The sequence below is a fragment of the Garra rufa genome, chromosome 18 (assembly GCF_049309525.1).
Source record: "Garra rufa chromosome 18, GarRuf1.0, whole genome shotgun sequence".
In the NCBI taxonomy this organism is placed as follows: domain Eukaryota; kingdom Metazoa; phylum Chordata; class Actinopteri; order Cypriniformes; family Cyprinidae; genus Garra; species Garra rufa.
Genome location: NC_133378.1, coordinates 10,900,515 through 11,009,927, shown reverse-complemented (window position 1 = coordinate 11,009,927; position 109,413 = coordinate 10,900,515). Strand labels below are relative to the sequence as shown.

The window sequence follows — 109,413 nt, the reverse complement described above, 5'->3', positions numbered from 1 at the left end:
CAATGCATATTACTAATCAAAACACTTTCTACATTTTCTTCTCTAGAATGTCATTCTTTTAATGATGCTTTTTAATTTTTTCTTCTGTATAATATTTTGGCAGTTGTATCACCCTGACTGCTAACTTAATGCCTCCCCAAAAAAGTGCCAAAATAAATTTTAATACAGGAATTAAACCATTCTCATCATAGAAAAGCTACAATTGTATGTTATAATTGATCAAAATAATTTATAAGCATGCATACAAATAAATAAATAAATGTCACGCAATGCATTTTAAAACACACTTCTTTTGAGGAAATTATATGTTCATAATTTGTCAGTGCATTACAAATACATTGTATATATTGTATATAATATATATTGACCCGTATAATACAATACAATGTTTTAAAACAACCAAAGTTGACCAAAATTCTGCACAGAGCATAAAAATAACACAAATGTGACCCTGGACCACCAAATCAGTTTTGGTTAAATTTTTAATAATAATTGTTTGAATAAATACGCTTTCCATTGATGTATGTTTTGTTAGGATAGGACAATGTTTGGCGGAGATACAATTATTTGAAAATCTGGAATCTGAGGGTGCAAAAATCGAAATATTGAGAAAATAACCTATAAAGTTGTCCAAATTAAGTTCTTAGTAATGCATATTACTAATCAAAAATAAAGTTTTAATATATTTACGGTAGGAAATTTACAAAATATCTTCATGGAACATGATCTTTACTTAATATCCTAATGATTTTTGGCATAAAAGAAAAAATTAACATATTGACCCAAAAATGTATTTTTAGCTTTTGCAACAAATACACCCCTGCTACTACTTGGTTTTGTGGTCCAGGGTCACAAATAAGCAGTAAACAATAATCACAAGCTGTAACATTGAATCAGGTTTTAGATACTGTGCCAATATTGTGCCACGTACTCATGCTACCGTTCCCCTATCTGCCCTGGTGTTCATATTCAGACCAGAGATTGACTAAGACTCAAGAGGATTGTGAACCCCAGTACCACTTTCACCAGGGGATCCTGTGTTCCTATCGCTGACCCAATTCTAATCCACTCCTGTCCAAACCTCTCGCAGCGCACCATTGTTTATATCAGCCGTCGTATAGTTTCTCCATAACTCCGGTACCCCTAAGCTGTTTATTTCCTGTCAGAGAGTTTCGGTGACGTTGTGGTGTATAAATGTCTTGATCAGACGCAGGTGCGCGGTGTGGGAGGGACATGTGATCGGATTTGCTCCGGAGGCTGATTTTGACAGGGACCACCATGGTGCAAATCTAAACAAGCTAAAATGCCAGTGAAAGTGCCTCCAACTCTTTGTGACAAAATGGTGCGGTGGTGGAGTGGGTCATTGTACATGCACATTTAATGATATTTAAAAACAAAACAAAAAAAAATAAAAAATCAAAAGAAAGGATTTCAAAGTCGTGGGATGTCAGTTAGGGCACATGCTTTAATAAGCCATGATGCTCATATTAGCAACATCGCTTATTCTTTTTCTTCTTTTTCCATTGGATCTTGTCCTCTAGCATTGCAATAGAAATTGGCATAAAGGCCAAAAAAAAAAAAAATTAAACATAACTATAATATTAAATTTGCCCAAAGCTGAATATAATTAGAAGAGTTTCTACAGGTTTTAAATTGTATTAATTCAATGTGATCTCACTTGTATTCATAATAGGATGATAGCGTACTCACATTCAATCTTAGACTTGAATCTGGTCTCAAGTGTTACTATGAATGTACCTGGTCTTGTCACACATATGCGTGAATTTTTACCTTTGTCTTTATTAAACCTCATGTTGTATTCCGGTCATATTGGAGATTATTTTCTTTGTCCCAAAATGTTATTTAATGTTATCGCATTGGACTAAAACTTTAGTATTCCCACTGTGGAAGCCTGTTTCCACCACTGAATAAAAAAAATAAAAAAGGCTTTGCAACTTTCTTATCTCACAGTTCTGACTTTTTTTTCTTGCAGTTGTGAAACATCTCACAATTTTGACTTTTTTTCTCAGAATTGTAAAATATAAACTTGCAGCTGCAAGAAAAACACTCAGAATTGCGAGATTAAAACGTAATTCTGAGAAAAAAGTAGCAATTCTGACTTTATTTCTCAGAATTGTAAGATATAAACATGCAGTTTTGAGGAAAAAAAAACAATGTAGAATTACTAAATGTAAACTTGTAACTCTGAGAAAAAAAGAAGCAATTCTGACTTTATTTCTCAAAATTGCAACTTTTTTCTCAGAATTTTAAGATATAAACAAAGTTGCGAGAATAAAACACAGAATTGCGAGATTTAAACTCGTAATTCTGACAAAAAAGTAGCAATTCTCAGAATTGTAAAATATAAACTTGCAGTTGTGAGAAAAAAATGGAGAACTGCGAGATGTAAACACGTAATTCTGAGAAAAGAAGCAGCAATTCTGACTTTATTTCTCAGAATTGTCACTTTTTTCTGAAAATTGTTAGAAATAAACTTGCAGTTGCGAGAAAAATTCTCAAAATTGGAGATGTAAACTCATATGTCTGAGAAAAAGTAGCAATTCTAACTAATCAGAATTGCAACTTTTTTTCTCAGAATTGTAAGATATAAGAATTGGAAGATGTAAACTCGTAAGTCTGAAAAAAAAAAGTAATTCTGACTTTATTTCTCAGAATTGTGACTTTTTTCAGAATTGTAAGATATAAACTTGCAGTTGCGAGAAAAAAAACCTCAAAATTGCAAGACGTAAACTAACAATTTCTCAAAATTGCAATGTTTTTATTTAGAATTAAAAGATATAAACTTGCATTTGCAAGAAAAAAAACTCAGAATTGCAAGATTTAAACGTAATTCTGAGGAAAAAAGTCACAATTCTGACTATTTCTCAGAATTGCAATTTTTTCTCAGAACTGTAAGATATAAACTTGCAGTTGCAAGAAAAGAACTCAGAATTGCAAGATTTAAACATGCAATTGTAAGAAAAAAGTAGCAATTCTGACTTTATTTCTTAGAATTGTGACTTTTTTTTCTCAGAACTATTAAGATATAAACTTGCAGTTGACTTTTTTTCTTGCAGTTGCGAGTCATCTCACAATTTTGACTTTTTCTCAGAATTGTGTGAAGCAAACTTGCAATTCTGACTTTTTCTCAGAATTGTGACTTTTTTCTAAGAATTATAAGACGCAGTCACAAGAACAAAACTTAAAACTGCAAGATGTTTTTATCTCACAATTCTGACTTTTTTTTCTTGCAGTTGCGAGTCATCTCACAATTTTGACTTTTTTTCTCAGAATAGTGTGATACAAACTCGCAGTTGTGACTTTTTTCTCGGAATTGTAAGATGTAAACTTGCAGTTGCGAGAACAAAACTCAGAATTGCGAAATTTAAATGTAAGTCTGTGAAAAACTTATCAATTCTGACTTTTTTTTCTCAGAATTGGGACTTTTTTCTCAGAATTGTAAGATATTAACCTGCAATTGTGAGAAAAAAAAACTCAGAATTGCAAGATGCTAACTTGTAACTGAGAAAAAAAGTAGCAATTCTGACTTTATTTCTTAGAATTTCAACTTTTTTTTCAGAATTGTAAGATAAACTTGCGGTGCGAGAACAAAACTCAAAATTGCAAGATGCAAACTTGTAACTGAGAAAAATTAGCAATTCTGACTTTATTTCTTAGAATTTCAACTTTTTTTCAGAATTGTAAGATAAACTTGGGGTGCGAGAACAAAACTCAAAATTGCAAGATGCAAACTTGTAACTGAGAAAAAAGTAGCAATTCTGACTTTATTTCTTAGAATTTCAACTTTTTTTCAGAATTGTAAGATAAACTTGGGGTGCGAGAACAAAACTCAGAATTGCAAGATGCAAACTTGTAACTGAGAAAAAAGTAGCAATTCTGACTTTATTTCTTAGAATTTCAACTTTTTTTCAGAATTGTAAGATAAACTTGCGGTTTAGAAAAACAGTTGCAATTCTGAGAAATAAAGTCAGAATTGCAACTTTTTTTCTCAGAATTGTAAAATAAACTTGCAGAGCGAGACCAAAACTCAGAATTGCAATATGTAAGTTAGTAGTTCTAAGAAAAAAGTACCAATCTGACTTTTTTCTCACAATTCTGACATAAACTCGCAATTACGAGAAATAAAGTCAGAATTTCGAGATATAAACTAGTAATTCTGACTTTATTTCTTAGATCTGCATTTGTATTGACTTTTTTTTATAGAACTTTGAGTTTATATAGTGATAGTATAGTATATATTTTTTTTTTCTCAAAATAGCTGACAATTTTAACTTTAGAACACACAATTGTGAGTTAAGTCAGAATCGTGAGAAATAAACTCGCAATTCTGTAAAATTATTAGTTTTTTCCCCTCAGAACTGGACTTTATAACTCACAATTGGCAGTTTATATCTCACAATTTCAAGTTTATATCATGCAGTTCTGAGAAAAGTAGTCAGAACTGCCTGTTTATATCTCACAGTTTTGATTGTATTACTTGCAATTGCGAGTTTATAGCTCTCAATTCTATAAAAAAAAGAGAATTGCGAGAAAAAAAAATCAGAATTGTGGGATAAAAAGTCAAAAATTTTGTGAAGAAATTTAGTGGCGGAAACAGGCTTCCATATCGCACAGGGTATAACAGCTTTCCAAAAAAAATTTCCAGTCAAAAATGACCAGTCTACAAAAAAATTCCTCATAGATTTCTTTTCGGAACCGACTGATTGTAGGCCTCCTTGATCTGAACTTATGCACCTCAGTTTTTGAGTAAACATTGCAAAAGTTATCCCCAAATAATGCCTTTTTCACTCAAAACTGAGATGTTTAAGCTCAGGCCTACAATCAATCAGGTCCAAAACGAAATACAAAACTTGTGCTAATTGAAAGAAAACAAGCTGACAAAAAGATTGAATCCAAGATTTGGTAATAATATAGCATGACAAGAGATTTACAAACAATTTTTACAAGCCCACTCATTTTTGTCCAAGTTGAAAGTATTGCATGCTGCATGTTTTCTTTATTTTTTGTAGGTGTAACTGTGAATAGCCCCACTAACATTGGATATTTTGTGTTTCCTCCTTATCTGGCACTCATCTCAGCTCTTGGGGCCTCTGCTAATGAGCTGATAATGTTGAATCAGTTGTGTTAGATATGAAGTAGCCTACTACAGGACCAGGACTGAGAAACACTGATTTAACACACTCACAGCTCAGCCAAAGCTTGGCTTCTAACCACTCCTGCAAATGCATGATGTTTGTCTGTTCTGCTCTTTATTACCAAAAAATAAAAATAGCAAGTCAATACAAATAGGCTACAGTTACATGACTTGGTCACTTAGTCATCGATCAAAAATGTCTTCCCGGTCTCTTTTGAAATGATTGCTGCACCCTACGGCTACATAATAGATCTGTCAGTTTTCTTAATCTGCTAGAAGACACCGAGACATAAGAGAGACTGAAAAATGAGGCCCATTGTTTGTATTCAAACTGTTGATTAGAGCGCCAATTTTGTTCAGAAATGAATTCATTATGTTTTATGAATTTCAGCCTTTTATAGCATATGCTTTGATTCTGAAACCAATTTTAAGTAAAGCAGGACACTAGTTATGATATTTCAAAATGAAATTAACAATCACAGTGACACAGTCAAAGCAGGTTTGGTTTCATTTAAATTGACACATCGTACTTAGTCATAAAGGTCAAAATAAAGCTAGAAAATATTGATGTAGTGATTTAATTCATGGGCAGATTCACTTTGTGGTCTCGGCCAATCCTGATTCCAGGCCCTGTTTTTCCTCAGGCTCAAACAAAACAGCTAACAGTGTCCTGATGTGATGCAACATCATATATAAACACTGATAATGCTATTTCTTTTACTCATGGTTTGACCGCTTTTTAAAATGGTCATTTTAAGCTACATGTGCATATGAGATGGTGACTTTTCACACAAACCTAAACAAATTCACACACTGATGAATTTGACTCAATCAGCAGTATACAAAAATGAACAGTCCCACTTTTAAATGCACATAAATGCAAACACATGTAAAAGACACTCAGTGATGTTTAGTTTTCACTCAGCATGTTCGAAATAAAGTCCAGTTTACCCTTGAAAAGCTCGCCATTCCATAAAGCCAACAGAGAGACAGCATGAAACAGCATGCAAAACAGCAAGCTTGCTTCTCAGCTCCTTCCTATTGTCTATCTTGGGCTGTGATGGGGGAAAAAAGAGGAGGTGTAGGGTGTTGGAGTAGTGGAGGGGGTGTGCATGGACTCAAGGCTTGTTTTGGGGGAAATCTGGAACCAATATGCTTCAGACAATTTCAAGAAAACTCTACAGCAGAGTCTTTGCCGCTACCTTAGATCGTGGGCCCCCTCCTTCTGGCTCTACCCTCCAATCGGGGACGTCCGTTGCCTTCCTGTTTCCTTCGAGCAGCTCCACCCCTCAACCAATCCAGCTCTTAACCAATCGCTGATCAAAGTAGGAAGGGCTTTGGAAGGCTTAGACACTGGCCTTTATAAAAGACCTGACAGCCAGATAGTGATTTTGAGGTTTCAAGAACTGACCCACAGCTACATGACACACTGAGGAGACACAGATTGTTACCAACCCAGATGTATGGCCGCATAATCTGGCACCTTCTTGAGTTCGGTAAAAGCACCACATTGCTTTGATTTGTTTTGCTTTGCCAGTTCAAGGCCACAAGCGAAGAAGCGAAATAGGATAGAAGCGAAGCACGGGATTGACAAGGACGACTGAGCGTCATGCGAGAGGAACAGTCTTGTGGCGACTTTCCCGAGGGTGGGGTCCTACCCAGTGAAGAGGAGCAAGAACGTCGCCCTAACAAGTGCCCCGTCGTCGTCGCACCACCGGCGGGTCCTCGGAAGCGGCTGACAGGACCCAAGAAAGAACCTGGTGGACCCCTAACACAGGACGATAAGACGTCACTGGAGGGCCCTTCCACGCTCGCTCCCACTTGCCCCAAGCGACCCAAGAGGAATTCTCCTTCTTCCTCGTCATCCTCTTCGGCCTCCCTAGTGCCCACCGTGAGCACGGTGTCACCTGTGCCTGGGCAGCCGTTCGAGGACCTCCACACGCAACGAGTGATTGCTAACGTCCGGGAACGGCAGCGCACGCAGTCCCTAAATGACGCTTTCGCCTCGCTGCGGAAGATCATCCCCACGTTGCCTTCGGACAAACTGAGCAAGATCCAAATCCTCAAACTGGCTTCCAGATATATCGACTTTCTCTACCAGGTTCTCCAGAGCGATGAGATGGATGCCAAGCTGGCCAGTTGTAACTACCTGGCCCACGAAAGGCTGAGCTACGCCTTCTCCGTATGGAGGATGGAGGGCGCTTGGTCCATGTCCGCCACTCACTAGACGTTCGCCCGTTCCTGATCCTACCTGCCGACCCTACAGCCCCCCAAGAAACTCCAACCAGACCTTGAACTCTGAACCCGCATTGTGGCCCGAGAGAAAGTGACTCTGATAATTGAATCTATCGCTGTTTGTCTACTAGCTACGGCTTTAACTTCACCAGAACCTACCATTTGACTCCTGCCGCCATGACCTGACCCCTGCCTAAAGCTGACCTCTGACCTCCCAACACCGAACTTTTCACTTTTTCTCAGAGCAGACCTCTACAGGTATGTCAGATGTTGAATTGACAAAATTAAGTGTCAGAAATTCAATGATATGAGCGAATGGATTTGGTTTAGCACGAGTTGTTGATCTGCAAGTTCATGCTTCTCTATCTCAAATGAGAAAACGAAAATGAATTACATATTTTACATCATACCAATCAATCTTTGGTGAATTTAGGGGCTGTGTTTACCTAACCTCTATTTATGGTTTATGTGGAATCATGCATAATCAAACATCCACACAAAATAGTTAAACTGTTCATGAAATAATTCCAAGAATGTAGAGTTCATATATATATATATCAGAATGCATACAGACTCTGTACTGTGTGCTGTGCTAAATGGCGATGATCGTGAAACTCTGCGCTCAGTTACGACAAACATCCCAAGTTTTAATAATATAATAGCATTAATTATAATAATTCTAAGAGGACTGTCACTAATGATTTTCCTCAGGGGTTTGTTGTAACTGTCTGCTGGCCCTTACTGTGGCTTGGGCAGCTGTTTTTGTGGCTGGACCTTTAACCAGCTGGAGTAGCTCTCACTCACTGAATTGAAACTGTTGGTCTAATGAACAGTTAACCTGTTTCAGAATTACATTTGCATTGGAAATTTAATAGAAAGGCATGAAAAGGCAAACATATAAATGAAAAGTTTTTTTTCAATGCTGCATCATTTTCCAAGAATTGTGCTGTTTTTTTCTTGACTTTAGAATAGACTCACAATAGATGTGCAAATAGTTTGTATATTTATTTATTTGTATTGGGAAATGGTTTACGAATCACAACCACCAAAAAAAAAAAAAAAAAAAAAAAAAACTACATAGACAAGACTTAAACATAAAAGTTTCTTTTATGATAATGGTCTTAGAGAGTATATTTTTTACAATGTGCTAGATATGAAAGACTTTGTTTTCCAAATAATAATTATTTGCGCTAATAATGTGTTCTAAAAGTGCACTACATTCAAGCAATTTCAGATTTGTCGAAATAGCAATAGGTATTCAGCAAGAATTCATAACTTCAAACATCTGTCAATTGGCTTAAATGAAAATAATGATTTGAACCCCAGGTTAATGGTATGAAAATTAGATGCATAAACATGCTGTTTCAAGAATCTGTAAGAAATTAGAGAGAGACATTTTGAGAAACCAACTTGAATGCGAAACTCCTTTTTTAATCCCAAGATTCTAGAATTTGCACTTACACACGTCTTTGCATAAAAAAAGATTATTCTTGTTCTCATAGACAAATTTATTCATGTCATGTGATCTGTTTATTGTAAACACTTACTTGTCAAGTTTACCTAAATACTACTTTAAGCTTGAGATGTTTCGCTGTTGAGGTTAAAACACACAGGCCTACTTCTTTTGATTTCGTACCTATTGAAATACTTCATGTACCTTTCTTTTTCAAAAACAAAACAAAACACTACCAGACATTTTTATATTTGAATATTATCTGCACAGGTCAAGCATATATTTCTAGATTTGGAGCTAAATTTATACCTAAACTAATTATATGTTAGTACATATGTAATAACTATGTAATTAATATGTATTTACTATACATGTGTACTTATTCCGCATTGTTTTCCGCTAAGCTCTCAGACTGAGCACCAGGGGCCATGTTTTGCTGTTAAAGATAACCGGGAACAAAGAAAAATCATTAAAGGCAAAGAAAAGTGAGTGAACAGGAAGCAGGGAAAGGTGGAGAGGACTCTCCTTTAGCCCACGGGTGTAAATCGCCCTCCCTCTGCCCTTCACGGGATCTCATATCCAGTGTCGTGCAATCAGAGGCGACCGGGCCTAGACATGCAGGAACCTAATGATTGGAAACAGTTGTGGGGTGTTACAGAGGTGTGTGTGTGTGTGTGTGTGTGTGTATGAGAGATACACGCCATACAACACACACAAATTCAGTTTGATGATATATTTCAGTTTGAAGTTTGCATATATGAAGAGAAAGATTTTAGTGCACGCATGACTATCGATTTTAGGGCACTGCGAGAGTTTGGAAATACTTAGCTGGCACTGTGTAGTCGTAAGATGGTGAAATTCCCCAACTGATATTCTGCAACAGTGTGCCAACATTAGTTGTGCCCACGTCCAGACTAAATTTTTCACATTTTCTGCACTGATTTGAGGAGAAAATGTGAAGAATCTCTCAAATGGAGCTGAAATGACTCACTGTTATTGGTAGCTACCAGTGTAATCAAATTAACTGAAACACTTCACAAAAGAACAGGACATGAATGTGCAGAACGTAGAGTTTTCAGTGCAGCAGTTTCTCACATTCTGCACTTAAATGCGACAATAAATGTACACACTTAAGAAAATCTTCGAAAATAAAAATTCTAAGGTTTCAAATCAAACTATAAAGATTGCATGCAAGTATGGACCCTTTCTCTTCTTATATAAATTATTAGTAGTAGTATTATGGGGAAAAACAAACAAAACATTGTCCTTACAGTCCATCTGAAGGGTCATAATACTAAACAGACCACGTTCTATTACAAAGCTTTTATCTATGATGGAACTTCTAAACAAAAACCAAATCACAAATATCAAAAAACATCTTTGAAGTGCAGCTTTGAACCAGTTTTATGAACTAGGACTGGCATTATCGTAATCCTAATCAATTAAAATTGTATCTTCTCGCATCTTCTTTAGTCATTCTGTCTTGTTTGGCTGATTTGTGAAAAAAAAAATGGAAACGGAGTAACTACGGCTCTTTGTCAGGATTTATTTTGGGTTGTGGTTTCCTTGGACTAGTCATATCCACCACATACTGTATTACTTTAGCAATGTCCTTCATTTATATGAGATGAGTCAACGTGTTTGCCGGTGCTCATGGGAATGAATCCTTCGCTTTAGGCTGAGATGACATGCAGATTCCAGCAAAACCATTGGGCAATTTAAATAAAGCTGTTTATGAAGTAATGCAGATCCAAACATCTCTCAACCTCTCCTCAATGTTTTGTTCTACCTACGTTTGCCGTTAATCTAAACCTTCTAGTCCTTTATCAAATGGTTTTATGGCGTTGTAATTGTTTTTGTGAAAAGTGTAAAATCCGTGCATTTTTGGAAAAAAATATTAGCTTACAAAAGCGCCATGCATAACAAATAATAAAAATATAGAATATGCAAAACGTAGGACAACCAAATTGACATACCCAACCCAGTGCAATATACATACAAATTGCAATATACTTGCAAATGTTGTTATTACCAAGTTATTATGATTATAAAGCACATTTCTGACATGTTTTCTTCTGTCTGTCTCAACAGTTTCCCACTATCCCAGTGGACATCATGCTTCAACTACAAACCAACAATCTTTCCCTTTTCCCAATGGAGCAATACAACAAAAGCAAAAAGTCTAAACTGAGATTGCGCAGAAATGTCCACACGACTCTGGAAATGACTCTGATTGAGTGGCAGAGTGCTGATCTGAGATCAGCGTTCACTGACTTTGACTATGTACGGACGCACAGAGGCAGACATTGACTGTCATAAGGACTCTACATGTATAGCTAACCTTAACCTGATGGAAACATGCTACGTAGACGCAATGCTACTATATTCTCTGATATACAGATGTGATTATTTCGGAGTTGTTGCGCTTGTCATTTATGCTGTATATTAGCCAACATTATTGCTTCTGTGACGGTGTAACAATCGCATAATGGTGTATACCACATTCGCCTAAATGACTGTTATGCTTTTAAAAAAAAAAATAAAGCTAATTTTTAATGCAATATGATGGTTCGGTGAATACCAAATGCATTAGTTCACTTGACAATTTACTCACCCCCATCTTATCTAAGATGTTCATGTTTTTCTTTCTTCAGTCGAAAGGAAATTAAGGTGTTTGAGGAAAACATTCCAGGATTTTTCTCCATATAGTGGACTTCAATGGGGATCAACAGGTTGAAAGTCCAAATTGCAGTTTCAATGCAGCTTCAAAAAGCTCTACACAATCCCAGTCGAGGAATAAGAGTCCTATCTAACAAAACAATCATTCATTTTCATCTTGCATGAGCTCAAGCTCACACATTACGAAATCATGCGTTCTTAATGTAGGCGAAAGTACCAACCCAACAAGGCTAAAGTGCGAAGATAGTCAAACGCCTTTTACAAAAAAGGTAAAACAATGATATTGGATGATTTTGAAGTTTAAAAAAAAAAAAAAAAAGTTTTTTACCCTATTGTACATTTTTGAAGCAGAGTACACAGACGAAGAACTAACCGAGTGACATTTCCAATGTGATTACTTAATGCGTGAAGTCCAGATGAGTATTTGTGGTTAAAAGTATATCAATTAAAAAAAAATTAAGAAAATGACCAATCGTCTCACTAGATAAGACACTTATTCCTCGGCTGGGATTGTGTAGAGCCCTTCGAAGCTGCAATTTGGACCTTCAACACGCTGATCCCCATTGAAGTCCACTATATGGAAAAATATCCTGGAAACTTTTTCTTTAAAAACCTTTATTTTTCAACTGAAGACATCAACATCTTGGTTAATATTATCAGGATTTTTTTATTCTGGAAGTGAACTAATCATTTAAGTAAGTTAGAGACCTTTTTAGTGCATTTTTGCAGTTTTGAAAAAAAAAAGTCTTTTAACAAAACGAAAATTGAATCTGAAAAAAGTCTAAAGCGATGGATCAAGGTGTTCTCGTTCTGCTCGTACGAGTTCTTTAGAATCCAGACAGACACCGCTAATTACTTAATTAGAATAAAATGCCAGCTAAACTTGGTTTGCACATAAACTTAGCATTATCCTTTTTAGTTCGAGGCTTCAATAAATATATGTCTGGTTGGCAAGAAATAAGACAGACCGCCTCACCACAAAAGTGCCACATTCTGCTGTTTAGTATGTGTAATTAGGTAAGGCAATTACAAGTTGTATGTTTGAAGCAAAGTGCAAAACACACGGCCATAGTGGCCCAAACTAAAGCAGAATCCTAATTAGTATGAAGGAGCATGGACAATCTAGTGGTTATTAATCAGGCATTTCAGATGTCTTTGGTTGTGTGCATGTGCAATTCATAATGGTACTGGTTCATTCTTAGATGTTTCAATTGATGCGTGACTCACCATTGTTACACTCTTAAAAATAAAGGTGCTTTAAAAGGTTCTTCACAGCGATGGTATAGAAGGTTCCTAAAAGAACCATTCAGTCAAAGGTTCTTTAAAGAACCATCTCTTTCTTACCTTTTTATAATCTGGAGAACCTTCTTTTGCCAGAAATAACCTTTCGAAGATTCTTTAAAGAACCATTTAGAGAAAAAGGTTCTTCTGCATCGTGAAGCACCTTTTTTTTTTTTTAAAGTGTACACTCAGAAAAAGGCAGTACGAGATGCTTTTACAATTTTTATTTTTTTTGAAGAATTCAGTGGCTATTCCCAACAGTTTTACACTAGTAATAACAACAGCAGCAGCAGCAGCAGCTGTGTTTTGGTGGAAAACGCAGGCATTGTAGTCATTCCTACCAGGAACTGTAGTTATCTTAGTATGTTTTTATAACAGCACTGCTATGCTCAAATGAAAAAAGCCTGCTGTAGATCTAAGCGAATATTTCTCAAATAATAGAAAACAAATGGATGACACATTTGATTAATTTCTTTCAGTTCGCTGGTATTAGATGTTCAGACATTGAGAACAGAGAGTACACAAAAATGACAAAGCCGAACGCAATTCAGGCAAACAAAAAATGCTTTTCTTTTTAATTAGGAAGATAGAAACAGTACAAAATAGACATTCTTTTCTATACACAGAGAAACAGGAAATAAACAAGGGAATCGTTAAGTACGTGAAGATTCGGAAACATCATTTCTGTTATTCTTTGTTAAAAACAGATCCAGTTAGTGGGGTCGACAGGTAAAGTACTTCAAGGCACGTAGGTGAAGTCTTTTGGTCGTAGGAAACTATTTACATTGTCCATACAAGGAGGCGAAAGGGAATAAATGACATTAAGACGGCGCTGGTTTGCTTTTACACGAGCGGTGATGACAGCACACACTCTCCGAGTTCTTTTACTTCATAAAGAGAGAATACAAGCGCTTTGAGAGGTATATCAAAACAGTACAAATGCACAAAGCTATTGTTAAAACACACTGTGTATAAGACGCATATCAGTGTCCAAACGGCAACGGAATGTGAAGATCTGTAGCCACAGTCCCAACGGCCCGGTGAAACTGTCACTAAGTGCTGTCGATTTGTCGCTAACCAAGTCCAATCGGTCTCAAACGCTGATGCATGTTTTGGTGCTGGTGGAATGCAAGTGCACTGCTTGAAGTACTATAAATACGCAGCAAGATCGCCGCTAGTTCGGAGAGTTAGCTATGACTTCATTAATGAGCGAACGTCTGCATCTGCTCTATTTTACAAGAGTCTTCATGGGGGTCTGATGGGCAAAGGCTACCCAGGGTCTTCATGAAAACCTCACAAAACATTGATAAATGGTTGGTACTATTTACATGGAATCATACAAATGTAGAACTATCCACAGTGGTTTGGTACAAGGCAAGAAAGGGAGGAAGTATTGGTCAGAAATCGCACAAGGAATGCCTCTATTTTTAGTCCACGTGTTCGTAATAACAGCATTTTGGTCATCGTTATCTAACAATACGAATTGAGCCGGGGCGTTCATTAGACCAAAAGCACGACGCCGAAGTCAAACAAGCACCATGAACTGTGCTGCTAGTCGAATGAAACGTCCCAATCAATGACGAGATACTGATACAGCATGTGGACGATAACTTCCAGCGCATTATTTGCGAGGTTTGGCCCATCAGGGTTACACAACTAGATATACTTTTGTTGAGAAATGTGACCCTTGACCACAAAACCAGTCATAAGGGTACATTTTTTGAAATACGCTTTCCATTGATGTATGGTTTGTTAGGATAGTATGATATTTGGCTGAGATACAACTATTTGAAAATCTGAAATCTGAGGGTGCAAAAAAATCTAAATATTGAGAAAATTGAAAGTTTTAAAACTTTAAAGTTGTCTAAATTAAGTTCTTAGCAATGCATGTTACTAATCAAAAATTGTGTTTTGACATATTTGCAGTAGAAAGTTTAGAAAATGTCCTCATGCAACACGATCTTTACTGGAATAAAGAAAAACTGATTATTTTGACCCACACGGTGTATTTTTGGCTATTGCTACAAATATACCCTGAGCTACTTAAGACTGGTTTTGTGGTCCAAGGTGACAAATGTTAAGCAAGTGATATGGTTTTTGAAACCAAACATGCTGATCTTTAAGAGGTCTGTCCGTTTTGTTTTTAGGTTGGTGTGATATTAATTTTGGTTTATCGTTAATGTTCTAAATGTGAATCCCAGCGGCTGAGAGACATATTTAATATCGCTATAAACTTCATCCACACAACTGGTGTGAATTAGACATCTAATGTCTAATTGAGCTGGGGCGTTCATTAGACTAAAAGCACGACGGCGAAGTCAAACAAGCCCCATGAACTGTGCTGCTAGTCGAATGAAACGTCCCAATCGGCTATGAGATACTGATACAGCATGTGGACGATAACTTCCAGCGCATTATTTGCAAGGTTTGGCCCATCAGGATTACGTAACTAGATGGACTTTTGTTTAATAATGTGACCCTGGACCACAAAACCAGTCATGAAATTGATATTTATACATCATCTGAAAGCTAAATACGGTTTGTCAGAAAAAGACAATATTTGGCCGAGATACAACTATTTAAAAAATCTGGAATCTGAGGGTGCAAAAAAATCAAAATATTGAGAGAATTAAAAGTTTTAAAACTTTAAAGTTGTCTAAATGAAGTTCTTTGCAATGCATATTACTAATCAAAAATTAGGTTTTGATATATTTGCAGTAGGAAATTTAGATAATGTCTTCACGGAACATGATCTTTTCTAGAATATGACCCATAAAATGTATTTTTGGCTATTGCTAGTGCTACTTAAGACTGGTTTTGTGGTCCAAGGTGACAAATGTTAAACAAGTGATATGGTTTTTGAAACCAAACATGCTGATTTCGAAGAGGTCTGTCCGTTTTGGTTTCAGGTTGGTGTGATATTAATTTCGGTTCAACGACGATGGCGTAAATGTGAATCCCAGCGGCCGAGAGACATATTTAATATCGCTATAAACTTCATCCACACAACTGGTGTGAATTAGACATCTATGTGCAGGCTGTGGAAAACCGAACGCCATCCAAAAACAATGCATCCCTCGTAAAAATGAAAAAAAAAAAAAACGTCAGTAAGCGCACAGCAATGAAAGAAAATCATTAAATGCACACCAACTCTAGACAAGTCTTCTCCACAGGTTAACAAGCTAGTCCTTTCCCTCGTCCAAAACAACAAAGATCAGTGAGAAAAAATACAGACAATTGTGTTGTAAAAAGAAAAGTGGCTTCGAGAGCCCATTCAAAAGTCGTTTTGCGTTTTTTGCTTGTGGTCAATTTTGAGTACAGAACAGGCTAAAGATATGATTGATAGATACACACACGCACACACGTATAAAAGTCATATTCAAATTAGTTTGGTCTAAAAAGAGACTGAGCTACTAGGGAAAGCCTAAGCACTTCCTGTGTCCACGATATTAACTGTACAGTGGTCATAAGAATGCGACGTGTGCACAGAAATAGCCGTATATGTGTGTTTTTTCTTTGAGTGGGTGTGTGCAATAAACTTGCTCGTAGCTGGTTTGTCCCTCTGGCCTTTAAAAACACGAGGCAGATACACAAAATCAGTACAGATCTCGAAGTATTCAAGTTTACAGCCTTCATGCTGGGAATGCAGGTAGAATGTAACTGAACTTGACAAGAATGCAACGTTTTTGTTTTTTTTTGCTTCAGTTTAAAAGCATAAAACTAGACACAGAATTAGATCTTTCGTTTCCCAGAGGTTTGGAAAATTTCACGGTTCACATTATGGAATGCACAGTGCAAAAAGAAAATTACGATTTATAAAGCCCACAGTTGTCGAGATCGTTTTCTTCTTCTTCTTATACTTCTTCGTCGTCTTTAGTGGTTTAATTGGTTAATAGTAATGACATCATAGAGTGGAGCCACTTTGTGGTTGCCAGGTGCAAGGAAACCCCTCATTTTCTCTCAGCACAGTCCGCTCGTCAGGGGTAGTTAAAAAGGTTAAATAATCCTTAACTGGAACTGTTCCTTTTGCATCTCCAGCTAAGGTAAATAGTCTCTTTCGAGGCACCGGAGGTGAATATTCGAGCGCGTTCTTTTAATGAATACTAAAAACACACTAACGCACAACAAAGCGGCCTCATAGTGTGTTTGTTTGCGTGGTTCGGAGAAGATGACGTGGATCCCAGAGCCCCGGCAGAACTGTATCTGCGGGTTGGTAGCTTAGCCGCGCTGCGCTGGTGGTCAGTGTTGAGGTGGTGTCTTGGGGGAGGGGCTATGATGAGGAAGCCACGCCCCCCTGAGGCACTGCTGGTCTTGAGGCACGGCTCGTTCACATGGTGTGGAGCGCCATTTGGTACTGGACAGTTTGCAGACGCGTAAAGACCTGGTTTAAAGGGAGTCTTCGTCGTGCTCCATGGGTTCATCTGCGAGGCTGTAAAAAATGAGGTTTTTGTTTAGCATCAAACAATCAGCATATGGTTTTTATGCTCAAGAATGCAACAAAAGCGTAATTTCCTCCAGCTCTGAAGCCTATCTTAGATTAAAAGGGAAAGAGGCACCTGTGAAAACATTAGCATGAATTGATTTGGATTACAGATTAGCCCCTTTCTTCAAAAACAAAATCCTGTAGGAAAATTTGACTTAGTCAATAAATTTGGTTGTGGAATGCAGCTTTTTATACTTTTTTTTTTTTTTTTCTCGCATTTCAGTTAGTTGCAAAGGCACCATTTAGTAATATTTTATCTCATCTCCAATCTAATACATACAAATCAGCTTTATAGGTGACCCTGGACCACAAAACCAGTCTTAAGTAGCACGGGTATATTCGTAGCAATAGCCAAAATACATTGTTTGGTTCAAAATGATTGATTTTTCTTTTATGCCAAAAATCTTTAGGATATTTAGTAAAGATCATATTCCATGAAGATATTTAGTAAATTTCCTACCATAGATACATTAAAACTTATTTTTCGATTATTAATATGCATTGCCAGAAATTTCATTTGGACAATTTAAAGGTGATTTTCTTAATATTTTGATATTTTGCACCAGATTTTCAAATATTTGTATCTCGGTCAAATATTTTCCTATCCTAACAAATCATACATCAATGGAGCTTATTTATTTAGCTTTCAGATGATTTATGAATCTCAGTTTTATGACTGGTTTTGTGGTTCAGGGTCACATATATGGGACATTCTACAGAAACTGTTGAAATTGCTGAAAAGTCAGAGTTGCAAATGTCTTTTTCCACAAATTTTATATGTATGCAAATTGTATAATATCCAAGGTACACATTTCTAGTAACTGTGCAGTTAATTCTCATATTGTATTTTCAGAAAGTTTTGGAATATTTGTCCTTTCTGCAAATTTGTCACTACCGAAACATAATACGTAATATATAATTTAATAAGAAGGGTTATATTGACCTATTAAGATTTTGCTTAGATCTACCTTGTAAATATATATTTATTCTATTTTATTAAAATGTTTTCAAAGGTAAATCAATACCAATAACAATTTTAACAATATTTCAAGTGTGATTTATAAATTAGCTGTATTTTGAATGCAATATTTCTATGTAAAAGGCAGAAAGTTGATCATACTGATTTCAAACTTTAGGATTCATTAGTTTGAATATACACTGAACCATATCATAACATCTTAGTTTGATAATTCAATATACTTTATTTTTGACAAAACATCCCATGTTTCAGTAGTGACTGCATATTTTCAGTAGTGACCACCTAACATTACAGAATTGTAACCACTACTAAAATATACTAAAATATAAAAAAATGGCATAACTGTACTAAAATATTTGTTTATTTCCCTCAAATATGAGGATTATGTGTACCCTTTTGTCATTACTGATGACGTTTCGGTCGTGAATGTCATGGTAGTGACAATTTTATGGGATAAGGCCAAAAAAAACCCAATGATGTCACTACTGAAACTTACTGATCTTAGTAAACATCTAGGATTTTTATACTTAACTGCTTTTTAAATGTGTTTTGCACCAATTCTGTAGAACTGCCTATATAGGAGTGACTGTATTAATTGTGTTTAGCTAAATTTCTTTATCAGAACTCACCTTTTGTTATTCAAGACACCCACGGAGAGGGACGCCATTGCATTCACTGTGTCCGTTTCCTCACAGTCCATCTTCTGGGCACCCAAAAATGACATCCCCACCGTGCCCATCAACGGCTTCAGTGACGACCAATACTGACCTGAGATAGAAGGAGATTTCAGAATAAACAGACCGGACTACATTTTGGCATAATTTACAGGTTCTTATGTCATTCTAAACCTGTATGACTTTCTATCCAAAGTGAATCAGAAAAAAACCCTAACCCAGAATGTCAAAGCGGCTCATTTCCATAATATGAAAAACCTGTATACAACTTGTCTGAAGACTTTATGTGAAGAAAAGACTGAAATTTAATGGGATGGTACACTCAAAAATGACAAATCTGTTATTGTTTTCTCATATTCATGTTGTTCCAAACAAAATATGATGTTTTTCATCTTTAAAACACAAACTTAGACATTTTTAATGAAACCTAAGAGACTTTGTCCCTTTATTGAAATCCATTGAATCAGAACTTTAAAGCTTTAAAAAGTTCATAAAGAAATTGTAAAAGTAATCCATATAAATCAAGCGATTTTTGTCAAGTCTTCTTTCACTTTCAGATCTACACCACCAGTCAAAAGATTTTTAATGTTTTTTTAAAGAATTGCCTTTTGCTCACCAAGCAGTTCATTTATTTGATCCAAAATACAGCTGTTTACTATTTAAAATAACTGCATTCTATTTGAATATATTTAAAAATGTTCAATAAAAATCTATTCATGTGATCAAAGCTAAATTTACACCATTATTCAAGTTTTCAGTGCCACATGATCCTTCAGAAATCATTTTAATATGCTGATTTGCTGTTAAGAAACATTTTTCTTAGTATTATTATAAATATTTAAAACATGAAAATAAAATTTTAAAACATGCATTTTTTTTCAGGATTCCTTGATGAATAGAAAGATCCAAAGACCAGCATTTGTCAGAAATAAAAAGCTTTTGTAACATTATACACTATACAATAAAAAAATTTGGAGTCAGTATAATTATTATTAATATATATATATATATATATATATATATATATTTTTTTTTTTTTTTTTTGGAAAGAAATTATATAAATTAATACTTTTATTTAACAAGGATGCTTTAAATTGATCAAAGGTGATGATAAATACATTTATAATGTTATAAAAGCTCCAAAATGATACAAAAGATGCATCAAAGAAACCTGTTTTTAACATAATAATCAGAAAAGTTTTTTGCAGCAAATCAGAATATTATAATGATTTCTGAAGGATCACGTGACTGGAGTAATGATGCTAAAAAATCAGCTTTGAAATCACAAGAATAAATTACATTTTAAAAGATATGCAAATACAAAATAATTACTTTAAATAGTAAAAATATTGATTTTTTTTTGCTGTAGATTGGATCAAATAAATGAAGGCTTTGTAAGCAGAAGAGACTTCATTAAAAAACATTAAAAATTTTACTGTTCAAAAACTTTTGACTTGTGGTGTATATCTATCTACTTTCATATTTACAAGATAGAGCACACTGAATGTCAAACAGAAGCTCAAACGTGCTTCCTTGACGTCCAAGAAACAATGAGGCTTCCATGAAGTTGAATAACTACAGCAGAGGGAAAGATAATGGTGACTTTTTGGTCTGCTTCTCAAACACAAATATTGTATGACCTCATATAGACTACATTGTCCTTATTGAACTTCAACTGTATGAATCATCGTACTGTGTTTCTTTCTGTGTTCAACTGATGATAGAAAGTCACACAGGTTAGAAACTGTGACCGATGAGTGTTGATGACAGCTTGTTGAAAACTAAATAGATGCAGGCGGATCATGTCAATAGCATACAGAAAGCATAGGAGAGGTAGTGTTCGCCACGTAGTGCATCCCATACCGTTGCTTTTATAGGAATATTTTGGCAGAGCAGGAACCATGTGGTGAAACAACGACGATCATGATTATAATTAATTACAAAGAATTAAACAAATGTGTGCTACCAGGAAGCCAGTGCATTTCAGGATAATTAGATTCAGACTGGGACGAGAGGAGCGAGAGACACTCACTCTGTATTTGCAGCACTCTCTGGAGGGAAAGCACTCCGTTGGCATTGGGCGTCTGCAGGAGAGTCGACTCAGGAAGAGGCTCCTAAGAGAAAGCCGAGATGAAAAAGGGTGTTTTTGTTTTTGCTTTAAAACAAAGAGCACGTCATGCAAGACGTTGCCAGAAAAGTCATGTTAACACCCTTATGTAACAACAGTGCTTAGTATTTGTTAACGGTAGGATTATAACAATTTAATAAATGTATACTTATGATGGTATTTGGACAGCTTAAGCATGAAATCTGACCTCCAGTCCTAGCAGAGCGCTGACACAGGCCTCAGAAGCATCACATATGGCCGTGAGGTCGTGACCTCCCTCTAATGCAAGAATCACGCGTCCTCCTGCTAACGTCATCAACTGCCGAGTCAAAAACCCGAAACCTGCAGAGAGACCGATAACATAAACACAAACTTCTACTGGGACTGTTTAAAAATCAAATGCAATTTCATATAAAAGGTTTTTAAATTTAAAAGTATTCTACGGAGCCCCCAAAGGAACATTGTGGTGGGAAAAAAATAAAAAATTGGGTGGAAGGAAAAAATATTTTTCAAATTTTTTGAAAACTTTTGCGTTCCCTCAAGTAACTTTGCATTCTTTCGCAAAACCAGCTGAGTTTAGGACAAACACTTCATGTTTACTTAACATCTTGCAGTGGTTCATACAGCTCTGTACGTTCACAATGTAGCATTTAATAGAGTTTTATTTTGAACTAAGACTTAATAAAGCATACAGAGAAGCAGAATAGCCAAGATATGAATGAGTAGTTCACTTTCAGAACAAAAATTTACAGGTAATGTACTCAGCCCCTTGTCATCCAAGATGTTCACGTCTTTCTTTCTTCAGTCGTAAGGAAATTATGTTTTTTGAGGAAAACATTTCAGGATTTTTCTCCATATAATGGACTTCTATGGTGCCCCCGAGTTTGAATTTCCAAAATGCAGCTTCAAAGGGCTCTAAACAATCACAGCCTTGGAAGAAGGGTCTTATCTAGCGAAACGATCAGTTATTTTCTAAACAAAAATTACAATTTCTATACTTTTTAACCTCAAATGCTTGTCATGTCTAGCTCTGTGTAGAAATTAAAAAGTATATAAATTGCAAAAGTTTTTAGAAAATAATCCATTATTCCTCGGCTGGGATCGTTTAGAGCCCTTTGAAGCCGCATTTAAACTGCATTTTGGAAGTTCCAACTTGGGGGCACCATAGAAGTCCATTATATGGAGAGAAATCCTGAAATGTTTTCCTCAAAAAACATAATTTCTTCACGACTGAAGACAGAAAGACGTGAACATCTTGGATGACAAGAAGGTGAGTACATTATCTGTAAATTTTTGTTCTGAAAGTGAACTACTCCTTTAAGTGTATCCCCCACGGAATGAAAACGCTTAATAAATGGACTAAGACAGTGGTATAAAAACGTAAATTCGCTACACAGTTAATTAATAAATTATACAGAAAAGGAAATAAGCCCAGAATATGAACAGAACGTGCTAAATTGCATGTTAAGCGTTCATGGCTATCTGTTAAAGGAGAAGTTTACTTGTAGAACAAAAATTTACAGATAATTTACTCACTTCCTTGTCATCCAAGATGTTCATGCAGTCCTCTCAATATAATAGACTTCTATGGTGCCCTCCAAGTTGGAACTTCCAAAATGCAGTTTAAATGCAGCTTCAAAGGGCTCTAAACGATCCCAGCTAAAGAAGAAGGGTCTTATCTAGCGAAACGATCTGTTTCGGCAAATGCTCGTCTTAGTCTAGCTCTGCTGAACAGTGTGTATTCCTGTTTATGACAATTAGGGTATGTCGAAAAACTCCGATCTCATTTTCTCCTCCAACCTCAAAATCATCCTATATCCCTGCAGATGTACCGACCCAGTGTTTACAAAGTGAACATCCAAAGAAGGTCAAACGCCCTTTACAAAAAAAGGTAAAACATCGCTGTTGAGGGAGAAAATGCCCTAACTTTCATAAACAGGTATGCACGCAATTCGGCAGAGCAAGACTAAGATGAGCATTTGTGGTATATAAATTGTAACTTTTTTGGAAAATAACAAATCGTTTTGCTAGGTAGGACCCTTCTTCCTCGATTGGGATTGTTTAGAGCCCTTTCGAAGCTACATTTAAACTGCATTTTGGAAGTTCAAACTTGGGGGCACCATAGAAGTCCATTAAATGGAGAGAAATTCTAAAATGTTTTCCTCAAAAAAATATTTCTTTACGACTGAAGAAAGAAAGACAAGGACATCTTGGATGACAAGGGGGTGAGTAAATTATCTGTAGATTTTTGTTCTGGAAGAGAACTTCACCTTTAATAGTATAAACCTCTAACTTACAAGCTGTAACGTAAACAGGAAGTGTTTGTCCAAATTCAACAGTTTTTCGAAAGAACTCAAATATCTTTGCAAGAGAATACAAAAATTTGAAACATATTTTATCCTCCCATTCTGAATTTTTTCCCCAATTGTTTTCCACCATCATGTCCCTTCAGGGGCTCCGTAGTGTTCATACATCAGGTTTAGTTAATATTTCAAGAACATTATTAAAAGTAATATCCTACATTTGGCAGTGACTTTGTATCCTCCTAAAGGAGCAGCGTGTCCTTCTGCGGCGTCAAACCCTGAAGACACCAACACGACGTCTGGGGAAAACTCCTGAGCAATGGGCATCACCACCGTCCTGAACATCAGAACAATGCATAGAAAATGTTTAGTTCAAATTATATCTGTGATAGCTGAACTCACAGGTGAGACTGGACTACTTTCCAAATCTTCATACAAGCACAGTTTTGAACCATAAGTCTAGAGAATGATAGTTAAATGGTTAGTTCATCAAAAAAATGACAATTTTCTCATAATTTACTTGTTTATGTCATTCCAAACCCAAACGACTTAGGACACTTAAGTTACTTTATATTGATAATCTTCACCTGTTAACCACTGCATCTGGATCACTGAGATGACTCATTCAGTGGATCAACTGATTCATTGAAAAGAATTCAAAGAACTCAAAAGAAAGATTCGTTCTTCTCTCTTTCGCCAACCAAAGCCAGGGCAGATGTCAAGTTTGTCAGTGAATAACAAATTAAATTTCAGTCCTTTTCTGGCATTAGAAGACTTAGAAGAAGAAATATATTGCATGAGTCACATTTACAAAACTTTTATGATTTTTTGGGGTCTTTTTTCTAAAGCTTAAAAATGCCTTGCAAGACATGAAAAAAGCAACCAAATAACATTCTCTAAAACATCTACGGTTTTGTTTTAATGGGTCTTCTGAGGCATGACATAAATATGTATTATATATTTTTTTTTATAAAAGCTGGTTATGTAAGTAGTAAAATTACTTTTTCAAGACTAAATTGATCTGATTAATTAAAGCTATAATCACGTTTTGTCAGTTTAACATAGGTTTTGATCATAGACTTTCCAGAAATGTGAGAAACTTGCCAAAAAGTGGAAAGAAGAATAAGTGGTGTTCCTGTTAGAGTTGACAAATTCTAAAAAAATTAAGCTGGCCGAAGCACAGCGTGACAATTGCAATGACTAAAGTGTTTGAATTAGGTTCTGTGAATAACCGTCTCTCGCTCTCTCTTCCTTCCTCTTTTTCCTGGTCTCCCTCTTTCTTGCGCTCGGAGGACGCCAGCCCTGCCAGCGATTTCGCCTCTTGAGCGCATCACCGGCGAGTTCAAAGCGACCGCCGCTGCATCTGGTTCCCATTTGGAGCTTGTCGTTCTCCTCACGTCACTGACAGCCCGCCATCTGGGAGCCATTTGCCTTAATTACCCAGGATCCTCCACTACTCCCCCCCCTCTCCGCCTACCCTCACCGTTGTAACCAACTCCGCCTCCCCTCTAGACCAATAAAACTACCCACGCTCCCCTGTGTGGAGAGGAACAATTTTAGTTTGGGTGGAGGGAAAGAGAGAGAGAGGGAGCGCTGCATTCATTAAAGACCAATAAAAGGACGAGAAAGAGCGTACAAGACACAGGAAGTCAAGGAGAGACGGGCTGGTTCGAGGCAGAACATACCCAAAACGTTCAGTGCCGAAAGATCTTAAAGGTCTTTTTAGGCGCCCACCCACTTTCACACAGGGATCCTGGTTAGCGTGTGGTTAGCAATGCCTCCCTGGACCCAAACCAAAAAGCCGAAGCAGGCTGCCTTCAAAAATGCTAAAAACTTTTAATAAAACCACCCACCGGCGGCAATTAAGTGGCATGTGGAAGTGGCCAAGCTGGAGTTTGATCCCAACACAATGAAAAAGCTGGGAATCATTTGAAGCCCTGCAAGCGCTTCAGACTACAATAAACACCTTGACTGATGCAGGTTGGCAGACGGCAGAGGGGGAAGTCCAACTTCTTCCAAAAAAAAAAAAAAGTGATCACAATATGATCGGGCGTCCAGTTCTTGACAACATTTCTAAGGTCTTCTAAGAACAAAGATTAGAAACCAATGCAATGCAATGCAATTTCTGGACTTTGTTCTTGCTGAAACTGATGATCAAAGGTCAAATGCTTCCTTCTGAACTCTGACCTGATGATGATCATGCAATGTAAAGACTTTACAAGACATATAAAGTCAATGGTGGTGGGGTTGTGGTTAAACATCTGGACCACGGACGATCCTGGAATTGAAGAGTTGCTGGGTTTGCCAACACTATTGTGTCCTTGACACTTAACACCAGCTATCATTACGTGTATGAAATACTAGCACACCACAGACCGTAAGGATTAATGCTGAAGTATTTGTTAGTAAATTAGTTGTGGAAACTAACAAGACCATAACAGAACACTGAAACCAAAATTAAAGTTTTCACATAGCCAAAAACTGAAACTGAAATTAAAGTTTGGGTAATAAAATTTGAAAATTACTTTTGGTTCAGGGTGTCGTTTTCTCAGGTGATAAATTAAACCATTGGCCTGAACTTCTTAGACTAGTCTTTTAAATTGAGGCCAATTGACATCAAGAATTATAACTATAATAGCGCCAACACCAGCGCATGATAATGTTCTGTTTTGAACAGAAGCTGCAGACCCTTTAAATGCTTGAACTCTTCAAAGCAAAATGGATTCTGATTGGCTGTCAATGTTTTTATTGGAAAAAGTCTTTCTAAAAAAGTGATTCCAAAGATATTGTTCATCTGTGCTGTTATAGTTGCAGTGTGGACTCAATTTTTAAAACTATATTAGTTATCGTTTGTGTGAATGGGCCTTAAAGGAGAAGTTCATTTCCAGAACAAAAATTTACATAATTTACTCACCCCCTTGTCATCCAAGATATTTTCTTCAGTTGTAAAGAAATTATGTTTTTTGAGGAAAACATTTCAGGATTTCTCTCCATATAGTAGACTTCTATAGTGCCTGCGAGTTTGAACTTCTAAAAAGCAGTTTAAATGCCGCTTCAAAGGGCTCTAAATGATCCCAGATGAAACAATTACAATTTATGTACTTTTTAACCTCAAATGCTTGTCTTGTCTAGTACTCTGTATTCCGGTTCAAGACAGTTAGAGTATGTCGAAAAACTTTCATCTCATAGTTCTCCTCCAACTTCAAAATAGCCTACATTGCTGTTTTACCTTTTTTTGTAAAGGGCGTTTGATCTTCTCTGCATGGGAGATGGGAGTTTTTCGACATACCCTAACTGTCTTTAACTGGAATACACACGCAGTTCATGCAGAGCTAGACAAGATGAGCATTTGAGGTTTAAAAGTATATAAATTGTAATTTTTTTTTTAGAAAATTAACTCTTCTTCCTCGGCTGGGACCATTTAGAGCCCTTTGAAGCTGCATTTAAGCTGCATTTTGGAAGTTTAAACTCGGGGGCACCATGGAAGTCTACTATATGGAGAGAAATCCTGAAATGTTTTCCTCAAAAAAACAATGTCTTTACGACTGAAGAAAAAAGACATCTTGGATGACAAGGGGGTGAGTAAACTATCTGTAAACTTCTGTTCTGGAAGTGAACTTATCCTTTAAGTTATCTAATTGTTTTCTACATCAGTTATATACAAAAAAGCAGATCGATCTAATTTGACTCACTGCTAGTTTGCTAGACATTCCAGGATTTTCTCCATGTAGTGAACTTCAATGTTGGCCAATGGGTTGAAGGTCCAAGTAGCAGTTTCAATGCAGCTTCAAAGGGCTCTACACGACCCCAGCCGAAGAATAAAGGTCTTATCTAGCAAAACGATCATTTTCTAAACAAAAAAAGAAACATTTATATGCTTTTTAACCACAAATGCTCGTCTTGCACTAGCTGGACTTGACGCATTAAGTAATCACATTGGAAAGGTCACATATGATGTTGCCGCAAGTACCGACCCAATGTTTATAAATCTAACATGCAAAGAAAGTCAAAAGGTAAAACAACGATGTTGGGCGATTTTGAAGTTGGAGGAGAAAATGAGATGAGTTTTTCGCTCTACCCCACCTTTTTGAACTACAGTACACAGACGAAGAACTAACCACACATGACCTTTCCAATGTAAATGCATAATGTGTGATGTTCAGCTAGTGCAAGATGAGCATTTATGGTTAAAAGTATATAATTTTTTTTTTTTGTTTAGAAAAATGACAGATCTTTTCGCTAGATAAGACCCTCATTCCTCGACTGGGATCGTGTAAAGCCCTTCGAAGCTGCACTGAAACTGCAATTTCGACCTTCAACGTATTGATCACCATTGAGGTCCACTAAATGGAGAAAATTCCTGGAAAGTTTTCCTCAAAAACCATAATTTTGAAAGACATGAACATCTTGGATGACATGGGGGTGAGTAAATTTTCCTAATCCTATAAGGCACAGTTTTAACATACTGGCTATGTTTATGCAACTCGCTCCTGCTGTATAGTAAAGCTCTTCAGCAAAAGCAATATTTCAGCCTAAAAATGTTACATTTTGCTACTCTAGCATTAGTTTTGGTCATTGTGAAGAGTGTCCACATTGCTGACATGTTTACTTGTCGCTTATCCATGTTTTTTTGCATAAAACAGATGCTTTTGAATCAAAACATGCTCATTAAATGCCACAATTTTGTTCAGCGGTTTCAGGCCTCCAAAAACTATTTGGACTGAAACCAAAAATTAGTTTTGGCCGAATATTTTTGGTTGCCAAAATTCTGGTGCATCACAGACTTCTATGTTATTACTGGACCTTAGCCAAACCCAATCAGCAAATTCATCGTGGTGCTCTTCTGAACGTGCGTTGAAGACACGTAGAGAAGAAATTGCTGAATAAAGTTTTTTTTGTGCACAAAAAGTATTTTCATACTTTATAGCATTACGGTTGAACCAATGTCACATGGACTTTTTTACCGATGTTCGTCCTACTTTTCTGGGCCTTAAACGTGTCAGTTGCTTTCTAAGCAGGGTCTGAAAGCTCTCGGATTTAATCAAAAATATCTTAATTTGTGCTCCAAAGATGAACAAAAGTCTTACGGGTTTGGAACGACATGAAGGTAAGTAATTAATGACAGAATTTTCATTTTTGTGTGAACCATCCCTATAAGGTCTTCAGACTCGAACTAGAATCTTCTAGGCAAGTGTGTTGAAGCTAAACTCTGCAGAAGCAGGATTGAACACCCCTGTTTTCCAGGCAATTCTGTCCCTGTTGAATTGTTCCCCTTCAGTTAGTTTAAATCAGCAAATGAACCAAGTGAAACTAATACCTGAAGGCAGCCAGGTACTCAGCATCGCCCATGGGAGGTTCCAGACCACCGGTCCACGCCACATTAACGTTGAAACCCTCACCGGCACCAGAACCCACCTGGGACAAATCAAACATGGCACTGCTGTTAAACACAATGAAAACCCTCACACTGTGATCCTTTTGTGCTGAAGGCCGTGATGCAACTAGTTCTGGTTTGAAACACAGTTGCGCAAGTGTGACACATTGAAACCCTCGAGTCAAAGAGGCTCATGCGAGCTTATAGTGTTTCACAGCAATAAACAAATCAAAGACTGTTGTGTTCGCTCTTATGCTATAATCAATAATCTCTGCGTACGAACCTCAGTCGGTCCGCCACTCCCAGGGAAGAAGTTTCCATTATCATAGCGATGAAGAGAGATGTAGAGGACGCTGGGGTCGTTGTAGAAGATCTCCTGGGTGCCGTTGCCATGATGAACATCCTGAATGATTGATGAAAGACAATCAGGTTGCATAATCAGAACACTAAGCTGAGATGTTTAACACTTGTTAGCTTTCAATGGTAGCATTTTGGTTGTTGTTCAGTCAACATTATCAACATTATCTCTGTTTCTGGACTATTAGGACGAAAAAAGACCGAAATGTGGAAGTGATTTGATTCAGTCACTGATAAACTCAATCAATTCAGCTTGTTATCCAATACAGTTTGGTAACTCAGATTCAATTGGTTCATTAAAACAATATGTTGAAACAGGCTTCACTCAGATATCACAAAATAACTGTAGCATTTTTGCAGAATAAGACAATAGTATAGATTTCCAATACCAGTTATTGGCCAGAATTCGCATCCCTAAGACTAACATTGGCTGAATTAAATCTCTCACCCAATCAACGATGAGGATTTTACTGGCGCTGAGTTTCTGCTGGAGCTGCTTAGCAGCGATCGCCACCGAGTTGAAGAAACAAAAACCCCTGAGAGAGAGAGAGAGAGAGAGAGAGAAAGAGATACAGATACAGTGAGTCCTCCAACCACATTAAATGCCAAAGGATTTGGAAACAGAACAGCATTGCTGTAGTAAGCAAACAAGTTTTCTCACGCAACTGAACTCGGAAGTTTCCGATCTCTTGTTAGTGGAACATGGTCTTTAACTGTAATGTGTTGAGGTAATCTAAAAGCATTTAAATATTGTCCATATACACAAATAATAAACATGTGGAAGCTTCCAGCCCATGATTAGATATGCACTGGGAAGTAAGGGAGTGAGGTGAAACGCTGAGAAATTTGGAAAGAGCGAACTCAGCAGGCTAATAACTGCTGAAATAAATCAGCGTCTTTCCTCCCGCTCCCTCCAAACCTTCATTATCAAGCCGTAAATATCCCCACACACACAGACAGGCAAGTGCTGACGCTGCACACACACACACAAAGACACGCTGAACGCGAGGTGACAGAGTGCACATGTGCAAACACAACGCTCAAAACATGCCATCAACACACATGTACAGGAAGAAGGATTTCACTGCATGACCACAATAAATAGACCCAAACTCACATGCGCAACATACATTATAGTGTCATTAGAGTTAACTAAAACCATTAAAAAAATACTTTAATGTATTTGAAATAATACTTTAGTATTTGAAATAAAATAAATGTTAACTGAAATAAAATATAAAATAAATACAATTTAAAAAAAGTTTTATATTTAAATATATATATATATATATATAAAATAAAATAAAATATGAAAATAAAAAACGTATTTTATTTTAGCTAGTTTCTGAGACAACATTTCTCACTTTTATTTAGTTTAACTTAAAAGTAACTAAAAATTAGGGCTGGTCCGAATACCATTTTTTGAGCTTCGAAGCTTCGGTAGTAATCAACATCGAATATTCGAAGCTTCGGAGGGAGGGGCTAAACATATTCTTCTCTCTAATAAAGGCAGGAATCTCTGTGTGTCTGTCTGTTTGCATTTTTATTATGTCGAGAACAGTTCATTCAATCCATTTTTGCTGTGGATATATTATATTATAAATTGTAATAGAACATTGCAAGTTGGAAGCGGCGCGCCTCACGCAGGCAGAGCTTACATGCTTCAAGAACGGACACTGCACTAGTGATACAAAACACACAGCTCTGTTAAGAGCAATACTCTTAATAAGGTAGCCAAACATTTAACAAAAAAATCACTCCCAAATCAGAAATTAGCAGCACAGTAATTACTGACACCGTAAAGGGTATTTAAAAAAAAGAAGAACGAAAAAAAATGGCGCGGTGTTTACATATATATAAATTATTTATAAATAAATATACATTATATATAACGTTTGTGTATATAGGCCTATATATAAAATACATGTGTATATTATTTTGAAACCCAAAATAAATGAGGCTCAAACATGATTAACAAACGTACGTGTTTATTTGAGCACTTCCGTCAGTGAACAAGCAGCCTACAAAATGCTAAAACAAATCAAAGAAATAATACATTTAAATATGAAACTAGCCTAAATTATAATGTTAAATAGGCTATTCAACAAACAATCGTTGCAAAAATTCCTAAAACCTCACCCGGACCTCTTCCGACAGCTCATCAGAATTACTGATCCGAGTCCGACTGGAACCGGTCTTTTTTCTCTTTCTCTTCCCCATTACACAGATGCTGTTTTTAATAGCAAAGTGATTACATTTATTTTCGTTTATTTAGGTTATAAAGTTAATTTAGAAATATATTTGGAACACTTTTTATTTGTTATATTCGGCCAGCGGCAGAGAGATCAATTTAGCCTTCTCAAGTCATCACGATTTAAATTAAAATCCATAGATATAAAAAACTTAAAGCATATCACAATATTAGTTGAATCGTTTAACCTAGATAAATGTGTGCTATTAGGTGCATATCCAATCGTTTGTGCGGAGAGTAAAGCTGAAGCGCTCTTTGCAGGACATGGAAGCGCCAGCGCTATGTGAAACTTCATTTTTGCTCATAAAGGTAAGAGTATTATATCATCCGGAACTGTAAAGAACTAATTTAAATAATTCAAATCGAAAACAAAATTCTTTCATTAGCTATAGGCCTAAACCATAAATATGCATTTAGGCATTAAAGGCGCGTCCAGTGAGCAGATGGCGAGTCAGGATCGTCAGCTTTATCTTTGTGTCAAATACTAGTTTATTAATAAATAATTTGAATATCTCCTTACTTTTCCCCTGACACAGTAATTATTTTTGCTGGGGCTTTGCGGTCGGCGTTACTGCATGCTACTGCGTGCATTTAAACGTGGAGGCGCGGTTGTCATTGCGACAGTCACAGCCCTAGTTTTGCTTCCACCATTCAAGTGGGCCCGACTGTACTTTAGTAGTGTCTCTCAAATATTGCTCAATCTCTCTCTCTCTTTTTTTTTTTTTTTTTTTTTTTTGTTGTCTCTGTGTTAGTGGCGCAGCAGTCTGATCTTCTTCATTCGTATTTAAGCGCGAATGAGAACCATTACGCAGGGGATGCAAGGTGTATGAAAAAAATAGAACATTCAAATCTCAAAATTTAAAATCGAATGCCAACCCACCGAACGAATGTTCGAATAATCGAATATTCTGGTCCAGCCCTACTAAAAATGAAACTGAAATAAAAATAAATAAAAACTATATACAGTACACATATTTTAAAAATGACAAAAACTAATAAAATTTACAAAAACACAACAAAATTTCTAAAAATGTAAAATTTATGTCAGAAAGTATAAAAATAAAAACTAATTCAAAATATTAACAAAAAATTATAGCTCAAGTTTTTTTTGTATTTTTTTTTTTTACTTATTTATAAAAAATTAAAAAAAAGGCAAACCCTGGCTTGTATATAGTCATTGTTGGCCAGATATGCCGGCTTTGCTTTACAATAAAAAAAATCACAAAAAAAAAATAATAATAAAATAAAATATCTCTAAAATAAGCAATCTACACTACCAGTCAAAAGTTTTTGAACAGTAAGGTTTTTACTGTTTTCAAAGAAGTCTCTTCTGCTCACCAAGTGTACATTTATTTGATCCAAAATAAACCAAAAGCTGTAATATTGTGAAATACTTTTACTATTTAAAATAACAGTTTTCGATTTGAATATATTTTAAAATGTAATTTATTCCTGCGATTTCAAAGCTGAATTTTCATAATCATTACTCCAGTCTTCAGTGTCACATGATCCTTCAGAAATCATTCTAATATTCTGATTTGCTGTTCAAAAAACATTTTTTATTATTATTATGTTGAAAACAGCTGAGTAGAATTTTTTCAGGAGTGATGAATTAATCTTTGATGAATAGAAAGATCCAAAGATCAGCATTTATCTGAAATAAAAAGCTTTTGTAACATTATACACTATACCATTCAAAAAATGTTGTAATACAAATTATAGAAATTAATACTTTTATTTAGCAAGGATGCTTTGAATTGACTAGAAGTGATGATAAAAAAATGTATAATGTTACAAAAATTTCAATTTCAAATAAATGCTGTTCTTCTGAACGTTCTATTCATCAAAGAAACCTGAAAAAATTCTACTCAGCTGTTTTCAACATAATAATAAAAACTTTTGAGCAGCAAATCAGAAGAGTAGAATGATTGCTAAAGGATAATGTGACACTGAAGACTGGAGTAATGAAGCTGAAAATTTAGCTTTTAAAACACAGGAATAAATTACCATATAATATATATATATATATATATATATATATATATATATATATATATATATATATATATATATATATATATATATATAAAAATGTTATTTTAAATAGTAAAAATATAGGCTTGGTGAGCAGAAGAGAAAAAGTGTACATTACCAAGCACCCACAAATTTTATTCTTAGTGCTTGTTTTATTTTAATATAATTAAATGTACTTATTTTTTAAAACTGTTTTATGCATTTCTTTTATTTGGAGAACTTTTATAGGAAGACAGTGGAAAGCAGACATGCGCCAAAAGAGATAAAAGGAAAAAAAAAAAAAAAAAAACAATAGAAAAAGGATGCAGGCCAGGCCCGAACCTGCGTCCACCAATAGTAGCACAAACTCAAACTCACACACACATTTCCGTATGTAACAGGCAGACTTACATGGGGTTTGACGGGTCTGCGTGATGTCCTGGTGGCCTGACCACAGCAAAGCCGTTCTGAAACATTGAAACCAACATGTCATTAACTCCGCATTTACCAGTCGCCTCTCACACAGAAACCATGTTTTCACCAAACTGCTCCAACAAGCGGGCCTCCACATTCAGTGAAAGCAATAAAGCCGTTTCCCTGAAACATCCCCTATAACCTTCATTAAGTTTAATTACCAGCAGGGGACTCGAGTGATTGAACTATACTTTTATGGTCGTTACAGTTTTCCACGTCTTAATCAGCTTGATCTGGTTGGTTTGCTACTTGGTTCATTTTTATTTGACGCAACGGTAATTACAAAGACCGTCTGAAGGAAATGAGCACTTGAGTCTGATTGGTTGACACATGATCAAGATGCATTCACATCAAGTCAGAATTAAAACTCAATTCATGTAATCTTTCACAAAAATGTCAAAATGCTGTTTTCTTTAATGCTTTGTGAGATGTAAATGGAAGTGGATGTAAATGGAAGTGATTAACTTGTCGTTTTGTAATTATGGTCATTTCAATGCAACGTGATCATGCATAATATTGCATTTTCTATAACTGCACAGCCACTGTTGGTGCATAGCAGATGCAGATACAGATGAACTGCATTTTTTAGTAGCATGACAGTAGATCAGTTTTATTCAAAGTAGTGAAGCAAAATAGCAACAAGCTACTTCTCCAACCAGTTGCAGTGTAGCGTGTCGAAACACTAAATCGCTGTATTTATTACACTGCATTTCCCATGCAGCTTTACAGCAGAGCAAGCTTAGGACATAATAAAAGACGCTCTGTCCTCATTACTTACCAAATCTGAGTCATTTTAGTAAATCAGTTTGCTTACGTTTTCATTGGTCATATAAACGATTCAGTGATTCATTTCGACCCTTACACTGGTATATTTAGGCTACTGACATTTGTAATCCTTTCTTTTTCTTGTTTCAATGTCTATTTTTGTTGAAAAGGTCGAGTTGATCTATTCTAAATCATGAGTAATTTGTATCTTCATCAACACTGTTCACAGCGGTGATGTATTTCCAACATTTAGAGGTTGTGTTTCAAACTAGTTTGGGCTGTTTGTAAGATACTTAACCAGTAGTTAAGCAATACAGGGTAGTACACTTACATGTAAAACGACAACTTTGTACCATGCATTTTACTACTTTGCAATAGTAATATGTGTCTCTGGACCACAAAACCAGTCTTAAGTAGCATGAGTATACTTGTAGCAATAGCCAAAAATGTTCTTTTGTACAAAAAATCATTAGAATATTAAGTAAAGACCATGCTCGATGAAGATATTTTGTAAATTTCCTACTGAAAATCAAAATCAAAACTTTATTTTTGATTAAAAATATGCATTGCCAAAAACTTCATTTGGACAACGTTCAAACTTTCAATATTTTGATTTCTTTGCACCCTTAGATTCCAGATTTTCAAATAGTTGTATCTCTTCCAAATATTGTCCGATCCTAACAAACCATACATCAATGGAAAGCTTATTTATTCAGCTTTCTCTTCTACATTTAAAAGGGTCACATATGAATGAATGCATTAGTTGTCTATAATACAATGTTCATTCTCAGCAATTCAGTCCTCATTTTATCTAGGAACAAGTTTTGGATATCATTTAGTACAGACCTTGAGCTCTCCTTTAGCCACTCTGAAAGCCAGCTCTGTCACACTTCCGGCCGCCATGCGGGACGCTGTGGACGTGTGCATCTCGTTCCAGATGGTGTCATTGTCCACCTATTGAAATACAAGCACATGGTCAGCAAACAGTGCAGGTGAAGCCTACAAATCTACTGGTTTATTTATAGGAGTCCAAATATCTTAAGGGGTAATACTGGAATAACAGTTTTAAAAAAGTTATTTTGCATTATTATTTACAACAGGATCTGAATTTGATGGATACACAAATGGATACACTTTATTTTACAGTGTGTGTACTACAATGTGCTAATACTGTCCCTACCTAAAATGAATTAGGTAGCTAAAGTAACTAAGAGTGTGTTTACACTTATCATGTTTGGTTAGATTAAAACGATTTCTGGTGTGATTCCGCCGTTAGTGCTGTTTATTTGAGTAAGTGTGAACGCTGCCATCTGAACCCTGGTGCACACCAAACAAACGGATTGAGATCACTAAAAAGATGAGTCTCGGTCCACTTCCAAGCAGTTCGAATGAAATTTGAAAGCAACACGGACCAAATAATTCTAAACGAACCAAAAACAAGAAGTAATGACAAGATGCGACGCTATGCAACATGATATCACAAAGAGAACAAGCGGCGTATTTAAAACAAAAAGAGCAGAGGGCAAACATGGAGCAACGAGGATGTAAAGTGTCTTTTATGAGCTCTTCATGAGATCGCAGGTGGTGAAAATAAAATCATATACACACAACGAGTGCACTTAGTCCTGCAGAGGCATTAGATGTATTCGGCTTAAAGCGGCATACACCTGTTAAGTTGAACGCACCTTTTCCTTTTGTTTGGAGAGTTCGGTGAGTTCTATTAGAAATATACATCCTTCAATCCAACCAATCAGGTTGTAAGCGTATCACTATGCCTTTAGGTTCGGTATCTTTAGGTTCGCTGTTAAAAATGCGGACATGGACCAAGTGTGTTATTTTCGTTTTTGGACCAGCCTAAATAAACAAAACGAACCAAACTACAAGTGTGAACACCCTAATTAAAGACAACATACAAAAAATTCTGTTAAGTATTTCTTTTATAGCACTTTATCTATTTTTGTCAATAGATTTCAATTACAATGCATATTTATAAAGGCTGTTTTCTCAAAAAAGTTTTTCTTCTACACTGAGCCATAAATCTCCAATTCAGTAACACTTACAGACACCAAACTTTACATTTGTATTCCTGTCTACACTACCAGTCAAAAGTTACACACACAATACATGGTACATCTATGTACGAGAAGCAGAGGTCCAATGATTACATGCATTTTCTGGAAAACGTACGGAGAAAATAGCAGCCCGAACGGTTTCAACATGCTGTCTGTCAAAGACAATAACGTACCTAATACATAACGCACTTGAGTATACATTTGTTTCTCGCTCGCTGAAGTTATGAGGTGATTTTTACTTCTTTCAACCTGTTTAAAAGATTAAGGCAATTTGATCAAATGTTTAATTTTCAATAAAAGAATACATATTTTCACATTATTTGTTACATTTAATTACCCTTTTGCAGATTTTGAGCCATTTACTCCACTTAGGTGTAAGCACTCCGTTCATAAACAAAACTGCTTTGCTCCAGTGATTTATGTGCATTTAAATCCGAGTTAACACTTGATTTTGTGAATGCTTCACAGTTTTTATGCTGCAAGTAGGCGCCTCCACCCAAGCCCTGGCTCGCGTAATCCCTCAGCGCCGCGTACATGACAAATAATCTATGTCAGTCACCCATTCTGCCAGAATAAAATGATGTAGCTGAATTGTCTTGGCGTACACTAGCACATTTATCATTATGACAGCAGTGATCAGCGTTCATAAATCTGCAAAGCCGCAAACAGCGGTTCAACCGAAGGGCACGGCCGCACGATGCCAGCGTTACACGCCGTGTGACGGCCACTTACCGCAAACTGATGCGCTCATCAACGACGACCGCAGACGACAAGATGATATGGAATGTGAGCTCATATTTTAACCATCTCGTTTTTAATCCAATCAATAAACTGAGCGTAATCCTATTCAAATGAATGGATCACCAGCTGTAGGCTTTCAAACAGATGGTAAGGCTGGAGAATTATGATGAAACATGTTTATCCAGCCATATTTGTATAAAGATCACTCATGCGTGCAAAAGTATTTAGATGCTTATTTTTGTTGTAAGCATCCACAAGCCCAAGTGTGTGTTACAAATTACAGAACATAAACGACGTTTGGAGAATACACACTCAAAGAAAGAGGCTGGAGTGGCCGACGCTATAAATAGGTTTCCTGTTATGTGTCATACTAATGGCATGTTTAAATATTCTTTGTGTGTGGTCTCCATATTGACATACACATGGCCTCTCATCATTACCCCGGCTTGCAGATTATGCATATTATCATGTTAGTCTTTCGTGTGCAACACGTTTTTTTGAACGTTTCTGAAAAAAGACTCCTCTGTTCACCAAGGCTGTATTTATTTGATCAAAAATATAATAAAAATTGTGAAATATTATTACAATTTAAAATAACAGTTTTCAATGTTACATATTTTAAAATGTAATTTATTCCTGTGATCAAAGCTGAATTTTCAGCATCATTACTTCAGTCTTCAGTGTCACATGATCCTTCAGAAATCATTCTAATACGCTGATTTGCTGATTAAGAAACATCTCTGATTATCAATGTTGAAAACAGCTGTGCTTATTAATATATTTTGAAAAACATGATACATTTTATTTTTCAGGATTCTTTGATTAATATAAAATTGAAAGGAACAGTGTTTATTTGACATTAAAATCTTTTGAAATATTACACATTTCTTTATTTTTACTTTTAACTTAAGGCAACCTTGATGCATACAAGTATTCATTAAGTAAAAAAATCATACTGACCCCAAACATTTGAAAAGCACTAGATGCAAGGATGTTTAAATGGTTTCAAAATGTCAATTTTAGATGGTTTCTTAGTTGTTGTAGGTAGTTCAAAAAAATCTAGTATAATGTATCTAGTTCAAAATCTGAAATAGACCTGTTTATGCTCTCATGTCTGTATTTTTTATTGTTACAAAGTCATTTCTACTTTCATGAAGCATGTCTTCCATGACTGTCAAGTGAGCGATAAAAGGAAGTAAATAATATAACATTGTAACACTAGTGGCTAACCGATTATTTAGTTTTTTTGATGGATGGTGTCAATATTTCTTAACATTTATTTATTTTATCTCACAATTCTGACTTTTTTCTCGCAAATGCAAGTTTATATCTCCTAGTTCGGACTTCATAACTCGATTTAACTCAACAATAGTGAGTTTGTCAGTTGTCAGGGGAAAAAGGCCAGAGCCGAGGGGAAAAAAAGAATCACACGTTTTCTTATCAGAATTGTAAGATGTAACATGATTAACATGTCAATAACGTCTTGCTAGCATGCTGATAACATGTTGTTAGCATCATTAACATGTTGCTAGAGTGTTTCTAGCATTTTTTAGCATGATTAATAAGGCACTTGCATGTTTTTAACATGATTAACATGTTGTTAACATGTTTCTAGCATGTTTCTAACATGATTAGCATGTTACTAACATGTAGCTAGCATGATATTAACATTACTAGCATGACTAACATGTTGTTAACATGTTTCTAGCATGATTAGCAAGTTATTAGCCTATTACTAGCATGAATAGCGTGTCGTTAGCGTGTTTCTAGCGTGTTGCTAGCATGATTAGCCTGTTTGCATGCTAGCATGATGTTAGCATTAGTAGTTTGTTGTTAGCATGATTAGGAAGTTACTAGCATGTTTCTAGCCTGATTAGCATGTCACTAACATGATTCTAGTTGAGAGAAATAGATAGCTATGGGATTTCTCCCAGTTTTAATCGTTATTTTTAGGAAAAACATCAGTTAGAAAAGATACAGCAACTAGAGTCAGATCAGTCTGAAGATCTGGGTTGAGTTTAGAGAGTTAAAGCTCTAGCAGTCAGAAATTTTAGTTTTAGAGGATAATAACTGTCATTTAAATAGCATTTCAGTAAGTTATTATAGTAATTATATTATTTTACATAATATATACTACATTAATTAGATTTGCTTTTATTAAAAACTTTTAAATAAATCTAACACACAGATTTGTACTTTTAGAAAGCAACTTCTTGATTCAGTAACCCTATTACAGCATTTTTCACAAAGAAATGGATGAAAAGCATAAATAAATAAAAGTGATTGCTCTAACAGTGCACTCGGCAATCTGCGCACACTGGGAATCATATTTTCTCAAATAAACACCAATAAATCAATGATTTAAAGGTGCTTGCTTATGCGTCTCCAGTGACTGCCAAACTCTGGTGTCAGACAAACAGACATTTACTCTTGCTTCTCAGTGCTGTCAAAATAAAAGTCCTGTTTATGACACTTAACATAAAACGTATTGGTCAATGAATAGACCAATTCGTAGTAGACGTCACAGTTATGTCACTTGCAGCTGCGTGTGCAGAAGAACATTGGAAACAAGTGTACGAAAATGGGTAAAATCCATGGAATAAGAGAACTTTTTTTTTTTGTGCCTTTTGATGCCAGAATCGGAATGCAAATAACTTTTATGGAATACTGTCATCATAAATGGCATTTGAAGTTAAATTTAAAGTTTGATTTAAACAATAGAGGTCTACATAATGTTCACATATGCTGTTGAACCTATTACTATTACCATTTTATATAACATTCATTTATTTTATCTCATAATTCTGACTTTTTCCTCACAAATGCAAATTTATATCTCCTAGTTCGGACTTCATAACTCAATTTAACTCAACAACAGTGAGATTGTCAGTTGTCAGGGGAAAAAAAGCCAAAGCCAAGGGGAAAAGCGAGAATGACGCGTTGTTTTTTCTTATCAAAATTGTAAGATTTAATCTCGGAATTTCGAGAATAAAGTCAGAATTTTGAAATATAAGCTCTATATTTTTTTTTTATACTTTTATTCCATTACGGATATTTTTCCAGATATTTAAGCATTTTACTATAATCGGTTATCGGTTTTGTAATATTGGATTTACTGATAAATGCCGCCATCTTGTGGGTGTTTTAATAATTTAGCATGCAAGACTGTTCATTTTCAACCAAAACCAAAGTGAAGTATGGACTTACTTCACTCATTCATTTATTTACTTTATAACAGTAAATAAATATCGGTTCTGCATATCGGTTATCGGGCACATAAACATGCAAATAATTGGTATCAGTATCAGTTATAAAAAAATCAATATCGGTCGATCACTAGATAGTTACTGAAAAATATAATCTTGTCATCATTTTTTCACCCTCATGTTGTTCCAAACCTGAGTTTCTTTCAGTTGCTGAACACCAAAGATAAAGAATGTTGGTATCCAAACAGTTGTTGGTCCCCATTTACTTCCATAGTATGGAAAAAATACTATGAAAGTCAATTACTTCGGTCACCAACATTCTTCAAAATATCTTAATTTGTGTTGAGGGTTAAACAGAAATGATGACAAAATGTATAACAGTAAATAAATATGGGTTATCGGGCACATAAACTTGCGAATAGTTGGTATCAGTTATAAAAAAATCTTTATCAGTCAATCACTATATAGTTACTGAAAAATAAAATCTTGTTATCATTTGTGAAGTATGGACTTACTTCAGTCATTTACTTTATAACAGTAAATAAATATCGGTTCTGCATATCGGTTATCGGGCACATAAACATGCAAATATTTGGTATCAGTATCGATTATAAAAAATCAATATCGTTCGATCACTAGATAGTTACTGAAAAATAAAATCTTGTCATCATTTTTTCACCCTCATGTTGTTCCAAACCTGAGTTTCTTTCAGTTGTTGAACACAAAAGATAAAGAATGTTGGTATGCTATTTACTTCCATAGTATGGAAAAAATACTATGAAAGTCAATGACTACAGTCACCAACATTCTTCAAAAAAATCTTATTTTGTGTTGAGGGTTAAAAAGAAATGATGACAAAATGTCATTTTTGTGTGAATTATCCCTTTATATGGAAAGCCAAGCATTCCAAAACAGTGATAAAACAGCCACGTTTTCTCACGTTAAGCCGTCAAGTGAAAACCATAAATCGATCTGAGGTATAATTCATGTCTGCAGCTCAAACGGTTCAGGATGAATTGAATACTTGTGATTTGAACAAACCCCTAACTCTGAGTGGTGATGCTTACTTTAGTAAACAGCACTAGTAAGACTAAAGAGACCATCATTACTCTATAAAGCTGCATTCATAAGCGGCAGGAGAGTACGGGGTGGCCATGAGAAGAAAGAATGAGGTTATACATTCCCCTCTCTCGCTTTTGTTTGTTGCCCTGCTCCCCACATCTTCCTTCTCTCTTTTCTCTTTCATTTTCCCTCATCCTTTTTTTTTTGCCGAACTTGCATTGCTTGCGGTTTGGCACCATGAACAATGAGAGGGCTGGAATTTCTTTTATCCTTCATGGCACATATTGTTCCAATCATTCCACATGGACCTGCTCTGAGCTTGATCGTCAGAGTGAAGTTTTCAACATTTTCTCCAAATTTTCAGCTAGGGTGCTGCCCGTATGGACAGTGCTGGGATCAGTGCTATCTGACCTCAGATCTGTGGCAGAAGGGACCGGCGAGCCCTCGGTGGTTGATTTTAGAGCAGGTGTCAATGTGGGCTCCCTTTGAGGGAACGTAGTGGCCACAATTGTCAAATTACAAATGGGAAACTCTACGGCATCATTGTACTTGTGTATGCAAATCAGGACTGATCCTGGGTCACCATTTTGAGGTTGTGTTGCCTAATTTTCACACTGTTTACTTAAAGGGGTAGTTCATCCAAAAATGAAAATCCTGTCATCATTTACTCATCCTCATTTTGTTCCAAACCCATAAGACTTCCATTCAGCTTCAAAACAAATTATTTTTATTGAAACCTGAGAGATTTTCGTTCCTCCACTGAAAGTCCATGAAACCACAAATTTGATGCTTCAAAAAGTTCATAAAGACATCATAAAAGTTATCAACATGAATTAAGGCAAGTATTTTGATGAAACACGATCGCTTTATTAGATGAGCAGATTGAATTTAGGCTTTCGTTCATATATAAACGAAATGGTAAATAGTAGCTCAGATGTGCTTGTTTGATGTGTGAGAACCAATGAGGTTTGTGGTACAAAAACGTACCTCTGGGAACTTTTTCCGCAAAACGCAAAATACGTAGCACCATGTACGCTTTTGTGACATATTCGATGTGAAATGTCCACTAAGAGGTTCTGACTTGAAATGTCTGTTGAGTGGTGCTGTAACTCTAATACTCTGTGATGTTTTAAAATAGCGTACCATTTGCACTTCACCGAAACCTACCTGATAGTATGATCAAAAGCAAATGTGATGTAAAAACGCAATTGCATGCAAAAGCATGCCGTTTTAGCTTGTTTTTCTATCTCATCTTTCAGCTCTTTCATTGTGAGTCATGTTTTTCACGGGATTTGTACCCAAGGATTCCGCATTCTAAGTCCAATTACATGCCGGCTGAGCTACTGAGCAAGCTTGTTACATCCAGAAAGTGAAACATATAGAGCTCTAATCATAACTGTGCACGGAAACGATTACAAGTGCTTGCTGTTTTACCGCTTCTAGTGTTTATTTGTGACCCTGGACCATAAAACCACTCAAAAGTAGCAATAGCCAACAATACATTGTATGGGCCAAAATTATAGATTGTTCTTTAATGGCAAGAATTATTAGAATGTTAAGTAAAGATCATGTTCCACATTTTGTAAATTTCCAACCGTAAATATATCAAAACTTAATTTTTGATTAGTAATTTGCATTGCTAAGAACTTCATTTGGACAAATTTAATGGTGATTTTCTCAATATTTAGATTTTTTGCATGCTCAGATTCCAGATTTTCAAATAGTTGTATCTCGGCCAATTATTGTCCTATCCTAACAAACCATACATCAATGTATGACTGGTTTTGTGGTCCTGGGTCACTATTCTTTTGGAAACTGCAGTGATGTATTTATTTATACATATTTTACATCTTCTGAAAAAGTTCCCACAAGTATGTTTTCATAATGAGATTTTTTAGGTTTGTCCTTATGAATCAGGCAGGTACAGTTTAGCTTGAGCTTCTTTTTACCATATTTGATAAGATGTATGCATATGCACAATGATTATATGATCACTCTTGCTATTTTTGTACTTTTTTGATATGTTAAGGTTTTGATTGAGTAGACTTCCAAGAGACTGACAAAAAAAAATCGTTTGTGTTTCAAAAAGAACAAACGTTTTATAGGTTTGGATCGATATGAGGGTACATTCTGACAGATTTTTTCATTTTTTGGGGTGAAATGTCACATTTTTTAATTTTCTAGGCAGATAACAATTTCTAATAAACAGTGTTTTTGCATTATATCCGTTTAAGTGGTAAAGGTGCTTCAAAAGGTTCTTCAAGTGATGCCATAGAAGAACCATTTTTAGTTCCACAAAAAAACATTCTTACCTTTTTATAATCTGAAGAACCTTATTTGCCAGAAAGAACCAGAAAGGTTCTTCAGATGTTAAAGGTTCTTTATGGAACCGTTTAGACAAAAAGGTTCTTCTTTGGCATCATGAAGCACCTTAATTTTTAAGAGTGTAGGAATTGATATGTGCTTTATAAAAGTACTAATAAACATATTATATATATAAGTAAGTGTTTTTACTTATATATATTAAAATTAAGTGTTTTTTTCATTAATTGCAAATTGCTAATGGAACTTTTTTACACCACAGACAACAAAGATAGTTGTGTAAATATTGTCATACTAATTGTCTGAATAATTTTTGGTAGAGTGTAATCCATTACCCTTTTCTAAACTATAGAGAATAAACTGTGATAATGTGAGAAATGTTTGACACAAGTTCAAATCCGCCAACTCTATAGCGCCACCACTGGTTCAAAAATTCAACATTTAAATGGTAATAACTCTTGAACCCCTAATTCTAGAAAAATAAGACTCCACCCATTATAGTAGTGGCCATTTAAAAAAAAAAAAAAACAGTATTCAGTTTTTTTGCTACTCCTCCTTGAAAATTGATCCAATTCCTACCAAAATTGGCTCAGATGATCTTTGGACTGAGCTGCACAGAATTGACTGAACAATTTATTTGAATCATCTTTGTTCAAAAGTTATGATGTCGCAAATTAACAAGGTTGACACAAAATTGGTTCAGAGGCTATATCTTGTGTGAGATATATAATACTATTATTACTAATATAATACTAACAGTAGGGCTGCACGATATTGGGAAAATATGCGATATGCGATATTGGTGCTGAATATTGCGATAACGATATTTCTTGCGATATAACATTTCCCTAGATAAATGCTTTTTAAAATTATTATTATTAATAATAATAATTATTATTATTATTAATAATAATAATAATAATAATAATAATAATTATTATTATTATTATCTTTTTTATCATTTATATATGTAATGACCATACTAAAATAAACAGGTAATAGATATTCGTCTGTCATCCAAATTAAATGTAATTCAGGCTATGAAAAAAGTCAATGAAGTTGCAAAAATTTAGACTTTAAAACACTATGAATGACTTAAAACCTCGGCAGACATTCTGACATTACTTTTTATTTACATGTAACATGTACACTCGAGTATCTTTTAAACAAAATATTGCCCTTTTTTGCCTTTTTTTATAAAAATAAATATTACACAAAAATAAAAAAATAAAAAATACTATTAAACAAAAAGTTTACTATCAAACTTCAAAAAGGTAGGAGCATCAAAAAAATTGGGAGCACCCAATTTCTTTTTAATAATGCTCCGATCTTGATTCTTCATGGCTGATTCTGATTGCCAAGCAAATTAAATGGGCTGATTCTAAAAGCCTTTTTTATATATTTATTTTACACCCTAAGCAAGGGGCAAGAATGAATGAAAATATGAGTACAGGAACAAGATGTTTATTTTCTCTATTATAGGTACAGGCTAAGCCATTTAAATTAGAGACAACCTCTGCATTTTTAAACAATCTACAGTAGAAATAACAAAAAATAAACGACACAGTTCTTTCTTAGTCGTGTAGACAATAAATGCAGCCATAATCAAAGTAGTCAACTCTTTCAAGTCTCAAGTGCAAAAATTTTTTAAGTATGATAGACAACTTAATACAGCCCACATACTAATAACAGCCTAGATATGTTATGTAGCCTAATTTGGGTGCATTGGGGAGTCGCTCTCTAAACGTAGGGTATTAAAATTGCTTTTGAATGCGGGTGCGCGTTTTACTTTTGCTTTCGTTTTAATGATTGCGCGAAACTCTCAGCGGCGCTGAGCATGCATTCTACAACACAAGAGATTACTTTAACCTAACCATTTTAAAGTCGGAGGACACAAACAGGACTTTGAAAAGCGTGTCCCCAGTGGAAATTACACCCCTGTGTGAGTGGAACTTGGCCGCTGAGAGGAACAAAGGTTGGTTGATAGAAAAAAAAAACCAAAACGGCCAGTTCCTAGTTCAGCGGAGCACAGTGTCAGTGACAGAGTGATTGAGAGCTAATATCTCAAATCGTCATTAAAGGTAATAATATTAATTTGAAATGGTTGTGTAATGGAGAGAACGGCGAACCTGTCACTGCATCACCTCACATCAGTCTGTGCAGTAGTTAGGTTAGCGAAGGTTTTGTAAAGAAATGAAACTAAGTCGCACCACAACAATTTCTTGCACTGGCACAGATGCTCCTAAATATAATTTGTGGTCGCGCAGATTAAATTTTGGGAGCATATGCGACCAAAACGGTTGCAAGTTTGATCCCTGTATATTTCAGAAGTAAAGTTCATTTTAGGCACAAGTTCATCGCTGCTGTCATTTTCTCCCTTCATACTCCTGCCGTATTTATTTTTCATTCTCTGCTCTGAGCCAACAGGTTCACCTATTCGCCCGGTCTAGCCAATAGTATTATAGCACCTACTTGGGAGGCGGGTATAAAGATAGTAAGCCCCCATCTGTTTGGTCAAATAAGGACAACCTTTGCATGCAACGCACAAATTTGGCACATAATTTAAATGTCATTTATCGCAACTCTCTGCGATACCAATATCGCGTATACTGTTATCGCGATAACGATATTTTTTATATATATCGTGCAACCCTAATTAACAGTATTAATGAAATTGATCATTTACACTCAATACATTATTAATGCATATTCTTTTATAATGTACTACTTTATTAGGGTGCAGATATCTGACACTTGCACAAAATAATAAAAATAGCATCTAACTAAAATGTTTGCAAAAAAACCCCACTATTTTTACATCGCTATTTGCACTTAGTTTAAATAGCATCTATTCCTATTTGCACTTAGTATCAAAATAAAGAGTAATCATGTTTTTCCGGATCATGCTTACACGCACACACATACTATTTCATGAGACGGGTTCAGTCTTACTTCACATGTCCAAAAATGACAAAAACTGTAACATTCTCTGCTAAAATTGCTGTAAATCCACTTTCCGTATCCATTATAATAATTACATTTTCCCAGTTATCAACAAGTAATATATAAGCCAGCAAAATATCATGCATGTCTACCTAACTTCCAATCAAACGCGTTTCTTGCGGAGTTATGGATAAGTTATGGAGTGTGTGCGAATGTGTGTATGTGTGTGTGTTTTCACTTACCCCGACTCCCCCACAGGGCAGCATGACGAACATCCGCTGTGACAGTATGCCTGTTGGACACAGAGTGACGTCAAGCAGATTAACTGTCATTCTTGCAATCACCGCTTGACATTTCCAACCCTTTAGTCATTTTGAAAGTCGCTTATATTCGTGTGTTGGCGTGCCTGCGTGTGCCTTTGCTTTGAAAAATGAGGTGTTGCGCTGGCTGCATTGCAGCTGACTCACGTCTATCAGATGCGAATCATGTGTGTGTGTGTGATGATGTGTTACCGGCCAGTTTGCGATTGTCCAGTTTGAGGCGGTTGAGCGGATTGGTGCCGTACAGCAGGACATGGCGCTCGGTGTGGACGGACTGTAACTCCTCTAGGGTGGCCTTCCTTCCCCGAATACTCTGCAGAGAAAGCGGAAACATCAAAGACAGTGAGAGAGGATTTTCATGTGCAAACAGTGTCAGCATTGGAGTTATTAAAAGCAGAGAGGTTTTTGGATATCCTTTTTCAATATAATGAAGGATTGAGAAATGGCTAGCTTCAAAAAAGACAAAATGTGTCAGAAAAGTAGGGTACGACAGGCTAAAGGCGACCAGGGTAAAAGGCGCCTTTGATATTATTTTCTTCTAAACCACTAGATGGCAGACAAATGTGCCGTAGCACTTTCCAAAACATCTGCTTTTCAAGAGACACATGCAAATTTGCCTGATGCTTGACTAGATCGTGGGTTCTGTGCTTATTTGATGTTTTTAAAAATGTTGTAGATTTAGGTAGCAAATGAGAATCGCTAAACTTCTTGAATATATCTTGAGACAAAGGTCTAATGATTTTCAATTTTGTTTAAGACAATTAAAGCAACAGTTTTTAAATAACGAAAGAATATGTAAAAGTATGGTATTTGGGGTAAAAAAACACCCCTGCTATTGGGGCTAAAAGGCACATTAATTAACATGATAATTCAAAGAAGGCTGACTTTTCTATTTATTGACATGATATTGTTAGATTCGTGTCCCTTTAAATTTCAATCTGTTCCTCACATACTGTATCACGTAGTTTGAGAAGACTTTAATATACAGTAGTGGACTATAATATAAAATTTAGTGGATGTGATATGAAGTACTTTTTAGGGCTGCCCCCTAACAGTCGACTAACTGTTAGTCAACGAGAAGAGGCTTGGTCAACTAAAATTTTATTAGTCGCCTAGTCGCAGAAAAAAAGTGGCGAAGTTGCGCAGTCTGTGACGGGTGATGTACATCCAAATGCTCGTCTATCATTCATCAACCTCCGATATGACTTTTTATGACTGGTAGCAACTTAACATGGCACTTGCTCTTAAAATACATTTTTGGTCATACAGATAAAAGTAATACATCTTTTGAATCTGTAAAGACTCTACGTTTATTTGTGTGCACTCGGAATAACAACTGGAAATGTTGCACTTTTGTAAAATAATAAAGCAAACTGGATGCGCTTTCTGCCATCTCAGTCTCTGTGAACTTGAATGCGAAACTTCGAAACTCCATGTATACTTGCCTTACGGACATGAAAAATATAGAGAGTGAAATGTCTACTTTTGAAAGAACCAATTCAAAGAGAAAACAAGTATTCCCAGATTACGTAGTCCATATGAAACATACAAACATGTGCATCCATTACTTCAGAGATGCCAACCTCATCTCCTAAGCCAAAAACAAAGAAACCACTAGTTTATCAATAAATTATTAAAACGTTAAGTCTCCTTGCTGTTTTTTCCTGACACATTCATAATTATGATATCTGCTGGTGTGTTGTTGCACTTCAGTGCGTATTAGGCTATGTAGGCAATTAAAGCCTCATTATTATGATTTATATGGTTTATTAATAAACGTGTGACTAATAGTCGACTAGTGCTTAAACTGAACGACCAGAAAAATCTTTAGTCGAGGGCAGCCCTACTACTTTTATAATAGATTTATGGTTTTATTGTCCCTTTGAAACTTTACAGAGATTTCTAAACGTTCATTATATTAACAAAGGGCTAACATTCTTTTGCATTCCACTGAAGAATGTAAAGTCATACCAGTTTGTTACAACATTAGGGTGAAAAAATAATGACAGAATGTTGAATTTGGCCTGAACTGTCCTTTTAATGTGGATGTGTTCACAAAAATACTGGTAGGAAAGATTATTCAGTGCCCTCTTTAGGAAAGGAGAGGAAGTGCACACTGTAAATACCTCACACTGGCCCCTGAGGCCCCTCTCCTGCAAACGCGACCAGATGCTCTGGATCCTCCCAGCATGCTCTGGGTGGCTGCTGTTGTCTCCACATGTACACTGGTGCTTCAGCATTTGGGAGTCATACACCAGGCCTGTACACATACACATAGACACACATTTCATTTAGGTTTGAGAGTGGGAATGCATTATCTGGTGCAGAGGGATGTGTGACTGGCAGAGACTCGTACCCGTGGTGAAGCGCGGCTGGCTCTGAGGCGGCTCTGGTGCTGTTGTGAGAGGCAAGGCTTTGTCTGGCAGCGTTAGCGAGGTGGAAGCCGGAGACGACTGCGTACGTGAGAGAGGCCGGTGTGCGCCGCCGAGCATCATGGGTACCGCCAGTGTCTCCATGTGAGCTGTCTGTCTGCGCAGTTGCTGGAGTTGCTTTTGCGTTTCCCACAGACGTGACTGCAAACAAAACATACCAGGTTTTTTATGTGCTTCTCTAACTGCATCAGATAAATGTCTGTGATAAAATATGTTATTTTAAGTGCTTCTACATGTATTTCATTCTCATTTGCAAATCAGCATATTAGAATGATTTCTGAAGGATCATGTGATACTAAAGACTGGAGTAATGATGCTGAAAATTCAGCTTTGATCACAGAAATCTTAAAATACATTACAACAGAAAACACTATATTAAATTGTAATAATGTTTCACAATATTACTGTATTTTTAAATCAAATTAATCCAGTCTTAATGAGCAAAAGAAACTTCTTTCAAAATGTTTTTGTGTGACGTGATTATTGAGATATTTTAATCTCATTTATTTTTAATTTCTGACTTAAACATAAGCCACTTAGCAACTACTTTTGCATTCTATGTATGTCAATAAAACGTATACGGCTTACTCTTCTCATGCATTTTTGCATCAGGATTGGTGGTTTGTGTCTAACCTGGTTGAGAATGAGTGTGTGTTGCAAGTTGAGTTGCTCCTCTTGATTCTCCAGCTCTCTCTGAGACTCCGCCCTCGCCCTGCCCTGATGGGCGTCGCCCGCTGACGGCCCCACCTCCTCGGAGTCCATGTCCTCTGACGGGATCTGCCGGAGACGAGGCTTCTCGCTGGACTTCGACATGAGCTGCAGGACACAAACAGAAATCCCTGATGAATCCCACATACTTGCTTTAATCCTCGTTTCACGAACTTATATGACATGTCACATCTTGGGTAAACAGCAAACAAATGCATTTCCAGAATCTGAATTTAATTGAATTTCAAATCAAATGCGAACGCGGTTTGGATGTGATTCATAAAATAAATCAAATTTCATGCTTTTTTTCCCTATCCTGACTACAAAACAAATAAACAGATTTGAGTCCGACATAGCAAAAAAAACAAAAAGTCATTGTATTATGGTGATTCGTACCTTGCCCAGGTGAGTCTGCTGCTTGAGTCTCTCCAGGAGCTGAGCGCTGTGCTGCTGCTGCTGGAGCAGGTGAGGATGGAGCGCACGCTGACTCTGGGGCAGCGGTTCGGAGCGGGTACGGCTCAGCGGCTTATGAGGACCAGACGCGCTGAACTGCAGGGGAACCGGACCCAGACCTGGAACTGATCACAAGCAGCAGGGACAAATCTGATTATACTTTCATAAAAACAGAAGGAGATGAAAGCATAATCCTCAAGCTGGATATCAAAATATCATGCCACATACTTTAGATCATGCAAAATAGAAAATAAACAAGTAAAATGATCCACAATGGCTTAAATGTAACAGTAGATTTTAATGTCATCATGAACTCAGTGAACACGGCAATATTTTTGACATCAGATCAGACTGTCCAGCTTTTGTTTACTTACTAATAATAAATAAAATAAGAAATATATAAATAAGAAAAAAAAAGAAAAAATTGTAAAATAAAATAAATTATTATGAACACTACTGTTCAGATGTTTTAAAAGAAGTCGCTTTTATTTGATTTTATTTGATTTTAAAAGTAAAAGTAAAAATAGTAATATAAATAATACAATATGAAATATTTGAATATACTTTAAAATATAATTTATTCCTGTGATCGAAGCTGAATTTTCAGCATCATTACTTCAATCTTCAGTGTCACACGATGCTTCTTTACAAGAAAAAAAGTTAAAAAGAACAGCATCTATTTAAAACAGAAATCTTTTTATTTAACGTCTTTAGTGTCACTAAAGAATAAAAGCATTAATTTCTTTAAAAAAAAAATCAAACTGACCCCAAACTTCTGAATTGTTGTGTATGGGTCCACGTCAAAAGAACGTCAAAAGTAAAAAGAAATTTACAAAAGTTATTTTATTTCCATAGAAAACACTTTAAATGGCAGTAAAATGTCTACTTTTAAGGTTTCAAATACATTTTTGGAGAATAAAATATCAAAATTTGTTACAGTGTAACACAATATTTATGTCAAAATTCAAACAACATACTTATTCTGACTTGTACATATTAAAATATATAAAAGAATAAGGAAGAATATAAAATTTTATTGTGTTTTAAATGAGTAAAAAAAATATCTTACTGACAAATGGCCAAATTTAATTTAAAAAATGTAGAATTACAACTAATTCTACTTTTTTTAAAAGTAATTTGTCTTTTAATATGTCATAAACTGTTTTTTGTTGTAAATATGCCTGACAAGATAGTTACACTGAATGACGCTGAACAACACTGAATGAGTGTCTTCTGTAAATTAGGGAAAAATGTATGAAATGTATTTTTTGCTCAGAAAAACTAAACAGAAAACTTAAAAAAAAAAAAAATCAGAAAATATCAATCATTTAAAGCACTATTACACTTATTGTTTTTATGATCAAACCCTTTTTCGTCTTTGACCTCTCTCTATTTTTTTTTTAATTGTTTAAGTGTTTGTATTTATTTGCTACGTATGGTTGTTAATGCACCATTTTTTTTCTAAAAAAAGAATAAAAATGTCACACTATCAGTACAAATAAATAAATAAATAAATGAAACCATAGTTTACATTCTGAAAATAATGTATGTAATAAAGTTATTCTCAGACTATTGTTTTAAGCTGTGACCACTAGATGGCGCACAAACCAAGCATATAGTACATCAATAGCATTTCCTCATGGTAAACTCTCAAGAGTGCTCTCACTGTGTTCAGATCTCTTACCGGCCAGTAGAGGGGTGTGTACGAGTCCAGAGGGCTCCAGGATGAGGACGGGCTGCATGAGCGGTCCGGTCTGCTCTTCCACACCCAGAGGAACCAGCACCTGAGATGCGCCCGACACCACCGGCACACGACCCAGCTTCAGTGACCCCAACTCACTCTCCACCTGCAGAGACACCACCACAAAACATTACAGCTCATTATGAGATGCCTCACATCATGCTATTAGCTTTTGAGATACACTGCAGACTTGAAATACCTAATGATACTTGCATAAATAAGTATTATTTTATTTTAATATTGTAATCACGATTATTTAAACGATTATGACAAGCTCCAAAACTTTACATAGTGATTAATTTAAAGATAGCAATACAGCGAGAAAAAGATACAACTAAAACAAACAGTGCTTTAAAAATACTGAATACTTTTATGCAAGTCTAAAGTAGTCTAACAATACTACAGAAATTGAATTTGAATGTAAAATAAAACACCAAGCAAAAAAATACTTGAACCCTAAGTATACTTAGGTGAGGAAATGGAATGTGCCAACCACAATGTTTCACAGAGAGAATAATTGGGTGCCAAGAGCATGAAACCATCAAAATTCAATTTTGCTCAATGAACAGTTTTAGTACTGTGTTGTGTCAAGACTTGATGTTGAGAGCCAGTGTGTTAATGAATCACTTTTATATGGAAAGCAATGCATTTGTTACTTTTATTTTTACTCGCTCTCATGTTAGCTGGCTCAGCTTCTCAACCACTTGTGGGTGATTTTAAAATTCAAAGTGGTATTATTGTAATGTTGAAGTATTTTAATGTTAAAGTTTTCCTTGGCATAGCTAGCACAGAACGCTTGCCTACACCCCTGTACAGCTTGCAGAGTTGACAGATTTGTTGGTTATAATGGGAGCAATGCAGTTTTGTCATTTTACGACAATTTTCAGTCCACTACAATTCTGTTCATCATCTAGGGGCAGAATTATCTGTAACATAATTATTTTTATAAACAGAAACGTAATGCATTTACTTCTTCAAAAAGATAACTATTATAGTATTATGAAAACGAAGTATGCTTAATTGTACTAAATGTGCACTTGTAGTGTACTTCAAATCTTAAAAGTATATTTAAAAAAACTGGTTTGCAGATTAAGTAATATTAACGAAAAAAGGCCACCTAAGAGTACTTAAAGAGAGAGTACACCTTTCCTCACGTAACCTATTACAGTAAAAAAACGCAATTTGCAAACTCAAAATAAGTTTACTTTAAAGTACATTTTAAATCATGTTTTAAGTCATTTTTCTTATACTGTATGCCAAAAATCATTAGGATATTAAGTAAAAAACATGTTAAATGAAGACATTTTGTAGATTTCCTAACGTAAATATATTAAAACTTAATTTCTGATTAGTAATACGCATTGCTACGAACTTCATTTGGAAACTTTAAAAGCAATTTTCTCATTATTGAGATTTTTTGCACCCTCAGATTTCAGTTTTTTATTCAGTTGTAGCCAAATATTGTCCGATCCTAACAAACCATACATCAATGGAAAGCTTATTTAATATTGATGAATTTTTTGACTGGTTTTATGGTTCAGGGTCACATATGTACTTAAGTCCTACATTTAATAAACTAAATATCTAATTTTAATATATTTAAATGTATCTAAATATTAATTTAAACCACAATACACAATGTGTTTTCATTTCATTGTGATTAACGTGAATTTAAGTGTTGGAAAACTAAATTCAGATTCATTTGCATATAGTTTTAAAGCAGAAATACCAAAACCATGGCCCACGGAATGACCCTTCATACCCTTTTTTGAAAGGTTATATGAAAAATTTTAAACAGCTCTGTTTGAAAGTATATATTTTTCTGTATTTATTTTATTTTATTTTATTTTTATTTTTTTTAATAGTACTTCCAAAAACCTGACTATCTGATGTTGCGCAACACTCCTGAGGAATCACTGATCACTGACTTTAAGAAAAACAGAGCTGTCTTGCCGATTACAATACCTTGGCGTTAGCGGGGAGGCCTAGCGTGATGGTGGGGAGACTGGAGGGATTGTGCACCGTGAAGTGAGTTAAAGATCCGTCCTGCAACAGCAGCCTCTGAGCCTGAAAAACACACACCAGAGACAAAAATGAAACAGGAATTGGGAGAAAATTCAGCTAAAAGTCGATTAATATCACTCTCACACTGAAAAAAAAAAAATGCTTTTCTTAGATGCTTACTTAGATTTTTTGTCTTGTTTCCAGCCAAAATATCTAAAAAACCTTAAATCAAGAAGGATTTTCTAGACGAGTAAAAACTTTTTTCTTGTTTTCAGAAAAAAAAAAAAGTCAAAATTAAGTTTTTGATTTGTTTTTATAATAATCAGCCATAAAAGATTCAGATTACTTCAATTAATTGATCCAACTGAAGTTATAATTATATTTTACTGAATATGGATTTCTAAAGAAAAAAAAAAAACACAATCATAAACATAATATATTTGTGACCCTGGAGCACTTAAGGAGTCTTAGGTAGCACGGGTGTATTTGTAGCAATAGCCAAAATGATTGAAAATCATTAGGATATTAAGTAAAGACCATGTTCTATGAAGACATTTTGTAGATTTCCTACTGTAAATATTTCAAAATGTAATTTCTGATTAATATGCATTGCTAAGAACTTCATTTGGACAACTTTAAAAGAGATTTTCTCAATATTTAGATTTTTTTTTCCCAGATCATTTGCTGTACTTCAGGGTTGCCAGGTTTACACAACAAAACCTTCCAATTTGCTAGCGTTTTTTGGCAGGGTTTCCCTTGGTAAAATTCATATTCCAGTTGGCTACATATCACATTATTGGGGTCACTGGGTTGCCATGAACATGAAAAACAACCTGCGGCAACAATGTAAAAGTATCCTAGTTTCACAGGAAAACTAAGGATTTGGCAACACCGCTATACTTAGAAGTTTCAGTTGTAGTTTGCGCAATACTCCTGATTTTTTCTACTCTGATGTGTCATCAATGCGCTCTTTAAAAAAGTAGCGATTCGTGATGACAACTAACAACCACGTGCATAAATTAAAATATACAGTACCATCAATAAAATCTACATACTGTAACAGCAACAAACAGCCAGCATATGTTCACAGACAACCTATACGGGTTGTAAGAACTGTCTGAGAAAATTAACCATGGTTTTACTAGAAATAAAAACAAAAAACATTCTTACTATAGTTAAACAATTAACCATGATTTTGTTGTTTTGACTTAGCGGTTTAACCCAACTTTTTGGGTAGTTTTATTTAAGGCGAGACACTGCAGGTGAATAGGGTAAAAAAATTAACTAACAGTTATCACCTTACTTACCCAGTTAATTGATTACATTGCTAACTGCAAACATTTTTTTTGTATTACAAGTTCTAAAATGTTATGTTTTAATATGCAAATGAGGCATTATTTAATGAAAATACGTGCTAATGTGCATACATTTCTAGTACAAAAATCTAAACAGTGGATGAAGTCAGTTTCGAAATTCTTGTTGAATTGTTTGACATATTAGAGTTAAATTTTTTTACAGAGGGGATTTTGGGTATCTCATTTTATCACATAAATAATAGTTTATTCAATAGTTCAATAAATACTTTTTTTTACAATTTTTGGGGGGAATAAAATGTATAAAAAATCAAGCAAATTATATATGAACAAATCCCTCTGTAAAAACCTTCAGGATATAGACAGGAATAAAAATGTGAAGTTTGCTGTGTGTAAGTGCTACTCAAGTGGAGATTTATTTAATTAACTCATTTCGAGAAAACAGCCTTTAAAAATATGTATTGTAATAGAATTCTATTGACACAATTAGATAAAGTGCAATAAAATAAACACTTAACAGTGTCTTTTGGGTGTTGTCTTTACACTAGTCTAAAAAATCACTTTATGAAACACCAAAACCCCCAAAATCTCAAACTTGACAAGTGCATGAAAAAACAGTTTTTGCCTATATTTCTTGATTAAAATAAACCCAAATAGGTTGGAAATGAACATATGTTCAATAAATGAAAAAGTATTAATAAACTGAACATTAATAAATGTTCACCCTTTTGATTATTGCTGATGCCTTTAGTAATTATGCGTTTGGTTTTAAATTAACAACCTATTTTGGGTTCATTTTAAGCCAGCCATATCATAACTTTTAAGCAATGCAAACCCAAAACAAGCAAGCTGCTGGGTTTTGAGTGTTAATAAAAAGTTTTTTTTTTTTTTAAACTCTTGCGTGCGAGCAGACAAGGCTCCCGTGTGCGACCCATCAGAGAGCTGTGCATTTATGCAACCCCAAAAATGGAGGAGCGTGGAGTAATAAAGCGACGAGGAGGCTTTGGATGGAAACGGGAGATTGGGTGTCCTGGCAGCTGCCTGCAGCTGTCCTTCTCCTGTGTCTTTGTTTAAAACATGTCATTATGCCAAAGGGCGGCGCGAAGCAGGAACCTCCTGAAACAAGCCCCGTCGAGCTCCGGTTTCTCAACAAACGCCCCGAACAAACAACTCCCACCAGAGGAATATTCAAGAACTGTCCCATCATGCCTCTCTCTCTCTCTGTATGTGTGTGTGTGTAAGCGTGTGTCGTCTGGGAGTTTGTCCTCGCCACAAAAAACGTTGCATTTTTAAAAAAAGGGAGAAGCTAAATTCATTTAAACTGCAACGACCGACTACGTCGTTAAATAATGAGCCATTTTCCATAATTATTAGGATTTATAATTGCATTACCAGAACTTCCCATTATAAGGAAGCCAAGCTACACCTTAGAGACAGGGCTGAGGAGTGGATTTGGGAGTGTGACGACTGTTACCTCGTGGGACAGGCTGGAGGTGGCGGGCAGAACGCCGTTCTCATTGGGCAGACTGTCGTTTGGAGAGCTGCAGCCGGATACTGGAGTGCTGCTGCTGCTGGGGGACGAATCTGAGAGCAAAACAGACAATATGTCAGTTTAAACATTGGTACACCAATACAGGTATTAAATGCATAGTTCACCCAAAACAGTAATTCTGTTATTAATTGCTAGCTTCATTCACCTCCAGAACACAAATTAAGATATTTGATGAAATCCAAAAGCGTTTTGAGCTTGCATAGACAGCAACACAACTGACACACTCAAGGCTCAGAAAGGTAGTAAGGACATCGATAAAATAGTCCATGTGACATCAGTGGTTCAACCGTAATGTTATGAAGCTATGAGAATACTTTTTGTGTGCAAAGAAAACTAAAATAATGGTTTATTTAACAATTTCTTCTCTTCTATATCAGTCTTTGATGCATGTTCACTAGAAGAGAAGAAACTGTTAAATAAAGTTGTTGTTTTGGACTATTTTAATTATGTCTTTACTATCTTTCTGCGCTTTGAGCGTGTCAGTTGTGTTGCTGTCAATGCAGGGTTCTTAGGAAGCTCTCTGATTTCATCAAAAATATCTTTAATGATAGAATTTTCATTTTTGGGTGAACTGTCCCTTTCTATGGTCTTGCTAAAAGCATATAAGTTTGCAACAATGTTACTTAGTTTAGTTTATTCTTATAAAATATGTACAATAAAAAAAACTACATTTTTACAATTTACAGTTAAGATCAAAAGTTTACATTCCCCTTTCAGAATCTGCAAAATGTTAGTTATTTGACCAAATAAGAGGGATCATACAAAATGCATGTTATTGTTTATTTAGTACTGACCTTAATAAGATATTTCACATAAAAGATGTTTACGTCTAGTTCACAAGAGAAAATAATAGCTGAATTTATAAAAATGACCCTGTTTAAAGGTTTACATACACTTCTTAATACTGTGTTGTTACCTGAATGATCCACAGCTGTGTTTTTTTTTTTTGTTTAGTGATAGTTGTTCATGAGTTCCTTAAACTGTGCGCTGTTCTTCAGGAAAATCCTTCAGGTCCCACAAATTCTTTGGTTTTCCAGCGTTTTTGTGTATTTGAACCCTTTCCGACAATGACTGTATGATTTTGAGACCCATCTTTTCACACTGAGGACAACTGAGGGACTCATATGCAACTATTACAAAAGGTTTAAATGCTCACTGATGAAAGTGAGAATGAAAAAACGATTTCAAAAAGATAAATTGATTTCAGAAGGAAAAATGATGCGTTTAGAGCCGAGGGTGAAAACTTATGAAACTTTTTTTGTCTTCTGGGAAAACAACATATTCTGTAGCTTCTTAAGGGCAGTACTAAATGAAAATATATGATATTTAGGCAAAATCTGAAAAATGTACACATCTTCATGTTTCAACATTTCTTAATTTCTTCAAGTTTTCACTCCCGGCTCTCAATGCATGTTTTTTCTTCTTCTGGAGCATCAGTGAGTGTTTGAACCTTCTGTAATAGTTGCATATGAGTCCCTCAATTGTCCTCGGTTTGAAAAGATGGATCTCAAATGCATACAGTCATTGTTGGAAAGGGTTCAAATACACAAAAACGCTGGAAAACCAAAGAATTTGTGGGGCCTGATAAATTTTTCTGAAGAACAGCGGGGAGTTTCAGGGCAAACAAGGGACTCATAAGCTATCACTAAAAAAAACACAGCTGTAGATCATTCAGGTAACAACACAGCATTAAAATCAAGTGTGTGTAATCTTTTGTGTGTAAAAATTCATAATTTTCCTTTGTGGACTAGATGTAAACATCTCTTATGTGAAATATCTTATTCAGGTCAGTACTAAATAAACAATAACATGCATTTCATATGATCCCTCTTATTTTGGTCAAATAATTAACATTTCACAGATTCTGAAAGGAGGGTGTAAACTTTTGACCTCAACTGTAATTTCACAAAATTACATAAAAAAGAATAATTATAACAACAAATATGAAATAGCAGAGGTAGCGAGTCAATGTAATTACCCAGCGTATCAGGAACGCGGTGTTTGATGGTGGGCGGCGCACTCTCTTTGCGGGTCAGCGGGCTCTTACGGGTGTTCAGGTGCTTCTTTAATTTATGCTTCACCTTCAGGTTGGGCTCTGATGCTGTAAAAATAACAAAACAACAATCAAAAAGACGTTTTCAGCCAGTTTGGGTCATTTAGTTAACTGTTAACTAGATAATTTGCTGTACTTCAGGGTGGGCAGGTTTTCACAACAAAACCACCCAAGTTGATAGCGTTTTTTGGCAGGGTTTGTCTTGGTGAAATTCATATTCCAGTTTGCTAAATATCACATTATTGGGGTCACTTTAACCCATGAACATGAAAAACAACCCACGGCAACGATGTAAAGTATCCCAGTTCCGCAGGAAAACTGAAGATTTGGCAACACCACTATACTTAGAAGTTTCAGTTGTAGTTTGAGCAATACAACTGATTTGTTCTACTTCGATGGACAGTGTTGTGTCATCAATGCACTCTTTAAAAAGTAGCAATTCGTGATGATGACAAACAACAACCACGTGTGTAAATGAAAATATACAGTACCATTAATAACATCTACATACTGTAACAACAACAAACAGCCAGCATATGTTCACAGACAACCTATACGCGCTGTAAGAACTGCATGTCAACACCTGAGATTTATAGTGGATTGTCTGAGAAAATTAACCATGGTTTTACTAGAAATAAAAACAAAAATCAGTGTACTAGTAGTATACTACTATTTTGGCCCACTTTGTAGTATATAATAGATAGATAGATAGATAGATAGATAGATAGACAGACAGACAGACAGACAGACAGACAGACAGATGACAGACAGACAGACAGACAGACAGACAGACAGACAGACAGACAGACAGACAGACAGACAGACAGACAGACAGACAGACAGATAGATAGATAGATAGATAGATAGATAGATAGATAGATAGATAGATAGATAGATAGACAGACAGACAGACAGACAGACAGACAGACAGACAGACGGACGGACAGACAGACAGACAGATGATAGACAGATGGACAGACAGACAGACAGACAGACAGACAGACAGACAGACAGACAGACAGATGATAGATAGATAGATAGATAGATAGATAGATAGATAGATAGATAGATAGATAGATAGATAGATAGATAGATAGATAGATAGATGGATAGATAGACAGAGACAGACAGACAGACATCTATCTGTCTGTCTGTCTGTCTGTCTATCTATGTCTATCATCTGTCTGTCTATCTATCTTTCTGTCTGTCTATCTGTCTGTCTGTCTGTCTGTCTGTCTGTCTGTCTGTCTATCTATCTATCTATCTATCTGTCTATCATCTGTCTGTCTGTCTGTCTGTCTGTCTGTCTGTCTATCTATCTATCTATCTATCTATCTATCTATCTATCTATCTATCTATCTATCTATCTATCTATCTATCTATCTATCTATCTATCTATCTATCTATCTATCTATCTATCTATCCATCCAACAAAGTCTAGCAAACTAGAATCATGTTAACATGCTAACAATGCTAAAAACATGCTAGTAACTTTCTAAGCATGCTAACAACAGGCTAGTAATGCTAACATCATGCAAGCAACATTCTAATCATGCTAGCATCATGTTAGTAACATGCTAATAACGTGTTAATCATGCTATAAACATGTTAATAACCTGCTAATCATGTTAGAAATGTTATCAAAATGCTAATCATGCTAACCATTCAAACAACATGCTAGTAACATGCTATTCATGTTAGAAAAATGTTGACAATATGCTAATCATGCTAGAAACATGCTAATAACTTGTTAATCATGCCGGAAACATGTTAATAATCTGCTAATCATGTTAGAAACATGTTATCAAAATGCTAATCTTGCTAACCATGCTAACACCACGCTAGTAAGATGCTAATCATGTTATAAACATGCTAATCGTGCTAGAAACATGCTAATAACTTGTTAATCATGCTGGAAACATGTTAACAATCTGTTAATCATGTTAGAAACATGTTATCAAAATGCTAATCATGCTAACCATGCTAACAACGTGCTAATAATATGCTAATCATGTTATAAACATACTTACAAAATGCTCATCATGCTAGAAACATGCTAATAACTTGTTAATCATGCTAGAAACATGCTAATAACCTGCTAATCATGCTAGCTACACGTTGGTAACATGCTAATCATGCTAGAAACATGAGCGTGTGTTGTTAATCATGGTAGAAACATGTTAGCAACATGTTAATGATGCTAACAACATGCTAGTATCATGCTAATCATGTTAGAAACATGTTAACAACATGCTAATCATGCTAGCTACATGCTAGTAACATGGTAATCAAGTTAGAAACATGCTAGCAAAATGCTAGCAATATGTCAATCATGCTAGTAACATGAAAACATGTTATTTATCCATTTATCCATCATCTATCTGACAGACTGTATTGCCTTCAAAGCATTCAGATTTTAAAACTACTTTAAACTTCAATCTTTTTCAGCCTGAAAAACGTTTTCAAACTTTCTGATCAGACTTGACAACTTTTTTTTATCTAGTAACCTCTTCATGGGTCGACATTTTATTCCATAACGTTACACAGTTGTCCATATCTATGGTTTTGATGCTGTTTTATGTCTGACGATTGTGTTTGATGACATGCGGAAGCATCTGTTGTTTCGGTTTCTTCTTCACTTGTGTTTTGGAAATTCTGTCCAGAAGATGTATAACAGCATCCCTAGTGTATAACAATGAAAACACAGATTCCCAGAGCACAAGTATAGTTCAAATATACATAGACTTTTCCTAAGTATAAGTCAAGTATACTTAAATATAATTTAAGTATATTTCTGAGAAGTGGACTGAAAGTATACTTTCCTATTTTTAGTTTAAAGGAAGTATACTAATAGCACACTTGAATAAGCGTCTTTTCGTAAGGGTCCCACTGTTTAGCTGATTTAGGTTTAATTTGGCACATGCCTGTTTGACCTGTAACTATTTATATGCAAACGTAGCATCTACTTCCTCTGTGTTTGATCACACAGTCACAGCTCTGTGCTTTTGTTGCTGGTTCAGACAAGAAGAAGGCTCTGAAAGCTCTTTTGTACTTCCTGGTAATTGTTTTTGTCATTGTAAAAACACAGTTACACCATCAGCCTCGAGTTCTGGCAGAGGACGTGCTGAAAAGCCTAATTCCACAGCTGTGCTTACTCATCTCTACCAGTAAGTGACACGGCTCTGCGCAGCATCTTCTTAAACGTTTCCTCGTTTGACCATCGAGTACAAAGTGATCCTGACAGACGCCGCTGAACTGATATGAAGTGGACAGGTCAAGTATTTGGAAACTCTCTCGAGGACTACTTGAAAACTTGTTGCTTTGCAAAACGCTCTGTTCTACGCTGAAAACTGACTGATAGAGTCACTATTTCACTTTTTATGATGATTGCTTGTTGTCTTAAGTTTTAAAAAGTCTTCAGAATCATATTCTGGTCCCTATATATGATTAAGGCCCTTCCCTTTAATGTCTTTGCAGTCGCATTGTAAAGAAAACTGGCCAATCAATGAGCGCTTTTTGTCACATGACCAGACCTGATGCTGTTACATAAAACTTTAAATTGGTGGCACACACCACATTGTCGTTAAATGACAATGAATAAAAGGGAGTCGGTGTTGTATCATCAATCCAAAAATCTGAATTGCCGTTTGAAAACATTTAGATACTGTTTAATACTTCCTTTTTTTTGTGACTGCCTTTTGTGTACTTTTTGTGTTCTTTGTACAGCTTTTTCTTTAAGCACCACCTACTGTCAGAGAGAGATTTTGCATTTTTTATTTTAATAATATTAATTGTATTCTTTTTTTTTCTTTTTTCTTTTTCACCAGCTGTTCACCAGAGTACATTTGCATTTTCAATTCATTTTATTAATATGAATTTTATTATTTATTATTTTGATTTCTTTATTTTGTTTTTACCCACTGCCAGAGAGTGAATTAACATTTTAATTTTATTTTATTATTATTAATTGTACTATTTTATTCTAATTATTATTAGTTTACACATTCATTTTATTTCATTAATATTAATTTTATTATGTTTTAATTTTATTTCTTTATTACACTGTCAAAAAGCAAATTTACATTTTTATTTTATTTTATTAATACTATTTTTTATTTTATTAAAAAAAATTTTTTTTACTCTCTATCAGAAAGTGAATTAACATTTTTATTTTATTTTATTAATATTAATTGTATTATTTTATTCTAATTATTATATTCATTTTATTTTAATAATATTCATTTTATTCTTTTCACCCACTGTCAGAGAAGGAATTTACATTTTCATTTATTAACATTGATTTTATTATTTTATTCTATTATTTCATTTTATTAATATTATTATTTATTTTATTTTTTTTCACCCACTGTCAGAGAAGACATTGTCATTTTGTTTTATTAATATTATTTTATCATTATTTTCTTTTATTTCTTTATTACACTATCTGTCAAAAAGTCAAATTTACATTTTTATTTAATTTTATTAATACTATTTTTTTTTTCATTTTAATAATATGACTATTACTTAATTATTTTTATTTCTTATATTTTTAGCAGCTTATTTCATATCTTTATTTCACCAACTTTTAGAGAGTAAGTTTATGTTTTTAATTTATTTTAATATTATTATTTATTTATTTAATTTTTTTTTACCAACTGTTAGATTTGCATTTTAATTTAGTATGCCTGCCATTTGTATTAATATTATCATTATTTTATTTTATTTCTTTATTTCACCAACTGTCAGAGATTAAACTTAAATTTTCATTTTATTTTATGAATATTAATTTTATAATTTTATTATTTTTATTTCTCTTTTTTTACCAACTGTCAGTGTGAATTAGAATTTTCATTTAATTTTAATATTAATTTTATTTTTTTATTTATTTTGAAGCATTTTAATTCAGGCTGTCTGCGATTTTTATTCATATTATCATTATTATTTGTTTATTTTACCAACTGTCAGAGATTAAATTTATATTTTAATTTTATTTTTATGATTTTTTTAAATTATTTTATGTTACTTTTCATTTTATTTTTTACCAACTGTCAGTGTGAATTAGAATTTTATTTTTTTAATATTACATTTTATTTATTTATTTTGAAGCATTTGAATTCAGTCTGTGTGCCATTTTTATTAATATTATTATGATTTTATTTTAATTATTTGCTTTACCAACTTTCATTGTCATTTTCATTTCTTTATTTCACATACTTTTATAGAGTAAAATAATAATGCATTTTCATTTAGTCTGTCTGCATTTTATTTTATTACTAATTAATTTATTATTTCATCCATTTCTTTTCTTTATTTCTTTTTCACCGACTGACAGTGTGAATTAGCATTTTCATTTTATTTTATTAGTATGCATTTTATTATTATATTATATTATTATCATTTTTTATTTTTTTATTTCTTTATTTCACCAGCGGTCAAAGAGTGAATTTGCATTTACATTCACTTCGTCAGCATCGGTCCAAACAGAAAAATCGAATGTGAAAAAATCGGGCTGAATTTTTGCGCCGCTCATTTGTGTTAATGCATGTGAACAGGCTTTTACAGTTACGGGTTTCGAACAAATCCTTAACCCATAAAAGTATGAGCAATAATTATAGTGACGATTAGCACTACAAAAGCAGAACAAAGACTTTTAAACTCTACGGCTTCATGTAAGTAACTGGACGTCCAGTCAGAGTTATTATGACATAATGAGCCGCGCTGTTTTGGCCGTGGGGCTGACAGGGGAGTGTTCTCTGCTTTCAGAGGTAATTGAGAAGTTACGCAAGGCCTTGTTAACAGAGTGCTGCCTGGAGGAAGACTGAGGCGCAGGGAGTGTGTCTGAACGGGGCAGCGGCGCTGGATCTCTTCCATACAACACACCTGCCCTGCCTCTCACAGCGCCGCCCGTTCTCAAATCATCATTTCACACTCTGATGAATGAACTGTCATGTGATGTTGTTTATATGGATGTGTGACTGTGACATACTTGCTCGTCTCAGCTGTGGTTCGTCAGGCCCATCGCTGAGAGACGCTTTTGTGGAGGACAGGAGCGGCTGTACAGAAGCACTGGGATCTGGAACCAACTCTCTGTGGGAACATAGAACATCTTTATATTACAAATCTGAGGAAAAGCCCAATCGTTTTTGCGTGTGCAATCAAACAGTATATATAAACAGAGTAATGAGAGTTGTTTCTAACCGGTAGGCGACTGATGGGGTGCTCAGGGGGTTGGAGTTGGTCCTCTCCAGCACCGCCTTCTGCTTCTTCAGAATCACCTGTGCAAGTTTCTGCTTTACCAATGCACTGGCCACCGCACCTGTCAATCAACACAACCGGCCAATGAGATCACAGCGTGACACTTGATCAGTTGAAACAAAGTTACTATGCAAAAAAAGAGACATCTGTCAGGCATTTATTTGCATCTATTGTAAATATTATTATTAGTATTGAATTCAATAGTTTTAGAGATTGTGGCCCACAGTCAATGCAACCACTCAATGAAATGACAATGTGCCACTTGATTGGTTTAAAGAAAGTTGTACAGCAAAAATTAAATAAAATAAATATACAAAAATAATATAAAAAGACAGGCATTTATTTATTTACACTGCAAAATAAAATAAAATAAAATAATAAAGACATTAATCAGGCATTTATTTACATTTACATTTACATTTACATTTACATTTATTTATTGATTGGTTACAAGGGAAAAATAAAATAAAAATAGATCAAAAATAAACTAAAATAAAATAAATAAAAAGACAGGCATTTATTTATTTATTTTATTCAATACAACTAGCCAATGAAATGACAATGTGCCACTTGATTGGTTTAAACAAAGTTACAATGCAAAAAATAAATAAATTAATTAATTAATTAAATTAAATTAATTAAACTAAATTAAATTAAATTAAATTAAAAAAGAGGCATTTATTTATTTACACTGCAAAATAAAACAAAATAAAATAAAATAAAATTAAATTAAATTAAATTTTCAGACATTTATTTATTTACATCTATTCTAAGAATTATTATTCAATCAATACGTGTGCCACTTAATTGGTTTAAACAAAGTTACACTGCAAAAATAAAATAAAATAAAATAAAATAAAATAAAATAAAATAAAATAAAATAAAATAAAATAAAATAAAAATTTGCCAGGCATTTTTATTTACAAATATTTCCAATATTATTTTATATTTTTTATTTAATATTTTTAGAGATTACGGCCCTAAATCAATACAACCAGCCAATGAAATGACAATGTGCCACTTGATTGGTTTAAACAAAGTTACAATGCAAAAATAAATAAATAAATAAATAAATAAAAATAAATAAATAAATAAAAGAAATTAAATTAAATTAAATTAAATTAAAAGAGATGCATTTATTTATTTACACTGCAAAATAAAATAAAATAAAATAAAATAAAATTTCAGACATTTATTTATTTACATCTATTCTAAGAATTATTATTCAATCAATAAGTGTGCCACTTAATTGGTTACACAAAGTTACACTGCAAAAATAAAATAAAATAAAATAAAAAATTGTCAGGAATTTTTATTTACAAATATTTCCAATATTATTTAATATTTTTTTATTTAATATTTTTAGAGATTATGGCCCTAAATCAATACAACCAACCAATGAAATTACAATATGCCATTAAATGTTGGCAATATTACTTAAAAAATTAAATCAAATTAAAAAATATAAAAAAAAGACTTTTGTCATTGTTTATTTATTTACATTTATTTTAAAAATTATTATATTATTATGGCCCTGAATCTACACAATTAGCCAATTAAATGACAATGTGCAACTTGATTGGTTTAAACAAAGTTAAAAAATAAATAAATAAATAAATAAATAAACTAAACTAAATGCCACTTGATTGGTTTAAACAAAGTTACAATGCAGAGAAAAAAATATTATATATACATTATATTTAAAAATGTTACTTAGTACAACCAGCCAATAAAATTATGTCAAACTGCATTTTTAAAAAGAAGCAGCCATGCAATCAGAGCTCTTTTTAAATATCAGGTATACTCATCTTTTTTTTTTTTTTCATTTAGTCGATGTTAATTATTTTATTTTATTTTAATTTCTATTTTAGTTTAGTTTACTTCAGTTGGCCCTAATCTAGGCTATTTTAAATAACTCAAGCAATGCATTTTTTTAACAATGGGAAACTTTGGGATATTTCTAGTCACTGACCCAGCATAGCTTTAAAATGACTTTTTTTCCTCCACAGATAAATGTCAGCGGTGTGTCTATGGAGGGCCTGCATTGTGAGTGTGGTTCAGCTCTATTGTGAAGCAGTGCGGCCGAGGTTGCAGAGAGGTCGAGGGAAGGAAACGGCATGTTGACTCAGTGCCTCCCTGTCCTTCCAGAGCGGCCATTATGTGGCGACTACGTCATGGTGGCTCTAACCAATATGGTCAATATTGACACGGTTACTGTTTGCACTGAGCGATTAATTCTACCTCTCTGCAGGTGCTTTCTCTCACAACAATCATAGCATCAGCTGTGATAAAAGACTCCAGCTGCAGTGAATTACCGTCGTGCGAGAGACACTTGCGTATCACCTACACACTTATGAAGTTAGTAATTGATCTTTTTTTGGACAAGAACAGCATTGAGGGTTACAACAAATCATTGTCTGCTTAATGCACAGTTGATCTAATAGCAAAGCTGGTGGTAGTAAATGTTTCAGACTCCAGATGTTGTTTAACTGTAACAGTTCAACATGATTCAAAAGGATAATTACTGCACTCATTCAACGAAAAATAAACAACAACAAAAGAGGTATTAATGTTTGCCAGCGTGACCAAACGCTTGCAGCATGACACAGCTCTGGAGTGACTAGAGACGCTCATGATCACAATGGAGCAATTCTCCTGCACACACAGCGCTGTTATAGACATGCAGAGGCTAAAAGTGCAAAACCCCTCATCTATCTATCTATCTAGACTACACTATATGGTCTAAAGTATTAAGACACACCTCTTAAAGGAGTTTACAGATAATGTACTCACCCCCTTGTCATCCAAGATGTTCATGTCTTTCTTCGTAAAGAAATTGTTTTTTGAGGAAAACATTTCAGGATTTCTCTCCATATAGTGGACTTCAATGGTGCCCCCGAGTTTGAACTTCCAAAATGCATTTTAAATGCAGCTTCAAAGTGCTCTAAATGATCCCAGCCGAGGAAGAAGGGTCTTATCTAGCGAAACGATTGGTTATTTTCAAAACAAATTGACAATTTATATACTTTTTAACCTCAAATGCTCGTCTCGTCTCTGTAGACTGTGTAATCTGTTTTTTTTTTTATTCACCTTCAAAATCGCCCTACATCGTTGTTTTACCTTTTTTGTAAAGAGCACTTGATTTTTTTGTACATTCACTTTGTAAACACTGGGTCAGTACTTCTACAGTGATGTAGTACAAAGCTGGGGAAGAAAACGAGATGGAGTTTTTCAGTATGCCCTAGCTATCTTGAAAAATAACAGACAAGCTTTTGAGGTTAAAAAGTATATAAATTGTCAGTTTGTTTCAAAAATGACCAATTGTTTCACTAGATAAGACCCTTCTTCCTCGACTGGGCACAATAAAAACACATTTTTGTGCTTTTGTAAAATAAAGAAAAATAGTTTTTCAATATACCCTAACTCTCTTGAACCAGAAAAAAAACTCTTCATGCAGACATAGACAAGACAAGCTTTTGAGGGTAAAAAATATTTAAATTGTTTTGATTGATTGTTTCAAAAATTGTTTCACCAGATAAGACCCTTCTTCCTCGGCTGGGATCGTTTAGAGCCCTTTGAAGCTGCATTTAAACAGCATTTTGGAAGTTCACCATTTGGATGGCACCATTGAAATCCACTATATGGATATAATTCCTGAAATGCTTTCCTCAAGAAACATAATTTAGTATCGACTGAAGAAAGAAAGACTTGGATGTCAAGGAGGTGAGTAAATTATCTGTACATTTTTGTCCTGGAAGTGAACTACTCGTTTAGTTATTGCATTAAGGAGTTTCAATCAGACCCATTGCCAGAGGTGTATAAAATCAAGCGCCGAACTATGCAGTCTGCACTTACAAACTTATAAGCGTGGTACTGTGATAGGATGCCATAGTTTGGGAATTTTATCCCTTCTAGATATTTCACAGTCAACTGTAAGTGGTATTATTAGAAAGTGGAAGCGTTTAGGATCAGAAGAAACTGCCATGAAGTGGAAAATCATCACAGTCACAGAGTAATGAGTTGAATGGTGCGTAAAAGTCACCAAAGCTCTTCTGAATCCAGAACTGATGAAACTTCTACTGGCATCAATATCAGCTCAAAAACACTGAGGTGGGAGCTTCATGGAAGGGGTATCTATCTATCTATCTATCTATCTATCTATCTATCTATCTATCTATCTATCTATCTATCTATCTATCTATCTATCTATCTGTTTTATAACATGAGTAGACGTGAAATATGACTGTATATCAGCACTGCTGTAATTCGGCTGTAGGTAATCACGATAATTACCTAGGGTAACTTTAGCTTTGAATTTGTGGCAGAAGGAAGTAGTCCTGCACAAAAGAGGGTTTTTAAAGACACTCCGCTGTTGTTTCTTGTGTATTATTGACACACTTGTGCTGTCGAACTGTTGTATAAAAGCAATATCACACTCGTAGACGTGAGATATGGCTGTATATCGGCACTGCTGTGATTCGGCCATAGATAATCACAGCAGTGCCGATATACAGCCATATCTCACGTCTACGAGTGTGATATTGCTCATTAACAAACAGCATATTTTAACTATGAACAAGTATATTCTCGCCTGAAACGTCTTAAAACTACATTCCATCACACAAAAACAGTGGATTTGGGCGTCCGCCATGACACTCGCTGTAAGAAGTACCGCAAGCGGAGTGATACGATTACAAACTGTGAAACGGCTGTTGGAGTTCAGATATCAGACTTTTATCAGCCAATCAGATTCGAAGGCCAGAAGAACTGTTGTACAAATGTAAAAAGCATAACTACTTTTCAGTGCCATGAGATACACTACATTGCCAAAAGTATTGCGTCACCCCATTCTAATAAACAGGTTTGACTGTTGTAGTAATTTCCATTTGCACAAATCTTAATTATATAATGATATTCTAGGGGGATTGTGATCTTATTTGATGGCAACAACTTTGACAGGACCCTTTTCTATTCTAACATGACAATGCCTCTGTGTATAAAGCAAGGTTCAAAAAGAAATGATTGATTCAGTCAGTGTGGAAGAACTTGACTGGTCTGCATAAAGCAAAGTCCTAATCCCAGCTGAACACCTCTGGTGTGACTTTAAATGCAGACCTTGAGGCAAGAACCCATCGCCAAACACCAATGACTTGTATGTATGGGTACAGTCATTTCACTTCCAAAACGGTTGCAACAGAGATGGAAATACAATTTATAAACACATGAATTGTTTCCATCTTTGCTGCCAAAGTTTTGGAAGTGCCTTTTTCTGTTCTAAAGAAGGGGGTGTCCCAATACTTTTGTCTATATAGTGTAAGTACAAGTCATTGGTGTTAGTTGATGAGTTTGTGGCTCAAGGTCTGCATTTAAAGTCACACCAGAGTTGTTCAACTAGGATTAGGACCAGTCAAGTTCTTCCACACTGACTGAATCAATCATTCCTTTTTGAACCTTGCCTTATACACAAAGGCGCTGCCATGTTAGAATAGAAGAGGGCCCTTTCCAAACTGTTGCTGTAAAATTAGAAGCACACAATCCTCTAGAATATCACTATGCTTAAACATAAAGATTTGTACTTATGGAAATTACTAATTTAGTCAAACCTGATCATCAGAAGGGGGTGTCCCAATACTTTTGGCAATATAGTGTATATTAAAGTACTATGTTATTACCAGCCATCCATTCAGGTACGTCTACAAAAAGCCCCATTGTATTGTATGGTATTGTATAATTATAGTAAATATGGAAGTATATATTGCTGCAACTGGCAGGTCACTAGCGTTAGTGAGACAGTAAATACCCTTTTTAGAACAACAGGGTTCCCGTGTTCAGTGTAGACTCCTCCCATGTGTTTTCAACCACAAAGTTTTGTTTTTACTCTCAGAGCTATTTCCTGAGGCAGCCGTGGCCCTGTTTCAGTTGAGCTACTATTAAATAGGGCACTGGAACAATGCAGAAAAGTTCTTCTCAGTCTTAGATTTAGTACATTCAACAGAAATTCGACTGAACTGCTAGTTCAACCTCCACAACACAATCTACCACTACAAATCTCCTTTTTGTGGCTAAAGATGCATATTAGTGACATCTGAGTGATCGATCGATGTCAAGAAATGACAAAAACTCATTCCTTTCATGCTAATCAAAGTAACCCCAACCCTAACCTAGCGTACTATGTTTGGTGACTAGGAGTAGTCCTTCTTTTAGACATCCGTTCCATATTTGTTAAGTACATAGTACGTCTCAGAACAGCAGTTATTTAAAGGTTATTGTGTGTGTGTCACTCACTCTGTTGACTCTTGTCCTTGTTTTTAATTTGCTGTAGCTGTTGTTTCGCTAGTTCCTGGTCTCGTAGATGCTGCTCCATGTTATATGGCTACAAAAAAGAGGAGTTGTCAGTCATTATAAAACTGAAATTATTATGGAATTATTTTAGGTTTTCAGGCTGCGCATTTCAGTTAATATTTTGATTCATTTTGTGCACTGTATTGCACTGATATGACAAGTATCTTGTGGTATGACGTGTGTCACATCATGTACCTGATGTATGTGCTGCAGCTGCTGCTGGCTGTACTGGGAACAGTGCTGCGGATTGAATGGGCTGATTAGCAGAGGGGGGTGCAGAGAGGACAGGAAGGCCGTGTCCGAACCCGGTCGCACCAGACGCTCACCTACACGCAGATCCATGGGAGCGGGGCCCGTGGGAGACGACACTGACTCTTCTGGATAAACAGAGACAGAGAAATTTATCACAACCATGTATTACAACTGACTATTATGAGGTAAGACCTTCAGAAACTGGAGAACAGTATATACAGCTGAGGTCAAAAGTTTACATACACCTTGCAGAATCTGCAAAATGTTAATTATTTTAGCAAAATAAGAAGGATCAATCAAAAATGCATGTTGTTTTTATATTTAGTACTGACCTGAATATGATACATAGTCCACAAGATAACATAATAGCTGAATTTATAAAAATGACCCTGTTCAAAAGTTTTCATACACTTGATTCTGTGTTGCTACCTGAATGATCCACGGTTGTGTTTTTTGTTTAGTGAAAGTTGTTCATGAGTCCCTTGTTTATCGAAACCTTCAGGTCAAATTCTTTGGTTTTCCAGCATTTTTGCATTTTTGTTTTTCAGCATTTTTGTATATTTGAACCCTTTCCAACAATGACTGTATGTTTTCGAGATCCATCTTTTCACAATGAGGACAACTGAGGGACTCATATGCAACTATTACAGAAGGTTCAAACACTCACTGATGCTCCAGAAGAAAACATGATGCATTAAGCTGGGGGTGAAAACTTTTGCATTTGAAGATCAGGGTAAATTTAACTTATCTTGTCTTCTGGGAAACATGTAAGTGTCTTCTATAGCTTCTGAAGGGCAGTATTAAATGAAAAAAAAAAAAAGATATTTAGGCAAAATAAGAAGAATGTACATGTCTCCATTCTGTTCAAAAGTTTCCACCCCCGTCTCTTAATGCATTGTGTTTCTTTCCGGAGCATAAATGAGCGTTTGAACCTTCTGTAATAATATAGTCTCTCAGTGTGAAAAGATGGATCTCTAAATCATACAATCATTTTTGGAAAGGGTTCAAATACATAAAAATGTTGAAAACCCTAAACATTTGTGGGACCTGAAGGATTTTTCTGAAGAACAGCGAGCACTTTAACTGTTCAGGACAAACAAGGGACTCATGAACTATCACTAAACAAAAAAAACATTCAGGCAACAACACAGTATTAAGAATCAAGAGACTGTAAACTTTTGAACAGGGTAATTTTTTTTTTATTCAACTATTATTTTCTCTTGTGGACTGTATGTAAACATCTTATTCAGGTCAGGACTGAAATATTATTCTAATTATTCTGAAATATTATTCTAATAACTGTTTAAAATTAAAATGTAATTTATTCATGTGAGTCAATGCTGCATTTTCAGGATCTTTACTAAATCATTCTAATATGCTGATTTACAGCTCAAAAACATTTATTATTAATATAAATGTTGAAAACAGTTGTGATGCATAATATTTGGAAATCCTGATACTAGAAAGTTCAAAAGAACATTTATTTGTTAAATAAACTATAAATGTCTTTACTCTCACTTTTTAGTGACTATTTAGTGACTTAATGCATCCATGCTGAATAAATAAAGTGATTTATTTATACAAAAAAAACATTTGAATGACAGTGTATATTTCTTAAAATTATGAAGTCTATTTTATGGGTGATTGTCATTATTTGCATTGTGACATTTTTGTGACATAAAATTCTTATTACTTTTTTATGTATAAATCTTTTTTATAGGAGTGTTTTCTAATTAAGCATAATTCTCATAAAATATTACATCACATAATTTAATTTCAATTTCAGTGGTATATGTTCTAAGTGTTCATAAAATTAATGTCACACAATGTAAAAATATGAATACATTTATTTCTTTAATTGAAAAGTTGTCAAATGTTCTTTACAGCCTTCATAAAACTAGCCCCAGTTACTCAGCGTCATTTTGATTTAATAACTTATGCTGTTTAAATCAATCAATGCTGAGCACATTTCCATTGATGCACAATGTAGAAGAAAGCAGGTGAATATACAGAAAAGAAAAGAAAAGAAAAGGGGAGAGATGTGTGTATTAGCACAAGCACATGTTCCAGTGTTTCCCTTACGGCACATTCCGCAGTGATATAAAGTCGGCCTGATTTCCATAACTTTTGCATGCTGCTTTAAGAATATTTGCATGGTACCAGTGACTCAATGGGACGGACTGTCTCACCCTCACACAGAGCAGACAGGAAAAATCACAAAGCCACCATGTGCATGTATGTTGGTGCATATCAGGGCTCTCACAACACTGATGTCAGCCATGCTGGCTCCCTGCCCAGTTAAAACCAGAGCGCTTGACAGATTTCTCTGTCATTTTAAAAGAGCCATAGAGTTTTCAGTATTTCCCAACTCTTTCCCACTTATTTCCAACAAAGACTCCCAAAAATAGCTGTGTCTCCCACACTCGACTTCAGCGCTTCAGAAATTGTGACTCATGCCCTTTTAACGCCCTAAAGCACACTTACTATTGTATTCCTGTGAATTGTGACTGCTTTGTCACCGTTATTCTGACACAAAAGTCACCGAACAAAAAGGCTTTCTGCAGAAGACCAATCAGCAGCGGCGAAAATGACTCACAAATGACTTCAACCGGTGAGGAACAATATGTACCTCTGAGCTGGTGTCTTATGCAAGAGGAACAAACTGAGAATCAGAATAAGAAATGACATCAAAAGAGAACTAATAATAAGAAATGCATCAAATCAGCATATTAAAATGATTTCTGAAGGATCATGTGACACTTACGAATGGAGTAATGATGCTGAAAATTCAGCTTTACGTCATAGGAATAAATTACACTTTGAAATATATTTAAATATATAGGAAACAGTTATTAAAATTTGTAAAAAATTATTTTAAATTGTATAATTATTTTAAATCAAATTTCAAAAAATGTAGCATTCTCTTGAGTTATTAAATATTAAATAATATTAAAATATATTGTTATATAAGTTATTGTTTCTACTTTTCTACTCCCTGCTTAAATTCAGCCTGGCCATAAAATTAATACATTATATTTTTAAATATATTACAATAGAAAACTGTTATTGTAAATATAACAATAAATTAAAACTGTAATAATACTTTATAACATCTTTTTACAGTAATATTAATCAAATAATGGTGAACAGAAGAGACTTTGTTTAATACAAAAATGTAAAAATTGCACACTTTTGAAAGGTATGTTAATTCTATACATTTGATAAATATTGAATTTATATTTAATAAACTTTATTTTAGAATAATTTAATATTTTATTAGATTTTAATGAAATTAATTAGTAAGAAAAACGTATGCATTTAAAACATTTTTTACAATTGTGCTGATATTTAAGTACAAAATCCACTGTCAAAATATTATAAAATGTATAAGAAATATGAATTTTTATCTTTTTGTAATTCATGTACTGTCTTCACCGAGTTAAAATCTGAATAAATTGTTATATTTAAACCATTGTGGATTTTCTATGCTTATTTTTTTACTTTTCTACTGGCTGCAGTAGGAGTACATTTTATATTATTATTTTAATATTTTTTTGGAGCCAGTGATACTTTTTCAGGATTCTTTGATGAATACAAATTTAAAAAGAACAGCATTTAATCAAAATATATTTTTTCAAACAATATAAGCCTTTACTATCACTTTTTATCAATTTAACACATCCTTGCTGAACAAAAGTATTAATTTCTTTCAAACTAAGAAAGAAAGAAAAACAATTGCTAACCTCATACTTTAAACAGTAGTGTATATTGTTAAAAAAAATGTATGTATATGTATATATGTATATATATATATATATATATATATATATATATATATATATATATATATATTTTTTTTTTTTTTTTTTTTTTTTTTTTCCTCCAAAATTGATAATAAATCAGTATATTAGATGATTTTAAGTTTGCTTTTTAAAATGATTTTTGAAAGATCATGTGACACTGAAGACTGGAGTAATGATGCTGAAAATTCAGCTTTGATCACAGGAAAAATATATATATATTTTAAATTATATTAAAATAGAAAAACACTATTTTAAATTGCAATAATATTTCACAATATTAAGAGTGTTTTATGTATTTTTAATTAATTAAACACAGCCTTGATGAGCAGAAAAGTCTTTCAAAAACATTAAAAATCTTACTGATCCAAAACTTTTGAATGGCAGTGTGTGTGTATGTGTGTGTATATACTGTACATATATTAAAACAGAAAATGCTTATTTTAATTATTTCTAATATGATAATATTGTCATATTACTGTTTTTACTGTATTTTGGATCAAAAAATGCAGCCCTGGTGAGTATAAGCATAAGTGCTATCATTAAAAGTGACATGACGTATAAGGTTGAAGGTTAAGACGAGAAAAGAACGTTCAGAAGTGACCCGCTGCAGTTGTTTACACATCAAGGGGTGTCCTGACATGTTCTGACACAAACCAGGATCTCCTCAGCCCCATTTTAGGATCTTGAAATGGAGAGGAGGAACATCTTGGCACCGCAGCCCTGGATGCCAAACGTGTTTTGGGTTCTTGCTTCCCTGAGCTCTCAACATCCAGCGTATTCCCACCCAGACGCGTACGCGATCCGCAGCGCTCCACACTGTATTCCAGGAAATAACACGACTCCCACATTTCTTTTTCCTCAGCATTCCCTTCCTGATAACACAACACGTACTATATTCCGCCCTGGATTATTCCAGCATCGCATGCCATTCCCAGAAGTGACCTGTCGGCCCAGGCTTGACAGCTTCAGGAAAGGAACTCGACCGAATTGAGCAATATGGTGTTTTCCGACCTTTGATATATGAATAATCTTACCAAAAAAAGTACTGTACTACTTTCACGGTACTTAATAAATCTATGAATATGGTACTCATTCAGTACTGACTCTGTTTATACCACCTGTTATGGAAATGTATAGTATAATAAATAAATGTAACTTTAACTAGATAAAGAAGTTTAAGTTGGCTTGACAAATCCGGACCAGAAAGTTTGAACAGTCTGAAAGCTTTAAAAAGTTTAATAAGTTTAAAAGTTTTAAGTTTGACTGTTTTCAGTCTGAAATAGTTTGAAGTTTAAAGTAGTTTTAAAAGCTTAAAGCAGCTTAGCATGTCACTAGCATGTTTCTAGCATGATTCTAGCATGATTAACAAGCTGCTAGCATGTTTCTAACATTATTAGCAAGTTGCTAGCATGTTTCAAGCTTGATTAGAAAATTATTAGCATGTTTCTAACATGATTAGCATGTTGCTAGCATGTTTCTATCATGATTAACATGTTACTATCATGTTGTTAGCCTGATTCTAGCATGATTAGTAAGTTGCTAGCATGATTCTAACATGATTACATGCTAGCAACATGCTAATCATGCTAGAAACATGTTAGCAACTTGCTAAACATGCTGGAAACATGCTAACAACTTGTAATCATATTAGAATCAAGCTTGTAACGTACTAATCATGCTAGAATAATGCTAACAACATGCTAGCAGCTTGCTAATCATGCTACCAACTTGCTAATCATGCTAGAAACATGTTAGCAACTTGCTAAACATGCTAGAAACATGTTAACAACTTGGTAATCATGTTAGAATCATGCTTGCAACTTACTAATCATTCTAGAATCATGCTAAGAACATGCTAGCAGCTTGCTAATCATGCTACCAACTTGCTAATCATGCTAGAATCATGCTTGTAACTTACTAAGCATGCTAGAATCATGCTAACATGCTAGCAACTTGACAATCATGCTATAATCATGCTAACAACATGATAGCAACTAGCTAATAATGCTAGAAACATGCTAGTTGCTAGATTGCATGATTAGTATCTTGCTAACATGTTTATAACATGACTAGCAAGTTGTTAGCATGTGTCTAGCATGATAAGCAATTTGCTAGCATGTTTCTAGCATGATTAACATGTTGTTAACATGTTTTTAGCATTATTAGCATGTTTCTAGAATGATTAGCATGTTTACAGCATGATTAGCAAGTTTATAGCATGGTTATCCAGTTACTAGCACGTTGTGAGCATGATTGTCATGTTTTTAGCATGTTACTAGCATGTTATTAGCATGATTAGCAAGTTAGTTTGAATGAGTTTGAATGGATTAGATATAGTACATAGAAGGAAGGCTTGATTGAGTCTCAAGGAATTCTGGGAGTTTTGACAGTTGGAGTTTGAATAGTGTTGATCATTTGAACATTCTGTCAATGTAAGTCTATAGGATTTTTCCCATTTCTAATCGAAAAAGAACAGTCTGAAAATCTGGGCTGAGTTTGGAGCTTGTAGAGTTAAAGCTCTAGGAGGAGATACAGTCAGAAAAGTTAGTCTAAGAATAATAATAATAATAAAGTTTAAATTGCAGATCAGTACGATCTTTCTCAAGCCAACTTAATAAAACATGAATATATGTTTGTGTGTGTATTGAGGCAAGCAGTGTGTATTTGTATGCATGCATTTTTTTGTACTCCTACTCAGAATGGGAAACAATAGTGTAACTCTGAGCCAACTCAAAAGAAACAGGCCAACAAATACACTAATAAAAATGACAGACAAGCAGATGTGCGGTGGAATGCACACAGGAATGTGTGTGTGTGTGTGTGTGTGTGTGTGTGTGTGTGTGTGTGTGTGTGTGTGTGTGTGACGGGACATCTTCCTTCAAAGCTGTGAGACTGAGCGTCTGCAGGAAAATATGTGTAAGTATGAATCTGTTTCTAAGGAAAGTGTGAGTTAGTGAATATAATGTGAGACTGCATGAACTGCAAACTAAACTAGTTGCCGAATGGGAGAAATTACTTTTTTAAATAAATCTTCATGAACAAACTTTTATAAATACAACATCATTCAAAAGTTTGAGGTCAGTACTTTTTTTTAAAGAAATTAATACTTTTATTCAGCAAGGATGCACTGAAGTGATCAGAAGTGACAGTAAAAATATGTTATAAAGGTTTTTGCCATTCGTCAAAGAATCCAGAAACAAAAATACATCACGGTTTATACAAAAAAATGGAGCAGTGCAGCTGTTTTTAACATTGAAAATAAATTAGCAGCAAATAAGCACATTAGAATGATTTCTGAAGGATCATGTGACATTGAAAACTAGAGTAATGATGATAAAAATTCAGCTTTGCATCACAGAAATAAATTACATATTAAAAGATATTCAATTAGAAAACAGTTCTTTTAAATTGTAATAATATTTCACAGGTTTGCAGTTTTTATTGTATTTCAAATCAAATAAATACAGCCTTGATGAGCAGAAGAGACTTAAAAAAGTAATAAAAACTGTTCAAGTATTTGTCACCCCCATTTTTGAAAATTCACGAGAAAGTGCATTATCCAAACTTAAATTACTATAATTCATGAACGCTTTTGAATACAGACCTAAGGTTGGTCACTTTTAAAGAAGACAATTAGCTTATTATTACAGGAAATTATTACATTTTATAAAATCATTTAATAAAATGAAAGTGTTAAAAAGTTAGTTTAAATTTACTGTAAAGAAAATGTATTGTACTGCTTTTATTTTATCTTATATTAAACAAATATTTAAAAAAAAAAAAGTAAAAAAAAAAACTAAATTGCTATAAAATTAAAGCCATATGTCTACATAAGTTGTTCCAAATTTGAAGTTGATATAAAAAAAATTGAGGTTCATATGCCATTTTGTTTAGGCGTTAAGGTCATTGCACACTGAGTCCGAAATGTTCGTATTTTTTTCCTATCAAAATGCTTGTTTTGTATGCGAAAAAGCAGAAAATCGAACCTGATCCGAATTTTTTTATGACGGACAAAAGTTTTGGAGGCAATGTGTAAACTCGATTAACATAACGTGAGGTTGTATTTATTTTTTAACGTGCAAAAATTTCGTACTTAGTGTGCCTTTTAATGGCCTTTAAACAAACAAACAAACAAACAAAAAAAAACCTGGGTGCCACCTAATCTCCATTGAATTTGTTTTTGATGCATTTTTGTTACAAATCCATCAATTTCTACTTTCTTGTATTCAGAACTTGCTACTGTCAAAGCATATGGTGATCAAGTGCTGTGAGTATTTAAGACATGCTGCTGCTGCTGCACAAATAGCAAAAAAAAAAAAACATAGCAGATCTATACAGGTGGAGCTGGGGAAGGTGAAGGGTTTCAGAGGAACTCTGAAAGCGCGCTGCGGAATGCCCAAGTGAATGCTACCAGCCATTTAAATAGCTGTAAGCTGCAAGCTCATTGGTTGCGTATGCAACATGAACCAATCAGCTTGTGCCAAGTCGTATAACTCTGTGATAACATCAGTTACTTTACCAACCCGTCACCTGCGCAATCTAGAGTTTCATGGCAGAACTAGGTATTTATTTCATGCTATGTATACTACGAATACATTGACATATTATGTAATTAATAAAAATACCCTGCAATTGTACTTTTAGCATACTAAACTGGTATATTTAAACTAATTTTGTACTTGATGCACTTTAATTGTGCGGAAGTAGTGCTGAAGTCCAACTAAAGATATACTTAAGTATATCTGATTGTGCAAAAAGTGGAACTACTGCAAGTATACTTGAAATATTTTGCATTTAAAGACAGATATTATTCAACGATCATACAATCCTCATCAATAGTGACATTAAAACACATTTTAGGCTTAATATTAAGAAATGTGCATTGTGCACAAATACTGCAAATTTACAAATTTTAATATCAGTAAGTTTTAAGCGATATATCAGTAAATACAGTATGTTAATAAACTATACTTAGTACAAAATAAATGCATTTTAAATCTATTACTTTTTTACTGAGGTAGATATCTGTTTTCCTTGAATGATGCAGACTCTTGCACACTATTTGACTGCAGTTAATTACTTCCTGTAGCTGCCTATTCATTATGCAGTGAGGAAGAAATGCTGGCACGTGAGAGATAATTTTAGGTTTTTGGTTTGCAATATCTCACTTGTTAATGTAATGTGAACAGAACATAAAGTGTGAAGGAGTTATTGACACACTCTTAAAAGGCTCTTCAGTGGTTGAGTTCAGATCACAAATTCCCATTTCTTCCCAAAAGCCATTATTATGCTGTATAAGGTTATTGAACAGACCTTGATGTTACATTATTAGTTTCTCAGTTCAGTGCATTGCTTAGAAGTTGTTTTAAACAATGATTCTATCTGTGTAGAACTTAAAAATGGTGTTTGCCTTTGCAAAACATGCCAATGCGATGCCAGGCTGTTGTCATGCAGTAGTTAGGGTGTTTAAAGTACTTCATAACTATGCTAGGCAGTTGCTATGAGTGGTTACTAGGTGGTTATTTACTGGCAAGTCAAGTCAAAAGAGCCCCACCAAGTCTCTATGGACTCAAGTCCCTTTTCAAGTGCATAAAAGCTAAATAAGACACTATTTTTGAAGTACAACTAGGTGTTTGGTCACAGAAGTGACGATGAGACATTTGTTTCCATTACTACCATCAGACCGACAGAAATAAAATAAAAAAACCACAAGTTCCAGTGTATAACACACTCCCACTTCCAGGCTCTCACACCCCGACCTGTCTGACCAGCACAACCAGTTTAAAAGGCCTCTCTCAACACACTCTTACTGTAAGTCAAGCCATGTGTGTGTGTGTGTGTGTGTGTGTGTGTGTGTGTGTGTGTGTGTGTGTGAGTGAGTGAGTGGGTGTGTGTTGTTATAGTCAGATGCTGACTAACTTCAAAACCTCAGTGGATCAAAAATAACGCTTACAAGTGCCATCAAAGGCGATCTCTCGACAGATGTACTCATAGTTGTGTAATCACAGATGAATAAAAGAATACCGTTATTGCAGTAGTGAAATTATTGCTACAGAGTATTAAACATTTTTTAATCATGTTTTTTCAGTTGAAACTGCATCATGTCATCAGGCACAATGTGAGAAGTGTTCATTTGTTCTTCTATGCAAGTCTTAGTTTCTTTAGAAATCATTCACAACCACAGGATGTGATGAGTGACAGGATCATTTCTATGTCCTGTGTAATTATCTTCAATAGGTTTGATTTCTGATAAGCCATGCTGGGCATCCCCGCCCACAGTAGACTCTGATTGGTCCAAAATTCCACTACATATCAACATCAAATCTTTTTCTGATTAGCTGCGGGTTTTGTCACATTGTCACATTGCACAGTATTTTCACATTTAAGAGTTCAAACTAGCTCAAGGTTTGATTTCTGAGAGAATACATGAAATGGTGCAATGCATAAATGGCATAAGATCATTCTGACATGCATTGAAAGAATTAAGAATTATGAACATCCAAGTGAAATAAATTATCAAAAAAAAAAAAAAATGGTAAGACTAAAACGATCCCCATTCATATGGATCCACGAAAACTAATAAAAACACTGTATTTTGCATGCCAGGCCGGTAGTTGGCAATGCATTCTTCTACAAAGCGATGAATTCAAACAATTAAGTTGACAAAAGCATCAAGCAAGTTTGTCTAGATGGACAATGCCCACTACAAGTGACTCACCCTGGACTATGAGTGGCCAGCAGCTCACTCAGCACAACCGTTCTACATAATCAAAATAATGGTGCCCTCCATAGTCTAAAATATGTAGAGTACAGTATGTCACAAAAGTGAGTACACTTCTCAAATTTCAGCAACCATTTTAGTATATCTTCTCAAGCGACAATACTATAGAAATGAAACTTGGATATATCTTAGAGTAATCAATGTGCAGCTTGTATAGCAGTATAGATTTACTGTCCTCTGAAAATAACTCAACATACAGCCATTATTGTCAAAATAGCTGCCAACAAAAGTGAATACATCCTAAGTGATAACAGCAGTATGTTGTTTAACCATGCAACGCCACATGTCCTATTCCTCATGTTTATGTTTTTGTCTGCTTGACAGGACCATACAAAGTTGTGTATCTTGTATTAGAGCAGTTAAAATTAGGTGCTTTAAGTACAATTCTCTCATACTGACCACTGGATGTTCAACATGGCATCTCATGGTAAAGAATTGTTGGTCTCCACAAAGATGGCCACGGCTATTAGAGGTTCAGTAACACCCTGAAACCGAGTTACACTACAGTGGTCAGGGTCATACAGAGATTTTCCAAGATGAGTTCCATTTGGAACAGGCCTTGCAAGGGTTGATCAATGAAGCTTAGCACTCGTTCTGTGCATCAGGTGCAAAACCTGGCTTCAAAAAACAGATGCATAAGTGCTGTGAGCATTGCTTTAAGGTTGCAGAAGTAGAAGGTCAGCTTGTCAGTGCTCAGACCATACTCCGCACACTGCAACAAGTCAGTTTGCATAGGCGTCATCCCAGAAGGAAGCCTCATCTGAAGCTGGCTCACAAGATAACCTGCAAACAGTTTGCTGAAGACAACCTGCCCAAGAGCATAAATTACTGGAACCATGTCCTGTGGTCTGATGACACTATAAGATATACTTGTTTGGCTCAGATGGTGTCCAGCATGTTTGGCAATGCCCTGGTGAGGAGTACCAAGAAAATTGAGTCTTGCCTACAGTCAAGCATGGTGGCGGTAGCATCATGGTCTGGGGCTGCATGAGTGCTGCTGGTTCTGGGGAGCTGCAGTTCATTGAGGGAAACATGGATGTCTTTATGTACTGTACATTCTGAAGCAGAACATGATGCCTTCTCTCCAGAAACTAGGCAGAACGGCAGTTTTCCAACATGATAACGATCCCAAACACACCACCAAGATGACAACTGCCTTGCTGAGGAAGCTGAAGGTGAAGGTGATGGGGGCCAAGTATGTCTCCAGACCTGAACCCTATTAAGCACCTGTGGGGCATCCTCAAGTGTACGGTGGAGAAGAACCATGTGTCTAACTTCCAGCAGCTCCATGAGGAGTGGAAGAGGATCCCAGCAACAACCTGTGCAGCTCTGGTCAATTCCATGCCCAGTGCCAGATAACAATGGTGCTAACACAATATATTGACACTTAGGGTGTACTCACTTTTGTTGCCAGCTATTTTGACAATAATGACTATATGTTGAGTTATTTTCAGGGAACACTGAATATATACAGCTATACAAGCTACACATTGTTGGACACTAAATATACACATTGACTACTCTAAAATATATCCAAGTTTTATTTCTATAGTATTGTCTAGGGATGTGATAAGATCACGTGGCACTAGATCTCACAAGATCCAATGTGTCTCGCCCAGATCTAACTGGTCTCGCGAGAACATGAAGATATCCTCGCAAAACATTTTGCAGTGTTTACGTAAGTACAAGTTCATATCAAAATGCACCTATATTTTTTGCATATTGTTTAATAAAATATAATTTTTCATTATATATCACATCATGGATTTCTTAAAAAAAAAAGTTTTGAAATCTCATCTCGTTCTCGTGAACCCAGTCTCGTGTCTCGTCTCATGGGATAAGTAGTTATCCCAAGAGACGAGAAGGGTAGTTTTAAATTTTTGGATGAACTATTAAGAAAAAAGTTATTTTGGCAACCAAAACGGTTCTTCCGATCTACAGCACTGCTATGAAAACCTCTTTTGGGAGCTTTATCTGTGAGCACTGGTGTGAACAGATCTTTAGCCTGGTTTTGGTAAAGGTGGATTACGTTGGCTTGTCAGTCAGCAATGCTGATCCTACACCACTTGACCTTCGCGAACAAGTCCGGTCCAAGAACACCAGCTGCACGGGCTGTGCTACGGCCGAGTGTGAGCTACTCAACAACAGACACACATGCTTTCTGTTGGCCAGCGATGGGGCCTGCAGAATGGGAAATGGAGAACAATAGAAGGCAAGCTGTCGATGTAAATCTGGGAGCCTAGAAAAGAGCCGGTTTGTGAATTTGCGAGTATGTGTGCTGTTCTGAAAATAACGCCAGCCAGCAAAACAGGAAGTGCGGAACGAGTGACATCTGCTTGTCCGGGGTCAAACTCCTCCGCCCCCCCGCCGTGAGATGTTGATGTTAGGCTGCGTAATTGGCATGTAGCTGCGCAGCTATTCTCAAGTGGGAGGGAGTGACGTTTCTTTTTTAGCTGCGATCGTTTCAATGCCCACTTTTGTTTGTTACGCTCATCTGACAGCAGAGGAGGGGTGAAACCAACTTCCTCGGGGCAGGGAAGAGTTCAAAAAGAGAGAAAAGTTGGATTCTTGAAGGATTTGATTTGCTACGGGTCATAAAAGTGAAAGTGGCCACCGTTTGATGTGTAAGCGATGACTACTCCGACCGTGGCGAGCGGTTTGGTGTGTGAAAGGGTTGTGGTGTGTGTCTAAAACCTGGAGATAAAACCTGTCAGAGCATCTGTGCACTCCAAAGAGATTGAAAACAAGCCCTGACTGCTATGTAGTCTATCATCAGCCTTAGGAGTACGTTGAGTGACTAGCATAACTCACACACACACACACACACACTCACAGCTGAGTAATGGGCCTCTACAGATATCTGCAAAGCTTTCAGGTTGTGTGTTCATTATCTGTGGAGATTAAGCGCTGAGTGTCCCCTCTTCACTTTGCCGCACTTTGATGACTTGCAGCTAAAGGAGCATTATGAGTTAAATTAAGCTTAAATGACTCAAATGCTTATTTAGCTATACGAAATTGCAGGTTAACCAGCAGCCAGTAAATAAAATGACATGGTAGTGATAATGACTCTTGATTTTCATTTGGTTTGTAAAATGCACAGAAACCAACGACCACAGCTGTTAAACCAGCCTTGTGAAAATATCTTACGCACTTCTTATGCAAGAAAATATATTCATTATAATTCATCAAGAGTTTGACAAATGCTCTGTAGTATTAGTTAAGGAAATCAGGTGTTTTTGTGTTTTTGTAAACTCCAGACAAAAGAGTGTTTAAAAAATATAAACTATTTTAGTATAATTTCTATAATATTTTGATATTTTTTCATATTTAGAACTAGCTTGACATTTATATATTTTCATGTTTACAATTATTTTTTAGTTTAAGTTTTACTGAATTTGTAGTGACTTTGTCGTTTTGATTATATTTATTTCTATGTAGCTTTAATTTATTTTTAAGGTTCAGTAGTAGTACTTTTTTGTACTTTTTTTTGTAATTCCAGTATTTAAAACTTTTTTTTTCAGTTAGTTGCAAAGATAATGTTAGGATGCTTTCTTCATTTTAAATTTTTTTAGTAATTTTTGCACTTCAACGTTTTTTTCCAGTTAGCTGCAAAGACAATATTATCATTTTTTTCTTCATTTAAATTTATTTTAGTAATATCAGTACTTCAAAGTACTTTCAGTTAGTTGCAAAGACAACATTAGGATTTTTCTTCATTTTAAACTATTTTTTTAGTCATTTTTGCAGTTCAAATTTTTTTTCAGTTAGTTGCAAAGACAATATTAGGATTTTTTCTTCATTTTTAACCTATTTTTTTGTAATTTCTGTTGTTCAGATTTTTTCGGTTAGTTGCAATAACAACATTAAGATTGTTAAATTCATTTTAAATTATGTTTTAGTCATTTCAGTACTTCAAATTATTCTCAGTTAGTTGCAAAGACAACATTAGGATTTTTTTTTTCATTTTTAGCTATTTTTGTTAGTAATTTCAGTACTTAAAATTATTTTCAGTTAGTTGCAATAATGACATTAGGATTTTTTAATTCATTTAAAATATTTTTTAAGTCATTTCAGTACTTCAAATTATTTTCTGTTTCTTTGAAAAGACAATATTAGGATTTTTTTTCTTCATTTAAATGTTTTTGTTTCGTAATTTCAGTACTTCAAATATTTTATATTAATATTTTCAGTTAGATGCAAAGACAATATTTTATTATTAAATTTCAGTATGTAATTTTTTTTCAGTTAGTTGCAAAGACAACATTAGAATGTTTTTTCATTTTACTATTTTTTAGTAATTTTATGATTTTTCTACATTTTTAGCTATTTTTGTTAGTAATTTCAGTACATTAAATTATTTTCAGTTAGTTGCAAAGACAACATTATGATTGTATGAAGTTTCTTAAATCAATCAATCATTATATTTAAATTCATTTTTGAAAATATTTTATGAAAATAATAAATTACCTTAGACAATCATGTTGATCTCCTCAGTTTGTAAAAGCATTCCAGAGGGTTGAACAGCAGAAATAAGAAGCTCGTATTTTGTTAAGGCTTATTTGAACTGTGAAGTTACTTTCCTATGTGGACGAACTTCTCATATGCATGAATGAAGTATGAACAGGCTTTGCTAATTCAGACAGAAAAATATTGTAATGTTCAAGCTGCATGCACATGAATCACCAGTCCATTGTTGGCAGTGGAAAATCAGTAAGTGTGAAACGAGTTGCCACATTGGAAACAATATAAATATCATTGTCAGATATGATGCTTAAAGCTTCCATTAAAACCACATATACATTCATTTTTACCAAACAAGCAATGGCATTATTGTCTGTGGAAACTGACACCTTGAGTATTTAACACAGAACGTTCCTTTAATAAACTGCCTGAGAAAACATCATTCCTGTGTCTATTCTCATGTCACGGCCCTGACCTCTGTGATACCGTCTATATCTCCTCAGATCCCGGAGATGAAAGCTTTCTCAGTGTGTGTGCGTGTGTTTGGAGGTTCAGAGAGAGCTGGGGGGTATGGGAGTGGGGAGCTGATCTGAAAACCTGACACTCCTGAGAAAGTAACTCAAGAGGCCCCCGGTCAGCCGCCAATGGAGCAAGAACCTCAGAAAGCTCCCGTACCAGAGGCCAAACGCATGCCTCGCGTGAAATGAGGGTGAGTGTGTGTTTGGGCAACATAGCAATTGGCATAGAAATTAAAGATTTATTCAAATTTGGTCAGGACTTGAAATGTTAATTCAACCCTGTGAAAATTAATTTAATAGTCAGCAGAGCAGGTCTTTGTTTCTCTAGGTGGCTCATTTGTGCTGAACTTCATCATTGTTTATGGCACTGAGATGCCGTTTTAGATTTGTATGGACGTACAGTACTCAAATAAGCTCATTTGATATCCTTTAATTTACAAGCACACGTTTGGTAACTGGATGCTACCCGTGGAAGCTGATTTGCTTAAAGGAGGATCGATTGTCTGTTTATAGTAACACTTAGTAAGATGCGTTTGAAATGTTTGGATTGTTATGGAAATGCGTGCTGGCAATCCAGACAAAATCAAACCCCAGAGCACATAAGAATAAGATTAAGCCAACAAACAACCGTACGCATTGCAAGTGTGTGGTCCTATTATACATAATGTACGTCTTTGTGTTACTGTTGTAATAACAGACCTCCATACTCCAGGGGGCGATATAGTTACCTTCTAAATGTGTGTATAATTAAACACAATGTGTGCTACTGTATTATTTACTATACTTTAGATCTGTCCTGACAGTAGTCTCCATTGGGGATGCACTGAATGTTCGGCAACCGAAATTATTCGGCCGAAAATAGCAAAAAAGGCTCTTTCGGAGCTATACCGAATTATACCGACAATGAAGTGACGCGATCTAATAGAGATGTGCACCAATGCAGCAAATTAAATGGCCTTATACCATTAGTAAATAAACTACAAAACATGATGTTGTCTAATACACGGACATGGACAAGCTTCTTAGCCAGGGTTCAAAGTCCAAAGCGTGAGGAAAATCTGCGCGTATTGAGAATCATTCATAAATCTGCTGCTGTCAGCAAAAAGTAGTACTGAGGTCTTTTAATACCATGATCTGGCATCAAGTAAGTAAAAAAACCTGTCAAAGAACAGTCAAGTAAAATAATATTTATTCTGAGACTAGGAATGCAACATGCATATGCGCTAGATTATGAATTGACCCTTCGCCGGCAATTTGATTGACAGGTGATCTGACCAATCAATCATAACGCTGAATCTGTCCAACAAACAATCCAGACATGAGAGCAGATTAACGTCGATGGACTTGAACTTGTAAAATGGTAAGTACTGATGTCTTTCCATGACAAGACACCTTTTGATGTTCATTTATGTTTATTTTGTGCTATAACTAGTAATGAAGAGATGATCGGTTCACATGCCACTTAAACTGAGATGCATCAGTAATCTGTCATGACACATTAAAGAGCCACAAAACGGTATTTATGGATTGAATTACTTTTTAAAAAATGACAAATTTGAAAGCTAAGACTTTGTAATCGTGAGAACGTGTGGCGTGAGAGTGCCATGGCTTGTCAGACATAGCAACAGTAAACAATTGTGCTAAATTTGCACATTTCTGTGCTTTTGCGTTCATCTGTTGCAGGCCTATGGTTCATTGGCTTCAGTCAGATCACTACTAAACTCAGCTGCCGTAACCATAGAACTATTGTCTGAAATACAGAAGAAGAAGACAGACAGAGAAACACAGGTCGGGACACTCAAAGTAACATGATAGATGTGTTGGCACAGCATTTCTGTCACAGCTCAGTAGGGCAGAGTTTGTATGCACACACAGTATGTAATGCTTTACATACTCTGCGTGTTTTAAGATTAGGGGTTCGGGATGATGTAAATTCTTTGGCATGTTCATAAACCTGTTTGTTTAAGTGGCCTTAAGGTGTAAAAATGTCAAAAATGGGGAGATGGAAGTTTATTGAATGTACAAGAGATGGAGTTTGTTTTCATAACTGTATGAAACTGTATAATAAAGGTGCTTCACGATGCCTTAGAAGAATATTTTTTTGTCTAAATGGTTCCATAAAGAACCTTTAACATCTGAAGAACCTTTCTTGTTTACAAAAGGTTCTTTGTTGGCGAAAGAAGGTTCTTCAGATTCTAAAAAGGTAAGAGATGGTTCTTTAAAGAACTTTAACTGAATGGTTCTTTGTGGAACCAAAAATGGTTCTTCCATGGCATCGCTTTGAAGAGCCTTCTAAAGCACCTTTATTTTTAAGAGTGTACAGCTGTTTGTTTGAGGTTTTTAAGAGCAAAGCCAATTTGTGAGGAGCTTTGTCCTCAGTATTTGAAATGATTTATTAGATTTTGCTTTGAATCTAATAATGTCAACAGGTTTGTTGGAGGTTAGGTTTATTGTCGGCTAGTGAATATGTCTGAGTATGAAAACCACTTGTGTGTGTGTTGGGTAAAACTGAATGAGTGTGGAACACACACAGGCTGATGTATAATGCATCCCGAGTATAATATTCCCACACTGTCCTGACCCAAGTTTCCAAAACTGCTCATGTTCTCTGTCCAATGGCCCCTGAGCACCCCCACTTAAACATTCAACAGCAACACGAGCTTCAAAACACCTCGGCGCAAATATCTGCCTGCACTCAACCATAGCCAGAACAATTAACAATCGACAATCAACAATTAACCGATGCGAGTCATTAATATTTACTCAATCACTCATGCTTGAACTGCTATCAGACAGGTCTTTAGGAAACAATAATAAAAACACTACATCCCCCCTACGCTAGTGTTTTATTCAAGAGAAACTGTCTGCACTGCAAGTAAAAGTTCCAGTGTTCTAGATTTGTTGCGTCATATGTTTGCAGTATGGACAAAACCTTCTGAGAATGTGTTTTTGCTGTCTATTGCGCTGCTTTTCCATTGTTTTTATATGTAAACATGCACTAGATGAACGACGGTGCCTGTTGTGCTTGGGCCTCGCATCTTTTGCAGCGTCTCATGCGTGACGCAGTGTTCCAAAAATGTGGTGCTCAAATAAAAATATGTTCAAAAAATGCAACTGGATGCATTTTTTTTTCCATTGCACTGCTTGCACCTCACATTTTTAAATGCAAAAATGCATTCTGTGTGAACCGGCCCAAAGGCAGTATCCTGATTCCCATTAATCAATACTCATTTATTGACTATGCCTTAAACCACATTTACTGCTTATCCATGCTGCTAACATGAGAGATGCAAATCACAACTTATCAACAGAACTTGGTAAACTAAAAGCTAAAAGTGTGATATTGTAATAAGGTAAACAATATAAACCACAATTATTAGAAAAAAATAGATTTTTATGTTTTTTTATGACACCTAGGATGAAATACTGAGGTAAACTTATTTATAATTCACATTTTTCTTTAGTCCTGACATCTTGGTTGAAGTTTGTTACACTGCATTTTAGGGTTACTGTAGTTAACTAAAACTAATACCATAAAAAATGGTAACACTTTACAATAAAGTTCTTCATTACTTAACATGAACTATGAATAAACAATGCATCTACAGCATTTATTAAGCTTAGCTAATGGTAATTTCAGCATTTACTAATGTATTATTGAATCACAAGTTGTGTTTGTTAACATCAGTTAATGCACTGTGAACTAACAAACAATGAACGACTGTAATTTTATTAGCTAACATTAACAAAGATTAAAAAATACTATAATAAATGTATTGTTCCTAGTTCGTTCATTTTAGTTAACACTACATTTTTAAATCTAATGAATTTCAATTAATTAATCAAACGGATCGCAAACTAAATCTAAAAGATTATTTAAAGCTATTATTGTGTTAAATGAGAAAGTAGCAAGTAGACATTGCAAATAGTAGATTTAGAAAGAAATATTTTTATTTGATTCAGCATAAAATGTATTACACATTAAGGCTGCAACGGCCTTACGTAAGCTATGGAACATATATTTTTTTTTTTATGAAAGAAAGTTTTGAAATGTGAAGGGTGAGGAAACAATGTCAGAATTTGTCAGAATTTAAATTTTATGGGTGAACTATCCCATGTTTTTATTTTTATTATAATTATTTTGAATTAAATTCTCTAAATAGGAAGCTAAATATAAAGCAGGTGGTGGTAAATGTCTTTATAAGTCATTCATTCCATTTGTTAAAACGGCGGGTTCATTCTCTTTATATGAATGGGCTTTTGAATCAAATTGGTTCACACAATTTGTTCAAAACAAGGTTTCATTCAGAAACTAAACACTGCTGTGTTGCTCAGAGAAGCGCAACGGCTCTGCTATGGCTTCAAAGCTAATGTGTTCTCTGCAAAATTTAGCGAAAACACATAATATTGTTTAAATATAACACAACATCTACTTCTTATTTACTGAACTCTTGTATAAAATCCAATTTATAGATAGAAACAAAATTAGCACTTGTGTCACATTGCTCTTGCTGCCAGTGTGATAGAGTGTGATATGTGATATGTATCAATATGAGAGGGCATTTTTTGCACCAATATCTTGAATTTAAGGGCATAACTGCATTTGTGGAGTTGTTGCCCTGCATCAAATTTGTCAACTAACTTTTAGATTAACTTGATGTACTAAAATAACTCAAACTAAAACTGAAACTGAAATTAACATTAATGGTAACACTTTGCAATAAGGTTTATTAGTTAGCATTAGTTAACTACTTTAGTTAACATGAACTAAAAATAAACAATACTTCTACAGCATTTGTTAATCTTAGTTATTGTTAACTTTTACTAATGCATTATTAAAATCAAAAGTTGTGCTTGTTAACATTAGTTAATGCACTGTGAACTAACATGGACAAACAATGAATGACTGTATTTTTAGAAACTAACATTAGCATTGATTAATAAATAGTGTAATAAATGTATTGTTCATTGTTTGTTCATGTCAGTTAACACATTGACTAACATTAATTAATGGGACCTTATTATACAGTGTTACCATATTAATAAAACTACATAGACAAAACTAATAAAAAAGACAAAACACACAAAAAAATACTAAAACTTTAACTAAAATTAAAATGAAAGCAGAACATTCAAAATTCTAATTCAAAATATTAACAAAAATTATAATAGTATCTAATATTCTACTAAAATAGCACTGCTGTGTTTTCTTTACTTCCCGTCTGTACTGTACTTTCCTGTCAATAAATTCAATAATGGCCAAAAATATATATTTTTTGAAATATAATGTAACTTTAAAAATAGGTTTTGTTCATAACAAGATATATCAGTCATCTCATGTATGTGCCTAAAATGCAGTCTGTAGGCAAAAGTTACACTGTTAATACACCCTTTTATTTAATAAAAATGCAAAAGTGTAAAAATACAAATAAAATTAACCACACAAGGTTTAGGAAAGTCCAATGCATGCTAACAAAAACTGTTCACCGTCTTGTCATCATGCAGTGACTAAAAAAAGTTGCTAATCCAGCGGAGGAGGGCCAGAGCCATCATGCTTATTTATGAGACCTCATGCATGCGCTTTAGGCTTTTGTGACACGACGCTATAGGTACCAGATGCACCACTGAAAGCAAATGCATTGTTTTAAAACAAGCAAAAAATAAAAAAGTGCAATGGCACGACTGTAAAGACGCAATGCATGGAATACATTTTTTAAAAGAAATGCATTGTTTTCTTTTGCAGGAGTGCCTGGTGACTGCATCTTTCTTTTTTGAGTTTTCTGTCTGCCGTCTAATAACTAGCCACACTGGAAGTGCCGCGAATAAGTGTCGGAGGCCCCAGAGGCCGACATACAGAACAAGGGGAGGTTTAATCAACAACAGAGGAGACCTCAGCCATTTTAATTAGGCACACAGCACACACACATAGAGAGAGCGACTCCCCTGGGCACACTGGCGATAGGGCCTGGATTGTTTGGTTTCCTGTTCGACTGAGGAAACACTGGTGATTACAGCTCCAGCCATGGCTACCTCAAAAAACAATCTGCTGTTTTATATAAATAGCCAGAGGACGCAGTCCGTTTTCTGCCCTCTTAAGCAACACTTCTCTCTCTTTTTTCGTTTTCTTTCTTTCCCTGAACTATAATTAGTCAATAGTGTTGCTCCCCAGCGGTTGCCTTTGGTCAGCAACAACATCCTCTTTCACATATTACCTCCGCATGTGTCTCGCTCTTTCATTCTGGCTCTTTTCTTCTCACACGTTTAACAATGTGTTGGTTTGGGAGCCACCGGGTGCTCGAGGCCATCCCATAAACACCGAAACGGTGAGTTAGTGCAGCTCGTTACCATGGAGACCTTTCTGTGTACATGGAAGCCGCGACCACGAGAGTGAGTGAGGGGCTGCTTACAAGAGTGCAAAACGCACAACACAAGAGAGACTAAAAGAGTGAGCGAGACTCTTCCTGTTTGCAGACTTAGTCTTCGTTTCCTGTTCGTGACTTCTTGTGTGCGGCTATTTTTGTTCCTGCCAGTTTCTATTGAGGTAGAAGACAGCAGTTCATGTTTCAAGGCCCAGATGCCCACAAATGTTAGCATAGATACACGTTAGCATAGCTAAAACTTTATTTTTTTAATTTAACAGTTTCATCAAAGACCACCCAGGTAACAAACTTAGGTTATAAAAATGTTGTGGGAACAGTATTTTGAAATGTTTCTAAACTGTTGAAATGTCCAGTTTAGTTGTAGCTCTAACGTTATATAAAGGTTACAAAAACATTTCTGTCAACATTCTACTAACTTTGTTTTCACCCAAAATAAAACATTATTTGAACGTTCATTTTTAACATTCTAAAAACTTGTAATGATAAAAGCAATTAAAGGTTACAAAAACATTTCTATTAACATTCTACTAACTTATTTTTAATTATTTGAACGTCATTTGAATGTTCATTTTTAATATTCTAAAAACATTCAAATGTCCACTTTTCTTCTTGTCGTTATAACGTTAAATGTTACAAAACGTTTCTCACAACATTCTACGAACTTTACATTTAATATTCTAAAATCATTAAAACGTCCAGTGTTCTTGCCATAGTTATAGCGTTATTTAAAGGTTATAAAAACGTTTCTTACAACCTTCTAACTTTGTTCACCCAAAATATAACATTATTTTAACTTTCTAAGAATGTTAAAATGTCCAGTTTTCTTGCCATTGTTATAGCGTTATTAAAAGGTTACAAAAACGTTACAATGTTCTACTAACTTTATTTTCACCCAAAATATAATGTAATTTGAACTTAATTTAATAAAATTCTAATTATAATTAACTAATTAACATTATTTAAAGATTGCAAAAACGTTTTTCACAACACTGTACTAACTTTATTTTCAACCAAAATATATTGTTATTTGAACTTTATTTTTAATATTCAAAGTCGTTAAAATGTCCAGTTTTCTTGCCGTAGTTATAATGCTATTTAAACATTTCTTACAACGTTTTACTTAATTTTAACCCAAATTATAACATTATTTGAACTTTATTTTTAATATTCTATAAACTTTAAATGTCCACTTTTCTTGCCATAATGTTATGCAAAGGTTAAAAAAAGCGTTTATTACAACTTTCTACTAACTTAATTTTCACCCAAAATAAAACGTTATTTGAATGTTTATTTATATATATATATATATATATATATATATCCAGTTTTCTTGTCGTCATTATAACGTAACAATATTACAAAAACATTTCTTACAACATTCCAGTAACTTTACCCAAAATGTTACCTGAACATTTCTTTTTTGTATTCTAAAAACGTTAAAATTTTTCAATTTGAAAGTTTTTAAAGTTTTACATTTTCTTGTCGTCGTTATAACATTAATTAAAAATTAGAAAAACATTTCTTACAACATTTTACTAACTTCATTTTCACCCAAAACAAAATGTTTATTTGGACGCTTATTTTTAATATTTCATGATTAGAACGTTTACATGTTTTTTTTTTTGTTTTTTGTTTTTTTTTTACTTCTGCTATGGTTGTCATTTACAATACTCCGCCATTTTCGGCTCTTAAAAACTGCGACTGTTGAAAATGCTGCAGACCACTGTTTTAGTTTGGAAACTCCGGAGTTGCGTTTTAGTGTAAATGGACCAAAACTGAGACTTTTAAAAACAATGCAGTGGCTGCCCACATTCGCTCTGCGTATCTTTAAAGACCGCGTAAACAATAACATCATGCTCATTATGAATGGTCATGTGACATGCGTTTTCGATTGTGTAGTGGACGGAGATCATTTCTGAAACGCAGTGAAAACGCCAGTGTAGACGAGAATCGTTTTCATTTTAAAACTCCATTTTAAAGAGAAAAAGCACTCATGTAAAGAGGGCCTAAATGTTACAAAAACATTTCTCAGAATGTTCAACAAGTACAAATAACATCATAAGGACGTTTTTAGAATGTTGATCTCAGAACATTTTCTTTTAATGTTATGAGAATGTGTATCAAATATTAATAAAGTCATAAGAACATTTTATAACATTTATATAACGTTTATAACATTTATATAGGGCTGTCGCGATTCGGTGAGTCTAATCGACTATTCGATTTTTAAAAATCCTCGATTTCATTTTGCCTGCCTCGACTAACTGGCAAAATACCGGAAGTGGCACATTTCACGGGCGAGAGTAATTTTAAAGGCTATTGTTCGCTCACATCTAAATTTTTATTACCACTAAAAAGCCTAATTATAATTATAGGGCCTTATGAAATCCATTTAATTTAACTTGTAATATATATCTTTTTTTTTTTTTTTTTTTTTTTTTCATTACTTTTTTTTTTTTGGATTCCATTAAAAATTGAATAATCAAAACATCTGCAATTAATTGATTTTATTAAAATAAAATGTTCTTAAGTAAAATTGCTGATTTTTTGTGGGAAATTAGTCGTTTAGATTAATCGATTAATCGATAAATGAGTCGATATAATCAATGTAAAAATAGTCGTTAGTGGAAGCACTACTTTTTTTAAGCCCATCTTAAAAACATTAGTCAAAGTTGTGAGAATATTCTTTGTTGTGAGATGTGAGTAATCAAAACTCTTTTAGCTACAGCTAGGTACTAATATGACTAAACGTGTACATATTAAGCCAAGCTTATAACTAAGCTGCGTGAGCTTTCCACCAAAGTGAAACAAGACAAATGGCCGAGCTATTTCCGTCCCTCTCACATGGCCATTCAGAAAACAAGGTCTCCAACGTGTCGCAAAAACCCCACGGTGCGAAGAGTTCACAGGCGCTTAATGGCTAACTTAGCCTAGCGTCTGATTAGCCCTGAGGGTTTAGTCCCGAATCAGGGAGTAGAGATGGAAAAACTAGTTAAGCATGAAAGCCTTTTCCGTTCAATGTGCAGAGCTCCCAAACTTCAGATAACATGCAAGGAGGCCACTAACGAAAATGCTTTTGTTTTTTCGTAACTCCTTCACATCTTTTGCAATGATTAACATATAGGTGCGTGTTATTCCATTCAAGCTACCCAAACCAAATCTTCAATGTTTCTCATTCCCTGCACTGCATTTGAAGGAAAGGCAAATATACTTTTGAAAGCGGCTGTGAGATAAGTTGACACATTTAAATAGGCCTCCCATTCTCGCTCTCTATTTTACTGTTGCTAAATCGACCTTGTGCAAGACAGGATCTCCAATTTTAGATACATTTGACCGCATTCACATACACCCTCTCGCTCTGTTCTTCACTCGCTTCTAATCTCACCATCTGTCTTCCCTTTCTTTATCTTGCTATCTATCACTCCTGTCCTGATATTTCCCATTCCCCCTGCTCGCAGAAATCTAATGTGACATGATTTAATTCGGTCCAGTCCATTATCTCAATATAGATCGTTATTTTTTTTGGTGTTTACACACAGGCTCTTTTTTAAAAGCAGCACTTATATTGATTTAGACATATTGTAAGAGAGCAAACTTCCTCTATTCAATGACTCTATAAGTCATTGACTGAAGTTTTAAATGGTAACCTGAAAATATCTGACGCCGGAGGAAACCGTTCTGCTCTTTTGTAGCTCAGGAGAAGTAATGGATTATGTTTAAGTATCTTTACTACAGAGATTCATTCGTTGCGTTTTCGTCCTGAGTGTTCCTGCAGAGTCCACAGCTGCCTGAGCTATTCAGACCCTTTGCTTCCGCGGCAGCTGCTCAGGACGTTTGTCCAGCCAGTGCGCGCCTTTGTGTACACGTGTGTGTGTGTGCTATTCTTATATTTATAGCTGGTCGCAAATACTTGAGCATCTGAAGATACACAAGCGGTGTGTATTCTCGTCAACAACAAGACGAGGGGAGTGTGTGCTTGTACGTGTGGATTATTAAAGCACTTCTTCAGTGTCGAAGTTTGGGATTCTCTTAGTAGCCAAGCAGGTTTCCACTCAATCCCAGACAACTTTTAACAACGCCAGTGTGTTATTCTGGGAAAATGGCCAGTCCACACATAATTTAACTCAGATTAACTCAACTCAAAGCAAATGTGAAACAATAAAGCAGTGTATAATGTTCTTAGAACGTTCTAAAATATAACGTTATTTGAACTTCATTTTTAAAATTCTTAAAGCATTAAATGTCCAGTTTTCTTGTTGTAGTTATAACGTTATTTAAAGGTTGCAAAAACATTTCTTACAATGTTTTACTAACTCTATTTTTGATCAAAATGTATTATTTGTACTTTAGTTCTAAAATTCCAAAAGCGTTAAATGTACAGTTTTCTTGTCAAAGTTATAACATTATTTAAAGGTTTGCAAAAACGTTTCTTACAATGTTCTATTTACTTTATTTTTAATCAAAATATATTATTTGAACTTTATTTTAAAAAAAATTTAAAGCGTTAAATGTCCAGTTTTCTTGTCATCACTGTAAAAATTAATTAAAGGTTGCAAAAACGGTTCTTACAATGTCCCACTAACTTTATTTTCAAACAAAATATATTATTTAATCTTGATTTTTTTTTTATTCTAAATGCGTTAAATTTCCAGTTTTCTTGTCAAAGTTATAACGTTATTTAAAGGTTGCAAAAACATTTCTTACAGTGTTTTAGTAACTTTATTTTTGATCAAAATGTATTATTGATTTTTAAAATTCTAAAAGCATTAAATGTCTAGTTTTCCTGTCATTATTATAATATTATTTAAAGGTAGCAAAAAACTAGACATTTAATGCTTTTAGATTTTTAAAAATCAAGTTCAAATAATACATTGTAATCAAAAATAAAGTTAGTAAAGCATTGTAATAAATGTTTCTGCAACATTTAAATGATATTATAATAATGACAAGAAAATGTTTCTATCAATGTTCTTCTAACTTTATTTTTAATCAAAATATATTATTTGAACTTTATTTAAAAAAAAAAAATAAAAGCGTTAAATGTCCAGTTTTCTTGTCATCATTGTAAAATCATTTAAACGTTGCAAAAATGGTTCTTACAATGTTCTACTAACTTTATTTTTGATCAAAATCTATTATTTTAAATTTATTTTTTAAATTCTAAAAGCGTTAAATGTCTAGTTTTCTTGTCATCATTATAACATTATTTAAAGGTAGCAAAAACATTTCTTACAATGTTCTACTAACTTTATTTTTAATCAAAATATATTATTTGTACTTTATTTTTAAATGTCTAAAAGCGTTAAAAGTAGTATAAATAAGTTATAATATTATTTGAGGGTAACAAAAACATTTCTACCAACGTTTTAACTTCGTTTTCACCCAAAATATTAATGTATTTAATATTATAAGTTATGTTATATGGGGACAAAATTGTTTCTATCAACTTCCTATTTTCTTTCTACTTTCAACTTTCTTCATAATTTAACTCAAATTATCAAACGTGAAACAACAAAACAGCAAATCAGTGTATAAGATTAATATCAAAAGCTGAATCTCATTAGTATGCATGGCATAGCAATTCACTATATATATATATATATATATATATATATATATATATATATATATATATATACTATTAAAAAGTCCTATTGGTGAATTTTAAAGCTGAAATATAATAAAATATTACATGAAAACTCAAAATCACAAAGATATTATTAAAGATATTATTTTTCAGTTCTTACGAAACAGTATGCAGACAACTGAATTGTTGTAACACTATGTGGCTTGTAACCTAAAGAGAGTTACAACATGAACAAGAAGCTATAAGCAGACTGTGGAGTCATGCCGGTCAGCTGATGCGACTACACATCATCGGGAGTCTGTGTGTGAGTGTGTGTTACAACTAGCTACTGCATTTTATCAGCAGAAAGGCTAACTGCCTTACCAGGTCAATGTTTGGAATGTGTCTGATGTTGAGAAGACAGCATGATGGAGGAGAAAGGGCAGGAGTAACGGAGCGCTGCCTCGGGGTGAGGTCACGTCTGTGAATGTGTGAGTGGGTTTCAAATGTGTGTCCCACTAATCAAGACAATACTACAACGAGAAACATACTCTACGCAAGTGTGTGAACATAAACCAAGCTTGACAGGTAGATCTAAATTATAAATAGCATTTATTTAATTGCTTACATTAGGTATATGACCTTTGAAAAAAGCCTTTATGACGCAATTATTTTGCCTTAAAAAACTGCAACTGTCAACATGTTTATAGCTGTCAGTTACACTCGATTTCACATTTGTTGCATCCCAAAATGAGTCAGAACACGCTTACATGTATGTAGGTCAGAAAAACACTCCATGCAACTACATGAACGTGAATGGTTGATGCATTGCAAGTGTTAAGGTCATTGCACACTGATTTTTACCAAAAAAATGTATTTGTCATCCTTTCCTATCAAAATGCTTGCTACGGATGCAAAAACACAGAAAATAGAAACTGATCTAAAATTTTTATGACGGATGCAACGTGAGGTCATTTTATTTTTTAACATGCAAAAATTCAGACAGAAATTTCAGTGTGCAATGACCTTAACTGTAGCATTAACAAACCTCCATACTCTAGGGGGTGATACAGTTTGCTTTAACCTTGAAACGAAAAGTCCTTTCAAAGGCATTGCAAGATACTTAAATTTGGATTCGAAGATTACAAAAATGCGGAACAAGTACTTGATGCATTCTCAGAGTTGCCACAAGGGGCGCTGTAATACATAACATGGACGTTAATACGTAACTATTACTTTCTTAATAGAGTGTACCTAGTTCTATCATGACAATTTTTTGAAGACTTTAGCATGGTAATTAATGTATAATATGTGACCCTGGACCACAAAACCAGTCTTAAGTAGAATGGGTAGCACAGATATTTCTAGCAATAGCCAAAAATATATTGTAGAAATCATTAGAATATTAAGTAAAGATCATGTTCCATGAATTTCCTGCCATAAATATATCAAAATTTAATTTTTTATTAGTAATATGCATTGCTAAGAACTTTATTTTGACAACTTCAAAGGTGATTTTATCAATAGTTTTGAGTTGTTGTTTTTTTTTTTTTGCACCCTCAGATTCCAGATTTTCAAACAGTTGTATCTCTGCCAAATATTGTCCTATCCTAACAAACCATATATCAGTGGAAAGCTTGTTTATTGAGCTTTTATTCATATTTCAAAAAATTGACCCTTATGACTGAATTTGTGGTCCAGGGTCTCATATATAACATAACCCGTAGCCAATCTATACAGGTGGAGCTGGGGAGGTGGAGGGTTTCAGAGGAACTCTGAAAGTGCACTGCGAAATGCTCTAGTGAACGCTAACCAGCCACTTAAATGTCTGCATATGAAATATGAACCAATCAGCTTGTGCCAAGTAGTTTAACGTTGTTGTTATCATCAGTTTGACTTATGGACATATCAGCCTGCGCCATCTAGAGTTTCATGACAGAACTTGGCATTCTTGCTAGAAACAATCAGCACATTAGCACATTTTTCCAAATTAAAAAAAAGTTTGTCTTTATCATTTTTTATCAAAATTTCATAAATTGTGACATCTTTGACATGTCTTTTCTCTTTGCTGGACATCACTATGCCCTCTTATTTTTCACACATTTTTATACATTTACACTTTTTTCTTGTTGAATATTTTCGCTCAGAAATGTCACATGGCTGTACAACTTAAGTTAAGGCTGACTTAGGGTGTCTATATGACAATAATATACTAAAAATAGTAAATTAACATATACCTACAGACAAAACACATAACACGCACATGCATATCACCGTTTTCGGTCGTTTTTATAGTTTGCACGAAGATGATAAAAGTATCATTTCAAGCGAGTTCATTTGAAACCCGTTTTCAAAAACTGTTGTTTTCAGGCCCCCAAAATGTTGTTTTGGGGTAAATGAAATGTCGAAGCGCTTAAAAAATAGTTTTTGGTTTAAATGGTATTGTGTAAACACCTTCTTAAATGTTATAGACGTTAAAGGAAACTCTATCGCCCCCTAAAGTATGGAGGTTTGTTGCTGCCACAATAACACTTGCAATGCATCAATCACTTACGCTTGCGTAATTACATGGAGTATTTTTGTGACCTACGTAAGTGTGTTCAATGGATTACAACATAATTGGAATGTAGTTCGGCTCTGGGTATGGTCACAGTGTAAATCACTTTTGAGAGATACAGACATAGAGGAGGTTACGTCTACCCACAATTTACTGCACACTCAAAATGGCGCCACTCAACAGTGTAATTCGGTGTTTGAACTCCAACAACTCTCAAGTGGACTCAAAAATGTACATAATGACACCTCTCCACGCAGATTTGCCTCTTTCTTCTTAGCCCTTCACTCCCTCTTGCGCTTCCTCCGCCATCCGTTCCCCTTTCCATGGATTCTTTTTATTTAACAACTGTTCTGGGAAAGCATTCGCCAGGAACACATCTCATACATATGCAGCCTCACGAACTTCTGTCTGAGCCTCCGACAATGAAGGAGGACATTAACATTCCCTGTAACCTCAAATACACACACACACAAACTGACTCACACTGGCTCAATGAGCTCTTTTTGTCCTGTGCGCTCTAACAAATGAGCACCTTTGTGTCCGAACACTTCCTTGTCTCCAAACATTCAGGGGGTCAAACACAACGTTCTGATCCTCACAGACCTTGGTTGAACTTGCTTCTAAAAACAGCAGGCCGGTGTAGGCTGCTCTGGGAAAACAGGATTAGTTCATTCCCAGCGACTCCAGAGCGCTGGCTTGAGCCAACATGGCTTATATTGTACGTAATAGCCAATAGAGCTTGTATGACTACTCCTTTTTTATTGGTGGTCGAGAGTTGTTGACTAAAGCATGGCAGCTGGTTTAAGCTGCTTTAACCTAGGCAACTAGCTGATTTTAGATGGTTATAAGCTACTTATGAGCTGGTTTAAGATGGCCATGAGCTGATTTAAGCTGGTTATATGCTGGTTTAAGATGGTCATGTGCTGGTCCTGAGATGGTCCTAAGCAACTAGCTTCAGCTCAGGACCAGCACATGACCAGCTTAAACCAGCAAATAACCAGCTTAAATCAGCTCATGGCCATCTTAAACCAGCTCATCAGCTAGTTGCCTAAGACTATTTTAGGACAAGCACATGACCAGCTCATAACCAGCTTATAACCAGCTTAAATAAGATCATGGTAGTCTTAAACCAGCTCATAAACAGCTTATAACCATCTTAAATCAGCTAGTTGCTTAGGACCATCTTAGGACCAGCACATGACCAGCTCATAAACAGCTTATAACCATCTTAAATCAGCTAGTTGCTTAGGACCATCTTAGGACCAGCACATGACCAGCTTAAACCAGCTCATAACCAGCTTATAACCATTTTAAATCAGTCCATGAGCAACTAAGGACCAACGTAAACCAGCTCAAACTAGCTGCCATGATTCAAAACATACCTAACCAGAATATGCTGTCTTTTTTTCAACAAGGATGTTCTTCAGCTTGTGAACCAAGACTCAAACCTTAAACTAACCAATTAGTTAACTAGTCAGTGCAAATATTTGCTAACCAAAAAATAAATAAATTTCTTCTAACTGCTGTCATATAGAACAAATGCAACAGGAGTCAAGTGATCCACAGCTAGTCAACACTGTCCCAAAACATCTAATAGTGGTAAAACTAGTCAATTACTAAACTAGTTGGTGAAACTTACTAACCAAAAAAATAATTTTCTTCCTGCTGTCACCATACAGAACAAGTCTTGTGGTGCATGAGTAGTCAAAACAGGTCTAATACATTAAACTAATTAACCAGTTAACTAGTCAGGGCAACCCAAACTAACCAGGAAACTCCAGCTGTAGCAGTATAGCAGGGATGGAAATTAGCACCCGCCACCAGCCAAATGCGGGTGATTTTGTGTTGTGGCGGGTAAACTCGCTTCACCCACCGGCCACCGTGGCGGGTAAATAAAAATAACATACTTCAACCGGACGGCGTGAGGCGGTAATGCACCTTAACGTTGGTTGCGAACTGCCGTTAAAATACACGAAGAAGAAGAAGACAGCGGACACTTTTAGCGGAGGCACACCTTCAAAAAATGTGGCGACACATCACAGGCGTTAAGAGGTCTGTTAAAATATCTTTACAATCTGCTTTTGAAGAAATATATTGTATTTCGTGCTACAGCGCACATTCTGTCAGATGCAATTCATGGCGCGTCTTTCTCAATATACTGTACAACACGGCATTCATTCACATCAGATGATAACTCGGCGGCAGAGTTCCACTCACACAGGGGCGTAATTTCCACTGGGGACACGCTTTTCAAAATCCCGTTGGTGTCCACCCAAATGGTTTTGTTAAGTAATCTCTTGTATTTTAGAATGCACGCTCTACGCTGCCGAGAGTTTCGCGCTACAGTAAAAACGAAACCAAAAGTAAAACGCGCACGCGCATTCAAAAGCAACTTTAATACCCTGCGTTTAGAGAGCGACTCCCCAATGCGCGCAAATTAGACTACATAAAATATCTAGGCTGTTATAGTATGTGGGCTATAAGTTGTGTAGTTCTGAAGATAGCTCTGTATCATGATCGAAAAATTCGGTGAAAATGTCAGTATTTTATTGAGACTTGAGATTAAATAAACTGCTCAAGTATAGTAGATCTTGTAGTATTAATTTTCACATGCAGCTACACATTGTCGGTTAAAAACATAAAGTGGCTGGTAAAAACATTTAGTGGCTGGTAGATTTTGAAATCCACCAGCCACACTGGCCAGTGGACAAAAAAGTTAATTTCCATCCCTGCAGTATAGCCTTATAGCCTTAAACCAACATAGCAGCCGGTTTAAGATGGTCTTTAGTTGGTCATGAGTGACAAGCTATCATGCTTCAAAACATACCAAACTACAACTAGTTGGCACATGATCAAAACATCAAAGGTAGAGGTAATTGATCAGTTAGCTATGAACCAAGTTTTAGAATTCCTGCTGTAACCACATAACAAGCATAATTTAAGTTACATGAATTAACCATAGCTAGTTGACACAGGCCCAAAATATCTAACCAGTGGTTGAGCTAACCAAATAGTTTACTACTCAGCGCAACCGTTGCAACATAGAACAAGCACAACTTAAATCATATGGTCCACAATTAGTCAGTACAAGCTCAAAATGACAAATAGTCTTAGAACTAAAAATGATTAGTTAACTAATTGGTGCAGTAGTAGCTGCTGCCATATAGAACAAATGCAGCTGGAGTCAAGTGAATTACAGCTAGTTAACACAGGCCCAACACATCGTTTGGTGCATGACTAGTCAATACAGGTCTAAAACTTCAAATAGTGGTATCAGTTCATTAGTCAGCCCTATTATCTAGGGAACTCATCCTGTCATAATACAGAGCAAACAAAGCTTGCGCCACACTGTCCACAACTAGTCAGCACTGGATCAAATCAAAACTAGTCATGTGACACATGACTAATTAACACAGACTCAAAGCACTGGACTAATTGGCTAGTCTACTAATTTGTAAAGCCTCTACTCATCTACAAATGGAATTAACAAAATTAATGCCAGCAACTGGGCAACAGTTGGGTATGATAAGCTTCAAATCTTTAGTGATTTGATGGTCGAAAGATCTTCCAAGGTAGTAATTACCTCAGATAGAAGAACTGAAAAATCACACTCAAAATCAAAGATGTTTCAGAAGGCAGCACTGTCACATCCTGGATGAATCACAAAGGGCTCAGATTTACGAAAGCAAACGGAACCTTTCTCACCGATGCATCACATCGCTTCAATGTCAGCAGCACTAGCAACAGATGGATTCTGACACAGCTTTTGTCTGGTGTGATATTTGTACATGTTAAGAGTTAACGTGTGCCCTGAAGCTGTTAGTGTCGTTTTTTCTCTTCTGAGCGGTGATGACAGCCGCAGCGGTGAAGGAGGCTGGTGTCAGCTGACCCTGCTTTTAGCCAGTAACAGGAAATGTGATCTTTACAGCAGCTCCCTGAAAAACAATCTCGCTATTGTCAGCTTGACTCTCCTGTCCCTCTGCCCCTCACAGGGTGGGGGATGCAAAAATACCTCACAATGAACATCTTCCCATCATTCCTGTCAGCTAACGCATAACCATGCTCATTTATGTTGCCCTACAGGTAAATCAATTCCAATGAACTGGCAAAAAAATCCCAATGGTGCACTGCAAAATGCAGTTTTTAAAGGAGTTAGTTCTATCTGACAATGGCAACATACTCAGGTTGATTTAGTAATTTTACAAGACATTTTTGCCATGGGACAGAAACAGACTCAACTTTGACTCAATTAAAATATGACGCTGGTTTAGTGATAATCGATTAGTTAGTTAACTAACTAAAAATGAAAGTGTCCTCCTGTTGTTGCAATATAACAAGTTAAATTTAAGTCACATGATCCACAGCTTGTTGGAACAGTCTCAAAACATTTAACTAGTGGTAGTACTAAACAGTTAGTTAATTAGATAGCACAACCTCTACTAACTGAATCTTCTGCCAACTGCCACACAGAACAAGCACAGATTAACTCACATGGTCCACAACTAGTCAAAACACTCTCAAAACATTTAACAGTGGTAGCGTGAACCAATTGGTTAACTAATCTGTGCAACTATCTAATAACCAAAAACCTGAAAATTCTTCTAGCTGTCAGTGTCAACATATGAAACAAACATAACTTAAGTCACATAGACTACAGCTAGTCAATACAGGCCCAAAACATTTAATCGGTGGTGGAACTAACTAATTAGTTAACTAGTCAGCACAACTCATATTAACAACAAAGATAAATCTTCCTCCAACTGTCCTGTGAGTCCCGTGACAGAAGCACAACTAAAATCACATAGTCCACAACTTGTCAACACAGGCTCAAAACATCTGTGGTGGTAGAATGAATCAATTGGTTAACAAATCTGTGCAACTATTTAACAACCAAAAGACTGACAATAATTCCAGCTGCCATTGTATAGAACAAACATAACTTGAGTCAATTGAACTAAAACTAATCAATACAGGTCCAAAACATCTACCTAGTGGTGGAACTAATCAATTAGTGAACTAGTCAGCACAACTTCTACTAACAAGGAAACTGAATCTTCCTCCAAGTGTCACAATACAGAAGCTAAACTAAAATCACAGGCTCAAAACATCTGACAGTGGTAGAATGAACCAATAGTTAACTTATTAAATAGTCTCTGCAACTATTTAATAACCAAAAAAATTTAATTTCTTACAATTGCCATCATATGGAACAAACTACGGCTAGTTAATACAGGTCCAAAACATCTAACTAGTGCTAGAACTATCCTGAAATTTCTTCCAGCTGCCATTATATAGAACAAACGTAACTTCAGTCAAGTGAACTACAGCTACTCGATATAGGTTCAAAACATCTAACCAGTGCTAGAACTAACTAATTAGTTAACAGGGGCAGCCGTGGCCTAATGGTTAGAGATTCGGACTTGTAACCCAAAGGTTGCAGGTTCGAGTCTCAGGTCCGGCAGGGATTGTAGGTGGGGGGAGTGAATGTACAGCACTCTCTCCACCCTCAATACCACGACTGAGGTGAGTCCCTTGAGCAAGGCACCGATCCCCCAACTGCTCCCCGGGCGCCGCAGCAATGGCTGCCCACTGCTCCGGGTGTGTGTTCACGGTGTGTGTGTGTTCACTACTGTGTGTGTGCACTTGGATGGGTTAAATGCAGAGCACAAATTCCTTGTATGGGTCACCATACTTGGCCTCACTCACCCCCTTTCCTTTCCTTTCCTTCCTAAACTAGTCAACATAACTCCTACTAACCAGGAAACTGAATCTTCCTCCAAATTTCACAATACAGAACAAGCACAACTTCTAATTCACAGGGTCCACAACTAGTCAACACAGACTCAAAACATCAAATAGTTACTGAACTAATTAATTAGTTAACTAATCAGTTCAACAATATACTAACCAAACAACTGATATTTCTTGTGTTGCTGCTTTGCATATTACAGTATATTTTTAACATTGTACAAAAAACAACTGTCTGTCCCATTGACATGAAAACCAGAAGTAAAAATTTAATAAACGTAAATAACTAACATGTATGAAACAGGTCAAATGCTAACTGATTGGTTAACATCTAACCAAGAATCACAATATATTCCTCTTGTCGTCGCCACATTACAAGCACAATTTAAGTCGCATGATCCACAGCCAGTTGAGACAGGCCCAAAACATCTAACCAATTAGTTAACTAAACATAGTTAGTTTGATTTAGTAATATTAGACATTATTTTTTTATTACCAAGAGATACAACTTTGAATCCTGAAAACCAGCCGGAAAAATTTTATAAACCTAAAGTAATAACCAACACATACAACACTGTTTTAGTGCTTTAAACACCTTATGTTTGTTGTTGTAAGATTACTAGATGACAGCCAGAACATTTCTAAAGCATTAAGATGCACTAAAGCTTCAGGGAGAGTTGTGTGTACATGTCAAAACCACCAATGACTTTACAGGAATTCACTCTGAGGTAGTTTACACAAACTGTGGTTTAGTTACTAAATGCAATATGATTAGGCCCGCTAGTTGCATCGCATTGCCCAATATTACCTGTATTATAAACTATGACGAAACTGTATCGGGTCTCATGCACTACATAAATTGTGAGAAGGACAAAAGGCCGGCACTTCTACAACAGACCGTTCAGCAGGCTTCACGAGCGGTCCGTGGGGCCCGGTTACAGCCGAACAAAAGAGCGGGAGCGGTGTCGGATCCCTCTCACAGGCACGGCTGAAACGTTATCCCCGAGCCGCTGGCCATGACCTCATCGTGTTGTTTTTCCCGCAAACGCTCAGCCCGCTGTGGCGCACGCAACTCGAGCCGGGCGCAAGATACAGGACTCCGCTGCTTCAAGCTATATCTAATGCCAAGCAATGTCATGTACAAATACGTCTATGTTTGTTTACACTACCATCCGCTGAGTCAAGACTAGTAATAGATTTATAAAAACTGAAACTGTGTCATCAGCATAATGATAAATCTGTTCT

At 35.1% G+C, this 109,413-nt stretch overlaps 2 protein-coding genes across 2 annotated transcripts; one reads left to right on the top strand and one right to left on the bottom strand.

Annotated features, from left to right (window-relative positions):
• Window positions 1-6,545: 6,545 nt before the first annotated feature.
• On the top strand, window positions 6,546-11,404 carry twist3. Its single transcript, XM_073823224.1, has 2 exons — window positions 6,546-7,648; window positions 10,935-11,404. The coding sequence occupies exon 1, from the start codon at window positions 6,765-6,767 to the stop codon at window positions 7,380-7,382; it is 618 nt and encodes a 205-aa protein (XP_073679325.1). The 5' UTR covers window positions 6,546-6,764; the 3' UTR covers window positions 7,383-7,648; window positions 10,935-11,404.
• Window positions 11,405-13,349: 1,945 nt separating this feature from the next.
• On the bottom strand, window positions 13,350-72,476 carry hdac7a (histone deacetylase 7a). Its single transcript, XM_073823116.1, has 24 exons — window positions 72,298-72,476; window positions 72,046-72,133; window positions 65,704-65,821; window positions 65,492-65,592; window positions 59,431-59,553; window positions 57,375-57,484; window positions 54,549-54,650; window positions 52,527-52,689; window positions 50,786-50,967; window positions 50,315-50,497; window positions 49,606-49,822; window positions 49,376-49,509; window positions 47,442-47,562; window positions 47,172-47,221; window positions 35,430-35,537; window positions 33,756-33,811; window positions 29,529-29,616; window positions 29,007-29,126; window positions 28,667-28,764; window positions 23,568-23,686; window positions 21,255-21,388; window positions 20,972-21,053; window positions 18,895-19,033; window positions 13,350-17,232 (listed from the first exon to the last, which is right to left on the bottom strand). The coding sequence occupies exons 1-24, from the start codon at window positions 72,442-72,444 to the stop codon at window positions 17,190-17,192; spliced, it is 2,826 nt and encodes a 941-aa protein (XP_073679217.1). The 5' UTR covers window positions 72,445-72,476; the 3' UTR covers window positions 13,350-17,189.
• Between the last annotated feature and the right edge of the window lie 36,937 nt (window positions 72,477-109,413).

Bases quoted from the DNA above. Each gene is read 5' to 3' on its own strand.
- twist3 (XM_073823224.1), top strand. From the start codon at position 6,765: ATGCGAGAGGAACAGTCTTGTGGCGACTTTCCCGAGGGTGGGGTCCTA.
- hdac7a (XM_073823116.1), bottom strand. From the start codon at position 72,444: ATGGATCTGCGTGTAGGTGAGCGTCTGGTGCGACCGGGTTCGGACACG. The intron at 52,690-54,548 runs GTATTGTAATCG...GTGTCTCTGCAG, and splicing joins GCCTCCCCGCTAACGCCAAG to GTGGAGAGTGAGTTGGGGTC. The intron at 29,617-33,755 runs GTAAGTCTGCCT...TCTCTCTCTCAG, and splicing joins GCAGACCCGTCAAACCCCAT to GGGTTTTTGTTTCTTCAACT.